The sequence below is a fragment of the Ascaphus truei genome, chromosome 11, assembly GCF_040206685.1.
Source record: "Ascaphus truei isolate aAscTru1 chromosome 11, aAscTru1.hap1, whole genome shotgun sequence".
Classification (NCBI taxonomy): domain Eukaryota; kingdom Metazoa; phylum Chordata; class Amphibia; order Anura; family Ascaphidae; genus Ascaphus; species Ascaphus truei.
Window position 1 is genome coordinate 57,175,015 of NC_134493.1, and position 115,020 is coordinate 57,290,034.

General features: G+C 49.6%; 3 protein-coding genes and 1 long non-coding RNA gene across 8 annotated transcripts in view; 1 reads left to right on the plus strand and 3 right to left on the minus strand.

Moving 5' to 3' along the window:
• The window catches only part of LOC142463595 (RING finger protein 112-like), a 47,012-nt gene extending 41,600 nt beyond the window's left edge, over positions 1 to 5,412 (minus strand). Inside the window, exon 1 of one of the 3 annotated variants that reach the window (XM_075566545.1) lies at positions 5,111 to 5,412. Coding sequence is in view for 2 of the 3 variants with exons in the window: in XM_075566544.1 (XP_075422659.1) it covers positions 5,111 to 5,301 (191 nt within the window). In the remaining variant the exon portion in view is untranslated. The remainder of the gene's footprint in view (positions 1 to 5,110) is intronic. The other 2 variants (XM_075566544.1, XM_075566543.1) reach the window with 2 other exon arrangements.
• A 3,673-nt stretch (positions 5,413 to 9,085) lies between these two features.
• On the plus strand, positions 9,086 to 29,052 carry LOC142463602 (uncharacterized). Its single transcript, XR_012787462.1, has 3 exons — positions 9,086 to 9,775; positions 26,388 to 28,101; positions 28,224 to 29,052. It is a non-coding gene; the product is annotated as an uncharacterized LOC142463602 (long non-coding RNA).
• Positions 26,351 to 93,452, minus strand: LOC142463594 (RING finger protein 112-like). 2 transcript variants are annotated; one of them, XM_075566540.1, is made up of 13 exons: positions 91,885 to 93,452; positions 64,360 to 64,642; positions 63,110 to 63,322; positions 61,467 to 61,604; positions 47,782 to 47,886; positions 47,505 to 47,555; positions 47,354 to 47,398; positions 44,745 to 44,831; positions 44,161 to 44,284; positions 28,797 to 28,927; positions 28,662 to 28,715; positions 28,056 to 28,130; positions 26,351 to 27,465 (listed from the first exon to the last, which is right to left on the minus strand). In XM_075566540.1, exons 1-13 carry the CDS (start codon positions 92,211 to 92,213, stop codon positions 27,079 to 27,081), a joined length of 2,022 nt encoding a protein of 673 aa, XP_075422655.1. In that variant the 5' UTR covers positions 92,214 to 93,452; the 3' UTR covers positions 26,351 to 27,078. The 2 variants fall into 2 exon arrangements, with proteins under 2 accessions (XP_075422655.1, XP_075422656.1); XM_075566541.1 differs by lacking the exon at positions 91,885 to 93,452 and adding an exon at positions 65,675 to 65,873.
• An 11,777-nt stretch (positions 93,453 to 105,229) lies between these two features.
• Positions 105,230 to 113,293, minus strand: LOC142463597 (RING finger protein 112-like). 2 transcript variants are annotated; one of them, XM_075566547.1, is made up of 10 exons: positions 113,065 to 113,285; positions 112,185 to 112,289; positions 111,982 to 112,032; positions 111,811 to 111,867; positions 110,933 to 111,019; positions 109,364 to 109,487; positions 109,049 to 109,179; positions 107,431 to 107,484; positions 107,057 to 107,131; positions 105,230 to 106,460 (listed from the first exon to the last, which is right to left on the minus strand). In XM_075566547.1, the coding sequence occupies exons 2-10, from the start codon at positions 112,287 to 112,289 to the stop codon at positions 105,939 to 105,941; spliced, it is 1,206 nt and encodes a 401-aa protein (XP_075422662.1). In that variant the 5' UTR covers positions 113,065 to 113,285; the 3' UTR covers positions 105,230 to 105,938. The 2 variants fall into 2 exon arrangements, with proteins under 2 accessions (XP_075422662.1, XP_075422663.1); XM_075566548.1 differs by lacking the exon at positions 107,431 to 107,484 and having other exon boundaries at positions 113,065 to 113,293.
• Between the last annotated feature and the right edge of the window lie 1,727 nt (positions 113,294 to 115,020).

Consider the following 115,020-nt stretch of genomic DNA (forward strand, 5'->3'; position numbering starts at 1 on the left):
TACCTTCTGTTATTTGCTCTACTGGCAAGGCCTCATCCTTTTCACCTTTCCCTACTATCAAGCGCACTCACTATAGAGACATTCTCTCACAACACCATCACCCACAAGTTCCTTTGTGTATCTATGCTTTCCACAATAAAGTGAAGAAAAGACAAAGTACTTGTGCTTGGAACAGGAACGAGTTGAAGCTATCTGGGCTATTCATACTAAACGTGACTCTGGCCTCAGAATAGTGACCCCTCCTCTCAGTCTCTCTGACCCCTCTCCTGTCTCTGTCTCTCTGACTCCTCCTCTCAGTCTCTCTGACCCCTCCTCTCAGTCTCTCTGACTCCTCCTCAGTCCTCTCTGACTCCTCCTCAGTCTCTCTGACTCCTCCTCAGTCTCTCTGTCTCTGACTCCTCCTCAGTCTCTCTGACTCCTCCTCAGTCTCTCTGACTCCCCTCCTCTCAGTCTCTCTGACCCCTCCTCTCAGTCTCTCTGACCCCTCCTCTCAGTCTCTCTGACCCCCTCCTCTCAGTCTCTCTGACCCCTACCTCTCAGTCTCTCTGACCCCTCCTCTCCAGTCTCTCTGACACCTCCTCTCAGTCTCTCTCTCACCCTTCTCTTTCTGTCTCTCTCACCACTCTCTCTCTCTGTCACCCTTCTCCCTCTTTCCCCTCTCCCCTCTTTCTCTCGTCTCTCACCCCCCTCCCTCTGTCTCTATTCTCACCCCCTCCCTCTGTCTCTCTTCTCAACCCCCTCCCTCTGTCTCTCTTCTCACCCCCTCCCTGTCTCTCTTCTCACCCCCCTCCCTGTCTCTCTTCTCACCCCCTCCCTCTGTCTCTCTTCTCAACCAATCCCTCTGTCTCTCTTCTCACCCCCTCCCTCTGTCTCTCTTCTCACCCCCTCCCTCTGTCTCTCTTCTCACCCCCTCCTCTGTCTCTCTTCTCACCCCCTCCCTCTGTCTCTCTTCTCACCCCCTCCCTCTGCCTCTCTTCTCACCCCCCTCCCTCTGACTCTCTTCTCACCCCCTCCCTCTGCCTCTCTTCTCACCCCCTCCCTCTGCCTCTCTCTCACCCCCTCCCTCTGTCTCTCTTCTCACCCCCTCCCTCTGTCTCTCTTCTCACGCCCCTCCCTCTGTCTCTCTTCTCACGCCCTCCCTCTCTCTCTCTTCTCACCCCCTCCCTCTCTCTTCTTACCCCTTCTCACCCTGTCTCTCACCTCCCCTCTCTCGCCCCCTCCCTCTCTCCCCTCCTCCCTCTCTCTCACCCCTATTCCTCTCCCTCCTCCTCTCCTCTCTCTCTCTCTTCCCCCTCCTCCCTCTGTCTCTCTCCCCTCCTCCCTCTGTCTCTCTCTCCCCTCCTCTCCTCTCTCTGTCTCTCTCTCCCCTCCTCCCTCTGTCTCTCTCTCCCCTCCTCCCTCTGTCTCTCTCTCCCCTCCTCCCTCTGTCTCTCTCTCCCCTCCTCCCTCTGTCTCTCTCTCTCCCCTCCTCCCTCTGTCTCTCTCTCCCCTCCTCCCTCTGTCTCTCTCTCCCCTCCTCCCTCTGTCTCTCTCTCCCCTCCTCCCTCTGTCTCTCTCTCTCCCCTCCTCCCTCTGTCTCTCTCTCCCCTCCTCCCTCTGTCTCTCTCTCCCCTCCTCCCTCTGTCTCTCTCCCCCTCCCTACCTCTGTCTATCTCCCCCCTCCTACCTCTGTCTATCTCCCCCCTCCTCCCTCTGTCTCTCTAACCCCCCTCCTCCCCCTGTCTCTCTAACCCCCCTCCTCCCTCTGTCTCTCTCCCCCCTCTTCCCTCTGTCTCTCTCCCCCCTCCTCCCTCTGTCTCTCTCCCCCCTCCTCCCTCTGTCTCTCTCCCCCCTCCTCCCTCTGTCCCTCTCCCCCCTCCTCCCTCTGTCTCTCTCCCCCTTCCTCCTCCTCTGTCTCTCTCCACCCTCCTCCCTCTGTCTCTCTCCACCCTCCTCCCTCTGTCTCTCTCCACCCTCCTCCCTCTGTCTCTCTCCCCCTCCTCCCTCTGTCCCTCTCCCCCCTCCTCCCTCCTCCCTCTGTCTCTCCCCCCTTCCTCCCTCTGTCTCTCTCCACCCTCCTCCCTCTGTCTCTCTCCCCCTCCTCCCTCTGTCCCTCTCCCCCCTCCTCCCTCTGTCTCTCTCTCCCCTCCTCCCTCTGTCTCTCTCCCCCCTCCTCCCCCTGTCTCTCTCCCCCTCCTCCCCCTGTCTCTCTCCCCCCTCCTCCCCCTGTCTCTCTCCCCCCTCCTCCCCCTGTCTCTCTCCCCCCTCCTCCCCCTGTCTCTCTCCCCCCTCCTCCCCTGTCTCTCTCCCCCTCCTCCCCCTGTCTCTCTCCCCTCTCCTCCCCTTCAGTCTCTCCCCCCTCCTCCCTCTGTCTCTCTCCCCCCTCCTCCCTCTGTCTCTCTCCCCTCCCTCTGTCTCTCTCCCCCTCCTCCCTCTGTCTCTCTCCCCCCTCCTCCCTCTGTCTCTCTCCCCCCTCCTCCCTCTGTCTCTCTCCCCCCTCCTCCCCTGTCTCTCTCGCCCCTCCTCCCCCTGTCTCTCTCCCCCCTCCTCCCCCTGTCTCTCTCCCCCCTCCTCTCCCCTGTCTCTCTCCCCCCTCCTCCCCCTGTCCTCTCTCCCCCCTCCTCCCCCTGTCTCTCTCCCCCCTCCTCCCCTGTCTCTCTCCCCTCTCCTCCCCCTGTCTCTCCTCCCCTCCTCCTCCCCCTGTCTCTCTCTCCCTCTCCTCCCTGTCACTCTCCCCCTCCTCCTCTGTCTCTCTCCCCCCTCTCCTCCCTGTCTCTCTCTCCCCTCCTCCCCCTGTCTCTCTCTCCCCCTCCTCCCCCTGTCTCTCTCTCCCCTCTCCTCCCCTGTCTCTCTCCCCCCTCCTCCCCCTGTCTCTCTCTCCCCTCCTCCCCCTGTCTCTCTCCCCTCTCCTCCCCCTGTCTCTCTCCCCCTCCTCCCCCTGTCACTCTCTCCCCCCTCCTCCCTCTGTCTCTCTCCCCCCTCCTCCCCCTGTCTCTCTCCCCCCTCTCCTCTGTCTCTCTCTAACCCCCCTCCTCCCCCTGTCTCTCTAACCCCCCTCCTCCCTCTGTCTCTCTCCCCCCTCTTCCCTCTGTCTCTCTCCCCCCTCCTCCCTCTGTCTCTCTCCCCCCTCCTCCCTCTGTCTCTCTCCCCCTCTCCTCCCTCTGTCCCTCTCCCCCCTCCTCCCTCTGTCTCTCTCACCCCTTCCTCCCTCTGTCTCTCTCCACCCTCCTCCCTCTGTCTCTCTCCCCCCTCCTCCCTCTGTCTCTCTCCCCCTCCTCCCTCTGTCCCTCTCTCCCCCCTCCTCCCTCTGTCTCTCTCCCCCTCCTCCCTCTGTCTCTCTCCCCCTCCTCCCTCTGTCTCTCTCCCCCCTCCTCCCTCTGTCTCTCTCCCCCTCCTCCCTCTGTCTCTCTCCCCCCTCCTCCCTCTGTCTCTCTCCCCCTCTCCTCCCTCTGTCTCTCTCCCCCTCCTCCCTCTGTCTCTCTCCCCCCTCCTCCCTCTGTCTCTCTCCCCCCTCCTCCCTCTGTCTCTCTCCCCCTTCCTCCCTCTGTCTCTCTCTCCCCCTTCCTCCCTCTGTCTCTCTCCACCCCTCCTCCCCTCTGTCTCTCTCCCCTCCTCCCTCTGTCTCTCTCCCCCCTCCTCCCTCTGTCTCTCTCCCCCTCCTCCCTCTGTCTCTCTCCCCCCTCCTCCCCCTGTCTCTCTCCCCCCTCCTCCTCTGTCTCTCTCCCCCTCGTCCCTCTGTCTCTCTCCCCCCTCCTCCCTCTGTCCTCTCTCCCCCCTCCTCCCTCTGTCTCTCTCCCCCCTCCTCCCTCTGTCTCTCTCCCCCCTCCTCCCCCTGTCTCTCTCCCCCCTCCTCCCTCTGTCTCTCTCCCCCCTCCTCCCCCTGTCTCTCTCCCCCCTCCTCCCCCTGTCTCTCTCCCCCCCTCCTCCCCCTGTCTCTCTCCCCCCTCCTCCCCCTGTCTCTCTCCCCCCTCCTCCCCCTGTCTCTCTCCCCCTCCTCCCCCTGTCTCTCTCCCCTCTCCTCCCTGTCACTCTCCCCCCTCCTCCCTCTGTCTCTCTCCCCCCTCCTCCTCCCTGTCTCTCTCCCCCCTCCTCCCTCTGTCTCTCTCCCCCCTCTCCCTCTGTCTCTCTCCCCCCTCCTCCCTCTGTCTCTCTCCCCCCTCCTCCCTCTGTCTCTCTCCCCCTCACTCCCTCTGTCTCTCTCCCCCCTCCTCCCCCTCTCTCCCCTGTCTCTCTCGCCCCTCCTCCCCCTGTCTCTCTCCCCCCTCCTCCCCTGTCTCTCTCCCCCCTCCTCCCCCTGTCTCTCTCCCCTCTCCTCCCCCTGTCTCTCTCCCCTCTCCTCCCTGTCACTCTCCCCCCTCCTCCCTCTGTCTCTCTCCCCCCTCCTCCCCCTGTCTCTCTCTCCCCCTCGTCTCTCTCTCCCCTCCTCCCCCTGTCTCTCTCTCCCCTCCTCCCCCTGTCTCTCTCCTCCCCTCCTCCCCCTGTCTCTCTCTCCCCCTCCTCCCCCTGTCTCTCTCTCCCCTCCTCCCCTGTCTCTCTCCCCTCTCCTCCCCCTGTCTCTCTCCCCTCTCCTCCCTGTCACTCTCCCCCCTCCTCCCTCTGTCTCTCCTCCCCCCTCCTCCCCCTGTCTCTCTCCCCCCCTCCTCCCTCTGTCTCTCTCCCCCCTCCTCCCCCTGTCTCTCTCGCCCCTCCTCCCCCTGTCTCTCTCCCCCCCTCCTCCCTCTGTCTTTCTCCCCCCTCCTCCCTCTGTCTCTCTCCCCCCTCCTCCCCCTGTCTCTCTCCCCCCTCCTCCCTCTGTCTCTCTCCCCCCTCCTCCTCTGTCTCTCTCCCCCCTCCTCCCTCTGTCTCTCTCCCCCCTCCTCCCTCTGTCTCTCTCCCCCCTCCTCCCCCTGTCTCTCTCCCCCCTCCTCCCCCTGTCTCTCTCCCCTCTCCTCCCCTGTCTCTCTCCCCTCTCCTCCCTGTCACTCTCCCCCCTCCTCCCTCTGTCTCTCTCCCCCCTCCTCCCTCTGTCTCTCTCCCCCCTCCTCCCCATGTCTCTCTCTCCCCTCCTCCCCGTCTCTCTCTCCCCTCCTCCCCCTGTCTCTCTCTCCCCTCTCCTCCCCCTGTCTCTCTCTCGCCTCTCTCTGTCTCTCACCTGTAAGTTTGGGTCTTGTCACAGGGTCTGTCTATTTTCCTCTTCTGCTGTCTCCGTCTTCCTTTCCTTCTCTGGGTGTCTGCGCCTCCTCCCCTGGGTGTCTCTCTCCCTATTTCTGTCTTTCTCGCATTCTGTGGATTCATTTCTCCTGCACTCTGTCTGTCTCTCCCTGTCACAGCCTCTCTCTCCATGTTTCTGTCTCTCTCTTCCTGTATCTGCCTGAGACTGTCCCTCCCTCTGTGTGAGACTGTCCCTCCCTCTGTGTATGTCTCTCCCTCCCTCTGTGTATGTCTCTGTGAGACTGTCCCTCCCTCTGTGTGAGACTGACCCTCCCTCTGTGTATGTCTCTGTGAGACTGACCCTCCCTCTGTGTGAGACTGACCCTCCCTCTGTGTATGTCTCTGTGAGACTGACCCTCCCTCTGTGTATGTCTCTGTGAGACTGACCCTCCCTCTGTGTATGTCTCTGTGAGACTGACCCTCCCTCTGTGTATGTCTCTGTGAGACTGTCCCTCGCTCTGTGTATGTCTCTGTGAGACTGTCCCTCGCTCTGTGTATGTCTCTCTGCCTGTCAGTATGATCCTGTTACTGACTGTCTCTTTCTCTGCCTCTCAGTCTGATTGTGTTACAGAAATTCCTTGTGTAATCCGCAATCACTGTGTTTATGTCAGCATTTGAGTTGTTTATATTGCTTTGTGTTATTGTGTTATTGTGTTACTGTGTTACTGTGTTACTGTGTTACTGTGTTACTGTGTTATTGTGTTACTTGTTGTATGATTCACTGGGTGGAATGTATTATTTATTACCCAGTGAGCGTCACCACGGGATCTCCCTTCAGCGCAGTAATACAAACCGAAAGCTATTGTTAGCTCCTATGTCACTGCTTCTACTTGTCTGATAACCCTGGCAGTGTACACAGCACTGCACATAACACTGCACTGGGTAATGCCTCCCTGCCAGTATACACAGCACTGCACATAACACTGCACTGGGTAATGCCTCCCTGCCAGTATACACAGCACTGCACATAACACTGCACTGGGTAATGCCTCCCTGCCAGTATACACAGCACTGCACATAACACTGCACTGGGTAATGCCTCCCTGCCAGTATACACAGCACTGCACATAACACTGCACTGGGTAATGCCTCCCTGCCAGTATACACAGCACTGCACATAACACTGCACTGGGTAATGCCTCCCTGCCAGTATACACAGCACTGCACATAACACTGCACTGGTAATGCCTCCCTGCCAGTATACACAGCACTGCACATAACACTGCACTGGGTAATGCCTCCCTGCCAGTATACACAGCACTGCACATAACACTGCACTGGTAATGCCTCCCTGCCAGTATACACAGCACTGCACATAACACTGCACTGGGTAATGCCTCCCTGCCAGTATACACAGCACTGGACAGGGTAATGCCTCCCTGCCAGTATTCACAGCACTGCACATAACACTGCACTGGGTAATGCCCCCCTGCCAGTATACACAGCACTGCACATAACACTGCACTGGGTAATGCCCCCCTGCCAGTATACACAGCACTGCACATAACACTGCACTGGGTAATGCCCCCCTGCCAGTATACACAGCACTGCACATAACACTGCACTGGTAATGCCTCCCTGCCAGTATACACAGCACTGCACATAACACTGCACTGGGTAATGCCTCCCTGTCAGTATACACAGCACTGCACATAACACTGCACTGGTAATGCCTCCCTGCCAGTATACACAGCACTGCACATAACACTGCACTGGGTAATGCCTCCCTGCCAGTATACACAGCACTGCACATAACACTGCACTGGGTAATGCCTCCCTGCCAGTATACACAGCACTGCACATAACACTGCACTGGTAATGCCTCCCTGCCAGTATACACAGCACTGCACATAACACTGCACTGGTAATGCCTCCCTGCCAGTATACACAGCACTGCACATAACACTGCACTGGGTAATGCCTCCCTGCCAGTATACACAGCACTGCACATAACACTGCACTGGGTAATGCCTCCCTGCCAGTATACACAGCACTGCACATAACACTGCACTGGGTAATGCCCCCCTGCCAGTATACACAGCACTGCACATAACACTGCACTGGGTAATGCCTCCCTGCCAGTATACACAGCACTGCACATAACACTGCACTGGGTAATGCCTCCCTGCCAGTATACACAGCACTGCACATAACACTGCACTGGGTAATGCCTCCCTGCCAGTATACACAGCACTGCACATAACACTGCACTGGGTAATGCCTCCCTGCCAGTATACACAGCACTGCACATAACACTGCACTGGGTAATGCCTCCCTGCCAGTATACACAGCACTGCACATAACACTGCACTGGGTAATGCCCCCCTGCCAGTATACACAGCACTGCACGTAACACTGCACTGGGTAATGCCTCCCTGCCAGTATACACAGCACTGCACATAACACTGCACTGGGTAATGCCTCCCTGCCAGTATACACAGCACTGCACATAACACTGCACTGGGTAATGCCTCCCTGCCAGTATACACAGCACTGCACATAACACTGCACTGGGTAATGACACGGACACTGGCGACAAAGACGAGGCACGGGTCCGACCTGTGGGTCAGGCCCCAGGAGCCAGTAAAGATTGGGCCGGCTGGAGGCGCTGAGTCATGCGGTCAGGCTGGACCCCTGCCCAAGTCAGATGGATTAAGCTGGGCGTCAAACTGTACGGTTGGGCCTAGCGAGCCACAGGGGGGAGGAAGGGGCTTAGAGCAGAGCAATATCGGGGTGAGGGAGGTCAGCCGGTGTCATCCTGTGATGGGTCTCCCCCATACTAGTCACAGGACACACGGTTACTCTGCATACAGGGGCTCGCGGCTGCCCGGCAGGTTCTTACATCACACTATTAAATAACAATACAGCTTTGATCTGACTTTACTTCCACTAAAGAACTGTGCCTGGCTCATTTTATATACACAAACACATATACATACACATACACACATATACATAGTGTGCACTGGAGACACATATACATACTATACACAAACACATACACATACACATACACACAGAGACACACATATACATAGTGTACACTGGAGACACACATACATACTATACACAAACACATATACATACACACAGAGACACACATATACATAGTGTGCACTGGAGACACATATACATACTATACACAAACACATATACATACACATACACACAGAGACACACATATACATAGTGTACACTGGAGACACACATACATACTATACACAAACACAAACACATACACATACACATACACATAGAGACACACATATACATAGTGTACACTGGAGACACATATACATACTATACACAAACACAAACACATACACATACACATACACATAGAGACACACATATACATAGTGTACACTGGAGACACATATACATACTATACACAAACACATATACATACACATACACACAGAGACACACATATACATAGTGTACACTGGAGACACACATACATACTATACACAAACACATATACAAACACATACACAGAGAGACACACATATAGATAGTGTACACTGGAGACACACATACATACTATACACAAACACATATACATACACAGAGACACACATATACATAGTGTACACTGGAGACACACATACATACTATACACAAACACATATACATACACATACACACACAGAGACACACATACATAGTTTACACTGGAGACACACATACATACTATACACAAAGACATATACATACACAGAGACACACATATACATAATGTACACTGGAAACACACATACATACTATACACAAACACATATACATACACATACACACAGAGACACACATATACATAGTGTACACTGGAGACACACATACATACTATACACAAACACATATACATACACACACAGAGACACACATACATAGTGTACACTGGAGACACACATACATACTATACACAAACACATACATACACACACACACACACACACACACACACACACACACACACACACACACACACACACACACACACACACACACACACACACACACACACACACACATATACATAGTGTACACTGGAGACACACATACATACTATACACAAACACATATACATACACACAGAGACACACATATACATAGTGTACATTGCAGACACACATACATACTATACACAAACATATACATACACATACACACAGAGACACACATATACATAGTGTACACTGGAGACACACATACATACTATACACAAACACACAAAGAAATTCTGATCCCTGAGGAAGCTCATGCCTAGAGCGAAACGCGTAGGATTGCTTTGTCTGACCGACGGCATCCCTCCAGTGCACCCACATCTCATTGCCTCTGACACTGACGTCATGGAGACATCTGGATCCCAGGCGCGAGGCTCCGTCACTGACGAGTGACGTCCACGGCAGTAAGCTCTGTTCTGTGGGCAGACGCCGGTATCTCAGAAGTAAGGGAGAGGATCCTTCTGCCCAGCTGCTCTGCTCAGAACCAGGCCGGGACTCGATCTACGGAAGGCCGGACAGCACAGAGGCACCACAAGGGGAATAGCCCATGTGTGGCTATTTCTGAGGTTATAACACCCACAGCCTCCGAACACTATTTGTTTGTGAGTTGTATTTCCCTTCTTGAGTATTACCTTATTACACTTGTATTGTGTTTCTTTTTCCCCTCTACATGTTTCCTGCTGAGGACACGCTGCAGTTACACAGATGTTCTGTGGGTTGGAAATGCTTTCCCCGGACAGCCGGGTTTCCCACCTACTCACGGAGAGTGGAATATTTACCTGTTTTCTCACATATAATGTTGCACGTCTTCATTTTTAATTGTTGAGATGTGTGGTTTGTGCCCTGGTATTTTTTCTCCATTTTACGTCAAGGAACTAAAATATGGGACAATTATGCATCAATGAAATAAGGGACTGTGACGGTGAGGGGGTAACCAGCTCACGTTAAAGGGTTGAGCCCGTTTGGTTACCTCTGATCCATGTATTGAGGTTCCAGAGTGTCAGCTCTTGAGTCCAGGGTTTGTACATGAATAACCTGTAATGACAGAAAGCGCCCTGATATGCGAGAAACGCGTCGGGATACCTTGTGCTTTTGAATTTTTGGCTATCATGCCCAAATAACGTGACTTTTATTATCCACGACCAGCCTCATTCTCCAGCATTTGCGGTGCCCAATTTCTTTCGATTACATCTCTTCCATTCCGTATCTTGGAGCACACTTTGGGACGGCATACGGTTATTACCCATATTCCTCGGGCATTGGTGGATTTCGGCCGCCGGAGTGTGACACGGTGAGGAGCGATTGTCTGCAGTTCCCGTGGGGATCGTGGTGCGGCAGCCGGATACCGGCGGGGCGAGTCGCTGATTGATGAGGTTGCAGCGGTGCCATTATTCTCCGTGAGACCGCCGGGAGAAGATGTCCTCAGCGCTACCGACGCCTCCCGAGTGACCGGACATCCTATACCACTGAATCACTGAAGACAAGGACATCGGTCCCAAGCTAAGTGTTCCCCCCCCTCTTCCTCCCCTCACTTCACCCACACAATGAGGATACCTCCGGTATATACCGTGTATACAGGACCGGCACAGAGCACATCCTCACAGTGCCGGGTCCAGGCACGAAGAGGTTGGTTCATGTGACACATTGTTGGGGACACTTCTGGATATCAGCTAGACGGTTTATGGACACATACACCCACCGTGGCCACATCCACCTATTATATATTCACACTGAGGGGAGGTGGAGAACACTGAGGGGAGCTGGAGCACACTGAGGGGAGCTGGAGCACACTGAGGGGAGCTCCTCTCCCCACTTTCTAATAACCTGTAATGCGCAGTAATAAAGTATTTGTGTTTTTACCTTTCCAGGAGTACCAGCCAGCAGAGATTGCTTTGGTATGAGTTTCAAGGGGGGGTTTGCGGAGAAAGTGTTGTCAGAATGTGCCTAGGTAGCCGGGGTCCAGAGCTGCTGGATACCCCCAAAATTTACCCGGGAATCATGAGTGATTCCTGGATACATGTAGGCACCTTGTCCCGGCAATACCTCCCCTGGAAAATGCTTGCGCGACTCACCACTAGGGTTCCCTGCTTCAGCACAGACCAGAACGGTAAAAGGGGCATAGAGATGTGAGGTGTCCCTGAAACAGTCAAGGGGTCCCTAGGTTAATGGGCATACCCAGTAAATGCCCAGGTCACCCAGAACCGGTATAGGGTGTTCTGAGGTGCTCCAACCATACTTATAAGGTTGTGCGGGGATTCTTAGGATCCATACTAAGTCTATGCAATAGTGTGTGGGGAATATGGCTAGGGAAAAATAAAGTGCAGCTTTTTATTCTATTTCCCATACCAGAGAGACTTAGGTTTTTAAAGTACATATTTTATTAACAAAGTGTGTTAAGTACATATATGCGGTGTGCACAGTAAATGAGCCGGGACTTTCAGAACCATTGTTCTGACAGGCCACTGGGGCTACCAACTTGGTGCCAGTGAGTCTGCCAGGATGTCGGAGATAAAAGCAACAGAGGATGCCTGAGGTGCCAAGACCATTTGGGCAGAAGGGAAGAGCTCAAGTACCCACGTCCTGGGATGAATGGAAGGTCTCCGAATTTCCATTTGCCCCACTAGACTTGGAGGAGCCCAACCCAACGTGTGGCTTCTGAATAGCAAGTGGCTGAGGTGGCAACCTTGCACATGCCCCTGGCTGCAGGGTTTTGTGAATGAAACTCAGAAGTATTATAAACCCCTGAGCCAATCAGATTTGTAGATTCTAAGGTCCAAGTCCAGCAAGTAACTTCCAGTCCCCTGGAGAGAGGGGAGCGGGGCGCCTGGAAGTGCCGGCTGATTCCAGTCCCCTGGAGAGAGGGGAGCGGGGCGCCTGGAAGTGCCGGCTGATTCCAGTCCCCTGGAGAGAGGGGAGCGGGGGCGCCTGGAAGTGCCGGCTGATTCCAGTCCCCTGGAGAGAGGGGAGCGGGGGCGCCTGGAAGTGCCGGCTGATTCCAGTCCCCTGGAGAGAGGGGAGCGGGGCGCCTGGAAGTGCCGGCTGATTCCAGTCCCCTGGAGAGAGGGGAGCGGGGCGCCTGGAAGTGCCGGCTGATTCCAGTCCCCTGGAGAGAGGGGAGCGGGGGCGCCTGGAAGTGCCGGCTGATTCCAGTCCCCTGGAGAGAGGGGAGCGGGGGCGCCTGGAAGTGCCGGCTGATTCCAGTCCCCTGGAGAGAGGGGAGCAGGGGCGCCTGGAAGTGCCGGCTGATTCCAGTCCCCTGGAGAGAGGGGAGCGGGGCGCCTGGAAGTGCCGGATGATTCCAGTCCCCTGGAGAGAGGGGAGCGGGGGCGCCTGGAAGTGCCGGCTGATTCCAGTCCCCTGGAGAGAGGGGAGCGGGGCGCCTGGAAGTGCCGGCTGATTCCAGTCCCCTGGAGAGAGGGGAGCGGGGGCGCCTGGAAGTGCCGGCTGATTCCAGTCCCCTGGAGAGAGGGGAGCGGGGGCGCCTGGAAGTGCCGGCTGATTCCAGTCCCCTGGAGAGAGGGGAGCGGGGGCGCCTGGAAGTGCCGGCTGATTCCAGTCCCCTGGAGAGAGGGGAGCGGGGCGCCTGGAAGTGCCGGCTGATTCCAGTCCCCTGGAGAGAGGGGAGCGGGGGCGCCTGGAAGTGCCGGCTGATTCCAGTCCCCTGGAGAGAGGGGAGCGGGGCGCCTGGAAGTGCCGGCTGATTCCAGTCCCCTGGAGAGAGGGGAGCGGGGGCGCCTGGAAGTGCCGGCTGATTCCAGTCCCCTGGAGAGAGGGGAGCGGGGGCGCCTGGAAGTGCCGGCTGATTCCAGTCCCCTGGAGAGAGGGGAGCGGGGCGCCTGGAAGTGCCGGCTGATTCCAGTCCCCTGGAGAGAGGGGAGCGGGGCGCCTGGAAGTGCCGGCTGATTCCAGTCCCCTGGAGAGAGGGGAGCGGGGCGCCTGGAAGTGCCGGCTGATTCCAGTCCCCTGGAGAGAGGGGAGCGGGGCGCCTGGAAGTGCCGGCTGATTCCAGTCCCCTGGAGAGAGGGGAGCGGGGGCGCCTGGAAGTGCCGGCTGATTCCAGTCCCCTGGAGAGAGGGGAGCGGGGCGCCTGGAAGTGCCGGCTGATTCCAGTCCCCTGGAGAGAGGGGAGCAGGGGCGCCTGGAAGTGCCGGCTGATTCCAGTCCCCTGGAGAGAGGGGAGCGGGGCGCCTGGAAGTGCCGGCTGATTCCAGTCCCCTGGAGAGAGGGGAGCGGGGGCGCCTGGAAGTGCCGGCTGATTCCAGTCCCCTGGAGAGAGGGGAGCGGGGCGCCTGGAAGTGCCGGCTGATTTCCGCTCCAGGACATTTCGGGCTGGGTCCCTGACAGGGTAAGCTTTGGATTTAGAAGCCTCTGCAACTAAGAACGTCTAGTTTTCACCCCCAGTAAGTGTGTCTTTTCTTATGTAGTTTGTGTAACATTGCGTGTCTGCCTTTTCCTGCGAATAAATTTGTAATTTATTTCATTTACCCGTTTTGCTGAATGTATGATCCTGGTAAAAAGGTGTAAATGCCTGGGCTGCCGTGACAGGGACAATTCCATATTTAAGGGACATCTGGTAACCCTGTGTACACTGCGCATATATACAAATTGTACATGTGGAGACACACATACATACTGTACACACACACAAACACATATACATGCATACTGTACTCACACACAAACACATATACATGCATACTGTACACACACACAAACACACATACATACATACTGTACACACACACACACAAACACATATACATGCATACTGTACACACACACAAACACACATACATACATACTGTACACACACACAAACACATATACATGCATACTGTACACACACACAAACACACATACATACATACTGTACACACACACACACAAACACATATACATGCATACTGTACACACACACAAACACACATACATACATACTGTACACACACACACACAAACACATATACATACATACTGTACACACACACAAACACATATACATACATACTGTACACACACACAAACACATATACATTCATACTGTACTCACACACAAACACATATACATTCATACCGTACACACACACAAACACATATACATGCATACCGTACACACACACACACATATACATACATACTGTACACACACAAACACATATACATTCAAACTGTACACACACACACATATACATTCAAACTGTACACACACACACACATATACATTCATACTGTACACACACAAACACATATACATTCACACTGTACACACACACAAACACATATACATACATACTGTACACACACACAAACACATACATTCATACTGTACACACACAAACACATATACATGCATACTGTACACACACACAAACACATATACATTCATACTGTACACACACACAAACACATATACATGCATACTGTACACACACACAAACACATATACATTCATACTGTACACACACACACAAACACATATACATGCATACCGTACACACACACACAAACACATATACATACATACTGTACACACACAAACACATATACATACATACTGTACACACACACAAACACATATACATACTGTACACACACACAAACACATACATTCATACTGTACACACACACAAACACATATACATACATACTGTACACACACAAACACATATACACACATACTGTAAACACACACAAACACATATACATTAATACTGTACACACACACAAACACATATACATGCATACCGTACACACACACAAACACATATACATACATACTGTACACACACAAACACATATACATTCATACTGTACACACACAAACACATATACATTCATACTGTACACAAACACATATACATTCATACTGTACACACACACAAACACATATACATTCATACTGTACACACACAAACACATATACATTCATACTGTACACACACACAAACACATATACATTCATACCGTACACACACACAAACACATATACATACATACTGTACACACACAAACACATATACATTCATACTGTACACACACAAACACATATACATTCATACTGTACACAAACACATATACATTCATACTGTACACACACACAAACACATATACATTCATACTGTACACACACAAACACATATACATTCATACTGTACACACACACAAACACATATACATTCATACTGTACACACACACACAAACACATATACATTCATACTGTACACACACACAAACACATATACATACATACTGTACACACACAAACTCATATACATTCATACTGTACACACACACACAAACACATATACATTCATACTGTACACACACACAAACACATATACATTCATACTGTACACACACACAAACACATATACATGCATACCGTACACACAAACACATATACATACATACTGTACACACACAAACACATATACATTCATACTGTACACACACACAAACACATATACATTCATACTGCACACACACAAACACATACATTCACACTGTACACACACAAACACATATACATTCATACTGTACACACACACAAACACATATACATACATACTGTACACACACACACAAACACATACATTCATACTGTACACACACACAAACACATATACATGCATACTGTACACACACACAAACACATATACATTCATACTGTACACACACACAAACACATATACATGCATACTGTACACACACACAAACACATACATTCATACTGTACACACACACAAACACATATACATGCATACCGTACACACACAAACACATATACATTCATACTGTACACACACACAAACACATATACATACATACATACTGTACACACACAAACACATATACATACATACTGTACACACACACAAACACATATACATACTGTACACACACACAAACACATATATATTCATACTGTACACACACACAAACACATACATACATACTGTACACACACAAACACATATACACACATACTGTACACACACACAAACACATATACATACATACTGTACACACACAAACACATATACATTCATACTGTACACACACAAACACATATACATTCATACTGTACACACACAAACACATATACATTCATACTGTACACACACACAAACACATATACATTCATACTGTACACACACAAAGACATATACATTCACACTGTACACACACACAAACACATATACATGCATACCGTACACACACACACACATATACATACATACTGTACACACACAAACACATATACATTCAAACTGTACACACACACACATATACATTCAAACTGTACACACACACACACATATACATTCATACTGTACACACACAAACACATATACATTCACACTGTACACACACACAAACACATATACATACATACTGTACACACACACAAACACATACATTCATACTGTACACACACAAACACATATACATGCATACTGTACACACACACAAACACATATACATTCATACTGTACACACACACAAACACATATACATGCATACTGTACACACACACAAACACATATACATTCATACTGTACACACACACACAAACACATATACATGCATACCGTACACACACACACAAACACATATACATACATACTGTACACACACAAACACATATACATACATACTGTACACACACACAAACACATATACATACTGTACACACACACAAACACATACATTCATACTGTACACACACACAAACACATATACATACATACTGTACACACACAAACACATATACACACATACTGTAAACACACACAAACACATATACATTAATACTGTACACACACACAAACACATATACATGCATACCGTACACACACACAAACACATATACATACATACTGTACACACACAAACACATATACATTCATACTGTACACACACAAACACATATACATTCATACTGTACACAAACACATATACATTCATACTGTACACACACACAAACACATATACATTCATACTGTACACACACAAACACATATACATTCATACTGTACACACACACAAACACATATACATTCATACCGTACACACACACAAACACATATACATACATACTGTACACACACAAACACATATACATTCATACTGTACACACACAAACACATATACATTCATACTGTACACAAACACATATACATTCATACTGTACACACACACAAACACATATACATTCATACTGTACACACACAAACACATATACATTCATACTGTACACACACACAAACACATATACATTCATACTGTACACACACACACAAACACATATACATTCATACTGTACACACACACAAACACATATACATACATACTGTACACACACAAACTCATATACATTCATACTGTACACACACACACAAACACATATACATTCATACTGTACACACACACAAACACATATACATTCATACTGTACACACACACAAACACATATACATGCATACCGTACACACAAACACATATACATACATACTGTACACACACAAACACATATACATTCATACTGTACACACACACAAACACATATACATTCATACTGCACACACACAAACACATACATTCACACTGTACACACACAAACACATATACATTCATACTGTACACACACACAAACACATATACATACATACTGTACACACACACACAAACACATACATTCATACTGTACACACACACAAACACATATACATGCATACTGTACACACACACAAACACATATACATTCATACTGTACACACACACAAACACATATACATGCATACTGTACACACACACAAACACATACATTCATACTGTACACACACACAAACACATATACATGCATACCGTACACACACAAACACATATACATTCATACTGTACACACACACAAACACATATACATACATACATACTGTACACACACAAACACATATACATACATACTGTACACACACACAAACACATATACATACTGTACACACACACAAACACATATATATTCATACTGTACACACACACAAACACATACATACATACTGTACACACACAAACACATATACACACATACTGTACACACACACAAACACATATACATACATACTGTACACACACAAACACATATACATTCATACTGTACACACACAAACACATATACATTCATACTGTACACACACACAAACACATATACATACATACTGTACACACACAAACACATATACATGCATACCGTACACACACACAAACACATATACATACATACTGTACACACACAAACACATATACATTCATACTGTACACACACAAACACATATACATTCATACTGTACACAAACACATATACATTCATACTGTACACACACACAAACACATATACATTCATACTGTACACACACACAAACACATATACATTCATACTGTACACACACACAAACACATATACATTCATACTGTACACACACACAAACACATATACATACATACTGTACACACACAAACACATATACATTCATACTGTACACACACACAAACACATATACATTCATACTGTACACACACAAAGACATATACATTCACACTGTACACACACACAAACACATATACATACATACCGTACACACACACAAACACATATACATTGTGACAAACGGCTTACTCCGGGGCTCCGCCGTTTGTCCGGGACGGTTAGAACACGGTCTTTTAGGGTAGGTTAAATGATGAGGCGTCACGTACTGTTCCTTTAAACAGGCTATGCCTGGTTTATTCAGTCCCAGGCACTGAGACTGCCACAGTGCATACAACAGAAAACAGATCAAAACAAAAGCTGCTCACCTGAGCGATAACTTAACTTAGATATCCCTGACTCAGGGTTGGAAGTGGCTTTTCCACTTCCAACATCAAAACACGGTACTTTTGCAGTCTTACACAAATGAACAGAAAGATTGAACCTGTTTGGGGAAGAGGCTTCTCCCCTCTGTAGTTCAGCAGCCTTCCAGCCTCCTGGCTCTTGTGGGGAGACCAGAGCAAACAGGAAATCAGTCTTTCATACCTGATTCCTAATTAGCATGACAGGTGACAGAAATCAGGCAGCAGACAAACTCTGGTCTGGATCTCTCATCCCTCAGTTCCAGCGCTTGCCAAACTGTGGGATGGAGTGTATGTATTATAAGGCTGCACTCCCAGGCCAAACAGGATAGAAACTGTCTAGTATCCTGGGAGCCCTATATACGGAATTTATTACCATCCCCTGGTTTCTGTCACATATCCTCCCCCCCAGCTCAGACCTCGAGGGATGAGCGACCATGGATATTAGGGAGTGCATCCTTGACAACCCGTCAGCATTGCCATGTTTGTGCCCTGACCTGTGTTCCACAGAAAATTTAAAGGGTTGTAGGCTTAGGAACCACCTGGTCACTCTAGCATTCTTTTCCCTGTTTTGACACATCCAGGTAAGGGGTGCATGATCTGTGACCAACCGGAATTTTCTCCCCAACAGGTAGTATTTGAGCGTCTCTACAGCCCACTTTATTGCGAGACACTCTTTCTCTACTATGGAGTAATTTTTCTCCTGGGGATTTAGTTTCCTACTTAAATAAAGGATGGGGTGCTCCTCACCTTGAGACTCCTGGGAGAGTACCGCCCCCAGCCCTACCTCAGATGCGTCGGTTTGGACTACGAACTCTTTGGAGAAGTCAGGTGTGACCAACACTGGTTGGGCACAGAGAGCTTCTTTCAGGCTTCTAAAGGCCTGTTCGGTTTCGGGGGACCACTTTACCATTAGCGGTCCTCTTGCTTTTGTGAGGTCAGTTAGTGGGGTTGCCTTAGTTGCAAAATTGGGAATAAACCTTCTATAGTACCCAATTAACCCCAAAAAGGTCCTTACTTGTTTTTTTGTAACTGGCCTTGGCCAATTTTGTATCGCCTCCACTTTGAGTGTTTGGGGTTTGAGTAAACCTCTGCCAATAGAATATCCCAGATACTTGGCCTCCTCCAGACCAATAGTGCATTTAGCGGGGTTAGCAGTTAGTCCAGCAGACCGGACTGCGTCAAGCACAGCTTGGACCTTTGGAAGGTGGGATTGCCAATCTTCACTATGGATTACCACATCATCCAGGTAGGCGGCAGCATACCGAGCATGTGGTTTTAAAATTTTATCCATCATTCTTTGGAATGTGGCGGGAGCTCCATGTAAGCCAAAAGGCAACACCTTATACTGAAAGAGGCCGTCTGGGGTTGAGAAGGCTGTCTTTTCTTTTGCCCTTTCTGTGAGGGGAACCTGCCAGTACCCTTTTGTTAGGTCTAGGGTTGTGAGATATCGGGCTTTGCCCAGTCTCTCTACAAGTTCATCTACCCTGGGCATAGGATAAGTATCAAATTTTGACACCGCGTTTAGTTTCCGGTAGTCATTACAAAACCTTGTTGTACCATCTGGCTTTGGGACTAAGACTATAGGGCTGTTCCACCCACTTTGGGATTCCTCAATTACACCTAGTTTTAGCATTTTTTTAACCTCTAAACTTATAGCCTTTCTTTTGGCCTCTGGGATTCGGTACGGTTTAAGGTTAACTCGGACCCCCGGTTCAGAGACTAGGTCATGTTCAATTACGCTAGTTCTACCTGGCCGTATAGAGAAGATTTCTTTGTTTCTTTTCACTAAATTCTGAACCTCTCGTTTCTGATGAACAGACAGGGTTTCAGCTATGCTAACCTCTGGGTCAGTTTCTTGATTCTCTGACGGACCTGGGGGTACTAGGGTTAACAAGACTTCTCTATCTTTCCAGGGCTTGAGTAGGTTTATATGGTAAATTTGCTCAGGTTTCCTCCTACCTGGCTGTCTTACCTTATAATTTACTTCTCCCACTCTTTCCAAGACCTCATATGGCCCATGCCATTTAGCAAGGAATTTACTCTCCACGGTGGGAACCAGAACTAGTACCCTATCACCTGGAGAAAAAATTCTGACCCTAGCACCCTTATTATATGTATTCCTCTGTGCTTCTTGAGCTTTCTCCATGTGTTCCCTCACTATGGGTAGGACTGCAGCAATGCGGTCCTGCATCTGGGCAACATGCTCTATTACACTTCTGTAAGGGGTAACCTCGTGTTCCCAAGTCTCTTTGGCTATATCCAGTAAGCCCCTTGGGTGTCGGCCATACAATAGTTCAAACGGGGAGAAGCCAGTGGATGATTGGGGAACTTCCCTAATGGCAAATAACAGGTACGGTAACAAACAATCCCAGTTTTTCCCATCTTTATCAACCGCCCGCCGTAACATGCTCTTTAAGGTTTTATTGAACCTTTCCACTAAACCATCTGTTTGTGGATGATAGACTGAGGTTCTGAGATGCTTGATTTTTAGGAGTTTACATAGCTCTTTCGTTACTTGGGACATAAATGGTGTTCCCTGGTCAGATAGAATCTCTTTAGGAATCCCGACCCGGGAAAACAGAACTACTAACTCTTTTGCTATGTTTTTAGCTGAGGTGCTACGTAGGGGATCTGCCTCCGGATATCGGGTGGCATAATCTAATATTACCAATATATGCTGATGTCCCCTAGCAGACTTTATTAGGGGTCCTACTAGATCCATAGCAATCCGGTCAAATGGTACCTCTATTATGGGAAGGGGTACCAATGGGCTGCGGTACGCCTTGAACGGGGCGGTGATCTGACATTCTGGGCATGAGGAACAATAATTCGTAATTTCTGCCAGAACCCCAGGCCAATAGAAGCTTCGGAGAACCTTTTCTTTTGTCTTTTCCACCCCTAGGTGTCCCCCCAATGGATGACTATGTGCGAGGTGTAATACTACGTTACGGAATGTCCGTGGTACCAACAATTGTTTAGTTGTAACTGATTTCCTTTTATCAACCCGATATACTAGGTCGTTCTCTACCTCGAAGTAGGGGTAAGCAAGTGACCTATCTGGTTGGCCAGGAGTACTATTCTGGTCCCGTATATTTCCCCTTGCTACCGCTAATGTGGGGTCCTCCCACTGGGCCTTCTTAAAACTCCCAGGACTGACCTCTAGGTCAGCGAGGGTCTTATCCGGTTCTGGGGTGGTAAGTGTCTGCTCAACATCTTGATTTGGGGTATTCCCTACCAAAGTAGTGATGGGGAAGGGAATTTTACAGCACTCCTCCTTTTCCCCCTTCTTATTTGGGCCCTCGTCAACCTCCATTTCTGAAAAAGGGAAAGGATTTGTTTCTTCTAATACTTCGTTATGGTCCGCTATTGAACTCTGGGCGCTATTCTGAGCGGGGGACCACATTTTTAGAAAATGGGGAAAGTCGGTCCCTATTAACACATCATGTGCCAGTTTGGGTACAATACCCACCTTGAAATCTAAAGAACCAAACTCTGTTTCAAAAAAAACATCAACAGTGGAATATTCATGATTATCCCCATGTATACAACAAATTGCCACTCTTTGTGAACTGTTTCCCTGTTTCTTCTTAATGGGCAAGAGGTATTCGGACACTAGTGTGACCATGCTCCCAGAGTCAAGAAGTGCCCGAACCCTCTTACCATTAACCTTTACAAATGCCCACAGATGGTTATTCAAGGGGTCCTCTGGGCTAGGGCCCATACATTGGGACAACAGCGAATAAGGTTCCACGCTGTTGCATTGCATGGGCTCATCATTTAGTGGGCAGATTTTTGCTGTGTGGCCCCTCTCATGACAATTTACACATTTAGGTACATAGTCTGTGTCCCACTTAGAGCCTTTTCCCGGCTCCCCATGTTGGCTATTGCCCTTAGTGTGCGAACCACTGTTGCTGGTGCTGCGTGAAGGTGGTCGCCGCTCTTCAGCGCCCCTTAACCCCGGTACCCTTTTACCGTCTCTGGAAGAGTCCTGGAACCTCGGGTAGTGAGGTTGCTCCACGACTGTGGGTTGCTGGTGCTCTTCTGCTGCATTGTACCTTTCTACGAGGGCCACAAGCTCATCCGCATTGTGGGGGTCACTCCGACTGACCCAACGGCGTAAGGCAGAGGGAAGTTTCCTCAAGAACTGGTCCATGACCAACCGTTCCACGATGTGGCTGGCTGAGTTGATCTCGGGTTGTAGCCACTTCCGGGCGAGGTGGATGAGGTCATACATCTGGCTTCGGGTGGCTTTATCCATCGTGAAGGACCATGCGTGAAACCTTTGGGCGCGAACAGCCGTGGTTACGCCGAGGCGGGCGAGGATCTCTAACTTCAATTTTGCATAGACGTTAGCTTCGGCTGGCTCTAGATCAAAGTAAGCCTTCTGGGGTTCGCCGCTTAGGAAGGGTGCGATTAGACCAGCCCACTCAGCTTCTGGCCATCCCTCTCTCTGTGCCGTGCGTTCAAACGTGAGAAGATAGGCTTCCACATCATCCGAGGGTCCCATCTTCTGAAGGTAGTGGCTTGCCCTGGTCATTTTCGGTACTGGGGCTGCCGCTGCCAGTGGAAGGTTACTGATAGTCCCCCTCAGGATCTCGAGTTCCTGCTGTAAGCCCTGAGCGAACCGCTGTTGCTCCTATCTCAGCAAGCGGTTTGTCTCTTGCTGGTTTGCATTCGCGTTTTGCAGGGCTTCATTCGTCTGTTGCTGGTTTGCATTCGCCTGTTGCTGGTTGGCATTCGCCTGTTGCTGGTTGGCATTAATCTCTTGCTGGGCTATTAGCAGCTGTTGCTGGGCTGCATTCGTCTGCTGCTGGTTTGCATTAGTTTCTTGCTGGGCTATTAACAGCTGTTGCTGGGTTTCATTCGCGTCTTTCTGGGCAGCGACATTGCGTACCAGCGCACCCACCACGTCTTCCATCTTGTTTGCAGAGGATGAAAAAAACTTTTTTTTTTTTTTTTCAAAGTTCTTCAACCCGCAGACCCCCTAGTGCTCTGCCCGCATTCTCCACCATATGTGACAAACGGCTTACTCCGGGGCTCCGTCGTTTGTCCGGGACTGTTTAGAACACGGTCTTTTAGGGTAGGTTAAATGATGAGGCGTCACGTACTGTTCCTTTAAACAGGCTATGCCTGGTTTATTCAGTCCCAGGCACTGAGACTGCCACAGTGCATACAACAGAAAACAGATCAAAACAAAAGCTGCTCACCTGAGCGATAACTTAACTTAGATATCCCTGACTCAGGGTTGGAAGTGGCTTTTCCACTTCCAACATCAAAACACGGTACTTTTGCAGTCTTACACAAATGAACAGAAAGATTGAACCTGTTTGGGGAAGAGGCTTCTCCCCTCTGTAGTTCAGCAGCCTTCCAGCCTCCTGGCTCTTGTGGGGAGACCAGAGCAAACAGGAAATCAGTCTTTCATACCTGATTCCTAATTAGCATGACAGGTGACAGAAATCAGGCAGCAGACAAACTCTGGTCTGGATCTCTCATCCCTCAGTTCCAGCGCTTGCCAAACTGTGGGATGGAGTGTATGTATTATAAGGCTGCACTCCCAGGCCAAACAGGATAGAAACTGTCTAGTATCCTGGGAGCCCTATATACGGAATTTATTACCATCCCCTGGTTTCTGTCACAACATGCATACCGTACACACACAAACACATATACATACATACTGTACACACACAAACACATATACATGCATACCGTACACACACACAAACACATATACATACATACTGTACACACACAAACACATATACATTCATACTGTACACACACAAACACATATACATTCATACTGTACACACACACAAACACATATACATTCATACTGTACACACACACAAACACATATACATTCATACTGTACACACACAAACACATATACATTCATACTGTACACACACACAAACACATATACATTCATACTGTACACACACACAAACACATATACATTCATACTGTACACACACACAAACACATATACATACATACTGTACACACACAAACACATATACATACATACTGTACACACACAAACACATATACATTCATACTGTACACACACACATATACATTCATACTGTACACACATAAACACATATACATTCACACTGTACACACACACAAACACATATACATTCATACTGTACACACACAAACACATATACATACATACTGTACACACACACAAACACACATATACATGCATACCGTACACACACAAACACATATACATACATACTATACACACACAAACACATATACATTCATACTGTACACACACAAACACATATACATTCATACTGTACACACACAAACACATATACATTCACACTGTACACACACACAAACACATATACATTCATACTGTACACACACACAAACACATATACATACATACTGTACACACACACAAACACATATACATTCATACTGTACACACTCAAACACATATACATGCATACTGTACACACACACAAACACATATACATTCATACTGTACACACACACAAACACATATACATGCATACTGTACACACACACAAACACATATACATTCATACTGTACACACACACAAACACATATACATTCATACTGTACACACACACAAACACATATACATTCATACTGTACACACACACAAACACATATACATTCATACTGTACACACACACAAACACATATACATACATACTGTACACACACAAACACATATACATACATACTGTACACAAACACAAACACATATACATACTGTACACACACACAAACACATATACATTCATACTGTACACACACACAAACACATATACATACATACTGTACACACACAAACACATATACACACATACTGTACACACACACAAACACATATACATGCATACCGTACACACACACAAACACATATACATACATACTGTACACACACAAACACATATACATTCATACTGTACACAAACACATATACATTCATACTGTACACACACACAAACACATATGCATTCATACTGTACACACACACAAACACATATACATTCATACTGTACACACACACAAACACATATACATTCATACTGTACACACACACAAACACATATACATTCATACTGTACACACACACAAACACATATACATTCATACTGTACACACACACAAACACATATACATACATACTGTACACACACAAACACATATACATACATACTGTACACACACAAACGTGCTCTCCTTCTTTTCTGTGGATCCATCACTTACAGAAGAGAAATGAAAGAAGCCCAGTGAATATCTCACCGGATGAGCTGCATTTTTATTACAGGACAGCACAGTGATAAACCTGTTCCATGGATCCCACCCTCAAGGTTTTCTGCTGCCCTCTAACCATACCAGGCAACGTGTGATCGCTCCTACAGGGCAGGGAACCGGGGGGACTCTCACTGCCCTCCCTGCTAGAAGTGCATGGTTAAGGAGCCGGGATGGAGGTCATTGAGCATTGGGTTGTGAATGTCACAGAGAGCAACTGCAGGACAGGAGTCCAGTGACTAGGACAGGCTAACAGGCGAGTAGAAATGGTCTGTAATGAAGCAAAGGTCAGGGCTGGTGGCAGGCAAAGGATGGTCAGCAACAGGCAGCGGTCAGAACTGGAGAGAGGCAAGCGGAGGCTGGTCCGGGCCGGGTCTGGTAACAGCAATAGAACGTAACAGGCAGTACTGGGAGGAACCACAATAAAGAGGCACAGGTGAACACGAAGCACAGGTCTTTATCAGCTGCACTTATTAAAGTCATTCGCAGGTTTCATACAGTTCCTTATCAGAAACAACAGCGGAGAATAGCACTCCCGGTGACACAGGGGGGAATAGCACTCCCGGTGACACAGGGGGGACCGGCGGCTTGGAGCCACCACAGTTTAATCCCCACCAGTTAATTTGGGTGAGGGAGAAACTGCAAAATGAACACATTTTCCAGCTGGGAATCTAACTCCGTTCTCTCCTAATGTTCTGCGCTACACCTCACAGCCCTCCCCGGAAAAGTCTGCCCACCACGGCAGTTGCCCCGGTTAGGAGCATTGAAACTGCCCCGGAGACTACCTCCATCCCTACTACCCCACTTCCAGTTGCCACTGCTTCGCTTGCGAGCACAGCCGTTCCAGCTGCTGCTGCTGCTCCCACCACCCCATACGCACCGAGACCCAGTCCGATTGCATTATAAGTCAAGCGTGATCTGTGATTGGTGCAGAACTTCTTCTCTTCCTCCAGCAGATGGCACTTTAGTTCATTAAGGAGGTCATCACGCTGGGCAGCATTGTGACCCAATAAGGAGACCTCGAAGCGTTGGATGAGCTCGGAGGACTTCTTAGAGATGAGAATCTGCATCGTGGGGGGCCACGTGAGGAACCTCTGAGGGAAGGAAGGAAAGAGGGATCATGGAGGGGTAGTGTGAGGAAGAGAGCATGGAGGGGTAGTGTGAGGAAGAGAGCATGGAGGGGTAGTGTGAGGAAGAGAGCATGGAGGGGTAGTGTGAGGAAGAGAGCATGGAGGGGTAGTGTGAGGAAGAGAGCATGGAGGGGTAGTGTGAGGAAGAGAGCATGGAGGGGTAGTGTGAGGAAGAGAGCATGGAGGGGTAGTGTGAGGAAGAGAGCATGGAGGGGTAGTGTGAGGAAGAGAGCATGGAGGGGTAGTGTGAGGAAGAGAGCATGGAGGGGTAGTATAAGGAAGAGAGCATGGAGGGGTAGTGTGAGGAAGAGAGCATGGAGGGGTAGTGTAAGGAAGAGAGCATGGAGGGGTAGTGTAAGGAAGAGAGCATGGATTAAGGAAAAGCAGGAGAAAAGAGGAGACATGAAGAATGTGAAAAGAAGGGAAAGAAAAAAATATCAATAGGATATCAAAATAATGTAAATGTATACTCCACACAACCGTGCATTACACAGCAACGTGTGGCAGGTCCCCTCTGGTATCTCGTTTCCCAACTGAGCTCCCTACGCACTCACCTGACTCTCAAGGAAATCCTGAAACTCCTTCTGGATAATTTCCATGGTATGTTGGTTTTTTATAGTGTAGAACATCTGTGGGATGAGCATGGGGGTAAATGATATATAGGGGAATAGAAGACATGTATTCCTAATATAGCTTTCTGTTTTCTTTGTCTTACTCTGCAGATGACAGCTGGTGGAAGGGATTGGGGGAATATCAGTGAGGGCACCTAACTCAGATAGACAGAAATGACCTCAGTATCGCCTTCTAATGAGAGGGACACACTACGTCCTTTCTATGTCCCCCTGAAGGGAAGGAACAGACTCAGTGGGTCATACAATAGGTCACTTATGTTTGTGTCCCTGTGTCCCTCTGCCGTAGGATGGGACAGAATTGATGGACCTCTCTGTATAACCTTGTGGTAGAAGATGCCAACTCAATGGGTTATAAGCACCTTCTGTCAGTGTTACCCTGACATGGGAGACAGGCTCAATGTGACATAGTTCCATACTCTCTGTGTCACCCTGCCATGGAAGTGACAATCTGGGTCATCACGAGACCATCTGATCCTTCATCACTCTGCAGTGCAGATATAGAAAAACACTTATATCACCAGTTCTCACCTCCATTGGGGATGAGAAGCCATATTTGTTCTGCTGAAGATTTTTCACATATATCTGTAAAATAACGAGGCAACAATATGTAAGTGAATTATTCACATGTTATCTTGTGTAACTGTGCAGCTACTTGACACAAACCTGCAGCATCTCAGAGATTTCGGCACAGGTCAACACGGTCCTACCACTGTCAGTCTTGGTGCGGTGTCCGGCTCCTCTCACCACGTCCGACACATATGCCCTCAGGCTCTCCCGAAAGTCTTCATCCATATCTGTAAGCGGACGAGGATGGATATTAGAAGGGAGAGAGGGAGATCAGGCACACATCCTGACAGAGGATTTAAGGACTTCTGCAGATTCAGCTGGAGAAGGAGCCGAGTGATGGACAAGGCCAGGATTCAAGGGGGGGGGGGGGGGGGGGGGCGGGGGACCCCTTTTAAAGAGACCAGGGGAGTTCTAGTCGTTTGTTCAAACCCCATAGGGTCTTGCATTATATCATAAAGCAATAATACGGGGTCGTGGTTGTTGTCACCAGTCCCCCAAAAAAGGGCCAGGACTGCTAAGGGTCTTGCATTATTGCTTTATGATATATCTGTGTGCCTTTAACCTGCGGTCCTATACTAACATCACATTGCCGCCATCAGGCACAGTACTCCCGGGTATTGTTATGGGTGTGCGCTTATACATTTGGGAATCTCTCCCCTGTGGGCTGTCTATCTTGTTACCCATGATTTATTAAGATTAAATACGGTAATCTAATATGTATTGGCACTATGATTTAACAAGGATTTATTTAATTTTATTCCCAGCTTTATTCCTCATGCCCATGGACTTCACAGCAAAAAGGACTGTAAACAACATAATGCATTGGCTGCAGCCTTAGGTTGCATTCGTTGTGCTTACAGGCATTATTATCTGCTCTCCTCCCCTTCTCCTCCCTGTTTAGCAGTTCTGCTTCTCAAGTTCCTCTGTTTGGATCATTTTGTTACTTTTATATCCTAGCAACATGACGTCGTTACGTTGCAACGTCATTGAGCCCACCAGAACGGAGATACAGAAATGCACTTTAAAACATTAAAATACAGGATTATAATGAAACAGGGGAACATACAGTTTCCTGACATGACAAGGTGTAAGCCACATTCCTGGACCGCAGTCCATTTAACCCCTTGCCTCCCTGGTGAGGTCAGGGGGTGGCCATATGGGGTGCAACCCCTTTAATACCGGGCCAACCCCCCTCTCCCTCTACAGTCATGACGTCACGTGCATCGTGACATCACGTGACACCGTCAGTTGCTCTGGGCAGGCCTTCCTAGGTTGTTGTTAGGACACAGCCTTTCCCTGTGCCCTTGTTTGGGCTGTTGCTCGGTGGAGTGTTGTCATTGCGTCATGACGTCTCGTGCGTCATGACGCGGTGCCGCGCGGTGATGGCAGACGCCGGGGGCGGGCCCAATCAGGCTGCAGAATGGCTGCAGCCCTGCACTACAGGTGTTGCTGGGGGTAGGTAAATACTTTACCTTGTGGGGGTATATAGAGATGTTGGTTGCTTATCACTTATGAGGTGTTCGGTCTGAGGAAGGGACTCTGTGTCCAGAAACGTTACCTTGTTACGCTCTGATGTATTAATACACTTGGAAGTCTTTTGACACTACCAAAACCTTTTGTGTGCTCCTATTTCTTGTTCATTGGATTTATCCAAATCGGGATGTCCCTGACTACGTCAAGCTGTTCCCAGACATAGTAACACATTTGTATCTCCTCTGTCTCTACTAATTGGTCACCACCCCTCCCTTCCTTGTCATGTGATATTGTTAGAGTATATAGCTAAGACTATATTGGCTGTGGCGCGTTCTCCAGTGCCACATTGTACTGTGAGTGTCTGTGGCAGTGATTCCCAACCAGGGTTCCGTGGGACCCGGGGGCTCCTTGAAGCAGTCTCAGGGGTTCCTCCTATTGACCACAGACCCCCCCCCCCGCCCCCCCCGGGGGTGGAGTTTTTGAAGTGAAACTTCTCTAGTGGCACCTATTCTGATGGGGCAAAACTGGAGAGATGGAGACGACATGTGAAACGGAAGTGACGTCTCCATCTCTCCAGCGCCGCTCCCCCACACGCCTGCTGTGATATGCGGTGGCGGCGATAGCCGTCGGCGCCGCTCCCAACGGGCGCTGCTCCCCCCACACAGCCGATCATCGCCGCTGCTCCTAACGGCCATTCCCCGCTGCCATGTTGCGCATGCGCAGTTGTGATGGCGCCGCTGACGGACGCCACACATGTGCAGAAGCGGCTGGCAACGACGCCATTCCCCCCCCATGCCCGAAGGTTTGCCCAAATTAAAGATGGCTGCCCTGCGCGATTGCTGTGGATTGCGCATGCGCCGCAGATCTGTTGAGAGCACAAGGCGGAGACGCGTCTCTTCGGTCTCCAAGGTAAAGTTCATAAATAGTGGGCCTGGCGAGGTGGAGAGCTGCCCAGCCGCAGAGCGGCTGCGGAGGCAGAAAGGGAGAAGGGAAGAGCCTGGAAAATTCAAGTTGGCTCGGATGCTGCGGTTGCTATGAAGCCTGGGAGGGGTAGGCCGTGAAACCCACACACCCTGGGACAGGGGTCCTCACAAGTAATACAACATAGTGTGGGAGCCTGCTGAGGGGGAGGGGGGAGACTAGGGAGGGGGTACAATGGAGGCATAAGGTGCTAGCGTCCGCCGTGACGCATAAGGTGTTAGCGTCCGTCGTGACGCATAAAGTGTGTGCGCCCGCCGTGGTGCAAGTTAGCGTTCACGTCCTGCGAGACGCTGTAGTCAGGTTGCCCTTAGCGAGGGACCACCTGTTGCTATATGTTGATGTTACATGTCTTCTATGCTAGTTAGTAAAGGTCTTAGTTCTTATCCAATCAGTTGTATGTGGTTATTGTGTATTGTCCTGCGAGGAACCACTCCCCCTCTGGTGGGAGCCATCGCGGGTGGAGGCGCTGTACCGAGTACGCGGTTACTCATAGTATCCTATAATTGCCCCAGGTTTCACTTAGCGGAAGCTCAGCTCTCCTGCGAGCCAACAGGTAAAGCACCACACCTGGTAACATTGTATGTTTCTCTGCCCCCACAGTATAATCTGCGATTGGGGGGGGGGGGGGGGGGAAACCCGTTACATATATTTTACTATTTACAATGAGTGCAAGCTTTAGGGACTTTTAGTGACAACCTTTTGCCACTTATCAGTGTTCTCCTACGATACTTCCCTATGCACTGTTGATTTTTATAATTGGTGAGCAAGGTATTTTTGTGTTTATTTTATACGCGGATGCCAAGATAGTGGTGAAAAACAAAAAATTTGTGCTGATACTAAATTATAGTGGTTAAAAGCGCTCTCCTTGTGCTTTTATTAATGAAATGTTTAAGTCTCTCCAAACTTAGGTGCAGCTTATACAGTCTACCAAGGAGAATACAAAGCAGCATCATCGCAAGAAAAAAGTGCCGGCACCACCGTAAACAGCTAACAGAGACAAAGAATCATCAAGCCAGCGTTTTTTACCAACTGTTAGTGTATCTAGGCACAATAATCCTACAACATTTAACCACCAAGGAATTAAGACTTCAGGCAAGGCCCGGTCTTAAACAAACAATTTGTTTTTTCAGGACTCAATATTATTTTTTTATGCTTTAGAGTGTGTTTTTAAGATGTATGCCTCGCTAGGCAAGATCAGCCTACACCATCCAGATGATGACAAGGGATGATCAATTTTGAAATATTTGTAATGTTTATTGTTTTGTGGTCACATCATTTTGCAGACAATCATACAATCTCGCACAATGCTACACAGGTTAATGGGTCACATGGGAATATATACAATGATTCCCTGCCATACTCTAGTGGCCCCCAGTGACGCAAGAGAGAATTACATTTAACCCCATGAGTAGGGATACCTTATACTAATTCCGAATTTAAAAAATGAAATGTTAATTTGAATTTGTTTACAGGGAACGTTTCTAAACTTTTAAACCGGATTCCACTGGTGAATGAGGTTCCTGTAGGTGGAAATTACACTGGGAACAACAATCAATTTATGGGTCAGGTGCCTCCACCAACTAATGAAATTTGTGTAAAAATGTATTTACAGCCCTGAACTAAAAATGTATAGGGAGGATATGGTCTTAATTTTATCCATTAACTTACTTAATCAAGAACAGGTACAGATTAGATTAAAGGCCCTACAGAATAGAATGGCTCTGGACTATATTTTAGCGTGTGTGCCCGAGTTAAAGAGCAATGTTGTGTTTTTATTAAAGATCAAAGTGGTAAGATTGAGCATGAGCTAGAGAAGATCGCAGAGATACAGGAGAGATTAAGGAAAGGTGGAGATAAGAGGTGGGTTCCGTTAGGAATTACCAAATTGGTTGGTTTCCTAGAAGCGAAACAGATGAATGGATTTGTCTGTGTGTTTGCAGTTCTGTTTGTTTTGTATGACTGTCATGTGCAGTAAATCTATACTGCAAAGGTGTGTAACACCCTCTACCCAGGCCATGCCACTGATCACAGACGACTCCACAGAAGATGCAATCTCAGAAGGAAAAGTCAGTCCTCCTCAATGGAATACAGATGAAGATGATGGCAGAAAGACCAACCTGGCTGATATGATAGCCAGCAGCTCTGTGAGTTTCCATAACTATCAAAGTCATGCAAATTTGGACTCTCCAGGCCAACGCGACGTTTCTGGAGTTTTATCTGAAATTATCCTTAAAAGACTATGTTTTAAGAATAAAAAGAGAGGACTGTGAAGATTGAGATAATGTGTGTGGCTCAGGCTATATGAAGACAGACTATCACCCACCTCCATTTTGGCCTAACCGCCATTTTGAGTGTTTGAATGTATGCTTATTTCAGCAGCACTCAGAGGAAGGTATTCAACGTACTGTACTTAGATTGGTATGAAAATGAAAGTGATCAAAAATACATCATTAGCGCTATGTCAGAGTCACTTATCCGCTCCCTACAGAACCCCACATGCGCAAAAGGAAAGAATCCCACAGCAAGCAAACCCCAAGTACCATAAGGATAGGCAAAAAGGCGACATTTCGGGCCGATCTCACCCCTTTATTAAGCCCAATATCCTACAGAGAGCACAAAATAAGTTCCATTCTTAAGGCCTCTGCCCCAGTGTCTACTGCAGCGCTCGCTACAACGTGCGCTGCAGGAACAAGATCCGCTCCTCAATGGGGCCGGCCCCACTAGCTGCATTGGCGCCCAATTTGCAGCCGCGATGCGCAACCAGTTTTTCAGAAGACAATAATTTTGTCTTAACAACTGGCGACGGAGCATTGGCCACGCCTTGGCAGCAGTTCAGCCAATGAGGGCGAACCAGCCGCGTGACGTCATGGCCGCGCCCCCGCAACGCCCCCCCTGTCGGAAGCTTGTCTTTCCCCTACAGCTCCAGCACAGACCGCGGCTTGTGAAGGTGAACGCACCGCCAGGTCACAGGGCGCACGTGCAGTAGTAGGTACTGGGCCCGTAGACTTACGGTGATCGTCCTTAAGTCCCACGGTGTGGTTCTCTTATCAAAGTCTCCAAAGAAGAGACTTCCACTCTCTATCTCCTTATATCATTCACCACCACTCATTCCTAAATCTCCCTCCCACCTGTATTCCTCGCAAGGCCTTCACTGCATTGAATGCCAAAGAACACTACTTCTCGCTTATCAACACACACAAATCAAATCCCCAACGTCTTTTCTTTCTATTTGATTCCCTCCTCCAATCTTCTCCTCCCACTTCCCATCCTTCACTTCTCCTCAAGCCTTTGCCAACCACTTGAAAGGCAAGGTGGATGCCATCCACAGTAAGATTCCTTCTGTCCCTTCCCCCTCCTCTCTACTTTTGCCTAAACCTCCTTCCACTCTTGACTCTTTTTCTCCGGTTAAAGAGTTGGAAGTTTGGAAACTGATTCTCTCTTCTCCCTCACCACATGCCCTCTTGATCCCATCCCCTAAGGGCTGGGACCCACTGCCGCGTGAGCGTTCCCCACCAGCAAGGGAATCCTTCCTAGCCGGTCCCAGTCCCCCCTCGCTGCATGGCTCACAACGCGCTGTGATGCGTTAGCCGCCAGGGGGATGCAAGAAAATTGTGATCCCGAGCAGTGACGCGTCATGTGGTGCGCTGATGAGCCAATCAGCGGCGGGAGCGGGAGCTGTCAGACAGCTTTCTATACAAGGTAAGGGTGTGTGTGTGTGTGTGTCTGTGTGTGTGTGTGAGCGTCTCAGTGTCAGCGTGTGTGAGGAGGGCATTTGTGGGGGAAGGGAGAGGGAGCTGCTTACCTTCCAGCTGCCCGCAGCAGCTCCCTCCTGTACTGCAGCCCGAGCCCGTGAAGGGAAGGGGGGGGGAGTAGCGGGTCCCTGCGCTCAAACCACGCCCCCACTCGCGCCCCCCCTCCCACTCCCGCCCACTCCCGCCCCCCTCCCGCTCCTTACAGACCGCATATCGCGGTCTGTGTCTGTCAGCGCCCCGTCTGTTTTGCAGGTCACATGACCTCGCAGCGTCATTTTGCCGCCGCGTTGCCATGGTGACGCCGGGAGGAAGCCACCGGAGCCACGGGTAAGTATGGTTTACAGAGGCCCTGCAGCTCCCCCGGCACTTAATTTAAGTGCCTTCGGGAAGCGCGCGGGGCCTCTGTAAACCCCGCGCCCCCCGTCGGCAGTCTCGCGCCCCCCCTGGGGGTCGCGCCCCACAGTTTGCGCACCGCTGATCTACATCATGCAAATCCCCAAGGTCATTTTTCCCTACTAATCCTGCCCGACCTTTCTGCTTCTTTCGATGCTGTCGATCCCTCTCTTCTCCTTCATATCCTGCACTCTCTTGGTATCTGTAGCCAAGCTTTATCCCGGTGCTTATGTTACCTCGCCCATTGCACATTCCCTGTCTCTGCTCCTAACTTGTCTTCAGCTCCTGTTGCTTTTACCTCCGGGCTCTGTTCTGGGACCTCTTGTTTTCTCTCTCTGTACACTATCACTTGGTGACCTCAACAAGTCCTTTGGCCTTAAGTACATCTTTATGCAGATATATCTTCCCACCTCTACCCTCACTCCTGCAATCCAGCCCCAAGTTTCTTATTGCCTCCAGGCTAAATGCTTGTTGTGAATGGTGCTCCGTTATATCAAACTTAATACTTCCACGTAAACCTGGCCTAATACTGCCATTTTGTCATGGCAGAAAATGGGACGATCATCTGTGATGTCGCCAAAGCACGTTGCCTAGGTATGAAATTTGACTCCTCCCTTTCCTTGTCCATTCACATTTATTCTTCCATTGCTTCTTCTTTCGTAAGATTAACAAGATCCGCTCTTCCTTCAGTCCATCTACTGTTAACATTTGAAAGCACCTTCTCTCCCCACCTTCTCTCCCCACCTTCAACACAAACCTTCAAACTCACCTCTTAAATTAAGGATTTCAATAGCCCAGACTCATGGCTACTGTCTCACAAACACAGCCACTCCTACTCACCATTGTGGCCAAGCAATGCCATCTACTGCACGTACCAACCATCAAGACCAAGCACTGCCATCTACTGCACGTACCAACCATCAAGACCAAGCACTGCCATCTACTGCACGTACCAACCATCAAGACCAAGCACTGCCATCTACTGCACGAACCAACCATCAAGACCAAGCACTGCCATCTACTGCACGTACCAACCATCAAGACCAAGCACTGCCATCTACTGCACGTACCAACCATCAAGACCAAGCACTGCCATCTAATTCACGTACCCACCATCAAGACCAAGCACTGCCATCTACTGCACGTACCCACCATCAAGACCAAGCACTGCCATCTACTGCACGTACCCACCATCAAGACCAAGCACTGCCATCTACTGCACGTACCCACCATCAAGACCAAGCATTGCCATCTACTGCACGTACCAACCATCAAGACCAAGCACTGCCATCTACTGCATGTACCCACCATCAAGACCAAGCACTGCCAGCTAATGCACGTACCCACCATCAAGGCCAGGCACTGCCATCTACTGCACTTACCAACCATCAAGGCCAGGCACTGCCATCTACTGCACGTACCCACCATCAAGAGCAAGTTCTGCCATCTACTGCTGCGGCCGAGTTTATTCGAGCATTTGCCCGTTCTGGGCCGCAGCAGTAACCTGGCGAGCGCCGGAAGGTGCCGGGCGCGCGCCGAAGCCTCGGAGGAGAGGCCCGCCGATCGGGGCTTCCCCCTCTCCTTACCGGGTCCGCTGGGTCCCCCGGAACGTCCCGCCGCCGTCCAAACATCCGCGCGACACCAGGGCTCCCTCGGGGAGCCCTGGGCACGCGTACAGGCGGCACAGGCACCCGATGATGCGTGACCGCGCATCGGTGATGCGCGGCACGCTGAGGGAGTGCGGCTCGCAAGCCGGGACATATCCCGGCTTGCGGAATGAGCCGTACTCGAATTAAGTGTGCCGCCTGTGTAATGCACTTATTCCCTCACCTGATGTCTCTGTAAGTCTCCAAACATACCACTTAGAGTGTAAGCTCTCTGGGGCAGGGATTTCCACCCTATTGATTTTGTTTTATGCACTTATTGTTTTATTCCTTGTATGGTATTTGTGAAGTATTGAGTAAGAAAGGGGCAATATATAAATACAGATATACATACACAGCAGGGATTTCTCCCATACAAAAGGGCATGGAGAGGCTTCGAGGAGATGTTCTTATTAAAGGGGATTTGCTTTATAACAATGCCTCCCCCACAGGAGGGGCTGCGAGGAGAAGATCTTATGAATCTTAGATTGGGGGAGGTGACACGTACTGGACGTGGTATATTTATATAAGGACGGTGTTCTCCCCAAAGAGATTCCTCCAGGAGACAGAGCCATGTTGGACATCCGCCCCCCGCTGATGCGCGCATCACCGCTCCTGTTACAGAGCGCGTGCGCACCCGCTCCTTCTACGCACGGCCACCGAGCATAGCTCCGCCTCCTCGGACGCACCGCACCTCCGCTGTGCGCTGTGCACGCGCATGACGGCGCGCAACGAGCCCCAGCTGCGTGGCAAGTTTAGCTATGAGCTCTTGTTTCCTGTAGCCTATCCTTGGCATCTCCGGAGGCCCCGCCTCCGCTCCGCCCCCTCTCCTACTGGTTCCTGTCTCCTATAAGAAACTTCCTCTTCCTGTCATACCTTGCTGAACATAACCTTATGTAGCCTTTGCGTGTGCCTGTCTTGTCCAGCCCAGTCTTGTCTTATTCTCTGCAGTTAACCTCTCGTGTACCGACCTGGATTTGGATTCTCTCTGGCTCTTGACCCCTGGCTTACGGATAACGACTACGAGTACCTCTCCAACCCCAGACCACAGGCTTACGGACTCCAACTATGTGTACCTCTCCAACCCACGGACCCCGGCAAGTATTGGATTAACCCTTTCTACATACCCAGACCCAGCAACACTACAAACCACCTTCTGGGCTTACCCCCGCTACTGTGGGTGTGTGGCATAGTCCTTCCCACCTCAGTGCCGGGGTCAGGTCTTGTTTGTGGGCTCGCACAAGCGTTACAGTATGTTCAGCCCAACAAACATTGTCCCCCCTGAGGTGGTTCTAGCCAGAAATACTTCTTCTCTAGTGGGAAACATACCCCAGGAACCACGTCTTCCGACACCCAATCGGTATGCGGGTGAACCCCTAGGATGCCGAGGCTTTCTTATCCAATGTGATATTCACTTTGAATTAACCCCTTCTCGCTTCCCTACCGATAGATCTGAAGTGGCTTATATCATGACATTGCTGACCGGAGACGCATTGGCCTGGGCATCTCCTATCTGGGAGTTAATGCCTGAACTCACGCAGAACTTTCTTGTTTTCAAAAAAAGGTTTCAGCAGGTCTTTGACACTCCTGGCCGCGAGACTACTGCGGCCTCTTCTCTTTTCCACATCACCCAGGGCCACCGGACTGTCGCGAAGTATGCTCTTGAATTTCAGACTATTGCCGCGGAGACCGGTTGGAACAACGAAGCTTTAACTGCAGCCTTCTGGTAGGGCCTCTCAGACTCCTTGAAAGATCAATTGGCTGCACATGTAAGACCTACTGCCCTGGAAGATCTGATCTCTACATGTATACGGGTGGATCAACGCCTCCAAGAAAGACGAAGTGAACGCCAGACTACTCGTACGCCTGTACCTATATCTCTCTCTCCTACACTCTCTCCTTTTGTTCCAGTTTCTGAAGCACCTGAACCCATGCTGCTGTGTACTCACCAGTTGTCTGTTTCAGAAAAGCAGCGCCGGAGAAGCGAGGGGCTATGTCTTTATTGTGGCCTAGCCGGTCATTTGGCATATGGCTGTCCTACGCATCCGGGAGATCGCCAGCGGCCTATAAGGTATGATGGAATTTCTTTGGGTACCATATCTTCTTGTCCGCCTTCCAAGAAAAATATGCCAAAAAGGATCCTTCTGCCTATCATAATGGAGGGTACTGACTTTCATACTTCTGCACTTGCCTTCATCGACTCTGGGTCTGGAGGAAACTTTGTGGACCAGAATTTTGCTACAGAACACCGGATTCCTCTGCTTAGCAAGTCCATTCCCAAAGGACTCGAAGCAATAGATGGCCATCCACTTCAACGTGCCTTCAACTGCTTGGAGACTGCGATATTCACTCTTTCCACCAAGGATGGACACAAGGAACAAATCTCGTTGGATGTCATTCATTCACCATCGGTGCAGGTAATCTTGGGTCTTCCCTGGTTACAATTGCATAATCCTATAATTGACGACTGATAAACTGCCTATACGATGGCCTGGTGCATGTCATATTCCTTGTGCTTCCCCTCCTCTTTCTCTGGCCGGTTTAGAAACCGCTGATACGAATAAGGGTCCACTTCCTGAGGCTTATATTGCATTCCTTGACGTCTTCGATAAGGTTAGCTCTGAAGCCCTTCCCACGCATCGTCCCTTCGATTGTCCATTGATCTCATCCCTGGTGCCATTCTCCCGAAAGGCAGATCCTATCCTTTGTCCATCCCAGAATCCCGTGCCATGTCAGAGTATATACAAGAGAACTTAAAAAAGGGATTTATAAGAAACTCCACCTCACCTGCTGGGGCAGGCTTCTTCTTTGTGAAAAAGAAAGATGGGTCTCTCCGCCCCTGCATTGATTATAGAGGTTTAAATAAGATCACCCAAAAGAACCTGTATCCCTTACCACTCATCTCAGAACTGTTCGACCGCTTACAAGGTGCCTCCATTTTCTCCAAACTTGGCCTCCGCGGTGCTTATAACCTTATACGCATCAGGGAGGGAGATGAATGGAAAACGGCCTTTAACACCTGCGATGGCCATTATGAGTATCTAGTAATGCCATTTGGACTCTGTAACGCTCCGGCGGTCTTTCAAGAATTTGTCAATTAAATATTTCGGGATGTTTTCAATTTGTTTGTCATTGTGTATCTTGACGATATTCTCATTTTTTCTAAATCCCTGCCGGAACATATTCAGCATACCAAGCTGGTACAGTACTCTCTCGTCTTCGTAAGAATCATCTTTATGCCAAGATGGAGAAATGTATGTTTCATCAAAGTTCTACGTCCTTCCTGGGCTATATAATCTCCGAGAAGGGATTCGCCATGGATCCTGAGAAATTAAAAGCAGTATTGGATTGGCCCCAACCTACGTCGCTTAAAGCTATCCAGCGATTTCTTGGCTTCGCCAATTATTATCGTAAATTTATCCATAGATTCTCCACTCTTGTGGCTCCTATAACCACCCTGACCAAGAAAGATGCTGATCCTTCCTCTTGGTCTCTAGAGGCCTGTTTGGCTTTTTTTTTTTTTCCAGAAAAAAGCCTTCACATCCGCCCCCATTCTGCATCACTCCGACCCGTCTCTTCCTTTCACATTGGAGGTCGATGCCTCAGACGTTGCAGCAGCGGCTGTTGTCATGGGAGAGGGGGTTTGGCCCGGTCTTGAAGGGGTTAAACCCCATTTGGCCACCCCCTGCTCTCACGTGGGAAGCAAGGGGTTAACTGGACTGCGGTTCAGTAAGGTGTTTTTACCCTTCTTCAGCAACCAACTGTATATTGCTGGTAGAGACAGCTAGGCCCATGTCTGGAGCGTTGGGTGTGAAATATAGCACCTGTGACAAACGTTCTCTACACAGAAGGCCCAGCTTCAAAGCATTTCTTGACAAGGGGTTTTATGGGGGCCAGGGGTGCGGCTACAGAAGGAGATATCAGAATTAGTGACCTTATTAAATATAAGAATATCATGAGATGTCCTCGGCTGAAAATGATAAAAGCTACATGTGTGTATCCGTAGGACAGAGTCGCACATAATGATTACAGACAAATGATGTCTTGCAGGTACTAAGAGACAGATATTAATTTCTCTCGTCATGCGTGCCGGAATGTATTAATATGTCTTGCGTGCCAGTAAGTATTACTGAACTGAAGTTATGAAGTTATTTAGATAGGAAAAGCAGTTTTTAAACGTCCTGGGGTGGGAGGAGTGTTACTCTGGGGTAAGACTGTCAACCTCACCACTGATTTATGACAGGGGTTGGGTTTAGGTTGTGTTCAATGGGAAATAACTGTATTTAAGGCTGAGCAAGTGTGGTAGGGGGCTGAGGAAATAAGCCCCCTGATTAGAATAATACCCACCCAGTGGGCAGGTATTGCGGTGCCCTCAGGTGAGGTAGCAAGGAGAGATTGGGTGCAGGTAATTGTTCTCCAATGGCCTACACTCAATAGTAGGGTATAGACTGGAGATTGCATATAAACGACGCTCAGCCTATACTCTGTGTCTTCGTGTATTTTCGTGATGTCTACATCTGAACCTGTGTTATGGAAGAAATTGTCAATCCTGTTTCCTGATGGCTTTCTTGTCCAAACTCCTTAAGTAAGTGTATATTTTGCCTGTTATTTGTATATCTTGTGTGTTCACCGACAGCTTCCTCAGGAGCGAACTGAAGGTGCCGAGTATTCATTTACACCTACCTTGTGTTATTTTGCTGCACCATCATTTTTTATCTTTTCTTCTGGGGTGTTTCTGAAAGCATCGCTCCCTTCCTACCCTGGACACACTTCAAGAATGGCAACATTTGCTCGAAGGTACCGAAAAACCTATTCTTATTCTCACCGATCACAAGAATTTATTGTATATTGAGAGCGCTAGATGCCTTGGTTCCCGTCAAGCTTGCTGGGCCTTATTCTTCTCAAGGTTTAATTATGTAATTTCTTATATTCCTGGTACTAAGAATTTAAAGGCCGACGCATTGTCTCGTCAATTCCTTTCTGAGGACAAATCAGACGAAGTTCCTGAAACCATTCTCCCTTCTAAACTCATCATTGCTGCTAACTCTTTCGACATCTTGGACAAGATTCTGGAATCACAGACGCAGGTGCCTGAAGGACTGCAGGTTCCTGAGGGATGTCTTTATGCGGCAACCAAACTCCGTTGAAAGACTCTCGAGTGGGGTCGTGCTTTCAAATCTGCCGGTCACCCTGGGATCCGAAGAACCACTGACTTAATCAGACGTATGTTCTGGTGGCCCGAGATGTTGAGCGACATTAAGGAATTCGTTTCATCCTGTTCAGTTTGTGCTCGGAATAAGTCCGGTCGACAAAAGCCTGCTGGTCTGCTACGTCCGCTTCCCATTCCGGAACGTCCCTGGTCGCACCTATCTATGGATTTCATAGTGGAGCTACCTATTTCAAATGGTATGAATACCATCATGGTCATCGTGGATCGTTTTTCGAAACAGGCCTATTTCATACCCCTCAAGGGCCTTCCCAATTCTGCTACTCTTGCTGAAGTCTATATCAAGGAGATTTTTCGTATACATGGGGTTCCCGTTTCTATCATATCCGACCGGGGATCACAATTTGTGTCAAAATTTTGGCGGGCGTTTTCTCAAAGACTCAATATTTCGCTTCTTTTTTCTTCTGGGTACCACCCGCAAACGAATGGACAGACAGAAAGGGTAAACCAATCACTGGAACAGTATCTTAGATGTTTAATTTCCGAGACCCAAGACAATTGGGCTGATCTATTACCCTGGGCTGAGTTTGCACACAATTCTCTAAGAAATGAGTCCACCCAAGAGTCGCCATTTTTCATCAATTATGGCTATCACCCTAATTCTCTTCCTTTATCTTCAAACATTTCTGGAGCTCCAGCCGCTGATGCTAGAGTCAACGCTCTTCAAGACTCATGGAGTAGGATCCGGAAAACTCTTCAAGAATCCGTTCAGAGACAAAAAATCCAGGCGGATCGACATCGTCTAGAGGCGCCCAGGTTCAAGACAGGAGACAAGGTATGGCTCTCTTCTAAAAACATCAGATTAAAGACTCCCACCTTAAAATTGGCTCCCAGATTCCTGGGACCCTTCAAGATACTGGAACAGATTAATCCTGTAGCATACCGCCTTGATTTGCCTCCATCTATGAAGATACCATCAGTATTTCATGTCTCTCTCTTAAAACCTGTCAAGCAGAGTTCCAGGTACCCTGATGTTCTCTCTCCTCCTCCTCCCCCTGTACTGGTTCAGGGTCAAGAGGAATTCGAGATCCAGTCAATTATTGATTCCAGATATTCCAGGGGAAGGATACAATTCCTAGTGCACTGGAAAGGCTTCGGTCCGGAGGAGCGTTCTTGGGTACCATTCGACCAGATCCACGCTCCCGGCTTACTTAGACGGTTCCACGCCAGGTATCCGCAGAAGCCGTACTTGTATCGTCCGGAGTTCGATCCTCAAGGGGGGGGTACTGTGAGGAATCGGGGAACGCGTCCCTTGCGGCGCGCTCCCTCCTCGCTTACCTATAGTACTGCAGCGGCAGCTGCGAAGATCCGCCCCCCGCTGATGCGCGCCTCACCGCTCCTGTTACAGAGCGCGTGCGCACCCGCTCCTTCTACGCACGGCCACCGAGCATAGCTCCGCCTCCTCAGACGCGCCGCACCTCCGCTGTGCGCGGTGCACGCGCATGACGGCGCGCAACGAGCCCCAGCTACGTGGCAAGTTTAGCAATGAGCTCTTGTTTCCTGCAGCCTATCCTTGGCATCTCCGGAGGCCCCGCCTCCGCTCCGCCCCCTCTCCTACTGGTTCCTGTCTCCTATAAAGGACTGCCTCTTCCTGTCATACTTTGCTGAACATAACCTTGTGTAGCCTTTGCGTGTGCCTGTCTTGTCCAGCCCAGTCTTGTCTTGTTCTCTGCAGTTAACCTCTCGTGTTCCGACCTGGATTTGGATTCTCTCTGGCTCTTGACCCCTGGCTTACGGATAACGACTACGAGTACCTCTCCAACCCCAGACCACAGGCTTACGGACTCCAACTACGTGTACCTCTCCAACCCACGGACCCCGGCAAGTATTGGATTAACCCTTTATACATACCCAGACCCAGCAACGCTGCAAACCACCTTCTGGGCTCGCCCTCGCTACTGTGGGTGTGTGGCATAGTCCTTCCCACCTCAGTGCCGGGGTCTGGTCTTGTTTGTGGGCTCGCGCAAGCGTTACAGGGAGCCCAGTGTTACCTGTGAGCCTCCCCAGGCCGTGTTTAGTTATCCATTTCCCAGGGTTTGGCAGCAGGAAGCATCTGGTAGAGTCGTTATTAAGGCCCAATAAAACCTTGGGATAGGTTTTACTCTTCTGCAGCTTCTGTTAGTGAGAGGGAGAGGGGCTTAGTGGGGGGCGGATTACACAGCAGAAGTGATCAGAAAGCAAATCGGAATATGCATTTTAGGGTTATTTTAACCCCTATGCTGCCACAGATTGCTTTGCATGTTGTAGGTATATTGCTTTACAATGCATTTCTGGCCCCACTGGCAGCAAAGGGTTAAGCTATGAGAGGCAAATGGCGTTAATAGGATCTTACAATATTACTGGTTCAATTCCCGGTGTTGGCTCCTTGTGACCTTGGGCAAGTCACTTTATCTCCCTGTGCCTCAGGCACCAAATACAAAGATTGTAAGCTCAGGGATCTGTGCCTGCAAAATGTCTCTGTAACGTGATACGTAAAACTAGCAGCGCTATACAAGAACACGCTGTTATTATTACTGTAAGTTGATTGAGTGCGGTTATAGGAGAAAAGAAGGATGTCAGGATAATATAACAATACCTCTATCTCCCCGGTGATGTAAAAACGAGCATCATCTCGCGTGCATTTGTCAGGGTCATACCAATCCCGAACCAGAATATCCAGGTTCTGTAACACACAGTGCAAGGTATGGGGTATGGGGGGGGGGGGGGGAGCAGTATGTTTTGGGGCTGTAGGTGGTGGTTATATTTACAAACAGTTCACTCTGGAGAGGTGCGCCAGCTGCTGTTGGGATGCTAGTGTGAGAGTGCCGTCCTAGAGGAGAGCGGGGGCGAGAGCGGCATCCTAGGGGAGAGAGGGGGCGAGAGCGGCGTCCTAGGGGAGAGAGGGGGCGAGAGTGCCGTCCTGGGGGAGAGGGGGTGAGAGCGCCATCCTAGGGGAGAGAGGGGGCGAGAGCGGTGTCCTAGGGGAGAGAGGGGGTGAGAGCGCCGTCCTAGTGGAGAGAAGGAGTGAGAGCGCCGTCCTAGGGGAGAGAGGGGACGAGAGCGCCTTCCTAGGGGAGAGATGGGGCGAGAGCGCCATCCCAGGGGAGACAGGTGGCGGGAGCTCCGTCCTAGGGGAGAGAAGGAGTAAGAGCACCATCCTAGGGGAGAGAGGGGGCGAGAGCGCCGTCCTAAGGGAGAGAGGGGGCGAGAGCGCCGTCCTAGGGGAGAGAGGGGGAGAGAGCACCGTCCTAGAGGAGAGAGGGGGTGTAATATAAGAGCACACACTATAAGGGGAGTAATGCAAGAGAGCACTATAAGGGGAGTAATGCAAGAGAGCACTATAAGGGGAGTAGTGTAAGAGCGCGCACTATAAGGGGAGTAGTGTAAGAGCGCGCTATAAGGGGAGTAGTGTAAGAGCGCACTATAATGGGAGTAGTGTAAGAGCGCACTATAAGGGGAGTAGTGAAAGAGCGCACTATAAGGAGTAGTGTAAGAGCGCACTATAAGGGGAGTAGTGTAAGAGAGCACTATAAGGGGAGTAATGCAAGAGCACACTATAAGGGGAGTAATGTAAGAGCACACTATAAGGGGAGTAGTGTAAGAGCGCGCACTATAAGGGGAGTAGTGTAAGAGCGCGCACTATAAGGGGAGTAGTGTAAGAGCGCGCACTATAAGGGGAGTAGTGTAAGAGTGCACTATAAGGGGAGTAGTGTAAGAGCGCACTATAAGGGGAGTAGTGTAAGAGCGCGCACTATAAGGGGAGTAGTGTAAGAGCGCGCACTATAAGGGGAGTAGTGTAAGAGCACGCACTATAAGGGGAGTAGTGTAAGAGCGCACTATAAGGGGAGTAGTGTAAGAGCGCACTATAAGGGGAGTAGTGTAAGAGCGCACTATAAGGGGAGTAGTGTAAGAGCGCACTATAAGGGGAGTAGTGTAAGAGCGCACTATAAGGGGAGTAGTGTAAGAGCGCGCACTATAAGGGGAGTAGTGTAAGAGCGCGCACTATAAGGGGAGTAATGTAAGAGCGCACTATAAGGGGAGTAGTGTAAGAGCGCGCACTATAAGGGGAGTAGTGTAAGAGCGCGCACTGTAAGGGGAGTAGTGTAAGAGCGCACTATAAGGGGAGTAGTGTAAGAGCGCGCACTATAAGGGGAGTAGTGTAAGAGCGCGCACTGTAAGGGGACTAGTGTAAGAGCGCACTATAAGGGGAGTAGTGTAAGAGCGCACTATAAGGGGAGTAGTGTAAGAGCGCACTATAAGGGGAGTAGTGTAAGAGCGCACTATAAGGGGAGTAGTGTAAGAGCGCGCACTATAAGGGGAGTAGTGTAAGAGCGCGCACTATAAGGGGACTAGTGTAAGAGCACGCACTATAAGGGGAGTAGTGTAAGAGCGCGCACTATAAGGGGAGTAGTGTAAGAGCGCACTATAAGGGGAGTAGTGTAAGAGCGCACTATAAGGGGAGTAGTGTAAGAGCGCGCACTATAAGGGGAGTAGTGTAAGAGCGCGCACTATAAGGGGACTAGTGTAAGAGCACGCACTATAAGGGGAGTAGTGTAAGAGCGCGCACTATAAGGGGAGTAGTGTAAGAGCGCACTATAAGGGGAGTAGTGTAAGAGCGCACTATAAGGGGAGTAGTGTACGAGCGCACTATAAGGGGAGTAGTATAAGAGTGCGCACTATAAGGGGAGTAGTGTACGAGCGCACTATAAGGGGAGTAGTGTAAGAGCGCACTATAAGGGGAGTAGTGTAAGAGCGCGCACTATAAGGGGAGTAGTGTAAGAGCGTGCACTATAAGGGGAGTAGTGTAAGAGCGCGCACTATAAGTTGAGTAGTGTAAGAGCGCGCACTATAAGGGGAGTAGTGTAAGAGCGCGCACTATAAGGGGAGTAGTGTAAGAGCCCGCACTATAAGGGGAGTAGTGTAAGAGCGCGCACTATAAGGGGAGTAGTGTAAGAGCGCGCACTATTAGGGGAGTAGTGTACGAGCGCACTATAAGGGGAGTAGTGTAAGAGCGCACTATAAGGGGAGTAGTGTAAGAGCGCGCACTATAAGGGGAGTAGTGTAAGAGCGCGCACTATAAGGGGAGTAGTGTAAGAGCGCGCACTATAAGGGGAGTAGTGTAAGAGCGCGCACTATAAGGGGAGTAGTGTAAGAGCGCACTATAAGGGTAGTAGTGTAAGAGCGCTGGCTTAGAAGACCCTTTACCTGTAAATGCTGTAATGAATATTCCTCCCCCATATGCAGGTACATCTGAAAGCACAGAGACTGTATTACATGTCTTCCCCTCAGCTCCAGAGACCCCTATATACCAGCCATAAGAGCCTCTTATTACCCCAGCCTGCTCGGGCCTTCTTACCTCCATATAGTCCAGCTCCGTCTCCTTCAGGTTGGAGGCCACATTGAAAATCTGGAAGATCCCAACAAGGAACAAGATGAACTTTCTCACCTTTTACTGCCCCTTACCCCCCGTCACACGGCTGCCCTCTATACAGTGTTAGTATATCGCCCAGCTGTTTGCCCCGGGGTCTCCCCATGTGATATGATGTTATTACACGGGAGTGAGCCATGGTGTCTGACATGGTTCCTCTGTAGCTCGATACTCCACGTGGAACCTGCTCATGGTCATTGCTTACCAGGTGGGAGCTGAGGAACATGGATAATGCAGACAGCTTAATGCTGGTCTCTCTGTCACCCTCAATATCCAGCGAGCCCTCTGTGTCCAGAACATACACTGCCACCTAGGGAGAGAGGGAGGTGGGGAGAGAGTCAGCGGCAGAGCCAGGGACAGGCTGTGGCACCGGGGCACAGAAAATGGCAGCCAGAGATCACACAGAGTCAACAGCAGAGCGAGGGTCAGACTGAGGCACAGGGGGAGAGGGTAAGTGACCGTGCCGGAGGTCACACAGCAGCAGAGCGAGGGTCAGACTGAGGCACAGGGTAGAGGGTAAGTGACCGAGCCAGAGGTCACACAGATCAGCAGCAGAATGTGCTTGCTGGGCTCACAAAGGCCACCTTTCTATGTGAAAAGGACTCCCAGTCGCCAGTGTAATGTGTTATATACACACACACACTTACTGTATTGTGGCACTTGCGTTCCCTGTTTTTCTGGGTTTCCTGTATTCAGTAGTGACATGGGAGAGGGGGTTTGGCCTGGTATTAAAGGGGTTACACCCCATTTGGCCACCCCCTGCTCTCACTTGGGAAGCAAGGGGTTAACTGGACTGTGGTCCAGTAATGTGTTTTTACCTTGCTTCAGAATCCAACTGTTTATTCCTCTGTAAAAATGTATTGTCTCATCCCAGTGTTTGCACCAACACATACACTGGGGTTGATGCGGGAGGGAAGGGGTTAATGTTAATTCAGTGATTATAGCCCTTTGTTTCCTTTTCCCGCCTTTTCAGGCTCCATTTTGCAGCCTTCCATAGGTCGCCATTGCAGCTCCATTGATTCCAATGGCAGATCTGGCGGTTTTGGGCCTGTTTCCAGCGAAGACCAGCAGGTGGCGTCCGAGAGGAGGAGCAGCGGTTTCCCATTGTAAGTCAATGGGGCCATTGACTTCAATGGGGATTCCTCAACGCCAACCTCCAGGAACAGGTTGGCAGCCATCCAAACCGCAGACCGCAAGAGCGGAAACATTTTCTAAAAGAGAGCTTTGATCACTGTTAGTTCAAGGTCAACGACAAGTGGCGTGGGAACCTTAGGTTCTAGGGCACCTGGGAATAAAATTCTTTTTGACCCTAGCTCCTAGGCCTCCCCACACTCGACCACCACCGGGTCCGAGAATCCAGGACCCCCGTAAAGGGTCGAGCTCAGGAAGAGGGTTGCGTCATTGACTTTAATGGCGGAGTGGAGGGCCCATTGACTCTAATGGCGGCGCGCGCCCATGTATTGCCTATGGCGGCGCCGGCCATTGATTCCAATGGGGAAAAGCCGCGTGGCGTTAAATAGGCTAAGTCCGAAACTGTAAAAAGGGTAAGTCCATATCTCCGGTTCTGGAAGGACCAGAGGGCTGGGATTTGGGTCGCATGTAGCCACGGTTCCGGCATAAATGCATGACCATTTCCAGCCCTCTCCGAACAACCAGACGGAGTATGGACAAATGTAAAGATTGGTGATTTTTCCCATAGCCGTCAATGGCGGCGTTTCCCCATTGAAAGCCTATGGCGGCGGAACCCATTGACTTCAACGGCGGAGTTGCTCCATTGAACGCCTATGGTGACGGAGCCCGTTGATTTCAATTGGGAAAGAGTGAAAAGCAGAGATTCATTTTTAAAGGGAAGAATCCTGTATTTAAAAAGTGTTTTAATCTGCATTTGTGTATCTCCGGTTCTGGGAGTCACAGAGGGCTGAAACTTGGCCACAATGGAGAGTCACTTCTGGCAGGAAGAACTGGCAAGTATCAGCCCACTGGGCCCAGCAAAACGGATTGTTTTAATATGTGAAGGTATTAAACTATGACTTGTATTTTGGGTCTGGGATAAAAACTCAGAGCCCATCTGGTATGGTAATGTCCAGGATAGCAGACCAAATGGTCTATCATAAACTCTTGATCAAAGACTCCCCCACCCTGCTTGTGTATGCGAGCCCAATGGAATGCAGGACATGGGTACTTGATACTAAGTGCTGTAATTCACACTTGGGAACAAAGGGCATCCTGGCCAAGCTAGAGTTGAAGACACCAGGCTTGTGGGAGGGGAAACGAAGACAAGAGCGCAACTAAATAACTCTAATGTATAATTAACCCAATCGCATGGGAGGGGGACTGAGAAATTAAGCCCCCTGATTAGAATAATATCCACCCAGTGGGCAGGTATTACGGTGCCCTCAGGTGAGGTGGCAAGGAGAGATTGGGTGCAGATAATTGTTCTCCAATGGCCTACACTCAATAGTAAGGTATAGATTGGAGATTGCATATAAACCAGTGTCCAGCCTATCCTCGATGGTCTTTGTGTCATTTCGAGATTGCTGCATGAATTGCTAATCGTGTAACCAGATTACTTCATCATTCAAACCCTAAGTAAGTGTATATTTCGCCTGTTATTTGTATATCGTGTGTGTTCACCTTTTTCAAGGAATAAATGGTATTTATCATATCTGTAACGCTTGCGCGAGCCCACAAACAAGACCTGACCCCGGGACTGAGGTGGGAAGGACTGTGCCACACACACACAGTAACGGAGGCGAGCCCAGAAAGTGGTTTGTAGCGTTGCTGGGTCTGGGTATGTAGAAAGGGTTAATCCAATACTTGCCGGGGTCCGTGGGTTGGAGAGATACACGTAGTTGGTGTCCGTAAGCCTGTGGTCTGGGGTTGGAGAGGTACTCGTCGTCGTTATCCGTAAGCCAGGGGTCAGGAGCCAGAGAGTATCCAAAAGTAAAGCCAGGTCGGTACACGAGAGGTTAACTGCAGAGAACAAGACAAGACTGGGCTGGACAAGACAGGCACACGCAAAGGCTACATAAGGTTATGTTCAGCAAGGTATGACAGGAAGAGGAAGCTTTTTATAGGAGACAGGAACCAGTAGGAGAGGAGGCGGAGTGGGGGCGGAGCCTCTGCAGATGCAAAGGATAGGCTGCAGGAGACAAGGGCTCACAGCAATCTTGACTCGCAGCTGGGGCTCGTTGCGCGACGTCACGCGTGCACGCCGCGCGCGGCGGAGGTGCGGCGTGACTGAGGGGGCGGAGCTAAGGTCTGTGACCTGGTAGAAGAGGCGCGGGTACGCACGCGCTCTGTAAACAGAGCGGGAGTGCGCGCACCAGCGGGGGGCAGATCGGAGGCAGCAGCCGCTGCGGTACTATTACGTAAAGAGGAGGAACCGCGCCGCAAGGGACGCAATCCCCGAATCCTCACAGTACCCCCCCCTTGAGGATCGAACTCCGGACGATCCATAAATGGCTTGTCTGGGTACCTGGCATGGAAGCGTCTGAGCAAGCCGGGAGCGTGAATCTGGTCACCGGAGACCCAAGAACGTTCTTCAGGGCCGAAACCCTTCCAGTGTACAAGGAACTGCACCTTCCCTCTGGAGATTCTTGAATCAATGACAGAGCGGATCTCGAATTCCTCTTGACCATGCACCAACACAGGAGGAGGAGGGGAAACAACATCAGGATACCTGGAACTCTGTTTGACAGATTTCAGAAGAGAGACATGGAATACCGATGGTATCTTCATAGAGGGAGGTAAGTCCAGGCGGTACGCCACAGGATTAACTTGTTCCAGGATCTTGAATGGTCCCAAGAATCTGGGAGCCAATTTTAAGGTAGGTGTCTTTAATCTGATGTTCCTTGATGAGAGTCCTACCTTGTCTTCTGTCTTAAACCTGGGCGCCTATCGACGATATCAATCTGCCTGGGTCTTTTGTCTCCGAACGGATTCCTGGAGAGTTCTCCGAATCTTATTCCATGACTCTTGAAGAGCATTGACACTGGCATCAGCAGCAGGGACTCCAGAGGTATTAGAAGAAATGGGAAGAGAGTTAGGGTGGTAGCCGTAATTGATGAAGAAGGGCGACTCTTGGGTGGATTCGTTTCTAAGGGAGTTATGTGCGAACTCAGCCCACGGTAAGAGCTCAGCCCAATTATCCTGTGTATCCGAAACAAAACATCTTAGATATTGTTCTAATGATTGATTTACCCTTTCAGTCTGTCCATTGGTTTGCGGGTGATACCCGGAAGAAAAAAGAAGCGAGATATTGAGTCTTTGAGAAAACGCTCGCCAAAACTTGGATACAAATTGAGATCAACGGTCGGATACAATTGAAACAGGAACCCCATGTATACGAAAGATTTCCTTGACGTAGATATCAGCTAGAGTTGCAGAGTTAGGGAGGCCCTTGAGGGGTATGAAATGGGCCTGCTTGGAGAACCTATCCACAATGACCAAGATGGTATTCATGCCATTGGAAATGGGCAGCTCCACAATAAAATCCATTGATAAATGGGACCAGGGGCGTTCAGGAATGGGGAGCGGGCGTAGCAGACCAGAAGGCTTTTTTCGAACGGACTTATTCCGAGCACAGATGGAACAAGATGAAACAAATTCCTTAATGTCGTTCAACATCTCTGGCCACCAGAAAGTACGTCTGATTAAGTCGGTGGTTCTTCTGATCCCAGGGTGACCGGCTGACCTGGAAGCATGACCCCACACAAGAATCTTTTGACGGAATTTGGTTGCCGCATATAGGCAGCCCTCAGGTACCTCCAGACCCTCTGGAATCCGGGTTTGAGAGTCCAGAATTTTGTCCAAAATATCGAAGGAATTAGCTGCAATGATCAATCTTGAAGGAAGAATAGTCTCTGGAACGTCGTCGGATCGGTCTCCGGGGATGAATTGGCGGGACAAAGCATCAGCCTTCAAATTTTTTGTACCAGGAATGTAAGAGATTACATAGTTGAATCTTGAGAAAAAAAGAGCCCAGCGAGCTTGACGGGAACCAAGGCGTCGAGCACCTTCAATATACAATAAATTCTTGTGGTCAGTAAGAATAAGGATTGGTTTCTCGGTACCTTCAAGAAGGAGTCTCCACTCTTGGAGTGCAAGTTTGATAGCCAAAAGTTCTCTATTCCCTACATCATAGTTGATCTCTGCGGGGGAGAATTTCTTGGAAAAGTAGCCGCATGGATGCAGGTGATCTTGAGGAGAACGTCTTTGGGAGAGCACTGCCCCGGCTCCAATATCCGAAGCATCGACCTCCAACGTGAAGGGAAGGGAGGGATCGGGGTGATGCAAAATAGGAGCGGTGGTGAAGGCCTTCTTTAAAGACTTGAAAGCAAGATCAGCCTCCGGAGGCCAGGAGGAAGGATCAGCATCTTTCTTGGTCAAAGCGGTGATAGGAGCAACCAGTGTGGAGAATTTATGGATGAACCTACGATAATAATTGGCAAATCCAAGGAATCGCTGTATGGCTTTAAGCGATGTGGGCTGGGGCCAATCTAATACCGCCCTTAGTTTCTCAGGATCCATGGAAAATCCCTTCTCGGAGATTATATAACCCAGGAAGGAAGTAGAATTTTTGTGAAACATACACTTCTCCATCTTAGCATACAGACGATTCTGGCGAAGCCGAGAGAGTACTAGCTTGGTATGCTGGATATGTTCAGGCAAGGATTTAGAAAAAATTAGTATATCATCAAGATATACAATGACGAATAAATTGAGAACATCACGGAAAATCTCGTTAACAAACTCCTGAAAGACCGCCGGGGCGTTGCAGAGTCCAAACGGCATTACTAGGTACTCATAATGGCCGTCGCGGGTGTTAAAGGCCGTTTTCCATTCGTCTCCCTCCCTTATGCGTATCAGGTTGTAGGCACCCCGGAGATCCAGTTTGGAGAAAATGGAGGCACCTTGGAGACGGTCAAACAGTTCAGATATGAGTGGTAACGGGTAACGGTTCTTCTGTGTTATTTTATTCAAGCCTCTATAATCAATGCACGGGCGAAGGGATCCGTCCTTTTTCTTTACAAAGAAGAACCCTGCCCCAGCAGGAGAGATGGAGTTCTTAATAAAACCTTTCTTTAAGTTCTCCTGGATATACTCGGACATGGCTCGGGACTCAGGAAGGGACAGAGGGTAAGACTTGCCTTTAGGCAGAACGGCACCAGGAATCAGATCAATGGGACAATCGAAGGGACGATGAGGAGGAAGAATCTCTGAACGGACCTTGTCGAAAACATCAAAAAATTCATGGTAGACTTCTGGAAGTAACCCCTTGGAAGGATCCGCAGTCTCTAAATCGGCAAGAGAGAGTGAAGTGAGAGCACAAGGAATGACACATGGGGTAGCCCAACGTATGGGTTGTTTATCAGTCCAGTCAATCACGGGATTGTGCAGTTGTAACCAGGGGAGGCCCAAGATTACCTGTACAGATGGTGAATGAATGACGTTCAACGAGATTTGTTCCTTGTGTCCATCCTTGGTGGAAAGGGTGAAGATCACGGTCTCCAGGGTGATAAAGGCAGGCTGGAGTGGACGGCCGTCTATCGCTTCGAGTCCTAAGGGAGTGGACTTCCTAAGCAGTGGGATCCGGTGTTTTATTGCAAAATTCTGGTCCACGAAATTTCCTCCAGACCCAGAGTCGATGAAGGCAAGTGCAGATGTATGAAAGTCCTTACCCTCCATTATGATAGGTAGAAGGATCCTTTTTGACAGATTCCCTTTGGAAGAGGAAGAAGAAGATATGGTATCCAAAGCAACTCCGTCATACCTTATAGACCGCTGACGTTCTCCCGGACGCGTAGGACAGCGATACGCCAAATGACCAGCTAGGCCACAATAAAGACATAGCCCCTCGCTTCTCCGGCGCTGTTTTTCCATAAAAGACAAATGGTGAGTCTCCAGCGGCATGGGGTCTGGTGCTTCAGGAACTGGAATAAAAGAAGGAGAGATAGGTATAGGTACCGGCGTATGTGTAATCCGGCGTTCACTTCGTCTCTCTTGGAGGCGTTGATCCACCCGTATACATGTAGAGATCAGATCCTCCAGGGCAGTGGGTCTTTCACGTGCAGCCAATGAATCCTTCACGGAGTCAGAGAGGCCATGCCAGAAGGCTGCAGTTAAAGCCTCGTCGTTCCAACCGGTCTCCGCTGCAATAATCCGAAACTCAAGAGCGTACTTTGCGACGGTCCGGTGGCCCTGGGTGATATGGAAAAGAGAAGAGACCGCAGTAGCCTTGCGGCCAGGAGTGTCAAAAACCTGCAGAAACCTTCTTTTGAAAGAAATAAAGTTATGCGTGAGTTCAGGCATTGACTCCCAGATAGGAGTTACCCAGGCCAGTGCATCTCCGGTTAACAATGAAAAAATAAAAGCCACTTTAGATCTATCGGTAGAGAAGCGAGAAGGGGTTAATTCAAAGTGGACGTTACATTGGTTCAGGAAGCCTCGGCATCCTAGGGGTTCACCCGCATACTGATTAGGTATCGGAAGACGTGGTTCCTGGGGTATGTTTCCCACTAGAGTAGCAACCGTTGTGGTTCGGCCCACCTCAGGGGGGTCAATGTTTGTTGGGCTGAACATACTGTAACGCTTGCGCGAGCCCACAAACAAGACCTGACCCCGGGACTGAGGTGGGAAGGACTGTGCCACACACACACAGTAACGGAGGCGAGCCCAGAAGGTGGTTTGTAGCGTTGCTGGGTCTGGGTATGTAGAAAGGGTTAATCCAATACTTGCCGGGGTCCGTGGGTTGGAGAGATACACGTAGTTGGTGTCCGTAAGCCTGTGGTCTGGGGTTGGAGAGGTACTCGTCGTCGTTATCCGTAAGCCAGGGGTCAGGAGCCAGAGAGTATCCAAAAGTAAAGCCAGGTCGGTACACGAGAGGTTAACTGCAGAGAACAAGACAAGACTGGGCTGGACAAGACAGGCACACGCAAAGACTACATAAGGTTATGTTCAGCAAGGTATGACAGGAAGAGGAAGCTTTTTATAGGAGACAGGAATCAGTAGGAGAGGAGGCGGAGTGGGGGCGGAGCCTCTGCAGATGCAAAGGATAGGCTGCAGGAGACAAGGGCTCACAGCAATCTTGACTCGCAGCTGGGGCTCGTTGCGCGACGTCACGCGTGCACGCCGCGCGCAGCGGAGATGCGGCGTGACTGAGGGGGCGGAGCTAAGGTCTGTGACCTGGTAGAAGAGGCGCGGGTACGCACGCGCTCTGTAAACAGAGCGGGAGTGCGCGCACCAGCGGGGGGCAGATCGGAGGCAGCAGCCGCTGCGGTACTATTACGTAAAGAGGAGGAACCGCGCCGCAAGGGACGCAATCCCCGAATCCTCACAATATCTCAGTCGTGTTCAGTTCAACCCAGGTATTTTTGTGTATAATACAACCTCTCATAAGTTACCGTGACAGGTAGCCTATGCCAGAGATAGATCAAAATGCCCAAAAATGGTCACCCTACGTTTCAGGGCCCTATGCGCCCACGGTAAACTCAAACGCTGACCTGGGCCGTGTGCAAAGACCAGGGCAACCAGCCACCCGCAGCGAGCCACTCTGGCTCCCGGATCGCGGCTGCGGTTTTCCTGCAGACTGGTCGGTGTCTCACTGAGTTGAGGCGGAGTGGAGGCGTACTTCAGTATCCCGTGATACCTTTGTTTATTTGGACAGTTGCTATTATAAGACGAGCTTTCAGGGGTTCTCCGCTCTTCCTCAGGTCAGCAATACAGATTTACAAAGACTCCATGAGCTTAATACAGATGCAAAAAAAGAAGAACAAAGCTACACATCTCAGGCAGAGGATGCAGAGAAGGAACATACGGACCGGGCAATAATGGATGAAAGGGGCAGTGAGACGCAGGACCCTACATCCATCAGCCGTGTGATGGGGGGTAAGGGGCAGTGAGGGGCAGGACCCTACATCCATCAGCCGTGTGACGGGGGGTAAGGGGCAGTGAGACGTAGGACCCTACATCCATCAGCCGTGTGACGGGGGGTGGGGGGCAGTGAGACGTAGGACCCTACATCCATCAGCCGTGTGACGGGTTTAGGGTCAGTGAGACGTAGGACCCTACATCCATCAGCAGTGTGACGGGGGGGTAAGGGGCAGTGAGACGCAGGACCCTACATCCATCAGCCGTGTGACGGGGTGGAGGGCAGTGAGACGCAGGACCCTACATCCATAAGCCATGTGATGAGGGGTAAGGGGCAGTGAGGCGCAGGACCCTACATCCATCAGCCGTGTGACGGGGGTGGGGGGCAGTGAGACGCAGGACCATACAGCCGTGTGACGGGGGTAAGGGGCAGTGAGATGTAGGGTCCTACATCCATCAGCCGTGTGACGGGGGGTAAGGGGCAGTGAGACGCAGGACCCTACATCCATCAGCCGTGTGATGGGGGGTAAGGGTGCAGTGAGATGTAGGACCCTACATCCATCAACCGTGTGACGGGGGTAAGGGGCAGTGAGACGCAGGACCCTACATGCATCAGCCGTGTGACGGGGTAAGGGGCAGTGAGACGTAGGACCCTACATCCATTAGCCGTGTGACGGGGGGTAAGGGGCAGTGAGACGTAGGACCCTACATCCATCAGCCGTGTGACGGGGGGTAAGGGGCAATGAGACGCAGGACCCTACATCCATCAGCCGTGTGACGGGGGGTGGGGGGCAGTGAGACGTAGGACCTTACATCCATCAGCCGTGTGACTGGGGGTAAGGGGCAGTGAGACGCAGGACCCTACATCCATCAGCCGTGTGACGGGGGGTGGGGGGCAGTGAGATGTAGGACCTTACATCCATCAGCCGTGTGACTGGGGTAAGGGGCAGTGAGACGTAGGACCCTACATCCATCAGCAGTGTGACGGGGGGTAAGGGGCAGTGAGACGCAGGACCCTACATCCATCAGCCATGTGACGGGGGGTAAGGGGCAGTGAGACGCAGGACCCTACATCCATCAGCCGTGTGACGGGGGGTGGGGGGCAGTGAGACGTAGGACCTTACATCCATCAGCCATGTGACGGGGGGTAAGGAGCAGTGAGACGCAGGACCCTACATCCATCAGCCGTGTGATGGGGGGTAAGGGTGCAGTGAGATGTAGGACCCTACATCCATCAACCGTGTGACGGGGGTAAGGGGCAGTGAGACGCAGGACCCTACATGCATCAGCCGTGTGACGGGGTAAGGGGCAGTGAGACGTAGGACCCTACATCCATTAGCCGTGTGACGGGGGGTAAGGGGCAGTGAGACGTAGGACCCTACATCCATCAGCCGTGTGACGGGGGGTAAGGGGCAATGAGACGCAGGACCCTACATCCATCAGCCGTGTGACGGGGGGTGGGGGGCAGTGAGACGTAGGACCTTACATCCATCAGCCGTGTGACTGGGGGTAAGGGGCAGTGAGACGCAGGACCCTACATCCATCAGCCGTGTGACGGGGGGTGGGGGGCAGTGAGATGTAGGACCTTACATCCATCAGCCGTGTGACTGGGGTAAGGGGCAGTGAGACGTAGGACCCTACATCCATCAGCAGTGTGACGGGGGGTAAGGGGCAGTGAGACGCAGGACCCTACATCCATCAGCCATGTGACGGGGGGTAAGGGGCAGTGAGACGCAGGACCCTACATCCATCAGCCGTGTGACGGGGGGTGGGGGGCAGTGAGACGTAGGACCTTACATCCATCAGCCATGTGACGGGGGGTAAGGGGCAGTGAGACACAGGACCCTACATCCATCAGCCATGTGACGGGGGGTAAGGGGCAGTGAGACGCAGGACCCTACATCCATCAGCCGTGTGACTGGGGTAAGGGGCAGTGATTCGTAGGACCCTACATCCATCAGCCGTGTGATGGGGTAAGGGGCAGTGAGACGTAGGACCCTACATCCATCAGCCGTGTGACGGGGGGTAAGGGGCAGTGAGACGTAGAACCCTACAAGGGGGTTGGGGGATGCGGGGGGGAGAAGGGATCAATTGTAAAATTCACAGAGAGACAGGGAGAAACATTACAAAAAATGATGGTAGTGGGTTGAAAACCCCATATCAGCATAAAGTCCTTTTTTTGTGTCAAAGTGTATTATCATTTTGCGTTCAAATGTTTTCCGTTCTTGCGGCTTTTCCATTTTCCATCGAGGATTTGGATTTTTCAGTTATTTATGGAATGATCTGGCTGTGGGAAGCAGTGTCCCCCTGGGGTGCAGTATCATCATGCTGTGTTATTATGTGTCTGTGCAGTGTCTCCCGTCTTCATGCTGTGTTATTGTGTGTCTGTGCTGTATCTTCATGCTGTGTTATTGTGTGTCTGTGCAGTGTCTCCCTTCTTCATGCTGTGTTATTGTGTGTCTGTAGTGTCTCCCTTCTTCATGCTGTGTTATTGTGTGTCTGTGCAGTGTCTCCCTTCTTCATGCTGTGTTATTGTGTGTCTGCGCAGTATCTTCATGCTGTGTTATTGTGTGTCTGTGCAGTATCTTCATGCTGTGTTATTGTGTGTATGTGCAGTATCTTCATGCTGTGTTATTGTGTGTCTGTGCAGTATCTTCATGCTGTGTTATTATGTGTCTGTGCAGTGTCTCCCTTCTTCATGCTGTGTTATTGTGTCTGTTCAGTGTTTCTCTTCTTCATGCTGTGTTATTGTGTGTCTGCAGTGTCTCCCTTCTTCATGCTGTGTTATTGTGTGTCTGTGCAGTATCTTCACGCTGTTTTATTGTGTGTCTGTGCAGTATCTTCATGCTGTGTTATTGTGTGTCTGTGCAGTATCTTCATACTGTGTTATTGTGTGTCTGTGCAGTGTCTCCCTTCTTCATGCTGTGTTATTGTGTGTCTGTGTAGTGTATCCCTTCTTCATGCTGTGTTATTGTATGTCTGTGCAGTGTCTCCCTTCTTCATGTTGTGTTATTGTATGTCTGTGCAGTGTCTCCCTTCTTCATGCTGTGTTATTGTGTGTCTGTGCAGTATCTTCATGCTGTGTTATTGTGTGTCTGTGCAGTATCTTCATGCTGTGTTATTGTGTGTCTGTGCAGTGTCTCCCTTCTTCATGCTGTGTTATTGTGTGTCTGTGCAGTGTCTCCCGTCTTCATGCTGTGTTATTGTGTGTCTGTGCTGTATCTTCATGCTGTGTTATTGTGTGTCTGTGCTGTATCTTCATGCTGTGTTATTGTGTGTCTGTGCTGTATCTTCATGCTGTGTAACTGTGTGTGTCTGTGCAGTGTCTCCCTTCTTCATGCTGTGTTATTGTGTGTCTGTAGTGTCTCCCTTCTTCATGCTGTGTTATTGTGTGTCTGTGCAGTCACCCTTCTTCATGCTGTGTTATTGTGTGTCTGTGCAGTGTCTCCCGTCTTCATGCTGTGTTATTGTGTGTCTGTGCAGTATCTTCATGCTGTGTTATTGTGTGTCTGTGCAGTATCTTCATGCTGTGTTATTGTGTGTCTGTGCAGTATCTTCATGCTGTGTTATTGTGTGTCTGTGCAGTATCTTCATGCTGTGTTATTGTGTGTCTGTGCAGTATCTTCATGCTGTGTTATTGTGTGTCTGTGCAGTATCTTCATGCTGTGTTATTGTGTGTCTGTGCAGTATCTTCATGCTGTGTTATTGTGTGTCTGTGCAGTGTTTCCCTTCTTCATGCTGTGTTATTGTGTGTCTGCAGTGTCTCCCTTCTTCACGCTGTGTTATTGTGTGTCTGTGCAGTGTCTCCCTTCTTCACGCTGTGTTATTTTGTGTCTGTGCAGTATCTTCATGCTGTGTTATTGTGTGTCTGTGTAGTGTATCCCTTCTTCATGCTGTGTTATTGTATTTCTGTGCAGTGTCTCCCTTCTTCATGCTGTGTTATTGTGTGTCTGTGCAGTGTCTTCATGCTGTGTTATTGTGTGTCTGTGCAGTATCTTCATGCTGTGTTATTGTGTGTCTGTGCAGTATCTTCATGCTGTGTTATTGTGTGTCTGTGCAGTATCTTCATGCTGTGTTATTGTGTGTCTGTGCAGTCTCCCTTCTTCATGCTGTGTTATTGTGTGTCTGTGCAGTGTCTCCCTTCTTCATGCTGTGTTATTGTGTGTCTGTGCAGTCTCCCTTCTTCATGCTGTGTTATTGTGTGTCTGTGCAGTGTCTCCCTTCTTCATGCTGTGTTATTGTGTGTCTGTGCAGTGTCTCCCTTCTTCATGCTGTGTTATTGTGTGTCTATGCAGTATCTCCCTTCTTCATGCTGTGTTATTGTGTGTCTGTGCAGTATCTTCATGCTGTGTTATTGTGTGTCTGTGCAGTATCTTCATGCTGTGTTATTGTGTGTATGTGCAGTATCTTCATGCTGTGTTATTGTGTGTCTGTGCAGTCTCCCTTCTTCATGTTGTGTTATTGTGTGTCTGTGCAGTGTCTCCCTTCTTCATGCTGTGTTATTGTGTGTCTGTGCAGTATCTCCCTTCTTCATGCTGTGTTATTGTGTGTCTGTGCAGTGTCTCCCTTCTTCATGCTGTGTTATTGTGTGTCTGTGCAGTATCTCCCTTCTTCATGCTGTGTTATTGTGTGTCTGCGTAGGCTCGTTCTGGATTGAATCTTTTGGCTGGTTTCACCGAGTGAAGAACGGGTATATTCACTGCTGCTGACCAGGGTTCTTCCGTTCTCGTTTTTGCCGGCGACGGTCGTTACGGTGGTCGGTGTTTAGATCCTGTGAGTTAGTCTCGATCAAGGAGGCACTAGCAGGTGGTCCTGTACCGGAAAGCTGACCTTTCCCATGAGGACGCAGAAGGAACATTGAGAGTACGCTAGCTTTGCGCCTTGATGGTCAGACTGAGGCACAGGGGGAGAGGTAAAGGGACTGTGCCAATGGGCAAGAGAGGCAAATGGCCATGCCAAATGTCACACAGAGATCAGCGGCAGTCACCAGCGTACAGTAGTAGTCTAGCCCGTCCTCACCTTGTCCCCATTCTGTTCCAGTATGAACGGCCTGCTCCAGATCCATATGCCCTTGGTGGTGCTGTCAGTCCCAGACTTCCACTCGAACCCCTGCAAGGGCTCGTCATCCGCCCCCAAGTTAAACTCTTCGCCCCTTTCCTAGAGATACAAATACATATTCTCAGAGGTCTCCCTAATCGCCAGCTCTCCTACCCACCTGTTTAATACCCTGCATCCTGTGATACGCCTCCCAGAGCAATCTGTACAGCCATTCATTAATCGCACTGTGCACAATACCTGGCACACTTTAGTACACCTGTACCTGGCACACTTTAGTACACCTGTACCTTACTGTTCAGGAAGGCAACAAAATAACAGTCTAGAAACCAATCAATCTGAATTCAAACTCGATGTCACAATTCTACCACTTCAACATCACTACTATCTTCTCGTGCTGAGACATAGACAAAGCAGATTCGCTGTGTTATTGGCCCCTAAATTAATGTGAGAAATATTAAGGAGAAAAAAAAAAAGGTGTGTTATACAGGCATACCCCGCTTTAAGGACACTCACTTTAAGTACACTCGCGAGTAAGTACATATCGCCCAATAGGCAAACGGCAGGTCGCGCATGCGCCTGTCAGCATGTCCTGAACAGCAATACCGGCTCCCTACCTGTACCGAAGCTGTGCGCAAGCGGGGAGACTATAGAGCCTGTTACAAATGCATTATTTACATCAGTTATGCACATATATGATGATTGCAGTACAGTACATGCATCGATAAGTGGAAAAAGGTCGTGCTTCACTTTAAGTACATTTTCGCTTTACATACATGCTCCGGTCCCATTGTGTACGTTAATGCGGGGTATGCCTGTAATGATACAATTTACTAGGACAACTAATGGTCAGCAATATGTACAATAAACATTCACACCTAGAGGTCTTCTTCAGAGATGGCAAACGTTCGGAGGGGACGTTGCTTTCTAATCACAATAGAGAGCTTCATAACAGTTGTAGAGAAGATTATATATGAACCCGACTTCCTCTGCTTTTATTAAGTTCCATTTTGTATAAAACTTGGTATTTTGAATGTCTGCAGACTCGAATAGTATCAGCTCATGGGTTTGAAATGCAAGGGGAGTTTGGAAATAGTTCATTAACAACAGCATATAATAAAGATCATATTTGGAAATTAGGAACGCCGGTAATCCTATAGATTAACATCTGCCATAGTAACAACCCCCCCAGTTTGCACACCCCTTATCTAGAAGACTAACCCGTATGGCACAGTTAGGAAGTAAAGATGTTGTATGTGGTTCTGGAGGACAGCAGTGTTATACATCCCCACACAAGTATCTATGCCAGGCGAGCTAACACACGTGGGAGGTAGCACGGGTAGGAGGTCATTTTTTTAGAAATAAATGGTCACTGTCTTCATTTCTCTGCATCTTATATAAAATCACAATACACAGAACTAATGGTTGCCATATGGTCATGCCAAGAACGGTGACCATATCAGGCATCGTGGAATAACCATGACTCATGCTAATAGTGTGTGTGTGTATGTGTGTATATATATATCCCAGTCTGGACAGGGCTGACACAGTAATGCTTGTAGCACATACAGTCTTGTCCTCCCTTGTGTGGGATCCTTCTCGCTCACCTGGCTTCGAAGGGCCCTTATGATATAGTTCATTAGAAACGATTTGCCCAGACGTTTCTCCCCGATCACACTCAGCACGAAGACGGGATAGCTCGATATCTCACTTCTCAGGAAACAGTCGTATACAGCAGATTCATTTAACTGAAGACAGCCGTCCCCATCTGTCCACACCAGCTGAATGGGGTATTCAGAGACTGGGGGCATAGGACTCTCCTGGAGACACAGAGGATGGGGTTAAGGGGGTGATATTAAAGTTCCCCATTTGTCCTAGAAATCCCAACCTTTCCCCCCATCCCTTCACAAGCCTGCTTCAGAAGAACTACGTTCCCTACGTGATACCTGTGACGGTAGGGGATATCTATCTATCTCTATATGTTTACTGTTGCCTGGTTCTAGCACTTCAGGGACCAGAGGGCTAACTTTATGTCCAGTTGGAAAGTTGAAGAGCCGTCTGCGACCTTTCCATGTAACTCTTTTAATGTTGCTTTTTTTAATGTTGCGTTTCTACCCACCAATCAGGGCCTGGGCACGGAGCAAGCACCTGGCCCTGAATATTGCAACATGGTGGGGTAAGGGTATAAACAGGTGGGGAGTTACTCCCTAGCAGTTCAATTCTGCTCAGTTCAGAGCCAGAAGAGTTGCAGAAGTTTACTGTAGCTAAGGGAAGCTGCAGTGTCCTCTCCTGTGCTGGTGCCAGGCCTGGAGTCCAGTTCAGGGAACATTGCAGGGGGAAGATCAGGGAAAATCTCTCTAGGGAGATCCCTGCGCATAGGACTATAGGTCACCCCAGCATTCCCCAGTTGGGAATGTTGTCTGTGTATCTGTATCGTTGTCGATTAATGTTTTCCAATCAATTAGTTTTATAAACGCTTGTGTTTCTGTCTGGCAATATTGATCCCTATTAGCCCTGGTCTCCTGTGACAATACCATTATAATTGCTCCCTCTCTGTGTCCTTCTGTCTCTGTTCCTTCTCGTTTCAGACAGAGTTGCAGGAAAGCCCAGGATGCCGGAGTCTCCCTGAAATTACTGGAGACTTGACAATCTGTACCAGACGACAGACTCTGCAGTCTGTGGCTCTCTCCATACACTCTCCAAACTTATGTTTTGCCTCCCTCTATCCCCTCACCCCAAACTGTACCCCTGCACCCCCTCCAAAGAGTCCAGTTTGGTATCGTACTCTCTTCTAATGCCACCATAACAATCCCCACCCCAGTCCTGGTCTATTCCACTCGCTGAAGACTTCCCGAACCTCTTTAGTTTTTTTCTCCTGCAATCCGAGCTGGATCTTGCCGATTAGATTTCCCAGTCTGTAGTCTGGTGCCAGTTGATTTTTAGGACACACCGCCCGGCACTCGGGGCAGTAGCATTCCTGTGGCCGTGATAGGGCCCAGCGTTTAGAAATGCATCTCCGGCAGAAGGTGTTTCCACAGGCGATAGAGACGGGTTCCTTGAGATCATCAAGGCACACGGAGCAGGTGATATCCTCCACCAGTGAGTACAAATTAGCTTCTTCACCCGGAGGCAGCGGAAGACTGTGGGTGTATACACAGGTAAATATAGCAATACAGGCACTACCCTACCAATAAACAGGGGAGGTTAACGTTGGTTAGAAATTGTGTTAAAAATATAATCATTGTTTTTATGACAGGTCAAGACCCCTGTGTCTGTGCTGATCTACATAGAGGGCGTAATTGGGTGGGGGGCTATCACTGATGGCCCACAAAGTGAAAAATGAGAAGGTGGAGTGATAGGGAGAGCAAGAAACAAAGGGACAGGGGGGGAAGAGAGCGAGAAAGAAAGGGACAGGGGGGAGAGAAAGAAGGGGACGGGGAGGGTGAGAAAGAAAGGAGGGGGAGAGAGGAAAATAGAGAGGGAGAGAGTCAGAGAGAGGGGAAGAATGAGAGACCCGGAAGACAACGAGAAAGAGAGAAACATGTGAGAGAGAGAGGGGGCGACGTGTGAGAGAGATAGAGGGGGCGACGTGTGAGAGAGATAGAGGGGGCGACTTGTGAGAGAGATAGAGGGGGCGACGTGTGAGAGAGATAGAGGGGGCGACGTGTGAGACAGATAGAGGGGGTGACGTGTGAGAGAGATAGAGGGGGCGACGTGTGAGAGAGATAGAGGGGGCGACGTGTGAGAGAGGGTAGTGGAAAAAGAGGAGAGAGAAATGAAACTTGCACATTAGCTCACGGGAAGGTATAAGCTGTCCAGGATGGGATCTTTTAAAGTTAGCAGTTGGTATATTCAGGGCCTGAATGCGTCTGCAAGTGCGTCTAAACCACAAGATCCAGACTTCATAAACATTTTGATGAACGTAGACATTTTTTATCCTACTCGAAACATGGATCCAATGGGAGGACATGTCTCTCATACCTATGGGTTATATGCAGCTCCTAGTACCAGCCCAAAAACACAAAGGTGTGAAACGAGGCCGTCATTCAGGAGGATCAAGAATATGGTACAAGAAGGAGCTTAACAGCCAAATAACCCCAATGAAGAGAGGAGATACCCACATGTGGCTACAAATAAAAGGCTCCATGTTCACCCATCTATACGACACATACCTATGTGCAGCATACATCCCCCCCTCCGACTCCCCATACTACAATCCAGACATCTTCGAGACCCTGCAGACAGAGGCAATCCACTTTCAGACCCTGGGTAAAGTGCTGATATGTGGAGACCTGAACGCCAGAACAGGCAGAGAACAGGACTACATATCTACAGATGGAAATAACTACAGCTTTGGAAATGACACATGTCATAGCTCTGTGACACGCCTAAGAACCAGCTATGACAGCGCAATAAACAAGAATGGTAAAGAGCTCCTAAACCTGTGTCTCAGTCTGGGACTGTACATTATCAATGCACGGACAGGAGGAGACTCTTTGGGTAGATACACATACAGCTCTGTGCTGGGCAGCAGCGTAGTGGACTACGCAATAACCGACATAGACCCACAAGACATCAGTGCTTTCATAGTCACACCAGCATCACCCCTATCAGACCACAATCACACCCTGATCTTTATTAAGGGACCAGGCCAACCAAGCACAACACAAAAACCCATCTCCAACCTCCGTACCCTGAAAGCCACATACACATGGACATAACAGTGTGACATACATAGAAACATCAACAGCTCAGAAGTGGGAAACCCGCTCCAAAGCTCCCAGAACACACACTACGAGCAGAACAAACACGGCGTAACCCGACAGTAAGAAATCTCAGCAAAATATTCCATCTAATAGCAAGGAAATCACACCTATGGGAATGTGTGAGAGGGGGGGGGAATGTGTGAGAGGGGGGGGGGGAATGTGTGAGAGAGGGGGGGGATGTGTGAGAGGGGGGGGGAATGTGTGAGAGAGGGGGGAGAATGTTTGAGGGGGGGAGAATGTGTGAGGGGGGGAGAATGTGTGAGAGAGGGGGGAGAATGTGTGAGAGGGGGGGGAATGTGAGAGAGGGGGGGAGAATGTGTGAGAGAGGGGGGAGAATGTGTGTGAGGGGGGGGGAGAATATGTGAGAGAGGGGGGAGAATGTGTGAGAGGGGGGGGGATGTGTGAGAGAGGGGGGGGAATGTGTGAGAGAGGGGGGAGAATGTGTGAGAGAGGGGGGAGAATGTGTGAGAGAGGGGGGAGAATGTGTGAGAGAGGGGGGAGAATGTGTGAGAGAGGGGGGAGAATGTGTGAGGGGGGAGAATGTGTGAGAGAGGAGGGTTTGGAAGGGGGGGGGAATACGCAGGGCCATGACCCCCCCCCCCCCCCCCACTCATTATCGCATGGCCCTGGTGGAGACTATGGAAATCCTCCCAGGTGAGATCTATACGCCGCACAGCCGTGGAATAAACTTCAGAGAAGGCTGATGTAGTGACTTATAAAAAAACATTTAATAAAACAGAGTGCAAACGGATCCTCTTGAAGCGTTTCGGCCCGTCAGGCCTTTGTCAAAAGAGTGATCCTTTTGAATCAAGAACATGCTTATATAGCAAGTGCAAGCTGCAACACCTGTGAACAAACCCAGAACAAATGGGTCACAGGTGTATGCCCCAACACTGCCAGTCTTCACATACAGAGTTAAAAACAATGGTGCAATTAAAAAGACCAATTATATCATTGGATAGGAGAGCATATAACATATAATAGTACAAAACATGTTAAACCAAAGTCAGTGATAAATTGGTCAAGAATAAAAACATACATATTAAAAACAATATGCACAAATGTAATAAAGTTATGATAATATTAAACTGCAATGTTACAAAGTATTATAAAGTACCCCGGATAAATGGAACAAAGTATCACAAGAGATAATGGAAAAAACCTTATATCACTATTGAAAATTTATATTGAATCTTTATCTAGTGGTTATATAAAGAAATATATAGAAATTGCAACCACCTATATGAATGAGAAAAAGGGGGAACAGGGAAAAGAAGGGAATGAGAATGGGGGGAGGGAAAAGGAAAAGGGTGGGAAGGGTAGGGGGTGGAACTGAGTGAGAAGGGAGGGGGGAAGGGGGGGAAAAAGAGGTGGGGGGAGAGGAAAAAGGGGGGCAAGGGGGGGAGGAGGGGGGGGAAAGGAAAAGGAGGGGGCAGGGGGGGGGGAGAGGAGAGGGAGAGGGGAGGGAGAAAAGGGAGAAGGGAAAAAGAAAAGTAAGGTGATGAAAAAAAATGAATAACAAAAATCCATAATATAAATAAATACATAAATCAATATAATGAACTAATCACCAAGAAAATGTTTCAGTTCCCATTCAACATTTAGGCTGTGAGGTTGTAATGTATTCAGGGAAAAGATCCATGACATCTCTTTCTTATTTAGTCGATTTAATCTATCGCCTCCTCTAATGTAAGAGGAGACGTGTTCAACCGCAAAGAATGAAAAATTCTTGAGACCACCAAATGGACATTGTACAAAATGTTTAGATAATGGAAGCAGTAAATCTTTTTTGTTTATTAATCTAATGTGTTCCGATATTCGAATATATAGGGATCTGATTGTTCTGCCCACATATTTATATTTACATCCACATGTGATCACATAGACAACGTAGCTTGTTTGACAATTAATGAAGGTGTTGATCTTGTGTTTACCATCTGGGAACAGAGTGTGTACTCTTTTTGTTGGTACAGCAAATTTACAACATTTGCAGAAACTGCATCTGTAAAATCCTTTTGGTATGTTACCTACACGAGGTTGGGATGGTGATTTGAACATGCTTCTGGAAATAGATGAAGCTAATGGGTTGGCCCTTCTGAATGCAAATCTGGGTCCATGTGTTGTAAATATATCCAAATCTTTGTCCAACTTTAGTATATTCCAATGTTTGGACACTATGGGGCCTATGCAGAGAGCAGCGCTATTTCGAAATTCGCCATTTTTTGGAGAAAATCGCGCAGAAAGCAGCAGAAAATGGCGAGTTCCGAAAAACGCGCCAATTTTTCTTTTCTATTTGTAAAACTCGCCTCGCGGCTGGCGAGAACCTCAATCTCGCCAGTTTTAAAAATATCCGTATGCAGAGAGGCGCGAACGGCATCTAGCGGCTGTTCGCGCCAATAAAATTGCGCGATTGTCTCCGTTTTGCCTCGCCAAAAAAAACTGCCGCTCGCGGCCATTGCAAAGGGAAAAAAAAAGGCGCGAATTTGTTTTAACACATTTCTGAAGCGCGCATCTCGCCAATTTAAACTCGCCACACGCATCCATGTTAAACATAGCAGAATTCGCACTTTTCTGCATATGGAGATTAAAACTGTCCAAAAAAGCTTCTTTTTAATAAATTCGCCAATTTTAAAATTCGCTGCTCTCTGCATAGGCCCCTATCTGTCTAATTTGTGACGCCTGTTTGCTAAATTTTGTAATGAATAAAGGAGTATCTTGAAGAGTTGTTTTTTTGTTTCTAGTGTTCTTTTTTAATAAATCAACACGGTCTACAGATTCAGCATTAAGAAGAGCCAAGTCTACATCAACTTTATTATATCCTCTGGACAGGAATTTTGTACTTAGTGTTTTTGAATGTTTCAAAAAGGTTTCTTGGTCTGAGCAGAGACGTTTGTAACGCAAGAATTGTCCCTTCGGAATCCCACGAATCAATGCCCTTGGGTGGCTACTGTTGGCATGTAGATATGAAACTTTTTGTTTATTTTTTCAAAAACTATTTTTTTCATTTTTTTTATACATAAACAATTCTTTTCATTTTTTTCATTTTTCATATTAACTGTTTATATATTTTCGTCTATTACTATGGATGAAGATCAAGAGAGAGTGATTGAGCTACCCACCACCTATGTACAAAAATGTGGTAACAACACTGAAAGAACTAAAAGAGCCCTTCACATTTTTGATGATATGTCAGAAAATATAACTTGTGAGAATTCTACTGATCTTATTGATCATTTTGTCAAGCTTGAGAGACTTTTAACTCAGGACATTCGTCTATTTTGGGACATTATAACCCTGGAAAACTACCTAAAGGTCAAGCGCATCCCTAGAGGATTGAGAATCAAAAAAATGCCATCTTTCGGGTTCCCTAATAATGAGTTTCAATTCCAGTGGAGGAAGATACTGGACGAGTGTTCCAAACAACTTATTGAATTAATTATTGGCGCTAAAGCTAAGGAGAAAGAAATGTTAACATCTAATATAGACCGTATGAAAAAAGAATTATATAGATTCAAAGATATGGATAGGTTTTCCCACAATGATAAAATTCTCCTACAAAACATTGAAAAAATGGAAAAAGGGGTTATAGAGAAAAAACAGGACAAATTCTCCAGAGATAGGACTGACTATGAAAAAGGTCAGGTCTATTTCTGGGAGAGACCTGTTCCCACTAGGGACTTCAGTAGAATTTGATATCCCTCCCAATCTACACCACGTAGATGGTAATCAGAGGAGGTTAACACACAAAAACCTAACACTAGATCGATTTTAAAATCACCACACGTAGAACGTAGACAGAGCTTTGACACTGATTCTTCAGACTATAACGACAGGCCATCTGTTTCTTTCATTGCCCATGACAAACACACCGCCAAAGATCCAGAGGGCGGCTATTTTGACAGAACATACATGACAAATTCTAGAGAAGATCGCTCAAGATCAACATATCCTAACACAGACACCACACAGGCAAAAAACTTAAAAAGTGCAGAAGTGGTAAGAAAGGGAGAAAAACCACACGGGGCAGACAACAAGAGGAAAAAATACTCTTAGATCCAACACTCAATAATGTTATTAACATCTCTGATCTAACCTTAACATCATCTCAAATATTACTACTTAATTGTGACAACTCTAATTCAGAGTGCTTTTCCTGGTAATGTACAGGTTAATAAAGGCTTCAATCAGACTTAGAACTTTGCAACTAATATTGACAGATTTACTATAAATCATTCTTCCTGTTATTACACAGGTTAATTAAGAATTTCACTGGATGTGCTAAAACTGAGCTTTGTCTGTGTTTTATGTGCTGTCTCTGGTTTTAAATATATATTGCCATGCTCAGTAGCACTCCTCTGTGACACTCATATGCTTATATATATGTTGTGGTTATTTTGGGGGTTCAATAGGAGCTTGTTAGGTGTCCAGTATATTTTACAATTGTGTTTCAGCTAGTCCTGGCTGATTGGAGGTTGGCAACCTCCTACTTAATTTAAGCTCACCCCCTCCCACATTTAAATGGTTAAGGGCTCACTCCATAGCATCTTCCACACAGGGGAACTTGTTTGCTTGCAGGATGGTTGTGACAACTCTAATTCAGAGTGCTTTTCCTGGTAATGTACAGGTTAATAAAGGCTTCAATCAGACTTAGAACTTTGCAACTAATATTGACAGATTTACTATAAATCATTCTTCCTGTTATTACACAGGTTATTAAGAATTTATATTAGCGTTAGGGACCCCTGAATTGTGGTCTGCCGTGACGTTGGCTCAGGGGCTTACAACAATTTTGGCCAAAAATGTCAAACTAAAAGACCATTTTACTTAATAGATATTTATACATATATATTTAGGCACTGTACCGTGTATGATTTTCACTGGATGTGCTAAAACTGAGCTTTGTCTGTGTTTTATGTGCTGTCTCTGGTTTTAAATATATATTGCCATGCTCAGTAGCACTCCTCTGTGACACTCATATGCTTATATATATGTTGTGGTTATTTTGGGGGTTCAATAGGAGCTTGTTAGGTGTCCAGTATATTTTACAATTGTGTTTCAGCTAGTCCTGGCTGATTGGAGGTTTGCAACCTCCTACTTAATTTATGCTCACCCCCTCCCACATTTAAATGGTTAAGGGCTCACTCCATAGCATCTTCCACACAGGGGAACTTGTTTGCTTGCAGGATGGTTGTGACAACTCTAATTCTGAGTGCTTTTCCTGGTAATGTACAGGTTAATAAAGGCTTCAATCAGACTTAGAACTTTGCAACTAATATTGACAGATTTACTATAAATCATTCTTCCTGTTATTACACAGGTTATTAAGAATTTATATTAGCGTTAGGGACCCCTGAATTGTGGTCTGCCGTGACGTTGGCTCAGGGGCTTACAACAATTTTGGCCAAAAATGTCAAACTAAAAGACCATTTTACGTAATAGATATTTATACATATATATTTAGGCACTGTACCGTGTATGATTTTCACTGGATGTGCTAAAACTGAGCTTTGTCTGTGTTTTATGTGCTGTCTCTGGTTTTAAATATATATTGCCATGCTCAGTAGCACTCCTCTGTGACACTCATATGCTTATATATATGTTGTGGTTATTTTGGGGGTTCAATAGGAGCTTGTTAGGTGTCCAGTATATTTTACAATTGTGTTTCAGCTAGTCCTGGCTGATTGGAGGTTGGCAACCTCCTACTTAATTTAAGCTCACCCCCTCCCACATTTAAATGGTTAAGGGCTCACTCCATAGCATCTTCCACACAGGGGAACTTGTTTGCTTGCACGATGGTTGTGACAACTCTAATTCAGAGTGCTTTTCCTGGTAATGTACAGGTTAAAAAAGGCTTCAATCAGACTTAGAACTTTGCAACTAATATTGACAGATTTACTATAAATCATTCTTCCTGTTATTACACAGGTTATTAAGAATTTATATTAGCGTTAGGGACCCCTGAATTGTGGTCTGCCGTGACGTTGGCTCAGGGGCTTACAACAATTTTGGCCAAAAATGTCAAACTAAAAGACCATTTTACTTAATAGATATTTATACATATATATTTAGGCACTGTACCGTGTATGATTTTCACTGGATGTGCTAAAACTGAGCTTTGTCTGTGTTTTATGTGCTGTCTCTGGTTTTAAATATATATTGCCATGCTCAGTAGCACTCCTCTGTGACACTCATATGCTTATATATATGTTGTGGTTATTTTGGGGGTTCAATAGGATCTTGTTAGGTGTCCAGTATACTTAATAAAGGCCTTAATTATGCTCCACAAGAGAATTTTGACCTCTTCACAACAATAATTGACTTGCAAAAATATACACGTAAATGGGCTCTCAAAAAATTATTTTCAAAAAATAAAAATATACCTCAGCCTTTAATCAATACATCTGAAGTAATTAATGATAATGTAGTTGTTAGAAAGGCTCTAACTTTTACTGAGAATACATCTGAGTTTGACATGCAGTCCTTATATGAAGAGGGATGCACTGAGGAAGCTGTTGAGCCCCCCTTTTTCGGCCACCTGGATTCTAATTTAAGAAAACGTTCTTTATTTGTGCCTAACAACACAAAGGGTCCATGCTTGTCGACCTTTGAGAGGTTAGTGGACAGAGATTTGAGGATATTGGCCAAGGGCTACTCTTTCTCTGATTCATTTCATATACCAGATAACCTTACTCCACAAGAAAGATTGGATTTAGATTTATTAAAGAAAAATACAGACATCATCATAAAAAACGCCGACAAGGGGGGAGCAATAGTTGTGCAGTCGTCCATTAAATACCGAGACGAGGCTTTAAGATTGTTGAGCAACAAAGAGTTTTATGCTACACTTAAGACAGATCCGACAAAAAGGTTTTTGGGGGAGCTTCAAGATCTATTAGAACTTGGTGACACTTTATATGTTTTATCTAATAAAGAGAGGCAATACCTGGCATGCGAGTCTCCTATCATACCTGTGTTCCACCATCTCCCAAAGATCCATAAGTCACTAGAGAACCCTCCGGGGCGGCCCATTGTCTCCAGCATTGGATCTTTGGGAGATGGTGTTTCACGTTATGTTGACAAATTCCTCCAGCCCATTGTGAAAACCCTACCTTCGTTTATTGAAGACACTACAGCATTGTTGGTCTCTTTGGAGGATGTGATTTGGAAAGAGGGATACCGATGGGTCACCATGGACGTCACGTCATTGTACACGATCATTGAGCACGAGCACGGCCTTAGGGCCATTAATCACTATTTGCAACTTTCTGCTCTTTCTATTGCACAAATCACGTTCATCACTGACTCTATTCTTTTTCTACTCACACACAATTATTTTCTTTTTGACTCACAATTTTTCCTTCAAAAACAGGGCACAGCTATGGGGACTTCTTTTGCACCCTCATATGCTAATCTCTTTATGGGTTTATGGGAATCTATTCACATTTATGGTAGCACTAATTTATTTCGTTCCAATATCATTTATTACAAACGTTTCATTGATGATTTGATTTTCATTTGGGAGGGTGACCTTGACAGTCTTCACATGTTTGTTCAAACTCTTAATAATAATAATATAAATCTTCACTTCACATTTCAAACTGATACTGTCAACATCAACTATCTTGACGTGACTATCCATGGTGATCCAATCATGGGTATACAAACTGATATATTTACAAAGCCGCATGCCAGAAATTCATATCTACATGCCAACAGTAGCCACCCAAGGGCATTGATTCGTGGGATTCCGAAGGGACAATTCTTGCGTTACAAACGTCTCTGCTCAGACCAAGAAACCTTTTTGAAACACTCAAAAACACTAAGTACAAAATTCCTGTCCAGAGGATATAATAAAGTTGATGTAGACTTGGCTCTTCTTAATGCTGAATCTGTAGACCGTGTTGATTTATTAAAAAAGAACACTAGAAACAAAAAAACAACTCTTCAAGATACTCCTTTATTCATTACAAAATTTAGCAAACAGGCGTCACAAATTAGACAGATAGTGTCCAAACATTGGAATATACTAAAGTTGGACAAAGATTTGGATATGTGAGGGTTTGGGAGTCACGCCGCCCTCGGCGTGCTCCTCACTCACCTACAGCTCCGACGGAGATTCCCGCAGCACACACTCATCCCCTCACCGGAGCGCCGGTCACTGCTTCACGTGGGCGTGCGCGCGCACGCCAGGACTGCACTTCTAATCTCGGGCTGGCGGCTTCACCCGGTCACGCGCACGCAAACCCCGCTATACGGAGGCATGGCCACACGGCGTCGCTCCAACCCCTTAAAGGTACAGCACATCAAAACATTGCTGCAATCAAATGCACTCAGACTACTGGGCTTTATGGCTCCTCCCATGGGACTCATTCTGGACCTATCCCTGCGATAGCCTGGCCCTTCCACACCCCCCCACCTTGCTGCACTGCTATTGGACCCTCTCTCCTATATATACCTGGCAGAATCACTGACTCGTTGGCTGAGCATAGAACCAGTTGTTCTCACCATTCTCTGCCTCCCTAGTTCTCTTTGCAGACTTCCTCGTGAACCGAACCGGCTTCCGCTACGTCTTCCTGTACCTCTGGCAACCTGAACTCGGCATACGGCTACACGACTCTCCGCACCTCTGGCATCCCGATCCTGGCTTACGGTAAACGACAACGTCCCTCTCTCCAACCCCGGACTTGGCAAACGGCCTTACTACCAACCGTACCTCTCCTACCCCGAACCGGAGCCCCAGACCAATCTACTCTCAAGACGTGCCCACGTGGCTGTGGGTGGCGTTCTAACCTTTCCCACCTCAGCACCGCGGTCCCGTCTCGTTTGTGGTGAGCACATCCTTACATTATGCTCAGCCCACCAAAAATGGACCCCGCTGAGGTGGAGCGGACTTTAAATGCCCATACTGCCCTTTTTACCAGATTAGAGGCTTATCTGGACCAATCTGATAAACGAATGGATACTTTACAGCAAAGCGTCCACGCCCTTACTCTTCAAGTTCGAGCCCTCACGCGCCAATCTCCACCCGTGGCACCGGCAAATCCTTTCCCGATACCTCCGTTCACTCCAGAACCACGTATTCCTCCTCCCAAACACTACGCGGGGGATCCCCAAGGATGCCGGGGTTTCATTAACCAATGTCTCGTTCAATTTCGTCTCTCCCCCTCTCGCTTTGTGTCTTCTGTCTCCAGGGTTGGCTACATCTACTCCCTTCTCACCGACCAGGCACTGGCATGGGCCTCTCCCATCTGGGAACAACAGGGGGCTCTCACACAGGACATCGATCTTTTCGTCGAGGAAGTCCGAAGAGTTTTCGATACTCCAGCACGGAAGTTAACGGCAGCTTCTGCTCTACACCACATAACTCAAGGAGATCGATGCTGTGGAGTTCCGCACTCTTGCTGCTGAGACGGGTTGGAACAACGAAGCTCTATCTTCTGCGTTCTGGCAAGGTCTGGCTGAAACTCTAAAGGATGAGCTCGCCGCACGAGATCGTCCTACTAACCTGGAGGAGTTAATCGCTCTGGCTATCCGTGTGGATCAGCGCCTACTGGAGCGGAGATACGAACGTTCTCATTACCGTCAACGGATTCCAAGAGGTCTTGCTCCCACCTTCGTGGCTCCGTCACCTTCTTCCGGGGACATTCCTGAACCAATGCAGTTGGGGGGCAACAGGCTGTCTTCTGCTGAGAAGCAACGTCGGCGCACGGCCGGACTTTGTATGTATTGTGGCAATTCCACTCACGCTTTACCCCAGTGTCCCCACAGACCGGGAAAACGCCAGCTCCCAATGAGATCCCGGAGAGTTTCGTTGGGAATACTGACCCTTTCTCCCATCGTCCAAAACATCCTTCCTACCAGGATAGTCTTGCCTATAATACTGTCTGGAGAGGGGTTCCACACCCGGGCACGGGCGTTCATTGATTCCGGTTCTGCAGGTAATTTCATTGATGAGACTTTTGCTAGACAGAACAATATTCCATTTATCAACAGGAGGACGCCTGTAGGTCTGGAGGCCATTGACGGTCGACCTCTAAATCCGGCATTCATCACACTACAGACGGTACCTCTTCTACTGCAGTTCGTCGACGTCCATACGGAGATCATTACTCTCGATGTAATCCACACTCCCTCTGCTGAGTTGATTTTGGGTCTTCCTTGGCTCCAACTTCATAATCCTCGCATCGACTGGACGGATCGGGAACCTGTGCAGTGGGCTCCTTCTTGTGCCAAGACATGTACCAGGGTTTTCCAGAAGATCGGTGGAGTATCTACCATATCAGAGAAGATCAACTCCTTACCTTCTGTGTACTGGGAATTCCGTGACGTATTCGATAAAGCACGTTCCGAGGTACTACCACCGCACCGGTCTTTTGATTGTCCCATTGACCTACTTCCTGGAGCACCTCTTCCCAGGGGTAGATCCTACCCTCTCTCTCTTCCAGAGACAAAGGCCATGAACATTTATATTGCCGAGAACTTAGAAAGGGGCTTCATCAGAAAATCTTCCTCCCCGGTCGGAGCAGGATTCTTCTTCGTCAAGAAGAAGGACGGTTCTCTCCGTCCATGCATCGACTACCGGGGTTTGAATAATATCACACGCAAAAATCGTTACCCTCTGCCTTTGATTCCGGAACTCTTCGACCGCCTCCAGGGAGCAACTATCTTTTCTAAACTGGACCTGAGAGGTGCTTACAATTTAGTAAGGATACGAGAGGGGGATGAGTGGAAGACTGCTTTTAACACCCATGACGGCCACTACGAGTACCTGGTTATGCCATTCGGTTTGTGCAACGCACCAGCAGTTTTTCAGGATTTTGTCAACGAGATCTTTCGGGACATTCTTAACACATTTCTTATTGTTTACTTAGATGACATCCTCATCTTTTCTAAATCCGTTCAAGAACACATCAACCATGTTCAACAAGTGCTGTTACGCCTTCGGGAGAACCATCTCTTTGCGAAATTGGAGAAATGTCAGTTCCACCTCAAATCGGTGGCGTTTTTGGGATACATTATCTCTGACTCCGGTTTCAACATGGATCCAGAGAAACTTAAGGCTATTTTGGACTGGCCTCGTCCTACCACTCTCAAAGCCGTGCAACGCTTTCTGGGTTTTGCAAACTATTACCGACGTTTCATCCGCAATTTTTCCTCTACAGTATCTCCCATAACGGCTCTCACTAAGAAGGGTGTAGATCCTTCATCATGGTCTGAAATCGCCATACGGGCATTTGATCTGCTAAAAAAGGCTTTTGTGTCTGCTCCCATCCTCAACCACCCGGATCCTAAACTTCCATTTACCTTGGAGGTAGATGCCTCGGACATCGGGGCTGGGGCCGTCTTGTCACAGAGGACATCTCCCTTAGCCAAACTGCATCCATGTGCCTTCTTTTCGAAGAAATTTTCGGCCGCAGAACGGAATTATGATGTCGGGAACCGGGAGCTTTTGGCGATCAAGTTGGCACTAGAAGAGTGGAGACACTTCTTAGAAGGTACTGAGACACCCATAACCATTCTTACAGACCATAAGAACCTTCTCTACTTAGAAGGGGCACGTCGTTTGAACTCTCGACAAGCCCGCTGGGCATTATTTTTTTCTCGATTTAATTTTCTCATCTCCTTCATCCCTGGCTCCAAGAATCTAAAGGCGGATGCTCTGTCTCGACAATTCCTTGCTGAAGACAAGTCTGAAGAGCAGCTAGAGACAATTATTCCCTCTAGATGTATCCTGTCCGCCAACTCGTTTGATATTATGGGCAAGATTCAATCCGAGCAATCACAGATTCCTATGGGGCTCAAGGTTCCGGAGGGAAGACTCTACACGGCACCTCAACACCGCAAAAGGGTTCTCGAGTGGTGCCATTCCTCTAAGTCTGCAGGACATCCAGGGATACGGAAAACCAACGACCTTGTTCAACGTAACTTCTGGTGGCCTGAGAGGGCTAAGGATGTGGAGGAGTTCGTCAAAGCATGTGGCACCTGTGCTCGCAATAAAGTACCTCGGGTTAGACCTGCAGGCCTTCTTCTTCCCTTACCCATTCCAGACCGTCCTTGGAACCATATTTCTATGGATTTCATTGTGGAGCTCCCAGACTCCAAAGGAAAGAATACCATCCTTGTGGTAATTGATCGTTTTTCCAAACAAACTCACCTGGTGCCCTTGAGGGGTCTTCCAAATTCCTCCAGGCTTGCGGACATTTTTATCCAGGAGATTTTTCGTCTTCACGGAGTACCTGCAACCATCGTCTCTGATCGTGGGCCCCAGTTTGTGTCAAGATTTTGGAGAGCCTTTTCTCGGAGGATGGGTATTTCACTTCATTTTTCCTCGGGTTACCACCCACAGACCAATGGGCAGACGGAGAGGGCCAACCAAAACCTGGAACAATACCTTCGGTGTTTCATAGCCGAGACTCAGGATGATTGGGTGGATCTACTTCCTTGGGCTGAGTTTGCTCTTAACTCCCTTCGCAATGACTCCACTCAAGAATCGCCCTTCTTCATAAATTATGGCTTTCACCCTTCCCGCCTACCCTTCTCTCCTACATCCTCAGGAGTACCAGCAGTTGATAAACGCATCTCCCGCTTAAAGGACTTATGGACAAGGACTCAGGAGAACTTAAGGGTGGCTACTGGGAGACAGAAACTTCAGGCAGATCGTCTTCGACGCCCGGTTCCGGAATTCGTCCCAGGAGACAGTGTTTGGCTTTCCTCCAGGAACATCCGTTTAAAGGTTCCTACCATGAAGTTAGCACCTAAGTTTCTCGGTCCCTTTCCTGTGGTCAAGAGGATTAATCCTGTGGCTTATCGTTTGCGTCTTCCACCCTCGTTGAAGATTCCTTCAGTCTTTCATGTTTCCTTACTTAAACCTGCATTCCGGAGTTCTCGCTTTTCTAAGTCCACGGCATCTCCACTTCCTCTTCTGGTCCAAGGTCAACAGGAGTATGAGGTTCAGTTTATCCTGGATTCTAGGATCTCCAGAGGAGGGTTACAATATTTGGTTCACTGGAAGGGCTTTGGACCTGAGGAACGTTCCTGGATTCCCCACCGGGATCTCCACGCGCCTCGCCTCGTCCAGGCTTTCCATCGCAAGCATCCCTCCAAGCCATGTCATGGACGCCCGGAGGTCGCCCCTGAAGGGGGGGGTACTGTGAGGGTTTGGGAGTCACGCCGCCCTCGGCGTGCTCCTCACTCACCTACAGCTCTGACGGAGATTCCCGCAGCACACACTCATCCCCTCACCGGAGCGCCGGTCACTGCTTCACGTGGGCGCGCGCGCGCACGCCAGGACTGCACTTCTAATCTCGGGCTGGCGGCTTCACCCGGTCACGCGCACGCAAACCCCGCTATACGGAGGCATGGCCACACGGCGTCGCTCCAACCCCTTAAAGGTACAGCACATCAAAACATTGCTGCAATCAAATGCACTCAGACTACTGGGCTTTATGGCTCCTCCCATGGGACTCATTCTGGACCTATCCAAGCGATAGCCTGGCCCTTCCACACACCCCCACCTTGCTGCACTGCTATTGGACCCTCTCTCCTATATATACCTGGCAGAATCACTGACTCGTTGGCTGAGCATAGAACCAGTTGTTCTCACCATTCTCTGCCTCCCTAGTTCTCTTTGCAGACTTCCTCGTGAACCGAACCGGCTTCCGCTACGTCTTCCTGTACCTCTGGCAACCTGAACTCGGCATACGGCTACACGACTCTCCGCACCTCTGGCATCCCGATCCTGGCTTACGGTAAACGACAACGTCCCTCTCTCCAACCCCGGACTTGGCAAACGGCCTTACTACCAACCGTACCTCTCCTACCCCGAACCGGAGCCCCAGACCAATCTACTCTCAAGACGTGCCCACGTGGCTGTGGGTGGCGTTCTAACCTTTCCCACCTCAGCACCGCGGTCCCGTCTCGTTTGTGGTGAGCACATCCTTACAGGATATATTTACAACACATGGACCCAGATTTGCATTCAGAAGGGCCAACACATTAGCTTCATCTATTTCCAGAAGCATGTTCAAATCACCATCCCAACCTCGTGTAGGTAACATATCAAAAGGATTTTACAGATGCAGTTTCTGCAAATGTTGTAAATTTGCTGTACCAACAAAAAGAGTACACACTCTGTTCCCAGATGGTAAACACAGGATCAACACCTTCATTAATTGTCAAACAAGCTACGTTGTCTATGTGATCACATGTGGATGTAAATATAAATATGTGGGCAGAACAATCAGATCCCTATATATTCGAATATCGGAACACATTAGATTAATAAACAAAAAAGATTTACTGCATCCATTATCTAAACATTTTGTACAATGTCCATTTGGTGGACTCAAGAATTTTTCATTCTTTGCGGTTGAACACGTCTCCTCTTACATTAGAGGAGGCGATAGATTAAATCGACTAAATAAGAAAGAGATGTCATGGATCTTTTCCCTGAATACATTACAACCTCACGGCCTAAATGTTGAATGGGAACTGAAACATTTTCTTGGTGATTAGTTCATTATATTGATTTATGTATTTATTTATATTATGGATTTTTGTTATTCATTTTTTTTCATCACCTTACTTTTCTTTTTCCCTTCTCCCTTTTCTCCCTCCCCTCTCCCTCTCCTCTCCCCCCCCTGCCCCCTCCTTTTCCTTTCCCTCCCCTCCCCCTCCTCCCCCCTCCCCCCCCCTTTTTCCTCTCCCCCCCCTCTTTTCCCCCCCCCTTCCCCCCTCCCTTCTCACTCAGTTCCACCCCCTACCCTTCCCACCCTTTTCCTTTTCCCTCCCCCCATTCTCATTCCCTTCTTTTCCCTGTTCCCCCTTTTTCCCATTCATATAGGTGGTTGCAATTTCTATTTCTTTCTTTATATAACCACTAGATAAAGATTCAATATTAATTTTCAATAGTGATATAAGGTTTTTTCCATTATCTCTTGTGATACTTTGTTCCATTTATCCGGGGTACTTTATAATACTTTGTAACATTGCAGTTTAATATTATCATAACTTTATTACATTTGTGCATATTGTTTTTAATATGTATGTTTTTATTCTTGACCAATTTATCACTGACTTTGGTTTAACATGTTTTGTACTATTATATGTTATATGCTCTCCTATCCAATGATATAATTGGTCTTTTTAATTGCACCATTGTTTTTAACTCTGTATGTGAAGACTGGCAGTGTTGGGGCATACACCTGTGACCCATTTGTTCTGGGTTTGTTCACAGGTGTTGCAGCTTGCACTTGCTATATAAGCATGTTCTTGATTCAAACGGATCACTCTTTTGACAAAGGCCTGACGGGCCGAAACGCGTCAAGAGGATCCGTTTGCACTCTGTTTCATTAAAAGTTTTTTTATGAGTCACTACATCAGCCTTCTCTGAAGTTTATTCCACGGCTGTGCGGCGTATAGATCTCACCTGGGAGGATTTCCATTGTTCCGGCATTTGCTGCCTGCAAGCCGGGCCGTCACTGGTGTATCTGCGTCCCCCTGCTGAACCCGGAAGTACCGGCACTGCCGCCGGTCAGGTGACCACCCACCGCGATCGAGCGGATGCAGGGTTGGCGGCCGAAGACAGTGCTGGCGGCTCGTGAGGATCACTTCGCCTTCGTTACGTTACCCAGAGGAGTTACAGGCACTGGGGTCGGCAGCATCTACAATCAGGAGGCCGGATCAGCCACTCCACTACATCCCCCAGCTGTGAGTATTTTCCTTTTATTCATCTCAAACTTCATCGTGCTTATGGTAAGCCAGTTGCTGAGTATTACATCTGTGAAGGCTCCACTGGGGGATAGTGGCGATCACAAACCCACATTTATTTCTTACACACCAGTGTAACGGGTATTCCACCCCACCCAATCTCATATATAGTGTGGGTGAGTAGAACATGCGGTGTTACCGGTGTGGTGCGTATACCTGCAGGCTCACAGGAAGTCTGAGCCTCCGCTAATGAGAGCCTGGGGTGAATCCTCTGGAACGGATCTTCTTTCAGCGCCTCCACCTATGTAGGATTCTAGGAAGTGTAGAATGACCCTACATAGGAACCCAATCAGAAACCACACACACAGTGATTATAATAACTAAGGAATTTACTTATGAACATAGAACATATCATCGCCTTTACATAACCTCATAACCTGTGTCCCTCTCACGAGGAGACACTACCCGTGACGTCTCGCCGGACGTTTCCCAACACTAGGTGATCCCACCCAGTGTCCAGTGAAACCCCCACACCCAAGGTCCCGTACTCCTACGGAGATAGTCAATGGGTGACTGCGCAGTCACTAAAACCTCTAGGCCTGTTGGTGCACATGTGTTGGTATAATACCTGCCGAGCACTCCGGTGCTCGGGTCAGCAACAAGCTTCTCAAAGGATCAGTCGGGCGATGCCTCCTTCTGATCCTCTGCAACCGCACTCCTTTCACTTGGACCGCTCGAGCGGTCCCATTCCGGAACAGTCTCTGTGGACCCCAACGTGGGTCCAACCGCTTTCCGGGAACAGCAACAGCCGCTATCCCTATCTATCCAACGGGCAGTAGCGTGACAGGAACCCTAACCTAGGGCCTGTCCCTGATGTACCGCAACCTGAGGTGACTTGGGGGAAACTCCTAGGGCCTGCGGGGTAAAGGACCTGTCCCACTCCCCTAACTACCCAAGTCCCTTCAACCTCACTAACCGCCGACAGCCAACGTGCTGTGCAACAAGGTGCCTGCCTGCCAGACCTCACAGCACTGACCGCTGTGACTCTGACAAGGCAGCACTCTATACTAAGGGCAGCGTCCCTATCTTGGGCCTCCCTAAATACTTAACCCACTAACCTGGTGGGGGGTTGGGGCCTACCTGGGGTGTGGGTACCTATGGGGTGCAGGAGCTGCTCTCACTCCCCACACCCTTACTTCCCTCACAGCTCCCTGACTCCAACTCTCTATAACCTCCCTATCTCAGCTCCCACTAATGTAAGTGGCAGGGTCCCTTCCCTGAGGGCTGCCCCTGGCAACACTCACCTTACTGGGGAGCTGAGCTATCTCGGGCCCTGGGGGGGCTCCGGTCTCTGACTGCTTGCTCTGACTTCTTGCTCCAACTGACACGTAGCTCCAGCCCGCCAAATGTATCTATCTCCCTCCAGGGCAGTCCTACAGCCCTATTGGCTCCTATCAGGCACCTGGTGCCTGCCTCGCTATGCCCCATGGGAGTTGTAGTCCCATGGAGCCTAACAGCACATAGGGACCGCGTGCGCGCCTTTCCTATGCCTGCACTAGCAGCTAATGGCCGCCTCACTGTCTCCCTACCTCTCGCGCGATTCTTCCCTGCCTCTCGCAGCCTCCCTGCGCATGCGCGAGCTAACTGGGCCGCCGGGGACTCACTGCGCATGCGCGACCCGGCGCAACATGGCGGCGCCCTATCCGCCCGGCTCCGGGAGCGCCGGGAGCCCTGAGATGCGCGTGCGGCCTTGGCAACCGGCCGCACGCGTCCCCGGCAACCCCCGAGCCGGGACCTGACCTCCCTCACCCGCGCGATTGTCTTGCGGGGCCGCCTTGTGACTCGGCGGTACCCGCGATCGCGCACCAGGGGAGGGGGGTGCTGGAATCTCGGGGAGACCTGGATACACTCTCCCCCTGGTGGAAATTCCATCGTCCTCGCTTGGAGAATGACATCACCTGGTACACAGTTATACAATGAAAATGCAGTGCATATGAACAACTTATCAATGGTGACTTTAAACCTCAGGTTACAATGCACTTCACACCAATTAATACCCGAGACGTGCTGAGACCATGTGTGGGGTGCCCCGAACTGAACATGTGGGGGTACCTCACTTTTGCGTCCGTGAGCCTCCCCCAGAAAAATTTCTTGGAGAGCACACTCTAAAGCGACAGTTACGGGCTCTTCGCTACTTCCTCCCTCTGGTGGAAGGAGTAGCACAGTGTCTCTGAAGCAGACCTTTACCCGGTCATCCGCGGCAGGGATGCGGTAGACCAGGAGGCCAGGACCTTTCCCGCGGTCCACTACTTGAGGAATGGGGCGCTCCTTTTTGGGCTGAAGGAGGCAGCTTCCCCTGAATCTCTCTCCACACAGTCTTTGTCTCCATATTTTTGCGAGGCTTCCACTGAGAAGCGAGCACTGGACAATGTCTCGGTTTCACCTGGCAGGGGGGAAAAAGTAGACACCTTACCCCTGCGGTGATTCACGGTGGCCAACAGGTCCTCGGGGACGCTGTCTGTTCCCACCTTGGTGGTATCGGGACCTGCCCCCGGCACTTCTGGGGCAGTCCACTTACGCGCTGAAAACTCGGGAGCGTTGGATCCCAGTCCTGAGACCACTTGTGTCGGAGCACACGGGCTCACACTCCGCTCAGGAACCGTAGCTTTGGCCTTCTTCACGGCCACCTCCATCGGAGTCTGTGGGGAACAAGGGGGTTCCTTACCACTCGGCTCGCTGACGATGTGCTTCTCTTCTTCCGGAAGGATCGGCGGTAGACACTGGTCCACTCTCTTCTCTGGACAGCTACCTTCTAATGAGGACACCTCCACCAGGACGCAATGCAGAGGGGAGCCCTTCGCCCGGGCGACCAGACTTAAGGAGCCATCGTGCTCCGCGGTCACCTGGCGGCTCACCCCCAACACCCCTGGGGCAGTCGACTCACCCTTGTCGTCTGTAGGTACTGGTCCCAAGCCTAGGACCGATGGTACCTCTGTAGTAAGTCGGGCTGACCATCGTAGGGCACACGGGCCCACAGCAGGGTCCGCAACATCGGGATACTCCTCTTCCAGGGTACACGGACCCACAGCAGACTCTGTATCCTCATGCATCATCTCATCCTCATGCCTCATCTCATCCTCATGCCTCATCTCATCCTCAGAGATCAGAGTGTCTATCACAGCGTCCACGTATGGTTGAAGATAACCGTGCTTGCTCCCCCTGGTGGAATCTAAAGGAAGGGCACTTTTTACAAGGGATTGGTTTTCGCTCTGCACTGAGTCACTCACATCACATGGGAGGGGCTCTGATTTTCGCGCCAAACCCGGACAGAATGTTGCGACATCTTTCTGTGCAGGCTTGCAGTCAGCAGCACGTGCGCTCTCCTGATTTGGCGGGAGACGCCATTTTGCTGGGTCGGCATAGACTAGGGGGTACCCTTCTGAGGGGCCCCCGGGCATGAATAGCGCGGACGGTGCATCTGCCAGGCATATATCCTCAGTGTGAGTTACAACAAAAAGTATGGTTTTCCATGTGGACGTGGGATCTTGTTCTTCCTCCAAGACACATGCCCACGGCCACCCAGGAATTTTACACATACCCTCCCGGACCTTCATTGCGGGTATACTAGCGGGTATGCCTCCTACCGCCACTACCTGGCCAGGCTCCATATACTGCCTCAACACCCAGGCAAGGACCTCGTCTCCGGACTTCGCAAACATGGCGACAAAAATAGGGACGGGACAATTTAGAAAAATAATGGACAGGGCACCCCAGGTGGTATCTCAGCAGCGCCTCCAAATGTAACGGGTATTCCACCCCACCCAATCTCATATATAGTGTGGGTGAGTAGAACATGCGGTGTTACCGGTGTGGTGCGTATACCTGCAGGCTCACAGGAAGTCTGAGCCTCCGCTAATGAGAGCCTGGGGTGAATCCTCTGGAACGGATCTTCTTTCAGCGCCTCCACCTATGTAGGATTCTAGGAAGTGTAGAATGACCCTACATAGGAACCCAATCAGAAACCACACACACAGTGATTATAATAACTAAGGAATTTACTTATGAACATAGAACATATCATCGCCTTTACATAACCTCATAACCTGTGTCCCTCTCACGAGGAGACACTACCCGTGACGTCTCGCCGGACGTTTCCCAACACTAGGTGATCCCACCCAGTGTCCAGTGAAACCCCCACACCCAAGGTCCCGTACTCCTACGGAGATAGTCAATGGGTGACTGCGCAGTCACTAAAACCTCTAGGCCTGTTGGTGCACATGTGTTGGTATAATACCTGCCGAGCACTCCGGTGCTCGGGTCAGCAACAAGCTTCTCAAAGGATCAGTCGGGCGATGCCTCCTTCTGATCCTCTGCAACCGCACTCCTTTCACTTGGACTGCTCGAGCGGTCCCATTCCGGAACAGTCTCTGTGGACCCCAACGTGGGTCCAACCGCTTTCCGGGAACAGCAACAGCCGCTATCCCTATCTATCCAACGGGCAGTAGCGTGACAGGAACCCTAACCTAGGGCCTGTCCCTGATGTACCGCAACCTGAGGTGACTTGGGGGAAACTCCTAGGGCCTGCGGGGTAAAGGACCTGTCCCACTCCCCTAACTACCCAAGTCCCTTCAACCTCACTAACCGCCGACAGCCAACGTGCTGTGCAACAAGGTGCCTGCCTGCCAGACCTCACAGCACTGACCGCTGTGACTCTGACAAGGCAGCACTCTATACTAAGGGCAGCGTCCCTATCTTGGGCCTCCCTAAATACTTAACCCACTAACCTGGTGGGGGGTTGGGGCCTACCTGGGGTGTGGGTACCTATGGGGTGCAGGAGCTGCTCTCACTCCCCACACCCTTACTTCCCTCACAGCTCCCTGACTCCAACTCTCTATAACCTCCCTATCTCAGCTCCCACTAATGTAAGTGGCAGGGTCCCTTCCCTGAGGGCTGCCCCTGGCAACACTCACCTTACTGGGGAGCTGAGCTATCTCGGGCCCTGGGGGGGCTCCGGTCTCTGACTGCTTGCTCTGACTTCTTGCTCCAGCTGACACGTAGCTCCAGCCCGCCAAATGTATCTATCTCCCTCCAGGGCAGTCCTACAGCCCTATTGGCTCCTATCAGGCACCTGGTGCCTGCCTCGCTATGCCCCATGGGAGTTGTAGTCCCATGGAGCCTAACAGCACATAGGGACCACGTGCGCGCCTTTCCTATGCCTGCACTAGCAGCTAATGGCCGCCTCACTGTCTCCCTACCTCTCGCGCGATTCTTCCCTGCCTCTCGCAGCCTCCCTGCGCATGCGCGAGCTAACTGGGCCGCCGGGGACTCACTGCGCATGCGCGACCCGGCGCAACATGGCGGCTCCCTATCCGCCCGGCTCCGGGAGCCCTGAGATGCGCGTGCACGCGTCCCCGGCAACCCCCGAGCCGGGACCTGACCTCCCTCACCCGCGCGATTGTCTTGCGGGGCCGCCTTGTGACTCGGCGGTACCCGCGATCGCGCACCAGGGGAGGGGGGTGCTGGAATCTCGGGGAGACCTGGCTACACCAGTTTACAGCTGCAGTTACAATTTCTGAGCGCCTGGTGGGTTAACTTTTAGTTCACCCGTTCTACACTGGTGGAGACTAGTCCTTGGCACAGGGATAGCTGCCGGGGGCCCGGCATGCTTTGTGCTATCACCCCCCCCCGCATTTATATAACAGGGAGGTACAGCCCAGCGCACACTGCCGGACTCTGACACACTGTGACTAATACATATCCGCTTTATACACACAACACGTAGGGACACAAAGACCCGTTACACAAAGCCGTGTATACCAGCCATCATTTACACCAACAGCGGGGACACACATCAACACAAACACACAATCTCTCTCACCCCCTCTCTCTCTGTCTCCCCCTCTCTCTGTCTCTCTCACCCCCTCTCTCTGTCTCTCCCCCCTCTCTCTGTCTCTCTCACCCCCTCTCTCTGTCTCTCTCACCCCCTCTCTCTGTCTCTCTCACCCCCTCTCTCTGTCTCTCCCCCCTCTCTCTGTCTCTCTCACCCCCTCTCTCTGTCTCTCTCACCCCCTCTCTCTGTCTCTCCCCCCTCTCTCTGTCTCTCTCACCCCCTCTCTCTGTCTCTCTCACCCCCTCTCTCTGTCTCTCTCTCCCCCTCTCTCTGTCTCTCTCACCCCCTCTCTCTGTCTCTCCCCCCTCTCTCTGTCTCTCTCACCCCCTCTCTCTGTCTCTCTCACCCCCTCTCTCTGTCTCTCTCTCCCCCTCTCTCTGTCTCTCTCTCCCCCGCTCTCTCTCTCTCACCCCCTCTCTGTCTCTCTCTCCCCCCTCTCTCTGTCTGTCTCACCCCTCCTCTCTCTCTCTGTCTCTCCCCCTTCTCTCTGTCTCTCTCACCCCCTCTCTGTGTCTCTCCCACCTCTCTCTGTCTCTCTCTCCCCCCGCTCTCTCTCTCTCTGTCTCTCTCCCCCCCTGCTCTCTCTCTCTGTCTCTCTCTCCCCCTCTCTCTGTCTCTCCCCCCTCTCTGTCTCTCTCGCCCCCTCTCTCTGTCTCTCTCACCCCTTCTCTCTGTCTCTCTCACCCCCTCTCTGTCTCTGTCTCTCCCCCCCTCTCTGTCTCTCACCCCCTCTCTCTGTCTCTCTCACCCCTCTCTCTGTCTCCCTCACCTCCTCTCTCTGTCTCCCTCACCCCCTCTCTCTGTCTCTCTCACCCCCTCTCTCTCTGTCTCTCCCTGTGATGGATTGGATAAAATGCCTATTTCTTCATCTGTAATGTGTACCTTGCTATGATTCCTTACTCAAAATGGCTACCGCAGCTCCCCCTCCCATCAACCATGAAATCAAGATGGCACCCAACCCAGGAATTCCCCCCAAATGCTGATGTGTCCAAAAACTGCAATAACAAGACCATAAACTACAACAACAAGACCATACAAGGAAAAGACCCAACAAGAACCAATGAGACACTGACGTGTATTTACACACAACCTTTAAACCTGAGAGAGCTCCTTTTGCATACAATCCCCCCCTGCAGCCTCTATATAGTGACACAGGCTGTAGTAATAAAGGCAGACATTATCATTCTGAACTCCTGTGTCAGTGTGATTTTTCTCAGTGCACTACCTATGTAGGAAACCAATCTGGACGTGGACAGATACTCTGCAAGACGTTTGGTCTGATCCAAATCATCCCCCCTCTCTCAATCTCTCTCACCCCCTCTCTCTGTCTCTCTCACCCCCTCTCTCTGTCTCCGTCACCCCCTCTCTCTCTGTCTCTCCCCCCTTTTTCTGTCTCTCTCTCCCCCCTCTCTCTGTCTCTCTCTCCCCCGCTCTCTCTCTCTGTCTCTGTCTCTCCCCCTCTCTCTGTCTCTCCCCCCCTCTCTGTCTCTCTCACCCCCTCTCTCTGTCTCTCTCTCCCCCCTCTCTCTGTCTGTCTCACCCCTCCTCTCTCTCTCTGTCTCTCCCCCCTCTCTCTGTCTGTCTCACCCCTCCTCTCTCTCTCTGTCTCTCCCCCCTCTCTCTGTCTCTCTCACCCCCTCTCTCTGTCTCTCCCACCTCTCTCTGTCTCTCTCTCCCCCCGCTCTCTCTCTCTCTGTCTCTCTCTCCCCCTGCTCTCTCTCTCTCTGTCTCTCTCTCCCCCTCTCTCTGTCTCCCCCCTCTCTGTCTCTCACCCCCTCTCTCTGTCTCTATCACCCCCTCTCTCTGTCTCCCTCACCTCCTCTCTCTGTCTCCCTCACCCCCTCTCTCTGTCTCCCTCACCCACTCTCTCTGTCTCTCACCCCCTCTCTCTGTCTCCCTCACCCCCTCTCTCTGTCTCCCTCACCCCCCTATCTGTCTCCCTCACCCTCTCTTTCTCTGTCTCACCCCTCTCTCTGTCTGTCTCACCCCTCTCTCTGTCTGTCTCACCCCCTCTCTCTGTCTCTCTCACCCCCTCTCTCTGTCTCCCTCACCCCCTCTCTCTCTGTCTCTCCCCCCTTTTTCTGTCTCTCTCTCCCCCCTCTCTCTATCTCTCTCCCCCGCTCTCTCTCTGTCTCTCCCCCTCTCTCTGTCTCTCCCCCTCTCTCTGTCTCTCTCACCCCCTCTCTCTGTCTCTCTCTCCCCCCTCTCTCTGTCTGTCTCACCCCTCCTCTCTCTCTCTGTCTCTCCCCCCTCTCTCTGTCTGTCTCACCCCTCCTCTCTCTCTCTGTCTCTCCCCCCTCTCTCTGTCTCTCTCACGCCCTCTCTCTGTCTCTCCCACCTCTCTCTGTCTCTCTCTCCCCCCGCTCTCTCTCTCTCTCTGTCTCTCTCTCCCCCTGCTCTCTCTCTCTGTCTCTCTCTCCCCCTCTCTCTGTCTCCCCCTCTCTGTCTCTCACCCCCTCTCTCTGTCTCTATCACCCCCTCTCTCTGTCTCCCTCACCTCCTCTCTCTGTCTCCCTCACCCCCTCTCTCTGTCTCCCTCACCCCCTCTCTCTGTCTCTCACCCCCTCTCTCTGTCTCCCTCACCCCCTCTCTCTGTCTCTCTCACCCCCCTATCTGTCTCCCTCACCCTCTCTTTCTCTGTCTCACCCCTCTCTCTGTCTGTCTCACCCCTCTCTCTGTCTGTCTCACCCCCTCTCTCTGTCTCTCTCACCCCCTCTCTCTGTCTCCCTCACCCCCTCTCTCTCTGTCTCTCCCCCCTTTTTCTGTCTCTCTCTCCCCCCTCTCTCTATCTCTCTCCCCCGCTCTCTCTCTCTGTCTCTCCCCCTCTCTCTGTCTCTCCCCCTCTCTCTGTCTCTCTCACCCCCTCTCTCTGTCTCTCTCTCCCCCCCCTCTCTGTCTGTCTCACCCCTCCTCTCTCTCTCTGTCTCTCCCCCCTCTCTCTGTCTCTCTCACCCCCTCTCTCTGTCTCTCCCACCTCTCTCTGTCTCTCTCTCCCCCCGCTCTCTCTCTCTCTGTCTCTCTCTCCCCTGCTCTCTCTCTCTCTCCCCATCTCTCTGTCTCCCCCCCTCTCTGTCTCTCTCACCCCCTCTCTCTGTCTCTCTCACCCCTTCTCTCTGTCTCTCTCACCCCCTTTCTCTCTCTGTCTCTCCCCCCTCTCTGTCTCTCACCCCCTCTCTCTGTCTCTATCACCCCCTCTCTCTGTCTCCCTCACCCCCTCTCTCTGTCTCTCACCCCCTCTCTCTGTCTCCCTCACCCCCTCTCTCTGTCTCCCTCACCCTCTCTTTCTCTGTCTCACCCCTCTCTCTGTCTGTCTCACCCCCTCTCTCTGTCTGTCTCACCCCCTCTCTCTGTCTCTCTCACCCCCTCTCTCTGTCTCCCTCACCCCCCTTCTCTGTTTCTCTCACCACCTCTCTCTGTCTGTCTCACCCCCCCCCCCTCTGTTTCTCTCACCCCCTCTCTCTGTCTGTCTCACCCCCCTATCTGTCTCTCTCACACCCTCTCTGTCTCTCCCCCTCTCTCTGTCTGTCTCACCCTCTCTGTCTGTCTCACCCTCTCTCTGTCTCTCACCCCCTCTCTGACTCTCACCCCCTCTCTGTCTCTCTCACCTCTTCGTCTCTCTCACCCCCTCTCTCTGTCTCTCTCACCCTCTCTGTCTGTCTCACCCTCTCTCTGTCTCTCACCCCCTCTCTGTCCCTCGCCCCCTCTCTCTGTCTCTCTCACCTCTTCGTCTCTCTCACCTCGTCTCTCTGTCTCTCTCACCCCTTCTCTCTGTCTCTCACCCCCTCTCTCTGTCTCTCTCACCTCTTCGTCTCTCTCACCCCCTCTCTCTGTCTCTCTCACCCTCTCTGTCTGTCTCACCCCCTCTCTGTCCCTCACTCCCTCTCTCTGTCTCTCTCACCTCTTCGTCTCTCTCACCTCGTCTCTCTGTCTCTCTCACCCCTTCTCTCTGTCTTTCTCCCCCCTCTCTCAGTCTCTCCCCCCTCTCTCACTCATATCTCTCTGTCTCTCTGTCTCTCACCTGTAAGTTTGGGTCTTGTCACAGGGTCTGTCTGTTTTCCTCTTCTGCTGTCTCTGTATTATTTTCCATCTCTGGGTGTCTGCGCCTCCTCCCCTGGGTGTCTCTCTCCCTATTTCTGCCTGTCTCGCATTCTGAAGACTCCTTTCTCCTCCACTCTGTCTGTCTCTCCCTCTCACATCCTCTCTCTCCATGTTTCTGTCTGTCTCTTTTTGCCCGTTTCTCTCTTTCTCTGTGTCTGTCTCTGTATATGGTCCTCTCTCTTTCTGTCTTTCTCTACCTGTCTCTGTGTTCATCTCTCTTTCTCTGTGCCTGTCTCTGTGTGTGCACATCTCTCTCTCTCTCTCTGTGCGCGTCTCTCTCAGTCTTTCTCTGCCTGTGTCTCCCTCTCTCTGTGCGCGTCTATCTTTCTCTGCCTGTCTCTCTGTGTGCACGTCTCTCTCTCTGTCCCTGTCTCTGTGTGTGTCTCTCTTTCTGTATGTCTCTGTGTGTGTCTCTCTCTGCCTGTCTATGTGTGCGCGTCTCTCTCTCTGTGACAGTCTCTGTATGTGCTTCTCTTTCTCTGTCTGTGTATGTGTATCTCTCTCTGCCTGTCTGTGTGTGTCTCTCTCTCTCTGTATGTCTTTCTCTGCCTGTGTGTGTATCACTCTGTGTCTCGCTCTGTGTGTGTGTTTCACTGCCTGTCTGTGTGTGTCTCTCTCAGTATGTCTCTGTCTCTCTCTCTCTCTCTCTCTCTCTCTCTCTCTCTCTCTCTCTCTCTCTGTGTCTCTTTCTCTGCCTGTCTGTGTCTCTCTCTCTCTCTCTCTCTCTCTCTGGGTGTGTGTGTGTCTCTCTCTCTCTCTCTCTCTCTCTCTGTGTCTTTCTCTGCCTGTCTGTGTCTCTCTCGGTATGTCTCTATGTGTGTCTCTCTCTCTCTGTGTCTTTCTCTGCCTGTCTGTGTCTCTCTCGGTATGTCTCTATGTGTGTCTCTCTCTCTCTGTGTCTTTCTCTGCCTGTCTGTGTCTCTCTCGGTATGTCTCTGTGTGTGTCTTTCTCTGCCTGTCTGTGTGTCTCTCTCTCTCTGGGTGTCTCTCTCTCTGTGTGTCTTTCTCTGCCTGTCTGTGTCTCTCTCGGTATGTCTCTATGTGTGTCTCTCTCTCTCTCTGTGTCTCTTTCTCTGCCTGTCTGTGTCTCTCTCGGTATGTCTCTGTGTGTGTCTTTCTCTGCCTGTCTGTGTCTCTCTCTCTCTCTGGGTGTCTCTCTCTCTCTGTGTCTCTTTCTCTGCCTGTCTGTGTCTCTCTCGGTATGTCTCTGTGTGTGTCTCTCTCTCTCTGTGTATCTTTCTCTGCCTGTCTGTGTCTCTCTCGGTATGTCTCTGTGTGTGTCTCTCTCTCTCTGGGTGTCTCTCTCTCTCTGTGTCTTTCTCTGCCTGTCTGTGTCTCTCTCGGTATGTCTCTGTGTGTGTCTCTCTCTCTGTGTGTCTTTCTCTGCCTGTCTGTGTGTCTCTCTCTCTCTGTGTCTCTCTCTCACTATCTCAGTAGTTGCTGCATGGTTAGTACTGCGCAGAAACAGAAACCCAGGCATGTGGCAGTGGGTATTGACTTCTGGTAGCCAGGAATCAGGCTGGGAAACGAAACTGGAACAGCTGGGGGCCTGCTGTATTGTATTGTATGTCTTTATTTATATAGCGCCATAAATGTACATAGCGCTTCACAGTAGTAATACATGTCATATAAATAACAAATAATATAAATAACAGATCATGGGAATAAGTGCTTCAGACACACTGTAAAAGTAACATTAAGGAAGGAGTCCCTGCTCCGAGGAGCTTACAATCTAATTGGTAGGTAGGGGGAACGTACAGAGACAGTAGGAGGGAATTCTAGTAAGTGCGTCTGCAGGGGGCCAAGCTTTATGTATCATGTGTCCATGATTATCCAGTGCTACTCATATGCTTCTTTAAGCAGATGTGTCTTAAGGTGGGTCTTGAAGGTGGATAGCGAGGGGGCTAGTCGGGTATTGAGGGGAAGGGCATTCCAGAGGTGTGGGGCAGAAAGTGAGAAAGGTTTAAGGCGGGAGAGAGCTTTAGATACAAAGGGGGTAGAAAGAAGACATCCTTGAGAAGAACGCAGGAGTCGGGATGGTGCATAGCGAGAAATTAGGGCTGAGATGTAAGGAGGGGCAGAAGAATGTAAAGCTTTAAAAGTGAGCAGGAGAATTGAGTGTGAGATACGTGATTTAATCGGAAGCCAGGAGAGGGATTTCAGGAGGGGAGACGCGGAGACAGATTTAGGAAAGAGTAGAGTGATTCTGGCAGCAGCGTCTAGGATAGATTGTAGGGGAGACAGGTGAGAGGTAGGAAGGCCGGACAGCAGGAGGTTGCAGTAATCGAGACGTGAGAGAATGAGGGCCTGAGTCAGAGTTTTAGCAGTTGAGTAACAGAGGAAAGGGCGTATCTTTGTGATATTGCGGAGGAAAAAGCGACAAGTTTTAGAAACGTTTTGAATATGAGAGGAGAATGAGAGAGAGGAATCAAGTGTAACCCCTAGGCAGCGTGCTTGGGCTACTGGGTGAATTATCGTATTTCCAATAGCAATGTGGAAGGAGGTAGTAGGGCCAGGTTTGGGAGGAAGTATAAGGAGCTCTGTTTTTGCCATGTTAAGTTTCAGTCGGCGGATGGCCATCCAGGATGATATTGCAGAGAGGCATTCAGAAACTTTCGTCTGAATAGCCGGTGTAAGGTCAGGGGTTGAAAGGTAAATTTGTGTGTCGTCAGCATAGAGGTGATATTTAAACCCAAAAGATGTGATTAGGTCACCTAGAGTGAGTGTGTAAAGAGAAAAGAGAAGGGGTCCCAGGACAGAGCCCTGGGGTACCCCCACAGAGAGATCAATAGAGGAGGAGGTGGTGTTAGCAAAAGAGACACTGAAAGTACGGTGGGAGAGGTAAGAGGAGATCCAGGATAAAGCTTTGTTCCGAATGCCAAGAGTATGGAGAATGTGAAGGAGAAGAGGGTGGTCCACGGTGTCGAATGCTGCAGAGAGGTCGAGTAATATGAGCAGAGTGTAATGACCTCTGTCTTTGGCAGCATGGAGGTCGTCAGTTATTTTAGTGAGGGCTGTTTCAGTAGAGTGAGCAGTGCGGAAACTAGATTGTAGAGGGTCTTGGACAGAATAGGTGTTGAGAAAGTGTAGCAATTGAGAGAATACAAGACGTTCAAGGAGTTTGGAGGCAAAAGGCAGGAGGGAGACAGGTCGATAGTTAGAAGGACAGGTAGGGTCAAGCTTGCTGTTTTTGAGTAATGGTATAACGGTTGCATGCTTGAAGGATGATGGAAAGGTACCAGAGTAGAGGGAAGAGTTAAAGATCTGTGTGAGCATAGGGATTATAGAAGGAGCAAGAGGTTTTAGGAGATGGGAGGGAATGGGGTCAAGTGGGCAAGTGGTAGAGGGAGAAGAGGAGATCAGCAGTGACACATCCTCCTCCGAGATAGCGGAAAAGGAGTCAAGAAAGGCAGGAGGAGAGTTGGGAAGCATTGTGGGATGGGAGGAGGCAACAGATGGGATGTTCTGCCGTATGGACTCCACCTTTTCCTTAAAAAAGTCAGCAAAGTCCTGAGGTGAGATGGAGGAAGAAGAGGAGGCAGCTGAGGGTGGTCTGAGTAGAGAGTCAAAGACAGAAAAGAGACGATGTGGGTTAGATTTGTGTGTGTTGATTAGTGATGAAAAGTAGGTTTGTTTAGCCTGAGAGAGGGCAGAGTTGAAACAGGATAGCATAAATTTGTAGTAATGCTGTAATGTTGTTGTCCTCACAGCTCGCTCCTCCGGGTGCCGCGCTCCTCCGGGTGACATCATCACGCAGCCTCTGGTAGTGTACTGGAACAGCGTAAGAAATAGAGGAATATTCTATATCAGAGACTCTGCTTCCCTAACATGGTGCAGAGACTTCACAGGGACGCAATTCACGTATAGGACATTATATATATATATATATGTAGCCAGGTCCCCTCTGCGTCCCTGCTGCCCCACGACCCCCCCCCCTTTGTTTCCTCCACTGCCGGGGGTCACTCGATGGACCCGCCGGCACTTCTGGAGGGTGGGGGCCAGTGCAGGGAGCATTGGGGCGTCCCGGCGGTTCTCGGCGGCTCTTGAGCCGGGCACCGCCATCTTGCGCTATGTCGAAGCAGTGCGGCAGAAGCCCTCGGCAGCCCTGCAGAGTTGCGCATGCGTAGGAAGGAGCGCACGAACACTAGCCTACCAGGGAAGGCTCTTGAATGGGACTACAAGTCCCATGAGCCTCGGGAGCGGCCCCATGACGCCAGGGAGCCAATAGGGCTGCGGGAGCTCCCTGCTTGCACTTCGCGCGCTGAGCCCACGCTAGTTAGTCAGGACCAGGAAGAGCTAGGGGAAGGAGGTGAGTGCGAGGGTCAGTGACCCACTGCATTAGGTCAGTAACCCTCTAGGCTCCAGATAGGTCCTGAACTCCCCAGTTTGTGGTGCTACAGGGACAAGCCCTAGGTTAGGGACCCTGTCACAGTAGTACTAGCATTAGATAGGGACACAGCGGACGCTGCGCTCCCCGAGAAGAGGCTTGGGCTAAAGTCTGTGCCCCAAGAGACAGAGACTATCTCCAGGGTGGAATCGCCCCTGGTGGACCCTCGTGCGAGGAAACACCGGATCACAGACGGGATCACCAAGCGGTCCTTTATGAAGTTGATTGCTGGCCTGAGTGCAGGAGCGCTCGGCAGGTACCTTCCTAAGTGCACCAACGTATCATATATATATTATTATTACACATAGTGGCAGCGCTGACCACGGGACAAAGGGGTTAGGCTGGGGACACGGTGTGGGGATACACTGAGTTACATTTGTGGAGTTACCCTCTAAGGGAAGTATTACTATTACCAAGGTGTGTGACTATTCTGCATTACAGTAAAGTGGTTATATACATTCCTGTGTATGTCCTTATTGTATATGTGGGTCCTGTGTAGGCAACCTTCTACATTCCTAGGACCCTACACAGATGGAGGCGCTGTGAACCAGATCGAGCTGAAGGTCTCACCCCAGGTTCCCAAGAAGCGGAGGCTTAGGTCTCTTGTGAACCTACAGGTATATGCACCACACCTGGTAACACATAGGTTCCCACACACTCACACTATATCTGTGATTGGGGTACAGGGAATACCCGTTATATTTGGAGGCGCTGCTGAGATCTCAGACCTGGGGTGCCCTATTCAAATCAGTTTCATAAGAGATCAGCAACATGGTAATTCCCTCAAGTCAAGAAGTCCATGCTTGGGCCATCTCCTCCAGGGAACCACCTAGTTACGTAGTGGCCGTAGGAAACGTCCCAGCGTTAGTGGCAGAAAGTGACATCCAGGACTCCCTGAGGAAGCTCCTAGGCTCAGATAGAGTATGGTACTGGGGCAGGGTGTTCGACTCTACTTTTCATTCGAGCGCCATACTATTTACCGTGGGGCGGGACATATGCCAAGAAATGGCCCCGAACACCCTAGTAGCCCCCGAGGCCCCGCCAGAAGGCTTCCCCCTTATATACTCGGACTTACCAGAAATACGGGAAATGTCTTCATCAAGGGACTCAACTCAGGTTCCAGATGAACGGTCCACCAGTACTTGGCCACCTACTGCACCGGTGTCAAGTACCCCAAACCGGGTAGACCGTCCCCCACCCAAACTCTCCTTTACTCCAAGCGCTCTTATGGGAGCCACTAGTTGGGCTGACAGCCCGCCTCCTTCACCAGCAACCACTCCCCGTGTGACGAATCCCCGGCCTATCAGAGACAATATGGTAACTAATGACGGTTCCGTAATGGGTGTGACGCTACCACAATTCGTAGAGGCCATCACCATGGCCTCCCAGTCACAAAACTAATGGAAACTCAAGGCCTTCTCTGGAGTACTTCCGATACCGCAGGGGGAGGAAGGGATAGACTCTTGGAGGGAGAATGCATTAAAAGTAGTAGAGGAATGGTCGTGCACTGACGCAGTGAAAAGGCAGCGCATCAAGGAGTGTCTTAGGCCCCCAGCTTCTACCATTGTAACCATCCACAGGGAGCAACACCCGGAGTTGATGCCGTTGGAGATAGTGGAGTTCCTGCTGGAAGCCTACGGGTTAGCGGAAGATGAAGGAGCCATCTGGACGAAGTACTATAATCTCTATCAGAAAGAGGGGGAAGACTTGTCGGCCTTTATACACCGCCTGCAACTCGTCTTAGGAACCCTACTCAATCGTAAGTTGATTCCCGCCTCTGGGATGGATGAGGCGCTTCGTAAACAGAACCTGCGGGGATCAAGCCCCACTCATCCCATAGTCAATATACTCCGCAGAACCCTAATGGAAGAGAGCCCACCTACATTCACCGGGTTGCTGCGCAAGGTGAAAATTCATGAAGCACATGCCGTGTTACACTCTTCCGCAAAACCCAAGGGCCCACCCGTATCAAAAGGAAAGGGGTCTATGGAGAAGGAAGAGTCTGCCGCTCCGTCCAAGGGATACAAGCCAAAGCCCGCAGACAAACCATCTTCACCGTACAAGGCTCGTTCTGAACGCAGCGAGGTCGTTTGCTATAACTGCGGTAAGAAGGGCCACTTCTCCAGTGACTGTCCCGAGAGGGAGGACCCCCCGGAGAAGAAACCTCCCGATAGAGGAAATTCGGCCCGGTCAATGGTCTGCCGCGTATAGACAGCGGAATCTGACACAGAAACCCCTACTGGACCCGAAGCGGCTACTCTTGACTCCGACCCCAGTGATGACTCCTCGCCAGGGGAGGCTTATAGTCAAGTAGGCCCATCGGCCATCATGCGTGTCGTACTGGACACAGGGTCCCAAGTGACCATAATATACCGCAAGTTCTATGACCAGCACCTCAAACACTGCCCCATGCAGTCGGCCGAACATATGAAAGTGAGGGGGTTAAGTAACGAAGACTACCGCATCGATGGGATTGTAAGGGTTCAACTGGAAATACTTCAGCTGAACACCGGCAAGAAACACCCCATGCATGTAGCAGCAATGGTATGCCCGGAGCCCCAAGACCAGTGCAAATATCCGATCATCTTGGGAACCAATACTGATATAGTACAAGCAGTAATTCGAGCATACCTGAAAGAGACCAACGAGTTGCCGATGGCCAATCCGCTCCTAGATCCCGTTCTACGAGAAGAGTGCAACCGGGTATATGCCTGGGAGCGTCACGGAGACCTCTACAATCGTCAACGCGGACTGATGACCATTTTACTAGGGGGAGTGCAACGTATGGCCGTCTGGTGCTGCTATCCCGATCGAGATGAGAACGATCAGCTTTTCTCTCTGGAGAGTACCCCTGAGGAAGAGGTTCAGAAAGGGTACCGGGTACTACCCGAAGTGAGAGAGTGGACGACTAAAATCCCTCTACGAACCTACGTATATGTGCAGAACATCTCCCCATTCCCGATGGACCTTGATGCAGGACAGAGTCTGGGTTGCATATATCCGGTTAGCCCTGTGGAAACAATGTCTCAGGTGAATGCTGCTGCAGTGGATGAGCGGTTAGTCGATTTGGACTTCAACTTCGGTGAGTCGACGTTGCCAACTGAGTGGAAAGAGCGGCTGACATCCCAGTTGAATAAACGACGGACGGTGTTCTCCACAAGTGAGATGGATGTGGGGTGCAGTCGCAGCGCTCAACATGCCATTAGACTGAGTGACGCTACTCCGTTCCGTGAACACTCTCGTTGCATCGCCCCTAGGGATGTGGACGATATAAGGAACGTCTTGCAAGAAATGGAGACCACTGGGATATTGACGGAGTCTCGGAGTCCTTACGCCTCTCCCATAGAGGTGGTAAGGAAGAAGAATGGGTCCGTACGGCTGTGTGTTGACTATCGGACCCTGAACAACCGTACGATACCGGACAAGTACAACCTTCCTCGCATTGAAGAGATTCTGAATGCTCTGAATGGAAGCCAGTGGTTCAGTGTGCTCTATTTACGATCAGGGTACTATCAGGTGCCCATGAATGCAGAGGATCAGGAGAAAACAGCCTTCGTCTGTCCCTTGGGGTTCTACCAATTCACTCGTAAGCCACAAGGTATATGTGGGACCCTTGCTACCTTCCAACGACTAATGGAGAAGACTATCGGGGACATGAACCCTCGGGAGTGTCTAGTCTACCTGGACAACATCATTGTCTTCGGAAGAACTCTGGAAGAGCACGAAGAGAGACTGATGAAAGTGATAGACCGTCTTGGGAAAGAGGGGTTGAAATTGTCCCTCGACAAGTGTCGCTTCTGTCACACCTCGGCGACTTACGTGGGGCACATCGTGTCAGCTCAAGGAATCACCACCGACCCAGCCAAAGTAGAAGTGGTCGTGAACTGGCCTCGTCCCGAGAATGTCACGGAGCTGCGATCCTTCCAGGGGTTCTGCGGGTATTACCGTCGCTTTGTGGAAGGGTACTCTAGTCGAGCTAAACCCCTGAACAATCTGTTAAAGATATACCCCGAAGATACAGGAAGGAAGGCCACGTCGGCTCGTGAACTGTTTGGCGATAAATGGACGCCTGAGTGTGAACGGGCCTTCCTGAAGTTGAAGAAAAGTCTGACCGAAGCGCCGGTGCGTGCGTATGCTGATCCAGAACAACCATACGTTCTGCATGTGGATGCCAGTCTCAATGGGTTGGGCGCCGTCTTGCACCAGAAGCACCCCGAGGGCCTTCGACCAGTGGCCTACATCAGCCGCAGTCTGACACCCAGTGAACAGAAATACCCTGTCCACAAGTTGGAATTCCTGGGTCTCAAATGGGCCATCATGGAAAAGCTCCACGATTACCTGTACGGTGTTACGTTTGAGGTAAGGACGGATAACAATCCCCTCACGTACATCAATACCTCAGCCAAATTGGACGCAGCAGGGCACCGATGGCTGGCAGCCCTAAACAATTACCAATTCTCCCTGAAGTATAAGCCGGGACCTTTGAATGTAGCGGCTGACGCCCTATCCCGACGACCAGGGCTAAGTGCTACTCCAGATGATGAGGAATGGGAAGAACTCCCAGGACCAGGGCTGCGGGAAGCAGACAAATTTGAAATCGACAACTGCTTCCTCTATCGGGTGGTGCAATACCACAACCACCCCGATAGACGACAACTAGTCTTCCCTATGAACTTGCAATACATGGTGTTGAAGTCCCTACATGATGAGCATGGACATCTCGGTGTAGAGAAGACCTTTGGGTTGGTCAGAGACCGCTTTTTCTGGCCCAAGATGCGAGAGGCCGTAGAACACCACTGTCGCCGTTGTACTCGGTGTATACAACGCAAGACCCTGCCTACTAGAGCAGCACCCATGGGCCATCTGAAGAGTTCTGGCCCAATGGACCTTGTGTGTATGGACTTTCTGTGCATTTAGCCTGATAGCCGGGGAATATGCAACCACTACACCCGGTATGCCCAGGCCTTCCCCATGAAAGATCAGAAAGCCATCACAGTGGCAAAAATATTATGGGAGAAGTACTTCGTGCACTACGGTCTTCCAAACCGCCTTCACTCAGACCACGGTCGAGATTTCGAGAGCAAGCTGATCTGAGAACTGCTCAAAATGCTGAACATTGCTAAATCACGAACAACCCCGTACCATCCCGAGGGAGATGCGTTGCCAGAACGATTTAATCGAACCTTACTGGACATGCTCGGAACTCTACAGGGTGCTCAGAAGACTGAATGGAGTCGACATGTAGAGGCCTTGGTTCACGCGTACAACTGTACCCGACACGAATCAACTGGATTCTCTCCCTACTTTCTCATGTTCGGACGAGAGGCGAGACTGCCAGTAGATGTACGCCTTCGCGTATCGACGGATGGGATACACAACGCCACCCATTTCAAAAACGTGCAAAGACTCAAAGACAGCTTGCAACAGGCTTACCAACAGGCTGAGAAATCTACAGCTAAGCTGAATGCTGACAATAAAAGGCGATACGACCATAAGGTCAAATATCGGGAACTTCGTCCTGGAGACGCTGTGTTGCTTCGGAATCTGGGAGTCCCGGGAAAACACAAATTGGCCGACCGATGGAGAGACGGTGTATATGAAATAGAATCCCAGATGCCTGGCCTCCCGGTCTATCGCATCAAAGACACTGACGGCCGGGTAAAGGTATGGCACCGAAATCACCTTCTCCCCATTCCATAAGTGGGAGATGAGGAAGCAGAAATACTGGCCACACCCCTGAACGGTGAGTCTGATTCCTCAGAGATTGGTCAAGAGACTGTACCTGATCATACCAATCTGGAAACTCTGGAAGATCCCATGGAAGGACCCTCTCAAAGGGATTCTCCCAATGGAGGGGCATCTCCCGGAGGAGCTACGGGTAAAGGGCCCTGTAGGCCAACGCCTACTAAGGTGACTCCAGCGGGCCAGCCTTTGGATCCACAGAGCCGTGCTTTGTGCCGAACAGAGACTGTTCAGAGACATTTCTCCCCTCAAGGGAAGAGGCTGAGCCTCAGGACTGTACTTATTACTCCCCAGAGGGAGTTGCTGAAGAACAGCTCCTCCAAACCGGGTAACCTATGATCAAATTGGGGCACCCCATTATGAGGCTCAGCAGTGGGCTCGCAGCAGAGTGCAGTCCGTCATTGTGATGTTCAATGAAATGTACAAACTGATATAGAGCTGGTAATGTAAGATCGCATTGTTGCATTTTTATTATATAATGATGTTGTGCAATTTTATTATATAACTGCTGTATATAGTTATCAAGTATTGTGTCCCAAGCGAGGACGTTGGGGTTTTTTTTTTTACCAGGGGGAGGATGTAGCAACATCCCCTCTGAGTCCCTGCTGCACCGCGACCCCCCCCCCTCGTTTCCTCCGCTGCCGGGGGTCACTTGATGGATCCGCCGGCACTTCTAGTGTTAGATAGGGATACAGCGGACGCTGCGCTTCCCGAGAAGTGGCTTGGGCTCAAGTCTGTGCCCCAAGAGACAGAGACTATCTCCAGGGTGGGATCGCCCCTGGTGGACCCTCGTGCAAGGAAGCATTGGATGACAGACGGGATCACCAAGCGGCAGATCCTTTTTGAAGTTGATTGCTGGCCCGAGTGCAGGAGCGCTCGGCAGGTACCTTCCTAAGTGCACCAACGTATCATATATATATTATTATTACACATAGTGGCAGCGCTGACCACGGGACAAAGGGGTTAGGCTGTTGACACAGTGTGGGGATACACGGTGGTGGGTAGGTACACTCCTAGTGGAGTGAAAGACACTTTGGACTGAGTTACATTTGTCGAGTTACCCACTAAGGGAAGTATTACTATTACCAAGGCGTGTGACTATTCTGCATTACAGTAAAGTGGTTATATACATTCCTGTGTATGTGCTTATTGTATATGTTGGTCCTGTGTAGGCAACCTTCTACATTCCTAGAAACCTACACAGGTGGAGGCGCTGTGAACCAGATCGAGCTGAAGGTCTCACCCCAGGTTCCCAACAAGCGGAGGCTTAGGTCTCTTGTGAACCTACAGGTATATGCACCACACCTGGTAACAAATAGGTTCCCACACACTCACACTATATCTGTGATTGGGGTACAGGGAATACCCGTTACACACATATATATATATACAAAAACACAAAAAGAACAGGCGCACTCATAGCGTATAAAAGTATAACAATACATTTATGGAGTCAAGTATATTTGTATATTGTTATACTTTTATACGCTATGAGTGCGCCTGTTCTTTTTGTGTTTTTGTAGATATCTTCAAGGAAGTGGTGTTCCCTTCATTCGGGCTGCAGAGACTTTTTTGGATAGCATTTGGAGCATTTTTTAGGATTTGTATATTTTATATATTTTTTATGGACTTTTTCATCTGTTATTAATATCATTATTACTTTATGTATTGTTTTTATACATTTTTGTTTTCCATTTTTGTATAGTATAAGGTATTTTTTCATCATATATGTCCTTACCTTTATAGTGGGTTTAGGTTGGCGCCATTTTCTCTTCCTTTTTTTGTGTTATATATATATATATATATATATATATATATATATATATACACTAGATCATAGGGGAGCGTATATAGCGACATACCCTACGTGTATTTTGTATGTATGTCAACCGTTTCACCCCAGTTTATTTGAATTATTGAGTTTAATAAATGAATAATTTTAATATCAACCCTGATCCATTACTTCCAAGGGGGTCATGTATAACCATTTGAGTTCTCACACTGTGCATCAGTGCGAGTATTTCCTGTCTTTATGATACTACTTTACGTCCCATCTATAGGTGAGTCCACTGTAAGGGGTTACTTGGAGAGATTGCTACCAGTCACCCTATCTTTTCTCTCTCAGTCGTCACATTAACCCTAGTGCCCCACTATACAAAGATATATTATTTTGCACTACTATAGGCAGAGCGTGTGTGTTTATATTGCTTCCATATAGTTATGTGTAGTAAGGATGTCCGGTCACCTTTGTCAGCGGCGGATTTTCACATTCGCCGCCCCCGGCACTTGTCTCTGTCGGCCGCCTCCTTTCTGCCGCTCGGCTTCTCCTTTGGAATCCCAGTGTCAAATAACGCCGCTGCCGTCACCGACGCCGCAAAAAGAATGAAGGCGCTACATGAAATAATCCATAGTGTGTAGGGTGGGGCCTGTATACGGGCCTGTATACAATAACGTAATGAACTTTCTGCTGCTTAGATGTATAATAGGGGATTCTCAGTTCCCTAAAAACACAATTGGTAGAAAACAGACGGTACACGCCCTAGCGCACGAATATGTATTGTTTAGGGAAACCCTAGGTTCCCCAGAAGCAGATAGTACCAAGACTCCAAGAATGCGAAAATTGTGCAGATATAACATTTATTCATAAAATACACACACCAAATATATAAAACTCGCTGGACCTAAACCTAGTTCAAGCTTGAACTCAACAAAGAAAACAGAACCAATATATAAAAGTCCAAGCACGAACATGAGTTTTCTAACAGACTCTCTGTTGCTGGTTTTACAATACCACACGTTACAGCCCTGAACTGGAGGACGGCAGGAGAACAAGCCGAGTCCATGAAAGGGACAGCCATTCCGACCGGAGGAGAGCGCAACCACCAGCAGCTGAGACAAAGCGAGTGTACAGAAGCTAAAGTGTAGTCGCTGGGTACATCTGGGGACCGCGGTGTGATCACTCCTGATCTAGTCTGTTCTACTATACCAAGGTTGCTCACAGACGAGGAAACAATACAAAACCAGGACTGGATCAGCAGCATACGGTTACCTGGAGTTAGTAGATAGATGACCTCAGTCCCGATACTCCGTGGTTCTATGAATGCACACACTCCTTTATACAGACACAGAAAGTGAGTTTGTAGAATTAAATATTTTTATTTATCTGATATCATCACAGAAAATATACAATTCACCTGAACCCCAATTGACCAACATGATGATGGGGTGCTCATTGCAGCCACCCTCCGACATGACTGGGGGAAGACATTGAAGTGTTAAGTTCCAATGTATTACTAATGTAAGATTGGACTGCTAAACCGGTGAGGGAGGAAAAAACGTCACTTATAATCATCTATGTAATCAATGTTAATATACTCGTCTCCTTAAAACTAATGCAATCGTCCTCACAGCCAACAGGGGCAAATCCTTATTCTGCAACAGCCACTGCTCGACATTCCTCCACTGTCACCGACATGACTCATTGTGCCTCCTCCAGACAAAGGACTGTACAGGAGGAGGGGAAAGGAAGGAGGAGTGGAAAGGAGGAGGGGAAAGGAGGAGTGGAAAGGAGGAGGCTACAGAGCGTGATATGTGGAACAGGTGAGAACATCCTGCCCAAGACATAATGTAGGGACTTCGCCCAGTAAATAAGGCGATGAAGGAAACGACATCCCACCTAAACTTCAGGATATACCACGGGACTAACCCGTCTGTAAAAATATACTTTTTAATTAAAGGTTTATAAATGTGTGATTTTAGAAAGACAGCAAATCACCCAGAACAAATGTCTTAAACATTTTACTGATGGTCCAAAGTCTTTTGTTTGGTTTCTTGGAATGGTGTCACTATTGATGCTTTAGCAGTGGTGCTTCGGCCTCTGCTGACCCTTGGTTATTACTAGCCTCCTCGGCCTCCTGCTCTCTCCTCTTCTCCCTGCGCCCGATTGCCCCTCCTACACCCGCTCCCACCCCTCCCCCAACGACTGCCATGGACACGGAGCCTCCCACTGCTCCAGTCACCAATGCAGCCGTGGTGCTGCCCAACAAAGCCACTGCCTCCGTGGCCAGTACCGTTCCGGCCACAGCAGCTCCCACAACTCCTCCAGCCAGGCTCAGCACCCCGCCGCCAACAGCGAATCCGATCAACACCGCACACTTTGTGAAGCGCTTGGAGTAGTCTGCGCAGAACTTATTCCCCGCATCGAGCAGGTGGGACTCTAGCTCCTCCAGGAGCTGCTGCCTCCCGTCCGTGCCCTGTAAGGAGACCTCAAAGTGCTGGCGGAGCCGGGAGGCCTCGCCACTGACCCGGGACCTCATCTGGGATGGGCGAACGGCCAGGATCTTAAACAGGGAGGCCGTGCTGGGGGCCTGTGGGGGTGGAAGAGAGTGGAGAGTGAAGGAGAGTGGTCGGAAAGAGAGAGTAGGGGGGGAAGGGAGAGGAAGGTAACCGCTTATTGGTGAGAGAGAATTCTCGGGAGCGGTGGATATAACACCACCTCAGAATTAACGGATCAGTTTGATGGAACGAGAAATGAAAACTGCACAAGTTGTATCCTAGGTGTAAATTGTGATCCACCCCATTATAATGTTCCGCTGACTCTTTCCTCCTGTAATCCCTGCCCCAAATCACTCACTGGCACTAGTGGAGGAAAATGTATGCAGAGCAGCTGATACATTGAGTGAGTCAGGGACACAATGTGCTTTGTTTTTGGAGCTCCGTACACTTAGATTAGGTTAGATGGGATCTAATGGTACAAAAATAAAAAATACTGCAAATTCTATGTGCAAAATGTACTGGGGACGAAGGGCATTAAAATAAAGCCAGATGAGGAGCATGGTCTCTATAGGCTGAGCCATTTCCAATTGACAGACTTATTAGGGAAACCCAAACCCAGTTCAGGGAGGCAGGACAGGAGCGTTAGCCCGGGAGCCCGGGTGGGGAGCGCTGCCTCCGAATCACTTACCTGGGTTTCCATAAAATCCTGGAACTCCTTTTTGATGTTTTTCATGCACTTGTGGTTCTCAACACTAAAGAACATCTGGGCAAAAAGAGTATATATTATTATAGCAGGACACTGAATATACACGTCCCTAATACAAGCTGTCTCTGGTGTTACTGTGGTACCTTGTGGTAGGAGGAACACATGCTAGACCATAGGTTTCTCCAGTGTCTCTATGGTTTTGACACTCAGCAGGGTGAGAGAAAGAGGGCGATTTGATGCATCTCTTCTCTCTCTGTCACTCCTAGGTGTGAATGAATGACTCCGTGGTTCATAGGTCTTTCTGTTAGTGCTATTTAACCCAAGATGAAAGGTACAGGAAATAATCAGATTCTTACCTCCAGTGGCGATGAGAAACTATATTGTTGCACCCGCAGCAGCTTCACAAATTCCTGCCAGGTAACAAAGAGTTAATCCAAGCATACATTTAAAGAATTCAGATTTTAACCTTGCACACCTAAAGAGATATATATAGATATCTATTGTGACAGAGTCCTCTCCTCCTGGAGAGGCTGGCTGCACCTGCAACTGCACCTGGTTACTCAGAACTCACGAATGAACAGGACATGTAAAAGGCAGACAGAAAGTTGCCACAGAGAGATTGATTTTCCACAGCTAGGGGAGAGAGAGAGAGAGAGAGGGAGAAACTTTCCCCAACCAGGAGGACCCCTGTTGGTCTGGTTCCCAGGCCTGCAGGGACACAGGGTATTGGGACCATCTGGGAATCACACCCGGGAAATTGAATTGCCACGGGCGTGAACAAACTGCGGGACACAGCCCTGCTCCAAGGAACCGGCGTTCCAGACTTAAGGAGAAAGCGGATCTCGAGGTGACCAGAGGTATTGCCTGAGCTCACATGGGACAGTTCCCCATTAACAGATAAGGACTTTTATATTTTTCACTGATATTATGTCTCTAAACATGAATGTGTTTTGGTGCTGGTAACTGGCCAGCCAGGTACATAGGGCCTGAGTGGTCTAGTACGTTTCCTAAGGGGAGTAGGTTTTCATTTTATGATTTGTTTTTTCTTAAAAGGACATTGTGCCTATTCTTCTGTTATTATTGTAGAGAATAAACCCCTGGAGTTAAAGCCCCATGCATTTTTTGACCTCTTACTGACCCTGACGCGATTCCTTCCTGCCACTATACACATACACACAATCTCCAACAAGCACAATCATTCCTGCATTTCATATATGTACTGTAGCAAATATGGAAAGAGAGACAGCGACAAACAGAGAGGGCGAGACAGACACACAGATACAGAGAGAGAGCGCGAGGGCCAGAGGGAGAGCGCGAGGGCCAGAGGGAGAGCGCGAGGGCCAGAGGGAGAGCGCGAGGGCCAGAGGGAGAGCGCGAGGGTCAGAGGGAGAGCGCGAGGGCCAGAGGGAGAGCTCGAGGGCCAGAGGGAGAGCGCGAGGGCCAGAGGGAGAGCGCGAGGGCCAGAGGGAGAGCGCGAGGGCCAGAGGGAGAGCGCGAGGGCCAGAGGGAGAGCGCGAAAGCCAGAGGGAGAGCGCGAGGGCCAGAGGGAGAGCGCGAGGGCCAGAGGGAGAGCGCGAGGGCCAGAGGGAGAGCGCGAGGGCCAGAGGGAGAGCGCGAGGGCCAGAGGGAGAGCGCGAGGGTCAGAGGGAGAGCGCGAGGGCCAGAGGGAGAGCGCGAGGGCCAGAGGGAGAGCGCGAGGGCCAGAGGGAGAGCGCGAGGGCCAGAGGGAGAGCGCGAGGGCCAGAGGGAGAGCGCGGGGGCCAGAGGGAGAGCGCGAGGGCCAGAGGGAGAGCGCGAGGGCCAGAGGGAGAGCGCGAGGGTCAGAGGGAGAGCGCGAGGGCCAGAGGGAGAGCGCGAGGGCCAGAGGGAGAGCGCGAGGGCCAGAGGGAGAGCGCGAGGGCCAGAGGGAGAGCGCGAGGGACAGAGAGAGAGCGCGAGGGACAGAGAGAGACAGCTCCCACTGCACAATCAAACCTTTAGTATCTGCCCTAGCTGGGCACAGGCCAATTTTTCTTCATGGATATCAGTCTTCATGTAGCGCCAGACTCCTCTCACCAGGTCAGATACGTATGTTCTGAGTTCACTCCTGAAGTCCTCATCCATATCTGTGACAGACAGGGAGAGATAGTGTGAGAGTGAGTGCAATAACACACAGTTCAAGGCCTATAATCTGTCTGATCTGCCAAAGGGTTTACAGCAGAATCAGGAAGGACACTGGGAGTAGCATGGAGTTACAGGGGAGAGCAGCCACCATGAATCGGAGAGACAGCACTGTGAGGCGTGTGTTACCTATAAGCCTTCCCTGACTCGTTTGGGGGATCCTTTTCCCCGGATGTGGCATGAGGAAGCAGCTTGCAGAGGGACTTCTAAAGGTCTCTAATACCCGGGAATACTTCCCAGTCTTCCGCATCGTCTGTCAGAAAGGGAGAAAGAACAGGAATATGACACAGAGAGGGGAAGAGAGAGAAGGAGAGAGTATAACCAAACATGGGATCAGAAGAAACGGAGGCTCTTTCTCTGCCTCCTTATCCTGCAGGAGATCCCAGTCCCATTCATTAGAAGAGAGCTAACCTCCTCTCCAGCGCTGGGAAGTACATTTGCAGCAGATTAGATAAGGGCCAGAGAGAGAGACATGGAGGTACATACTGTATCCAATATGGAAAGTTGCAGAGACAGGAAGGAGAAGAGAGAGGGTCGGAGAGAGGAGAAGAAGGGAGAGATTGAGAGGAGGAAAGGGGTGTTCCAAGACGGTAACTCCACTCAAGTCGTTACTTTCCCTGAACCTTTGACGGATATTATAAGTGAGAAATATGCCGGTGCGTTAGATGAATAAACGTTTCCCTCTAAGAGATCGGAATATGAAAGCGAGCGCGGAATATGAAAGCGAGCGCGGAATATGAAAGCGAGCGCGGAATATGAAAGCGAGCGCGGAATATGAAAGCGAGCGCGGAATATGAGCGAGCGCGGAATATGAGCGAGCGCGGAATATGAAAGCGAACGCGGAATATGAAAGCGAACGCGGAATATGAAAGCGAGCGCGGAATATGAGCGAGCGCGGAATATGAGCGAGCGCGGAATATGAGCGAGCGCGGAATATGAGCGAGCGCGGAATATGAAAACGAGCGCGGAATATGAAAGCGAACGCGGAATATGAAAGCGAACGCGGAATATGAAAGCGAGCGCGGAATATGAGCGAGCGCGGAATATGAAAGCGAGCGCGGAATATGAAAGCGAACGCGGAATATGAAAGCGAGCGCGGAATATGAGCGAGCGCGGAATATGAAAGCGAGCGCGGAATATGAGCGAGCGCGGAATATGAAAGCGAGCGCGGAATATGAAAGCGAGCGCGGAATATGAAAGCGAGCGCGGAATATGAGCGAGCGCGGAATATGAAAGCGAACGCGAAATATGAAAGCGAACGCGGAATATGAGCGAGCGCGGAATATGAAAGCGAGCGCGGAATATGAAAGCAAGCGCGGAATATGAAAGCGAGCGCGGAATATGAAAGCGAGCGCGGAATATGAGCGAGCGCGGAATATGAGCGAGCGCGGAATATGAAAGCAAGCGCGGAATATGAAAGCGAGCGCGGAATATGAAAGCGAGCGCGGCATATGAGCGAGCGCGGAATATGAAAGTGAGCGCGGAATATGAAAGCGAGCGCGGAATATGAGCGAGCGCGTATTTACTGCCCCTGGGATCGCAGTCCAGTCACATGGAAAGTTGCACCGACGTACAAAGTGACCCTCCTCTGAAAACCGTCTCATTTGCAGCCAACCTCCCGGAGAGGATATAGGACGCAGTGTCCTGAGGTCACGTACCACACCCACACACACCCACACACACGCAAAGTTCACATACCTCAGTCTCATTGTTTAAATAAGCCCGAGCTGCTTCTCGCCCACAATTATCAAAATCGTGCCAGTCCCGCACCAGAATATCCAGGTGCTGCAAGCAACACAAATGTGTGAGGAATAACAAGCTGGGTAAGAGCGCCGGCTGACGCGGTGGGAGCTGGGTAAGAGCGCTGGCTGATGCGTTGGGAGCTGGGTAAGAGCGCCGGCTGATGCGTTGGGAGCTGGGTAAGAGCGCTGGCTGACATGGTGGGAGCTGGGTAAGAGCGCCGGCTGACGCGTTGGGAGCTGGGTAAGAGCGCCGGCTGATGCGTTGGGAGCTGGGTAAGAGCGCCGGCTGACGTGGTGGGAGCTGGGTAAGAGCGCCGGCTGACGTGGTGGGAGCTGGGTAAGAGCGCCGGCTGACGCGGTGGGAGCTGGGTAAGAGCGCCGGCTGACATGGTGGGAGCTGGGTAAGAGCGCCGGCTGACGTGGTGGGAGCTGGGTAAGAGCGCCGGCTGACGCGGTGGGAGCTGGGTAAGAGTGCTGGCTGACGTGGTGGGAGCTGGGTAAGAGCGCCGTCTGACATGGTGGGAGCTGGGTAAGAGCGCCGGCTGACGTGGTGGGAGCTGGGTAAGAGCGCCGGCTGACGCGGTGGGAGCTGGGTAAGAGTGCTGGCTGACGTGGTGGGAGCAGTAAGAGCGCTGGCTGACGTGGTGGGAGCAGTAAGAGCGCTGGCTGACGTGGTGGGAGCTGGGTAAGAGCGCCGGCTGACGTGGTGGGAGCAGTAAGAGTGCTGGTTGATTTGATAGGAGCAGTAAGAGCGCTGGCTGATATTGGTGAGATGCAAGCGTGCTGGATGTAAGGGGAAAAGGAATAGGAGAGCTGATTACCGAGCTCATTTACCTGTAAATATTGCAGTGAATAAGATTTTCCAATCAACTCTGAGATATGGAGATACATCTGAAAGAGCAGACACAGAATGAGGCTCATTAAGTGCGAAGCGCCTCCTTATCTGTACACGGGAAACGCATGAATGGGTAACCGGAGACTCCCATCCTGATGAGACCTTCTTACCTCAAGATAATCCAGTTCTGTCACTTTCAGATTGGAGCTCACATTTAAAATCTAGAAGATACCAACAGGGGAACCAGGATGAGTTTGTAATATGAACATTAGAAAGTAGGCACACCTGGTCTTCTAATAAACTATGAGATAATAACACCAGGCGTAAAAGGACCCGCTCGTTTTATATCAGATAGAAATAGCTGGCAGCATACCAGGTAGGAGCTGAGCATCATGGATAATGCAGACAGTTTAATGCAGGTATCTCTGTCCCCTTCAATATCCAGCGTACCTTCCGTGTCCAGGACATACACTGCCATCTGGGGAGAGATACGAAGAGAGGAGGAGATGGAGTGAAGACAAGCGAGACCTCATTCACCAGCGGTCTCAACCATTTCCTGAATAACACACAAAGACTTGCAACCTTTATTCAGCACATAGTTACCTTTGTGATATACACTTCTAATACCCACAACCTTCACAGCATCCCAGGAATCTCTGGGGTTATTGTACATGTATTCTGTGTGTAATACAGAATAGGATCTATGTGACACATTTCTGCTATAACAGCTTACTACAGGATTCTGCCAGAGAAGTGGGAGACGCCCAAGCAGCCAACGTGCCTTTCACATATAAGCATGTGGAGATACGTTCATGGTCCAGCGACTAACCCCTACTGATGTGAATTGATATGTTAAAAGTACAGATAAATAATGGAGGTTAATTTCATGGTCAATAATGACATCTACAGGAGTTTGTGTGTATGCGGACATTGCAAGAAATATCGCTGACGTCGCGTAACAAGCATCGACCTGATTGTCCGGGACTGAGGGTGCGGTGTGTCAGGGAAAGTATAATTATTATAGTTTCAATCAGGAGTGGCCAACTCCAGTCTTCATGGGCCACCAACAGGTCAGGTTTTTAAGGATAAATTGGTTTCAGCACAATGGCTCTGTCATAATGACTGCACCACCTGTGCTGAAGCAGGGATATCCTTAAAACCTGACCAGTTGGTGGCCCATGAAGACTGGAGTTGGCCACCCCTGACTGGGAGAGGACTCACAGTGAGGCGCCTGGCCTCCCAAACATCCTCACCTTCTCCCCACTGTGTTCCAGTATGAACGGCCTGCTCCAGATCCATATGCCCTTGGTGGTGCTGTCAGTCCCAGACTTCCACTCGAACCCCTGCAAGGGCTCGTCATCCGCCCCCAAGGTGACTGGTTGTCCCTTCTCCTAAAGAGACAATAACCTGTTATTGATGTTGTCATTATTTCTACCCGTTCCCCTCTTCAGTCATCCCAAATCCTTTCAGGAATATCTCACTTATCTCATTAAATCCCTCATCTGGCTGCAAAATTAAATATAACCCCCAACATCATCTTCCTGGCCTTCCCGTGCTTACACTTTCCCTGGCCTTCCCACGCTTACACTTTCCCTGGCCTTCCCACGCTTACACTTTCCCTGGCCTTCCCACGCTTACACTTTCCCTGGCCTTCCCACGCTTACACTTTCCCTGGCCTTCCCACGCTTACACATTCCCTGGCCTTCCCACGCTTACACTTTCCCTGGCTTTCCCGGGCTTACACTTTCCCTGGCCTTCCCACGCTTACACTTTCCCTGGCCTTCCCACGCTTACACTTTCCCTGGCTTTCCCGGGCTTACACTTTCCCTGGCCTTCCCACGCTTACACTTTCCCTGGCCTTCCCACGCTTACACTTTCCCTGGCCTTCCCATGCTTACACTTTCCCTGGCCTTCCCACGCTTACACTTTCCCTGGCCTTCCCACGCTTACACTTTCCCTGGCCTTCCCACGCTTACACTTTTCCTGGCCTTCCCACGCTTACACTTTCCCTGGCCTTCCCACGCTTACACTTTCCCTGGCCTTCCCACGCTTACACTTTCCCTGGCCTTCCCACGCTTACACTTTCCCTGGCCTTCCCACGCTTACACTTTTCCTGGCCTTCCCACGCTTACACTTTCCCTGGCCTTCCCACGCTTACACTTTTCCTGGCCTTCCCACGCTTACACTTTCCCTGGCCTTCCCACGCTTACACTTTCCCTGGCCTTCCCACGCTTACACTTTCCCCGGCCTTCCCACGCTTACACTTTCCCTGGCCTTCCCACGCTTACACTTTCCCTGGCCTTCCCGTGCTTACACTTTCCCTGGCCTTCCCGTGCTTACACTTTCCCTGGCCTTCCCACGCTTACACTTTCCCTGGCCTTCCCACGCTTACACTTCTCCTGGCCTTCCCGTGCTTACACTTTTCCTGGCCTTCCCATGCTTACACTTTCCCCGGCCTTCCCACGCTTACACTTTCCCTGGCCTTCCCACGCTTACACTTTCCCCGGCCTTCCCGTGCTTACACTTTCCCTGGCCTTCCCGTGCTTACACTTTCCCTGGCCTTCCCACGCTTACACTTTCCCCGGCCTTCCCACGCTTACACTTTCCCCGGCCTTCCCGTGCTTACACTTTTCCTGGCCTTCCCGTGCTTACACTTTCCCTGGCCTTCCCACGCTTACACTTTCCCTGGCTTTCCCGGGCTTACACTTTCCCTGGCCTTCCCACGCTTACACTTTCCCTGGCCTTCCCACGCTTACACTTTCCCTGGCCTTCCCACGCTTACACTTTCCCTGGCCTTCCCACGCTTACACTTTCCCTGGCCTTCCCACGCTTACACTTTCCCTGGCCTTCCCACGCTTACACTTTTCCTGGCCTTCCCACGCTTACACTTTCCCTGGCCTTCCCACGCTTACACTTTCCCTGGCCTTCCCACGCTTACACTTTCCCTGGCCTTCCCACGCTTACACTTTCCCTGGCCTTCCCACGCTTACACTTTTCCTGGCCTTCCCACGCTTACACTTTCCCTGGCCTTCCCACGCTTACACTTTTCCTGGCCTTCCCACGCTTACACTTTCCCTGGCCTTCCCACGCTTACACTTCCCCTGGCCTTCCCATGCTTACACTTTCCCTGGCCTTCCCACGCTTACACTTTCCCCGGCCTTCCCACGCTTACACTTTCCCCGGCCTTCCCACGCTTACACTTTCCCTGG

What these genes read in the sequence shown, in the direction of transcription:
- LOC142463594 (XM_075566540.1), bottom strand. Translation starts at nt 92,213, where the DNA reads ATGTGCACACACAGAGACAGGCACAGAGAAAGAGAGATGAACACAGAG. An exon ending in CGGCCTGGGGAGGCTCACAG is followed by an intron (nt 28,928 to 44,160) that starts GTAACACTGGGC and finishes GTCCGCTTACAG; the next exon opens with ATATGGATGAAGACTTTCGG. An exon ending in AGGATTTCCTTGAGAGTCAG is followed by an intron (nt 27,466 to 28,055) that starts GTGAGTGCGTAG and finishes TCCTTCCCTCAG; the next exon opens with AGGTTCCTCACGTGGCCCCC.
- LOC142463597 (XM_075566547.1), bottom strand. Translation starts at nt 112,289, where the DNA reads ATGGCAGTGTATGTCCTGGACACGGAAGGTACGCTGGATATTGAAGGG. An exon ending in TGATGCTCAGCTCCTACCTG is followed by an intron (nt 112,033 to 112,184) that starts GTATGCTGCCAG and finishes GGTATCTTCTAG; the next exon opens with ATTTTAAATGTGAGCTCCAA. An exon ending in CAGAACTGGATTATCTTGAG is followed by an intron (nt 111,868 to 111,981) that starts GTAAGAAGGTCT and finishes CTGCTCTTTCAG; the next exon opens with ATGTATCTCCATATCTCAGA.